This window comes from Pimephales promelas, chromosome 3 (assembly GCF_988280905.1).
Source record: "Pimephales promelas chromosome 3, fPimPro1.hap1.1, whole genome shotgun sequence".
In the NCBI taxonomy this organism is placed as follows: domain Eukaryota; kingdom Metazoa; phylum Chordata; class Actinopteri; order Cypriniformes; family Leuciscidae; genus Pimephales; species Pimephales promelas.
In genome coordinates this window covers 5,676,478-5,820,656 of record NC_142771.1, presented here as the reverse complement: position 1 = coordinate 5,820,656, position 144,179 = coordinate 5,676,478, and the positions used below count along the sequence as shown (strand labels likewise).

Below are 144,179 nucleotides of genomic sequence, written 5' to 3'. Positions count from 1 at the left end.
AAATGGAGGCTCTAGACCCTTCCAGAGCTGAGATATCGAAACTCAAAATTTCGACCCGAAAAAAAAAAACGACAGTGTTACCCCTTACGTTTTTTTTCGTTTTCGGGCGAAAAATCAAGTTTCTCCAATCTTCTCAAAACTCTGGATTATGATAGAGGGCCGCGAGACTTTGACCTGAGCGCAAAAATGGAGGCTCTAGACCCTTCCAGAGCTGAGATATCGAAACTCAAAATTTCGACCCGAAAAAAAAACGACAGTGTTACCCCTTACGTTTTTTTTCGTTTTCGGGCGAAAAATCAAGTTTCTCCAATCTTCTCAAAACTCTGGATTATGATAGAGGGCCGCGAGACTTTGACCTGAGCGCAAAAATGGAGGCTCTAGACCCTTCCAGAGCTGAGATATCGAAATTCAAAATTTTGACCCGAAAAAAAAAACGACAGTGTTACCCCTTACGTTTTTTTTCGTTTTCGGGCGAAAAATCATGTTTCTCCAATCTTCTCAAAACTCTAGATTATGATAGAGGGCCGCGAGACTTTGACCTGAGCGCAAAAATGAAGGCTCTAGACCCTTCCAGAGCTGAGATATCGAAACTCAAAATTTCGACCCGAAAAAAAAAACGACAGTGTTACCCCTTACGTTTTTTTTTTTCGTTTTCGGGCGAAAAATCATGTTTCTCCAATCTTCTCAAAACTCTGGATTATGATAGAGGGCCGCGAGACTTTGACCTGAGCGCAAAAATGGAGGCTCTAGACCCTTCCAGAGCTGAGATATTGAGATCCCATGTAGCATTTATGCCATTATAAATATCTCAATATCTCAGCTCTGGAAGGATCTAGAGACTCCATTTTTGCACTCAGGTCTAAGTCTTTATATTTCCTGCTTTATATTTTGGGGTGAAGTGTGACCAGGATCTGGTTTTGTTGAGATTCACACACTGACTGTGGTGTGTGTGTGTGTGTGTGTGTGTGTGCGTGCACCTGCTGTCTGGTCTAGTACACAGTAGTGCAGTGCCAGATCAATGCTGTGTGTAATAAGCCCAGCAGTGTTTATGTGCATGAGTGCGTGTTGGTGCTGATTCTGTCCTCTTCACATCCGTTCCTCCACTCCTCCAGCACCTGACTGCCAGCACTCACTTCAGTCCCTAATATGAAGACATGTTGTGATGGATCCGTGTCAATATTGGGATTCTGATAACACCTGGTTTGGCCTATACATCCTTTAACATATCTCAGCTCTGGAAGGGTCTAGAGACCCCATTTTTGCACTTGTGTCTAAGTCTCATGGCCCTCTATCAGAATCCAGAGTTTCAAGAAGATCAGAGAAACTCAAAATTTCGACCCGAAAAAAAAACGACAGTGTTACCCCTTACGTTTTTTTCGTTTTCGGGGGAAAAATCAAGTTTCTCCAATCTTCTCAAAACTCTGGATTATGATAGAGGGCCGCGAGACTTTGACCTGAGCGCAAAAATGGAGGCTCTAGACCCTTCCAGAGCTCAGATATCGAAACTCAAAATTTCGACCCGAAAAAAAAACGACAGTGTTACCCCTTACGTTTTTTTTCGTTTTCGGGCGAAAAATCAAGTTTCTCCAATCTTCTCAAAACTCTGGATTATGATAGAGGGCCGCGAGACTTTGACCTGAGCGCAAAAATGGAGGCTCTAGACCCTTCCAGAGCTGAGATATCGAAATTCAAAATTTTGACCCGAAAAAAAAACGACAGTGTTACCCCTTACGTTTTTTTTCGTTTTCGGGCGAAAAATCAAGTTTCTCCAATCTTCTCAAAACTCTGGATTATGATAGAGGGCCATGAGACTTTGACCTGAGCGCAAAAATGGAGGCTCTAGACCCTTCCAGAGCTGAGATATCGAAACTCAAAATTTCGACCCGAAAAAAAAACGACAGTGTTACCCCTTACATTTTTTTTCGTTTTCGGGCGAAAAATCAAGTTTCTCCAATCTTCTCAAAACTCTGGATTATGATAGAGGGCCGCGAGACTTTGACCTGAGCGCAAAAATGGAGGCTCTAGACCCTTCCAGAGCTGAGATATCGAAATTCAAAATTTCGACCCGAAAAAAAAACGACAGTGTTACCCCTTACGTTTTTTTTCGTTTTCGGGCGAAAAATCAAGTTTCTCCAATATTCTCAAAACTCTGGATTATGATAGAGGGCCGCGAGACTTTGACCTGAGCGCAAAAATGGAGGCTCTAGACCCTTCCAGAGCTGAGATATCGAAACTCAAAATTTCGACCCGAAAAAAAAAACGACAGTGTTACCCCTTACGTTTTTTTTCGTTTTCGGGCGAAAAATCATGTTTCTCCAATCTTCTCAAAACTCTGGATTATGATAGAGGGCCGCGAGACTTTGACCTGAGCGCAAAAATGAAGGCTCTAGACCCTTCCAGAGCTGAGATATCGAAACTCAAAATTTCGACCCGAAAAAAAAAACGACAGTGTTACCCCTTACGTTTTTTTTTTCGTTTTCGGGCGAAAAATCATGTTTCTCCAATCTTCTCAAAACTCTGGATTATGATAGAGGGCCGCGAGACTTTGACCTGAGCGCAAAAATGGAGGCTCTAGACCCTTCCAGAGCTGAGATATTGAGATCCCATGTAGCATTTATGCCATTATAAATATCTCAATATCTCAGCTCTGGAAGGATCTAGAGACTCCATTTTTGCACTCAGGTCTAAGTCTTTATATTTCCTGCTTTATATTTTGGGGTGAAGTGTGACCAGGATCTGGTTTTGTTGAGATTCACACACTGACTGTGGTGTGTGTGTGTGTGTGTGTGTGTGTGTGTGTGTGTGTGTGCGTGCACCTGCTGTCTGGTCTAGTACACAGTAGTGCAGTGCCAGATCAATGCTGTGTGTAATAAGCCCAGCAGTGTTTATGTGCATGAGTGCGTGTTGGTGCTGATTCTGTCCTCTTCACATCCGTTCCTCCACTCCTCCAGCACCTGACTGCCAGCACTCACTTCAGTCCCTAATATGAAGACATGTTGTGATGGATCCGTGTCAATATTGGGATTCTGATAACACCTGGTTTGGCCTATACATCCTTTAACATATCTCAGCTCTGGAAGGGTCTAGAGACCCCATTTTTGCACTTGTGTCTAAGTCTCATGGCCCTCTATCAGAATCCAGAGTTTCAAGAAGATCAGAGAAACTCAAAATTTCGACCCGAAAAAAAAACGACGGTGTTACCCCTTACGTTTTTTTCATTTCGGGGGAAAAATCAAGTTTCTCCAATCTTCTCAAAACTCTGGATTATGATAGAGGGCCGCGAGACTTTGACCTGAGCGCAAAAATGGAGGCTCTAGACCCTTCCAGAGCTCAGATATCGAAACTCAAAATTTCGACCCGAAAAAAAAACGACAGTGTTACCCCTTACGTTATTTTCGTTTTCGGGCGAAAAATCAAGTTTCTCCAATCTTCTCAAAACTCTGGATTATGATAGAGGGCCGCGAGACTTTGACCTGAGCGCAAAAATGGAGGCTCTAGACCCTTCCAGAGCTGAGATATCGAAACTCAAAATTTCGACCCGAAAAAAAAAACGACAGTGTTACCCCTTACGTTTTTTTTCGTTTTCGGGCGAAAAATCAAGTTTCTCCAATCTTCTCAAAACTCTGGATTATGATAGAGGGCCGCGAGACTTTGACCTGAGCGCAAAAATGGAGGCTCTAGACCCTTCCAGAGCTGAGATATCGAAACTCAAAATTTCGACCCGAAAAAAAAAAACGACAGTGTTACCCCTTACGTTTTTTTTCGTTTTCGGGCGAAAAATCAAGTTTCTCCAATCTTCTCAAAACTCTGGATTATGATAGAGGGCCGCGAGACTTTGACCTGAGCGCAAAAATGGAGGCTCTAGACCCTTCCAGAGCTGAGATATCGAAACTCAAAATTTCGACCCGAAAAAAAAACGACAGTGTTACCCCTTACGTTTTTTTTCGTTTTCGGGCGAAAAATCAAGTTTCTCCAATCTTCTCAAAACTCTGGATTATGATAGAGGGCCGCGAGACTTTGACCTGAGCGCAAAAATGGAGGCTCTAGACCCTTCCAGAGCTGAGATATCGAAATTCAAAATTTTGACCCGAAAAAAAAAACGACAGTGTTACCCCTTACGTTTTTTTTCGTTTTCGGGCGAAAAATCAAGTTTCTCCAATCTTCTCAAAACTCTGGATTATGATAGAGGGCCGCGAGACTTTGACCTGAGCGCAAAAATGGAGGCTCTAGACCCTTCCAGAGCTGAGATATCGAAACTCAAAATTTTGACCCGAAAAAAAAACGACAGTGTTACCCCTTACGTTTTTTTTCGTTTTCGGGCGAAAAATCAAGTTTCTCCAATCTTCTCAAAACTCTGGATTATGATAGAGGGCCGTGAGACTTTGACCTGAGCGCAAAAATGGAGGCTCTAGACCCTTCCAGAGCTGAGATATCGAAATTCAAAATTTTGACCCGAAAAAAAAACGACAGTGTTACCCCTTACGTTTTTTTTCGTTTTCGGGCGAAAAATCAAGTTTCTCCAATCTTCTCAAAACTCTGGATTATGATAGAGGGCCGCGAGACTTTGACCTGAGCGCAAAAATGGAGGCTCTAGACCCTTCCAGAGCTGAGATATCGAAACTAAAAAATTTCGACCCGAAAAAAAAAACGACAGTGTTACCCCTTACGTTTTTTTCGTTTTCGGGCGAAAAATCAAGTTTCTCCAATCTTCTCAAAACTCTGGATTATGATAGAGGGCCGCGAGACTTTGACCTGAGCGCAAAAATTGAGGCTCTAGACCCTTCCAGAGCTGAGATATCGAAACTCAAAATTTCGACCCGAAAAAAAAACGACAGTGTTACCCCTTACGTTTTTTTTTCGTTTTCGGGCGAAAAATCAAGTTTCTCCAATCTTCTCAAAACTCTGGATTATGATAGAGGGCCGCGAGACTTTGACCTGAGCGCAAAAATGGAGGCTCTAGACCCTTCCAGAGCTGAGATATCGAAACTCAAAATTTCGACCCGAAAAAAAAACGACAGTGTTACCCCTTACGTTTTTTTTCGTTTTCGGGCGAAAAATCAAGTTTCTCCAATCTTCTCAAAACTCTGGATTATGATAGAGGGCCGCGAGACTTTGACCTGAGCGCAAAAATGGAGGCTCTAGACCCTTCCAGAGCTGAGATATCGAAATTCAAAATTTCGACCCGAAAAAAAAACGACAGTGTTACCCCTTACGTTTTTTTTCGTTTTCGGGCGAAAAATCAAGTTTCTCCAATCTTCTCAAAACTCTGGATTATGATAGAGGGCCGCGAGACTTTGACCTGAGCGCAAAAATGGAGGCTCTAGACCCTTCCAGAGCTGAGATATCGAAACTCAAAATTTCGACCCGAAAAAAAAAACGACAGTGTTACCCCTTACGTTTTTTTTCGTTTTCGGGCGAAAAATCATGTTTCTCCAATCTTCTCAAAACTCTAGATTATGATAGAGGGCCGCGAGACTTTGACCTGAGCGCAAAAATGAAGGCTCTAGACCCTTCCAGAGCTGAGATATCGAAACTCAAAATTTCGACCCGAAAAAAAAAACGACAGTGTTACCCCTTACGTTTTTTTTTTTCGTTTTCGGGCGAAAAATCATGTTTCTCCAATCTTCTCAAAACTCTGGATTATGATAGAGGGCCGCGAGACTTTGACCTGAGCGCAAAAATGGAGGCTCTAGACCCTTCCAGAGCTGAGATATTGAGATCCCATGTAGCATTTATGCCATTATAAATATCTCAATATCTCAGCTCTGGAAGGATCTAGAGACTCCATTTTTGCACTCAGGTCTAAGTCTTTATATTTCCTGCTTTATATTTTGGGGTGAAGTGTGACCAGGATCTGGTTTTGTTGAGATTCACACACTGACTGTGGTGTGTGTGTGTGTGTGTGTGTGTGTGCGTGCACCTGCTGTCTGGTCTAGTACACAGTAGTGCAGTGCCAGATCAATGCTGTGTGTAATAAGCCCAGCAGTGTTTATGTGCATGAGTGCGTGTTGGTGCTGATTCTGTCCTCTTCACATCCGTTCCTCCACTCCTCCAGCACCTGACTGCCAGCACTCACTTCAGTCCCTAATATGAAGACATGTTGTGATGGATCCGTGTCAATATTGGGATTCTGATAACACCTGGTTTGGCCTATACATCCTTTAACATATCTCAGCTCTGGAAGGGTCTAGAGACCCCATTTTTGCACTTGTGTCTAAGTCTCATGGCCCTCTATCAGAATCCAGAGTTTCAAGAAGATCAGAGAAACTCAAAATTTCGACCCGAAAAAAAAACGACGGTGTTACCCCTTACGTTTTTTTCATTTCGGGGGAAAAATCAAGTTTCTCCAATCTTCTCAAAACTCTGGATTATGATAGAGGGCCGCGAGACTTTGACCTGAGCGCAAAAATGGAGGCTCTAGACCCTTCCAGAGCTCAGATATCGAAACTCAAAATTTCGACCCGAAAAAAAAACGACAGTGTTACCCCTTACGTTATTTTCGTTTTCGGGCGAAAAATCAAGTTTCTCCAATCTTCTCAAAACTCTGGATTATGATAGAGGGCCGCGAGACTTTGACCTGAGCGCAAAAATGGAGGCTCTAGACCCTTCCAGAGCTGAGATATCGAAACTCAAAATTTCGACCCGAAAAAAAAAAAACGACAGTGTTACCCCTTACGTTTTTTTCGTTTTCGGGGGAAAAATCAAGTTTCTCCAATCTTCTCAAAACTCTGGATTATGATAGAGGGCCGCGAGACTTTGACCTGAGCGCAAAAATGGAGGCTCTAGACCCTTCCAGAGCTCAGATATCGAAACTCAAAATTTCGACCCGAAAAAAAAACGACAGTGTTACCCCTTACGTTTTTTTTCGTTTTCGGGCGAAAAATCAAGTTTCTCCAATCTTCTCAAAACTCTGGATTATGATAGAGGGCCGCGAGACTTTGACCTGAGCGCAAAAATGGAGGCTCTAGACCCTTCCAGAGCTGAGATATCGAAATTCAAAATTTTGACCCGAAAAAAAAACGACAGTGTTACCCCTTACGTTTTTTTTCGTTTTCGGGCGAAAAATCAAGTTTCTCCAATCTTCTCAAAACTCTGGATTATGATAGAGGGCCGCGAGACTTTGACCTGAGCGCAAAAATGGAGGCTCTAGACCCTTCCAGAGCTGAGATATCGAAACTCAAAATTTCGACCCGAAAAAAAAACGACAGTGTTACCCCTTACGTTTTTTTTCGTTTTCGGGCGAAAAATCAAGTTTCTCCAATCTTCTCAAAACTCTGGATTATGATAGAGGGCCGCGAGACTTTGACCTGAACGCAAAAATGGAGGCTCTAGACCCTTCCAGAGCTGAGATATCGAAACTCAAAATTTCGACCCGAAAAAAAAACGACAGTGTTACCCCTTACGTTTTTTTTCGTTTTCGGGCGAAAAATCAAGTTTCTCCAATCTTCTCAAAACTCTGGATTATGATAGAGGGCCGCGAGACTTTGACCTGAGCGCAAAAATGGAGGCTCTAGACCCTTCCAGAGCTGAGATATCGAAACTCAAAATTTCGACCCGAAAAAAAAAAAACGACAGTGTTACCCCTTACGTTTTTTTTCGTTTTCGGGCGAAAAATCAACTTTCTCCAATCTTCTCAAAACTCTGGATTATGATAGAGGACCGCGAGACTTTGACCTGAGCGCAAAAATGGAGGCTCTAGACCCTTCCAGAGCTGAGATATCGAAACTCAAAATTTCGACCCGAAAAAAAAACGACAGTGTTACCCCTTACGTTTTTTTTCGTTTTCGGGCGAAAAATCAAGTTTCTCCAATCTTCTCAAAACTCTGGATTATGATAGAGGGCCGCGAGACTTTGACCTGAGCGCAAAAATGGAGGCTCTAGACCCTTCCAGAGCTGAGATATCGAAATTCAAAATTTCGACCCGAAAAAAAACGACAGTGTTACCCCTTACGTTTTTTTTCGTTTTCGGGCGAAAAATCAAGTTTCTCCAATCTTCTCAAAACTCTGGATTATGATAGAGGGCCGCGAGACTTTGACCTGAGCGCAAAAATGGAGGCTCTAGACCCTTCCAGAGCTGAGATATCGAAACTCAAAATTTCGACCCGAAAAAAAAAACGACAGTGTTACCCCTTACGTTTTTTTTCGTTTTCGGGCGAAAAATCATGTTTCTCCAATCTTCTCAAAACTCTGGATTATGATAGAGGGCCGCGAGACTTTGACCTGAGCGCAAAAATGAAGGCTCTAGACCCTTCCAGAGCTGAGATATCGAAACTCAAAATTTCGACCCGAAAAAAAAAACGACAGTGTTACCCCTTACGTTTTTTTTTTCGTTTTCGGGCGAAAAATCATGTTTCTCCAATCTTCTCAAAACTCTGGATTATGATAGAGGGCCGCGAGACTTTGACCTGAGCGCAAAAATGGAGGCTCTAGACCCTTCCAGAGCTGAGATATTGAGATCCCATGTAGCATTTATGCCATTATAAATATCTCAATATCTCAGCTCTGGAAGGATCTAGAGACTCCATTTTTGCACTCAGGTCTAAGTCTTTATATTTCCTGCTTTATATTTTGGGGTGAAGTGTGACCAGGATCTGGTTTTGTTGAGATTCACACACTGACTGTGGTGTGTGTGTGTGTGTGTGTGTGTGTGCGTGCACCTGCTGTCTGGTCTAGTACACAGTAGTGCAGTGCCAGATCAATGCTGTGTGTAATAAGCCCAGCAGTGTTTATGTGCATGAGTGCGTGTTGGTGCTGATTCTGTCCTCTTCACATCCGTTCCTCCACTCCTCCAGCACCTGACTGCCAGCACTCACTTCAGTCCCTAATATGAAGACATGTTGTGATGGATCCGTGTCAATATTGGGATTCTGATAACACCTGGTTTGGCCTATACATCCTTTAACATATCTCAGCTCTGGAAGGGTCTAGAGACCCCATTTTTGCACTTGTGTCTAAGTCTCATGGCCCTCTATCAGAATCCAGAGTTTCAAGAAGATCAGAGAAACTCAAAATTTCGACCCGAAAAAAAAACGACAGTGTTACCCCTTACGTTTTTTTCGTTTTCGGGGGAAAAATCAAGTTTCTCCAATCTTCTCAAAACTCTGGATTATGATAGAGGGCCGCGAGACTTTGACCTGAGCGCAAAAATGGAGGCTCTAGACCCTTCCAGAGCTCAGATATCGAAACTCAAAATTTCGACCCGAAAAAAAAACGACAGTGTTACCCCTTACGTTATTTTCGTTTTCGGGCGAAAAATCAAGTTTCTCCAATCTTCTCAAAACTCTGGATTATGATAGAGGGCCGCGAGACTTTGACCTGAGCGCAAAAATGGAGGCTCTAGACCCTTCCAGAGCTGAGATATCGAAACTCAAAATTTCGACCCGAAAAAAAAAAACGACAGTGTTACCCCTTACGTTTTTTTCGTTTTCGGGGGAAAAATCAAGTTTCTCCAATCTTCTCAAAACTCTGGATTATGATAGAGGGCCGCGAGACTTTGACCTGAGCGCAAAAATGGAGGCTCTAGACCCTTCCAGAGCTGAGATATCGAAACTCAAAATTTCGACCCGAAAAAAAAAACGACAGTGTTACCCCTTACGTTTTTTTTCGTTTTCGGGCGAAAAATCAAGTTTCTCCAATCTTCTCAAAACTCTGGATTATGATAGAGGGCCGCGAGACTTTGACCTGAGCGCAAAAATGGAGGCTCTAGACCCTTCCAGAGCTGAGATATCGAAACTCAAAATTTCGACCCGAAAAAAAAAAACGACAGTGTTACCCCTTACGTTTTTTTTCGTTTTCGGGCGAAAAATCAAGTTTCTCCAATCTTCTCAAAACTCTGGATTATGATAGAGGGCCGCGAGACTTTGACCTGAGCGCAAAAATGGAGGCTCTAGACCCTTCCAGAGCTGAGATATCGAAACTCAAAATTTCGACCCGAAAAAAAAACGACAGTGTTACCCCTTACGTTTTTTTTCGTTTTCGGGCGAAAAATCAAGTTTCTCCAATCTTCTCAAAACTCTGGATTATGATAGAGGGCCGCGAGACTTTGACCTGAGCGCAAAAATGGAGGCTCTAGACCCTTCCAGAGCTGAGATATCGAAATTCAAAATTTTGACCCGAAAAAAAAAACGACAGTGTTACCCCTTACGTTTTTTTTCGTTTTCGGGCGAAAAATCATGTTTCTCCAATCTTCTCAAAACTCTAGATTATGATAGAGGGCCGCGAGACTTTGACCTGAGCGCAAAAATGAAGGCTCTAGACCCTTCCAGAGCTGAGATATCGAAACTCAAAATTTCGACCCGAAAAAAAAAACGACAGTGTTACCCCTTACGTTTTTTTTTTTCGTTTTCGGGCGAAAAATCATGTTTCTCCAATCTTCTCAAAACTCTGGATTATGATAGAGGGCCGCGAGACTTTGACCTGAGCGCAAAAATGGAGGCTCTAGACCCTTCCAGAGCTGAGATATTGAGATCCCATGTAGCATTTATGCCATTATAAATATCTCAATATCTCAGCTCTGGAAGGATCTAGAGACTCCATTTTTGCACTCAGGTCTAAGTCTTTATATTTCCTGCTTTATATTTTGGGGTGAAGTGTGACCAGGATCTGGTTTTGTTGAGATTCACACACTGACTGTGGTGTGTGTGTGTGTGTGTGTGCGTGCACCTGCTGTCTGGTCTAGTACACAGTAGTGCAGTGCCAGATCAATGCTGTGTGTAATAAGCCCAGCAGTGTTTATGTGCATGAGTGCGTGTTGGTGCTGATTCTGTCCTCTTCACATCCGTTCCTCCACTCCTCCAGCACCTGACTGCCAGCACTCACTTCAGTCCCTAATATGAAGACATGTTGTGATGGATCCGTGTCAATATTGGGATTCTGATAACACCTGGTTTGGCCTATACATCCTTTAACATATCTCAGCTCTGGAAGGGTCTAGAGACCCCATTTTTGCACTTGTGTCTAAGTCTCATGGCCCTCTATCAGAATCCAGAGTTTCAAGAAGATCAGAGAAACTCAAAATTTCGACCCGAAAAAAAAAACGACAGTGTTACCCCTTACGTTTTTTTCGTTTTCGGGGGAAAAATCAAGTTTCTCCAATCTTCTCAAAACTCTGGATTATGATAGAGGGCCGCGAGACTTTGACCTGAGCGCAAAAATGGAGGCTCTAGACCCTTCCAGAGCTCAGATATCGAAACTCAAAATTTCGACCCGAAAAAAAAACGACAGTGTTACCCCTTACGTTTTTTTTCGTTTTCGGGCGAAAAATCAAGTTTCTCCAATCTTCTCAAAACTCTGGATTATGATAGAGGGCCGCGAGACTTTGACCTGAGCGCAAAAATGGAGGCTCTAGACCCTTCCAGAGCTGAGATATCGAAATTCAAAATTTTGACCCGAAAAAAAAACGACAGTGTTACCCCTTACGTTTTTTTTCGTTTTCGGGCGAAAAATCAAGTTTCTCCAATCTTCTCAAAACTCTGGATTATGATAGAGGGCCGCGAGACTTTGACCTGAGCGCAAAAATGGAGGCTCTAGACCCTTCCAGAGCTGAGATATCGAAACTCAAAATTTCGACCAGAAAAAAAAACGACAGTGTTACCCCTTACGTTTTTTTTCGTTTTCGGGCGAAAAATCAAGTTTCTCCAATCTTCTCAAAACTCTGGATTATGATAGAGGGCCATGAGACTTTGACCTGAGCGCAAAAATGGAGGCTCTAGACCCTTCCAGAGCTGAGATATCGAAACTCAAAATTTCGACCCGAAAAAAAAACGACAGTGTTACCCCTTACATTTTTTTTCGTTTTCGGGCGAAAAATCAAGTTTCTCCAATCTTCTCAAAACTCTGGATTATGATAGAGGGCCGCGAGACTTTGACCTGAGCGCAAAAATGGAGGCTCTAGACCCTTCCAGAGCTGAGATATCGAAATTCAAAATTTCGACCCGAAAAAAAAACGACAGTGTTACCCCTTACGTTTTTTTTCGTTTTCGGGCGAAAAATCAAGTTTCTCCAATATTCTCAAAACTCTGGATTATGATAGAGGGCCGCGAGACTTTGACCTGAGCGCAAAAATGGAGGCTCTAGACCCTTCCAGAGCTGAGATATCGAAACTCAAAATTTCGACCCGAAAAAAAAAACGACAGTGTTACCCCTTACGTTTTTTTTCGTTTTCGGGCGAAAAATCATGTTTCTCCAATCTTCTCAAAACTCTGGATTATGATAGAGGGCCGCGAGACTTTGACCTGAGCGCAAAAATGAAGGCTCTAGACCCTTCCAGAGCTGAGATATCGAAACTCAAAATTTCGACCCGAAAAAAAAAACGACAGTGTTACCCCTTACGTTTTTTTTTTCGTTTTCGGGCGAAAAATCATGTTTCTCCAATCTTCTCAAAACTCTGGATTATGATAGAGGGCCGCGAGACTTTGACCTGAGCGCAAAAATGGAGGCTCTAGACCCTTCCAGAGCTGAGATATTGAGATCCCATGTAGCATTTATGCCATTATAAATATCTCAATATCTCAGCTCTGGAAGGATCTAGAGACTCCATTTTTGCACTCAGGTCTAAGTCTTTATATTTCCTGCTTTATATTTTGGGGTGAAGTGTGACCAGGATCTGGTTTTGTTGAGATTCACACACTGACTGTGGTGTGTGTGTGTGTGTGTGTGTGTGTGCGTGCACCTGCTGTCTGGTCTAGTACACAGTAGTGCAGTGCCAGATCAATGCTGTGTGTAATAAGCCCAGCAGTGTTTATGTGCATGAGTGCGTGTTGGTGCTGATTCTGTCCTCTTCACATCCGTTCCTCCACTCCTCCAGCACCTGACTGCCAGCACTCACTTCAGTCCCTAATATGAAGACATGTTGTGATGGATCCGTGTCAATATTGGGATTCTGATAACACCTGGTTTGGCCTATACATCCTTTAACATATCTCAGCTCTGGAAGGGTCTAGAGACCCCATTTTTGCACTTGTGTCTAAGTCTCATGGCCCTCTATCAGAATCCAGAGTTTCAAGAAGATCAGAGAAACTCAAAATTTCGACCCGAAAAAAAAACGACAGTGTTACCCCTTACGTTTTTTTCGTTTTCGGGGGAAAAATCAAGTTTCTCCAATCTTCTCAAAACTCTGGATTATGATAGAGGGCCGCGAGACTTTGACCTGAGCGCAAAAATGGAGGCTCTAGACCCTTCCAGAGCTCAGATATCGAAACTCAAAATTTCGACCCGAAAAAAAAACGACAGTGTTACCCCTTACGTTATTTTCGTTTTCGGGCGAAAAATCAAGTTTCTCCAATCTTCTCAAAACTCTGGATTATGATAGAGGGCCGCGAGACTTTGACCTGAGCGCAAAAATGGAGGCTCTAGACCCTTCCAGAGCTGAGATATCGAAACTCAAAATTTCGACCCGAAAAAAAAAAACGACAGTGTTACCCCTTACGTTTTTTTCGTTTTCGGGGGAAAAATCAAGTTTCTCCAATCTTCTCAAAACTCTGGATTATGATAGAGGGCCGCGAGACTTTGACCTGAGCGCAAAAATGGAGGCTCTAGACCCTTCCAGAGCTGAGATATCGAAACTCAAAATTTCGACCCGAAAAAAAAAACGACAGTGTTACCCCTTACGTTTTTTTTCGTTTTCGGGCGAAAAATCAAGTTTCTCCAATCTTCTCAAAACTCTGGATTATGATAGAGGGCCGCGAGACTTTGACCTGAGCGCAAAAATGGAGGCTCTAGACCCTTCCAGAGCTGAGATATCGAAACTCAAAATTTCGACCCGAAAAAAAAAAACGACAGTGTTACCCCTTACGTTTTTTTTCGTTTTCGGGCGAAAAATCAAGTTTCTCCAATCTTCTCAAAACTCTGGATTATGATAGAGGGCCGCGAGACTTTGACCTGAGCGCAAAAATGGAGGCTCTAGACCCTTCCAGAGCTGAGATATCGAAACTCAAAATTTCGACCCGAAAAAAAAACGACAGTGTTACCCCTTACGTTTTTTTTCGTTTTCGGGCGAAAAATCAAGTTTCTCCAATCTTCTCAAAACTCTGGATTATGATAGAGGGCCGCGAGACTTTGACCTGAGCGCAAAAATGGAGGCTCTAGACCCTTCCAGAGCTGAGATATCGAAATTCAAAATTTTGACCCGAAAAAAAAAACGACAGTGTTACCCCTTACGTTTTTTTTCGTTTTCGGGCGAAAAATCATGTTTCTCCAATCTTCTCAAAACTCTAGATTATGATAGAGGGCCGCGAGACTTTGACCTGAGCGCAAAAATGAAGGCTCTAGACCCTTCCAGAGCTGAGATATCGAAACTCAAAATTTCGACCCGAAAAAAAAAACGACAGTGTTACCCCTTACGTTTTTTTTTTTCGTTTTCGGGCGAAAAATCATGTTTCTCCAATCTTCTCAAAACTCTGGATTATGATAGAGGGCCGCGAGACTTTGACCTGAGCGCAAAAATGGAGGCTCTAGACCCTTCCAGAGCTGAGATATTGAGATCCCATGTAGCATTTATGCCATTATAAATATCTCAATATCTCAGCTCTGGAAGGATCTAGAGACTCCATTTTTGCACTCAGGTCTAAGTCTTTATATTTCCTGCTTTATATTTTGGGGTGAAGTGTGACCAGGATCTGGTTTTGTTGAGATTCACACACTGACTGTGGTGTGTGTGTGTGTGTGTGTGTGTGTGCGTGCACCTGCTGTCTGGTCTAGTACACAGTAGTGCAGTGCCAGATCAATGCTGTGTGTAATAAGCCCAGCAGTGTTTATGTGCATGAGTGCGTGTTGGTGCTGATTCTGTCCTCTTCACATCCGTTCCTCCACTCCTCCAGCACCTGACTGCCAGCACTCACTTCAGTCCCTAATATGAAGACATGTTGTGATGGATCCGTGTCAATATTGGGATTCTGATAACACCTGGTTTGGCCTATACATCCTTTAACATATCTCAGCTCTGGAAGGGTCTAGAGACCCCATTTTTGCACTTGTGTCTAAGTCTCATGGCCCTCTATCAGAATCCAGAGTTTCAAGAAGATCAGAGAAACTCAAAATTTCGACCCGAAAAAAAAACGACAGTGTTACCCCTTACGTTTTTTTCGTTTTCGGGGGAAAAATCAAGTTTCTCCAATCTTCTCAAAACTCTGGATTATGATAGAGGGCCGCGAGACTTTGACCTGAGCGCAAAAATGGAGGCTCTAGACCCTTCCAGAGCTCAGATATCGAAACTCAAAATTTCGACCCGAAAAAAAAACGACAGTGTTACCCCTTACGTTTTTTTTCGTTTTCGGGCGAAAAATCAAGTTTCTCCAATCTTCTCAAAACTCTGGATTATGATAGAGGGCCGCGAGACTTTGACCTGAGCGCAAAAATGGAGGCTCTAGACCCTTCCAGAGCTGAGATATCGAAATTCAAAATTTTGACCCGAAAAAAAAACGACAGTGTTACCCCTTACGTTTTTTTTCGTTTTCGGGCGAAAAATCAAGTTTCTCCAATCTTCTCAAAACTCTGGATTATGATAGAGGGCCATGAGACTTTGACCTGAGCGCAAAAATGGAGGCTCTAGACCCTTCCAGAGCTGAGATATCGAAACTCAAAATTTCGACCCGAAAAAAAAACGACAGTGTTACCCCTTACATTTTTTTTCGTTTTCGGGCGAAAAATCAAGTTTCTCCAATCTTCTCAAAACTCTGGATTATGATAGAGGGCCGCGAGACTTTGACCTGAGCGCAAAAATGGAGGCTCTAGACCCTTCCAGAGCTGAGATATCGAAATTCAAAATTTCGACCCGAAAAAAAAACGACAGTGTTACCCCTTACGTTTTTTTTCGTTTTCGGGCGAAAAATCAAGTTTCTCCAATATTCTCAAAACTCTGGATTATGATAGAGGGCCGCGAGACTTTGACCTGAGCGCAAAAATGGAGGCTCTAGACCCTTCCAGAGCTGAGATATCGAAACTCAAAATTTCGACCCGAAAAAAAAAACGACAGTGTTACCCCTTACGTTTTTTTTCGTTTTCGGGCGAAAAATCATGTTTCTCCAATCTTCTCAAAACTCTGGATTATGATAGAGGGCCGCGAGACTTTGACCTGAGCGCAAAAATGAAGGCTCTAGACCCTTCCAGAGCTGAGATATCGAAACTCAAAATTTCGACCCGAAAAAAAAAACGACAGTGTTACCCCTTACGTTTTTTTTTTCGTTTTCGGGCGAAAAATCATGTTTCTCCAATCTTCTCAAAACTCTGGATTATGATAGAGGGCCGCGAGACTTTGACCTGAGCGCAAAAATGGAGGCTCTAGACCCTTCCAGAGCTGAGATATTGAGATCCCATGTAGCATTTATGCCATTATAAATATCTCAATATCTCAGCTCTGGAAGGATCTAGAGACTCCATTTTTGCACTCAGGTCTAAGTCTTTATATTTCCTGCTTTATATTTTGGGGTGAAGTGTGACCAGGATCTGGTTTTGTTGAGATTCACACACTGACTGTGGTGTGTGTGTGTGTGTGTGTGTGTGTGTGTGTGTGTGTGTGCGTGCACCTGCTGTCTGGTCTAGTACACAGTAGTGCAGTGCCAGATCAATGCTGTGTGTAATAAGCCCAGCAGTGTTTATGTGCATGAGTGCGTGTTGGTGCTGATTCTGTCCTCTTCACATCCGTTCCTCCACTCCTCCAGCACCTGACTGCCAGCACTCACTTCAGTCCCTAATATGAAGACATGTTGTGATGGATCCGTGTCAATATTGGGATTCTGATAACACCTGGTTTGGCCTATACATCCTTTAACATATCTCAGCTCTGGAAGGGTCTAGAGACCCCATTTTTGCACTTGTGTCTAAGTCTCATGGCCCTCTATCAGAATCCAGAGTTTCAAGAAGATCAGAGAAACTCAAAATTTCGACCCGAAAAAAAAACGACGGTGTTACCCCTTACGTTTTTTTCATTTCGGGGGAAAAATCAAGTTTCTCCAATCTTCTCAAAACTCTGGATTATGATAGAGGGCCGCGAGACTTTGACCTGAGCGCAAAAATGGAGGCTCTAGACCCTTCCAGAGCTCAGATATCGAAACTCAAAATTTCGACCCGAAAAAAAAACGACAGTGTTACCCCTTACGTTATTTTCGTTTTCGGGCGAAAAATCAAGTTTCTCCAATCTTCTCAAAACTCTGGATTATGATAGAGGGCCGCGAGACTTTGACCTGAGCGCAAAAATGGAGGCTCTAGACCCTTCCAGAGCTGAGATATCGAAACTCAAAATTTCGACCCGAAAAAAAAAACGACAGTGTTACCCCTTACGTTTTTTTTCGTTTTCGGGCGAAAAATCAAGTTTCTCCAATCTTCTCAAAACTCTGGATTATGATAGAGGGCCGCGAGACTTTGACCTGAGCGCAAAAATGGAGGCTCTAGACCCTTCCAGAGCTGAGATATCGAAACTCAAAATTTCGACCCGAAAAAAAAAAACGACAGTGTTACCCCTTACGTTTTTTTTCGTTTTCGGGCGAAAAATCAAGTTTCTCCAATCTTCTCAAAACTCTGGATTATGATAGAGGGCCGCGAGACTTTGACCTGAGCGCAAAAATGGAGGCTCTAGACCCTTCCAGAGCTGAGATATCGAAACTCAAAATTTCGACCCGAAAAAAAAACGACAGTGTTACCCCTTACGTTTTTTTTCGTTTTCGGGCGAAAAATCAAGTTTCTCCAATCTTCTCAAAACTCTGGATTATGATAGAGGGCCGCGAGACTTTGACCTGAGCGCAAAAATGGAGGCTCTAGACCCTTCCAGAGCTGAGATATCGAAATTCAAAATTTTGACCCGAAAAAAAAAACGACAGTGTTACCCCTTACGTTTTTTTTCGTTTTCGGGCGAAAAATCAAGTTTCTCCAATCTTCTCAAAACTCTGGATTATGATAGAGGGCCGCGAGACTTTGACCTGAGCGCAAAAATGGAGGCTCTAGACCCTTCCAGAGCTGAGATATCGAAACTCAAAATTTTGACCCGAAAAAAAAACGACAGTGTTACCCCTTACGTTTTTTTTCGTTTTCGGGCGAAAAATCAAGTTTCTCCAATCTTCTCAAAACTCTGGATTATGATAGAGGGCCGTGAGACTTTGACCTGAGCGCAAAAATGGAGGCTCTAGACCCTTCCAGAGCTGAGATATCGAAATTCAAAATTTTGACCCGAAAAAAAAACGACAGTGTTACCCCTTACGTTTTTTTTCGTTTTCGGGCGAAAAATCAAGTTTCTCCAATCTTCTCAAAACTCTGGATTATGATAGAGGGCCGCGAGACTTTGACCTGAGCGCAAAAATGGAGGCTCTAGACCCTTCCAGAGCTGAGATATCGAAACTAAAAAATTTCGACCCGAAAAAAAAAACGACAGTGTTACCCCTTACGTTTTTTTCGTTTTCGGGCGAAAAATCAAGTTTCTCCAATCTTCTCAAAACTCTGGATTATGATAGAGGGCCGCGAGACTTTGACCTGAGCGCAAAAATTGAGGCTCTAGACCCTTCCAGAGCTGAGATATCGAAACTCAAAATTTCGACCCGAAAAAAAAACGACAGTGTTACCCCTTACGTTTTTTTTTCGTTTTCGGGCGAAAAATCAAGTTTCTCCAATCTTCTCAAAACTCTGGATTATGATAGAGGGCCGCGAGACTTTGACCTGAGCGCAAAAATGGAGGCTCTAGACCCTTCCAGAGCTGAGATATCGAAACTCAAAATTTCGACCCGAAAAAAAAACGACAGTGTTACCCCTTACGTTTTTTTTCGTTTTCGGGCGAAAAATCAAGTTTCTCCAATCTTCTCAAAACTCTGGATTATGATAGAGGGCCGCGAGACTTTGACCTGAGCGCAAAAATGGAGGCTCTAGACCCTTCCAGAGCTGAGATATCGAAATTCAAAATTTCGACCCGAAAAAAAAACGACAGTGTTACCCCTTACGTTTTTTTTCGTTTTCGGGCGAAAAATCAAGTTTCTCCAATCTTCTCAAAACTCTGGATTATGATAGAGGGCCGCGAGACTTTGACCTGAGCGCAAAAATGGAGGCTCTAGACCCTTCCAGAGCTGAGATATCGAAACTCAAAATTTCGACCCGAAAAAAAAAACGACAGTGTTACCCCTTACGTTTTTTTTCGTTTTCGGGCGAAAAATCATGTTTCTCCAATCTTCTCAAAACTCTAGATTATGATAGAGGGCCGCGAGACTTTGACCTGAGCGCAAAAATGAAGGCTCTAGACCCTTCCAGAGCTGAGATATCGAAACTCAAAATTTCGACCCGAAAAAAAAAACGACAGTGTTACCCCTTACGTTTTTTTTTTTCGTTTTCGGGCGAAAAATCATGTTTCTCCAATCTTCTCAAAACTCTGGATTATGATAGAGGGCCGCGAGACTTTGACCTGAGCGCAAAAATGGAGGCTCTAGACCCTTCCAGAGCTGAGATATTGAGATCCCATGTAGCATTTATGCCATTATAAATATCTCAATATCTCAGCTCTGGAAGGATCTAGAGACTCCATTTTTGCACTCAGGTCTAAGTCTTTATATTTCCTGCTTTATATTTTGGGGTGAAGTGTGACCAGGATCTGGTTTTGTTGAGATTCACACACTGACTGTGGTGTGTGTGTGTGTGTGTGTGTGTGTGCGTGCACCTGCTGTCTGGTCTAGTACACAGTAGTGCAGTGCCAGATCAATGCTGTGTGTAATAAGCCCAGCAGTGTTTATGTGCATGAGTGCGTGTTGGTGCTGATTCTGTCCTCTTCACATCCGTTCCTCCACTCCTCCAGCACCTGACTGCCAGCACTCACTTCAGTCCCTAATATGAAGACATGTTGTGATGGATCCGTGTCAATATTGGGATTCTGATAACACCTGGTTTGGCCTATACATCCTTTAACATATCTCAGCTCTGGAAGGGTCTAGAGACCCCATTTTTGCACTTGTGTCTAAGTCTCATGGCCCTCTATCAGAATCCAGAGTTTCAAGAAGATCAGAGAAACTCAAAATTTCGACCCGAAAAAAAAACGACGGTGTTACCCCTTACGTTTTTTTCATTTCGGGGGAAAAATCAAGTTTCTCCAATCTTCTCAAAACTCTGGATTATGATAGAGGGCCGCGAGACTTTGACCTGAGCGCAAAAATGGAGGCTCTAGACCCTTCCAGAGCTCAGATATCGAAACTCAAAATTTCGACCCGAAAAAAAAACGACAGTGTTACCCCTTACGTTATTTTCGTTTTCGGGCGAAAAATCAAGTTTCTCCAATCTTCTCAAAACTCTGGATTATGATAGAGGGCCGCGAGACTTTGACCTGAGCGCAAAAATGGAGGCTCTAGACCCTTCCAGAGCTGAGATATCGAAACTCAAAATTTCGACCCGAAAAAAAAAAAACGACAGTGTTACCCCTTACGTTTTTTTCGTTTTCGGGGGAAAAATCAAGTTTCTCCAATCTTCTCAAAACTCTGGATTATGATAGAGGGCCGCGAGACTTTGACCTGAGCGCAAAAATGGAGGCTCTAGACCCTTCCAGAGCTCAGATATCGAAACTCAAAATTTCGACCCGAAAAAAAAACGACAGTGTTACCCCTTACGTTTTTTTTCGTTTTCGGGCGAAAAATCAAGTTTCTCCAATCTTCTCAAAACTCTGGATTATGATAGAGGGCCGCGAGACTTTGACCTGAGCGCAAAAATGGAGGCTCTAGACCCTTCCAGAGCTGAGATATCGAAATTCAAAATTTTGACCCGAAAAAAAAACGACAGTGTTACCCCTTACGTTTTTTTTCGTTTTCGGGCGAAAAATCAAGTTTCTCCAATCTTCTCAAAACTCTGGATTATGATAGAGGGCCGCGAGACTTTGACCTGAGCGCAAAAATGGAGGCTCTAGACCCTTCCAGAGCTGAGATATCGAAACTCAAAATTTCGACCCGAAAAAAAAACGACAGTGTTACCCCTTACGTTTTTTTTCGTTTTCGGGCGAAAAATCAAGTTTCTCCAATCTTCTCAAAACTCTGGATTATGATAGAGGGCCGCGAGACTTTGACCTGAACGCAAAAATGGAGGCTCTAGACCCTTCCAGAGCTGAGATATCGAAACTCAAAATTTCGACCCGAAAAAAAAACGACAGTGTTACCCCTTACGTTTTTTTTCGTTTTCGGGCGAAAAATCAAGTTTCTCCAATCTTCTCAAAACTCTGGATTATGATAGAGGGCCGCGAGACTTTGACCTGAGCGCAAAAATGGAGGCTCTAGACCCTTCCAGAGCTGAGATATCGAAACTCAAAATTTCGACCCGAAAAAAAAAAAACGACAGTGTTACCCCTTACGTTTTTTTTCGTTTTCGGGCGAAAAATCAACTTTCTCCAATCTTCTCAAAACTCTGGATTATGATAGAGGACCGCGAGACTTTGACCTGAGCGCAAAAATGGAGGCTCTAGACCCTTCCAGAGCTGAGATATCGAAACTCAAAATTTCGACCCGAAAAAAAAACGACAGTGTTACCCCTTACGTTTTTTTTCGTTTTCGGGCGAAAAATCAAGTTTCTCCAATCTTCTCAAAACTCTGGATTATGATAGAGGGCCGCGAGACTTTGACCTGAGCGCAAAAATGGAGGCTCTAGACCCTTCCAGAGCTGAGATATCGAAATTCAAAATTTCGACCCGAAAAAAAACGACAGTGTTACCCCTTACGTTTTTTTTCGTTTTCGGGCGAAAAATCAAGTTTCTCCAATCTTCTCAAAACTCTGGATTATGATAGAGGGCCGCGAGACTTTGACCTGAGCGCAAAAATGGAGGCTCTAGACCCTTCCAGAGCTGAGATATCGAAACTCAAAATTTCGACCCGAAAAAAAAAACGACAGTGTTACCCCTTACGTTTTTTTTCGTTTTCGGGCGAAAAATCATGTTTCTCCAATCTTCTCAAAACTCTGGATTATGATAGAGGGCCGCGAGACTTTGACCTGAGCGCAAAAATGAAGGCTCTAGACCCTTCCAGAGCTGAGATATCGAAACTCAAAATTTCGACCCGAAAAAAAAAACGACAGTGTTACCCCTTACGTTTTTTTTTTCGTTTTCGGGCGAAAAATCATGTTTCTCCAATCTTCTCAAAACTCTGGATTATGATAGAGGGCCGCGAGACTTTGACCTGAGCGCAAAAATGGAGGCTCTAGACCCTTCCAGAGCTGAGATATTGAGATCCCATGTAGCATTTATGCCATTATAAATATCTCAATATCTCAGCTCTGGAAGGATCTAGAGACTCCATTTTTGCACTCAGGTCTAAGTCTTTATATTTCCTGCTTTATATTTTGGGGTGAAGTGTGACCAGGATCTGGTTTTGTTGAGATTCACACACTGACTGTGGTGTGTGTGTGTGTGTGTGTGTGTGTGCGTGCACCTGCTGTCTGGTCTAGTACACAGTAGTGCAGTGCCAGATCAATGCTGTGTGTAATAAGCCCAGCAGTGTTTATGTGCATGAGTGCGTGTTGGTGCTGATTCTGTCCTCTTCACATCCGTTCCTCCACTCCTCCAGCACCTGACTGCCAGCACTCACTTCAGTCCCTAATATGAAGACATGTTGTGATGGATCCGTGTCAATATTGGGATTCTGATAACACCTGGTTTGGCCTATACATCCTTTAACATATCTCAGCTCTGGAAGGGTCTAGAGACCCCATTTTTGCACTTGTGTCTAAGTCTCATGGCCCTCTATCAGAATCCAGAGTTTCAAGAAGATCAGAGAAACTCAAAATTTCGACCCGAAAAAAAAACGACAGTGTTACCCCTTACGTTTTTTTCGTTTTCGGGGGAAAAATCAAGTTTCTCCAATCTTCTCAAAACTCTGGATTATGATAGAGGGCCGCGAGACTTTGACCTGAGCGCAAAAATGGAGGCTCTAGACCCTTCCAGAGCTCAGATATCGAAACTCAAAATTTCGACCCGAAAAAAAAACGACAGTGTTACCCCTTACGTTATTTTCGTTTTCGGGCGAAAAATCAAGTTTCTCCAATCTTCTCAAAACTCTGGATTATGATAGAGGGCCGCGAGACTTTGACCTGAGCGCAAAAATGGAGGCTCTAGACCCTTCCAGAGCTGAGATATCGAAACTCAAAATTTCGACCCGAAAAAAAAAAACGACAGTGTTACCCCTTACGTTTTTTTCGTTTTCGGGGGAAAAATCAAGTTTCTCCAATCTTCTCAAAACTCTGGATTATGATAGAGGGCCGCGAGACTTTGACCTGAGCGCAAAAATGGAGGCTCTAGACCCTTCCAGAGCTGAGATATCGAAACTCAAAATTTCGACCCGAAAAAAAAAACGACAGTGTTACCCCTTACGTTTTTTTTCGTTTTCGGGCGAAAAATCAAGTTTCTCCAATCTTCTCAAAACTCTGGATTATGATAGAGGGCCGCGAGACTTTGACCTGAGCGCAAAAATGGAGGCTCTAGACCCTTCCAGAGCTGAGATATCGAAACTCAAAATTTCGACCCGAAAAAAAAAAACGACAGTGTTACCCCTTACGTTTTTTTTCGTTTTCGGGCGAAAAATCAAGTTTCTCCAATCTTCTCAAAACTCTGGATTATGATAGAGGGCCGCGAGACTTTGACCTGAGCGCAAAAATGGAGGCTCTAGACCCTTCCAGAGCTGAGATATCGAAACTCAAAATTTCGACCCGAAAAAAAAACGACAGTGTTACCCCTTACGTTTTTTTTCGTTTTCGGGCGAAAAATCAAGTTTCTCCAATCTTCTCAAAACTCTGGATTATGATAGAGGGCCGCGAGACTTTGACCTGAGCGCAAAAATGGAGGCTCTAGACCCTTCCAGAGCTGAGATATCGAAATTCAAAATTTTGACCCGAAAAAAAAAACGACAGTGTTACCCCTTACGTTTTTTTTCGTTTTCGGGCGAAAAATCATGTTTCTCCAATCTTCTCAAAACTCTAGATTATGATAGAGGGCCGCGAGACTTTGACCTGAGCGCAAAAATGAAGGCTCTAGACCCTTCCAGAGCTGAGATATCGAAACTCAAAATTTCGACCCGAAAAAAAAAACGACAGTGTTACCCCTTACGTTTTTTTTTTTCGTTTTCGGGCGAAAAATCATGTTTCTCCAATCTTCTCAAAACTCTGGATTATGATAGAGGGCCGCGAGACTTTGACCTGAGCGCAAAAATGGAGGCTCTAGACCCTTCCAGAGCTGAGATATTGAGATCCCATGTAGCATTTATGCCATTATAAATATCTCAATATCTCAGCTCTGGAAGGATCTAGAGACTCCATTTTTGCACTCAGGTCTAAGTCTTTATATTTCCTGCTTTATATTTTGGGGTGAAGTGTGACCAGGATCTGGTTTTGTTGAGATTCACACACTGACTGTGGTGTGTGTGTGTGTGTGTGTGCGTGCACCTGCTGTCTGGTCTAGTACACAGTAGTGCAGTGCCAGATCAATGCTGTGTGTAATAAGCCCAGCAGTGTTTATGTGCATGAGTGCGTGTTGGTGCTGATTCTGTCCTCTTCACATCCGTTCCTCCACTCCTCCAGCACCTGACTGCCAGCACTCACTTCAGTCCCTAATATGAAGACATGTTGTGATGGATCCGTGTCAATATTGGGATTCTGATAACACCTGGTTTGGCCTATACATCCTTTAACATATCTCAGCTCTGGAAGGGTCTAGAGACCCCATTTTTGCACTTGTGTCTAAGTCTCATGGCCCTCTATCAGAATCCAGAGTTTCAAGAAGATCAGAGAAACTCAAAATTTCGACCCGAAAAAAAAAACGACAGTGTTACCCCTTACGTTTTTTTCGTTTTCGGGGGAAAAATCAAGTTTCTCCAATCTTCTCAAAACTCTGGATTATGATAGAGGGCCGCGAGACTTTGACCTGAGCGCAAAAATGGAGGCTCTAGACCCTTCCAGAGCTCAGATATCGAAACTCAAAATTTCGACCCGAAAAAAAAACGACAGTGTTACCCCTTACGTTTTTTTTCGTTTTCGGGCGAAAAATCAAGTTTCTCCAATCTTCTCAAAACTCTGGATTATGATAGAGGGCCGCGAGACTTTGACCTGAGCGCAAAAATGGAGGCTCTAGACCCTTCCAGAGCTGAGATATCGAAATTCAAAATTTTGACCCGAAAAAAAAACGACAGTGTTACCCCTTACGTTTTTTTTCGTTTTCGGGCGAAAAATCAAGTTTCTCCAATCTTCTCAAAACTCTGGATTATGATAGAGGGCCGCGAGACTTTGACCTGAGCGCAAAAATGGAGGCTCTAGACCCTTCCAGAGCTGAGATATCGAAACTCAAAATTTCGACCAGAAAAAAAAACGACAGTGTTACCCCTTACGTTTTTTTTCGTTTTCGGGCGAAAAATCAAGTTTCTCCAATCTTCTCAAAACTCTGGATTATGATAGAGGGCCATGAGACTTTGACCTGAGCGCAAAAATGGAGGCTCTAGACCCTTCCAGAGCTGAGATATCGAAACTCAAAATTTCGACCCGAAAAAAAAACGACAGTGTTACCCCTTACATTTTTTTTCGTTTTCGGGCGAAAAATCAAGTTTCTCCAATCTTCTCAAAACTCTGGATTATGATAGAGGGCCGCGAGACTTTGACCTGAGCGCAAAAATGGAGGCTCTAGACCCTTCCAGAGCTGAGATATCGAAATTCAAAATTTCGACCCGAAAAAAAAACGACAGTGTTACCCCTTACGTTTTTTTTCGTTTTCGGGCGAAAAATCAAGTTTCTCCAATATTCTCAAAACTCTGGATTATGATAGAGGGCCGCGAGACTTTGACCTGAGCGCAAAAATGGAGGCTCTAGACCCTTCCAGAGCTGAGATATCGAAACTCAAAATTTCGACCCGAAAAAAAAAACGACAGTGTTACCCCTTACGTTTTTTTTCGTTTTCGGGCGAAAAATCATGTTTCTCCAATCTTCTCAAAACTCTGGATTATGATAGAGGGCCGCGAGACTTTGACCTGAGCGCAAAAATGAAGGCTCTAGACCCTTCCAGAGCTGAGATATCGAAACTCAAAATTTCGACCCGAAAAAAAAAACGACAGTGTTACCCCTTACGTTTTTTTTTTCGTTTTCGGGCGAAAAATCATGTTTCTCCAATCTTCTCAAAACTCTGGATTATGATAGAGGGCCGCGAGACTTTGACCTGAGCGCAAAAATGGAGGCTCTAGACCCTTCCAGAGCTGAGATATTGAGATCCCATGTAGCATTTATGCCATTATAAATATCTCAATATCTCAGCTCTGGAAGGATCTAGAGACTCCATTTTTGCACTCAGGTCTAAGTCTTTATATTTCCTGCTTTATATTTTGGGGTGAAGTGTGACCAGGATCTGGTTTTGTTGAGATTCACACACTGACTGTGGTGTGTGTGTGTGTGTGTGTGTGTGTGCGTGCACCTGCTGTCTGGTCTAGTACACAGTAGTGCAGTGCCAGATCAATGCTGTGTGTAATAAGCCCAGCAGTGTTTATGTGCATGAGTGCGTGTTGGTGCTGATTCTGTCCTCTTCACATCCGTTCCTCCACTCCTCCAGCACCTGACTGCCAGCACTCACTTCAGTCCCTAATATGAAGACATGTTGTGATGGATCCGTGTCAATATTGGGATTCTGATAACACCTGGTTTGGCCTATACATCCTTTAACATATCTCAGCTCTGGAAGGGTCTAGAGACCCCATTTTTGCACTTGTGTCTAAGTCTCATGGCCCTCTATCAGAATCCAGAGTTTCAAGAAGATCAGAGAAACTCAAAATTTCGACCCGAAAAAAAAACGACAGTGTTACCCCTTACGTTTTTTTCGTTTTCGGGGGAAAAATCAAGTTTCTCCAATCTTCTCAAAACTCTGGATTATGATAGAGGGCCGCGAGACTTTGACCTGAGCGCAAAAATGGAGGCTCTAGACCCTTCCAGAGCTCAGATATCGAAACTCAAAATTTCGACCCGAAAAAAAAACGACAGTGTTACCCCTTACGTTATTTTCGTTTTCGGGCGAAAAATCAAGTTTCTCCAATCTTCTCAAAACTCTGGATTATGATAGAGGGCCGCGAGACTTTGACCTGAGCGCAAAAATGGAGGCTCTAGACCCTTCCAGAGCTGAGATATCGAAACTCAAAATTTCGACCCGAAAAAAAAAAACGACAGTGTTACCCCTTACGTTTTTTTCGTTTTCGGGGGAAAAATCAAGTTTCTCCAATCTTCTCAAAACTCTGGATTATGATAGAGGGCCGCGAGACTTTGACCTGAGCGCAAAAATGGAGGCTCTAGACCCTTCCAGAGCTGAGATATCGAAACTCAAAATTTCGACCCGAAAAAAAAAACGACAGTGTTACCCCTTACGTTTTTTTTCGTTTTCGGGCGAAAAATCAAGTTTCTCCAATCTTCTCAAAACTCTGGATTATGATAGAGGGCCGCGAGACTTTGACCTGAGCGCAAAAATGGAGGCTCTAGACCCTTCCAGAGCTGAGATATCGAAACTCAAAATTTCGACCCGAAAAAAAAAAACGACAGTGTTACCCCTTACGTTTTTTTTCGTTTTCGGGCGAAAAATCAAGTTTCTCCAATCTTCTCAAAACTCTGGATTATGATAGAGGGCCGCGAGACTTTGACCTGAGCGCAAAAATGGAGGCTCTAGACCCTTCCAGAGCTGAGATATCGAAACTCAAAATTTCGACCCGAAAAAAAAACGACAGTGTTACCCCTTACGTTTTTTTTCGTTTTCGGGCGAAAAATCAAGTTTCTCCAATCTTCTCAAAACTCTGGATTATGATAGAGGGCCGCGAGACTTTGACCTGAGCGCAAAAATGGAGGCTCTAGACCCTTCCAGAGCTGAGATATCGAAATTCAAAATTTTGACCCGAAAAAAAAAACGACAGTGTTACCCCTTACGTTTTTTTTCGTTTTCGGGCGAAAAATCATGTTTCTCCAATCTTCTCAAAACTCTAGATTATGATAGAGGGCCGCGAGACTTTGACCTGAGCGCAAAAATGAAGGCTCTAGACCCTTCCAGAGCTGAGATATCGAAACTCAAAATTTCGACCCGAAAAAAAAAACGACAGTGTTACCCCTTACGTTTTTTTTTTTCGTTTTCGGGCGAAAAATCATGTTTCTCCAATCTTCTCAAAACTCTGGATTATGATAGAGGGCCGCGAGACTTTGACCTGAGCGCAAAAATGGAGGCTCTAGACCCTTCCAGAGCTGAGATATTGAGATCCCATGTAGCATTTATGCCATTATAAATATCTCAATATCTCAGCTCTGGAAGGATCTAGAGACTCCATTTTTGCACTCAGGTCTAAGTCTTTATATTTCCTGCTTTATATTTTGGGGTGAAGTGTGACCAGGATCTGGTTTTGTTGAGATTCACACACTGACTGTGGTGTGTGTGTGTGTGTGTGTGTGTGTGCGTGCACCTGCTGTCTGGTCTAGTACACAGTAGTGCAGTGCCAGATCAATGCTGTGTGTAATAAGCCCAGCAGTGTTTATGTGCATGAGTGCGTGTTGGTGCTGATTCTGTCCTCTTCACATCCGTTCCTCCACTCCTCCAGCACCTGACTGCCAGCACTCACTTCAGTCCCTAATATGAAGACATGTTGTGATGGATCCGTGTCAATATTGGGATTCTGATAACACCTGGTTTGGCCTATACATCCTTTAACATATCTCAGCTCTGGAAGGGTCTAGAGACCCCATTTTTGCACTTGTGTCTAAGTCTCATGGCCCTCTATCAGAATCCAGAGTTTCAAGAAGATCAGAGAAACTCAAAATTTCGACCCGAAAAAAAAACGACAGTGTTACCCCTTACGTTTTTTTCGTTTTCGGGGGAAAAATCAAGTTTCTCCAATCTTCTCAAAACTCTGGATTATGATAGAGGGCCGCGAGACTTTGACCTGAGCGCAAAAATGGAGGCTCTAGACCCTTCCAGAGCTCAGATATCGAAACTCAAAATTTCGACCCGAAAAAAAAACGACAGTGTTACCCCTTACGTTTTTTTTCGTTTTCGGGCGAAAAATCAAGTTTCTCCAATCTTCTCAAAACTCTGGATTATGATAGAGGGCCGCGAGACTTTGACCTGAGCGCAAAAATGGAGGCTCTAGACCCTTCCAGAGCTGAGATATCGAAATTCAAAATTTTGACCCGAAAAAAAAACGACAGTGTTACCCCTTACGTTTTTTTTCGTTTTCGGGCGAAAAATCAAGTTTCTCCAATCTTCTCAAAACTCTGGATTATGATAGAGGGCCGCGAGACTTTGACCTGAGCGCAAAAATGGAGGCTCTAGACCCTTCCAGAGCTGAGATATCGAAACTCAAAATTTCGACCAGAAAAAAAAACGACAGTGTTACCCCTTACGTTTTTTTTCGTTTTCGGGCGAAAAATCAAGTTTCTCCAATCTTCTCAAAACTCTGGATTATGATAGAGGGCCATGAGACTTTGACCTGAGCGCAAAAATGGAGGCTCTAGACCCTTCCAGAGCTGAGATATCGAAACTCAAAATTTCGACCCGAAAAAAAAACGACAGTGTTACCCCTTACATTTTTTTTCGTTTTCGGGCGAAAAATCAAGTTTCTCCAATCTTCTCAAAACTCTGGATTATGATAGAGGGCCGCGAGACTTTGACCTGAGCGCAAAAATGGAGGCTCTAGACCCTTCCAGAGCTGAGATATCGAAATTCAAAATTTCGACCCGAAAAAAAAACGACAGTGTTACCCCTTACGTTTTTTTTCGTTTTCGGGCGAAAAATCAAGTTTCTCCAATATTCTCAAAACTCTGGATTATGATAGAGGGCCGCGAGACTTTGACCTGAGCGCAAAAATGGAGGCTCTAGACCCTTCCAGAGCTGAGATATCGAAACTCAAAATTTCGACCCGAAAAAAAAAACGACAGTGTTACCCCTTACGTTTTTTTTCGTTTTCGGGCGAAAAATCATGTTTCTCCAATCTTCTCAAAACTCTGGATTATGATAGAGGGCCGCGAGACTTTGACCTGAGCGCAAAAATGAAGGCTCTAGACCCTTCCAGAGCTGAGATATCGAAACTCAAAATTTCGACCCGAAAAAAAAAACGACAGTGTTACCCCTTACGTTTTTTTTTTCGTTTTCGGGCGAAAAATCATGTTTCTCCAATCTTCTCAAAACTCTGGATTATGATAGAGGGCCGCGAGACTTTGACCTGAGCGCAAAAATGGAGGCTCTAGACCCTTCCAGAGCTGAGATATCGAAATTCAAAATTTTGACCCGAAAAAAAAACGACAGTGTTACCCCTTACGTTTTTTTTCGTTTTCGGGCGAAAAATCAAGTTTCTCCAATCTTCTCAAAACTCTGGATTATGATAGAGGGCCGCGAGACTTTGACCTGAGCGCAAAAATGGAGGCTCTAGACCCTTCCAGAGCTGAGATATCGAAACTCAAAATTTCGACCAGAAAAAAAAACGACAGTGTTACCCCTTACGTTTTTTTTCGTTTTCGGGCGAAAAATCAAGTTTCTCCAATCTTCTCAAAACTCTGGATTATGATAGAGGGCCATGAGACTTTGACCTGAGCGCAAAAATGGAGGCTCTAGACCCTTCCAGAGCTGAGATATCGAAACTCAAAATTTCGACCCGAAAAAAAAACGACAGTGTTACCCCTTACATTTTTTTTCGTTTTCGGGCGAAAAATCAAGTTTCTCCAATCTTCTCAAAACTCTGGATTATGATAGAGGGCCGCGAGACTTTGACCTGAGCGCAAAAATGGAGGCTCTAGACCCTTCCAGAGCTGAGATATCGAAATTCAAAATTTCGACCCGAAAAAAAAACGACAGTGTTACCCCTTACGTTTTTTTTCGTTTTCGGGCGAAAAATCAAGTTTCTCCAATATTCTCAAAACTCTGGATTATGATAGAGGGCCGCGAGACTTTGACCTGAGCGCAAAAATGGAGGCTCTAGACCCTTCCAGAGCTGAGATATCGAAACTCAAAATTTCGACCCGAAAAAAAAAACGACAGTGTTACCCCTTACGTTTTTTTTCGTTTTCGGGCGAAAAATCATGTTTCTCCAATCTTCTCAAAACTCTGGATTATGATAGAGGGCCGCGAGACTTTGACCTGAGCGCAAAAATGAAGGCTCTAGACCCTTCCAGAGCTGAGATATCGAAACTCAAAATTTCGACCCGAAAAAAAAAACGACAGTGTTACCCCTTACGTTTTTTTTTTCGTTTTCGGGCGAAAAATCATGTTTCTCCAATCTTCTCAAAACTCTGGATTATGATAGAGGGCCGCGAGACTTTGACCTGAGCGCAAAAATGGAGGCTCTAGACCCTTCCAGAGCTGAGATATTGAGATCCCATGTAGCATTTATGCCATTATAAATATCTCAATATCTCAGCTCTGGAAGGATCTAGAGACTCCATTTTTGCACTCAGGTCTAAGTCTTTATATTTCCTGCTTTATATTTTGGGGTGAAGTGTGACCAGGATCTGGTTTTGTTGAGATTCACACACTGACTGTGGTGTGTGTGTGTGTGTGTGTGTGTGTGTGTGTGTGCGTGCACCTGCTGTCTGGTCTAGTACACAGTAGTGCAGTGCCAGATCAATGCTGTGTGTAATAAGCCCAGCAGTGTTTATGTGCATGAGTGCGTGTTGGTGCTGATTCTGTCCTCTTCACATCCGTTCCTCCACTCCTCCAGCACCTGACTGCCAGCACTCACTTCAGTCCCTAATATGAAGACATGTTGTGATGGATCCGTGTCAATATTGGGATTCTGATAACACCTGGTTTGGCCTATACATCCTTTAACATATCTCAGCTCTGGAAGGGTCTAGAGACCCCATTTTTGCACTTGTGTCTAAGTCTCATGGCCCTCTATCAGAATCCAGAGTTTCAAGAAGATCAGAGAAACTCAAAATTTCGACCCGAAAAAAAAACGACGGTGTTACCCCTTACGTTTTTTTCATTTCGGGGGAAAAATCAAGTTTCTCCAATCTTCTCAAAACTCTGGATTATGATAGAGGGCCGCGAGACTTTGACCTGAGCGCAAAAATGGAGGCTCTAGACCCTTCCAGAGCTCAGATATCGAAACTCAAAATTTCGACCCGAAAAAAAAACGACAGTGTTACCCCTTACGTTATTTTCGTTTTCGGGCGAAAAATCAAGTTTCTCCAATCTTCTCAAAACTCTGGATTATGATAGAGGGCCGCGAGACTTTGACCTGAGCGCAAAAATGGAGGCTCTAGACCCTTCCAGAGCTGAGATATCGAAACTCAAAATTTCGACCCGAAAAAAAAAACGACAGTGTTACCCCTTACGTTTTTTTTCGTTTTCGGGCGAAAAATCAAGTTTCTCCAATCTTCTCAAAACTCTGGATTATGATAGAGGGCCGCGAGACTTTGACCTGAGCGCAAAAATGGAGGCTCTAGACCCTTCCAGAGCTGAGATATCGAAACTCAAAATTTCGACCCGAAAAAAAAAAACGACAGTGTTACCCCTTACGTTTTTTTTCGTTTTCGGGCGAAAAATCAAGTTTCTCCAATCTTCTCAAAACTCTGGATTATGATAGAGGGCCGCGAGACTTTGACCTGAGCGCAAAAATGGAGGCTCTAGACCCTTCCAGAGCTGAGATATCGAAACTCAAAATTTCGACCCGAAAAAAAAACGACAGTGTTACCCCTTACGTTTTTTTTCGTTTTCGGGCGAAAAATCAAGTTTCTCCAATCTTCTCAAAACTCTGGATTATGATAGAGGGCCGCGAGACTTTGACCTGAGCGCAAAAATGGAGGCTCTAGACCCTTCCAGAGCTGAGATATCGAAATTCAAAATTTTGACCCGAAAAAAAAAACGACAGTGTTACCCCTTACGTTTTTTTTCGTTTTCGGGCGAAAAATCAAGTTTCTCCAATCTTCTCAAAACTCTGGATTATGATAGAGGGCCGCGAGACTTTGACCTGAGCGCAAAAATGGAGGCTCTAGACCCTTCCAGAGCTGAGATATCGAAACTCAAAATTTTGACCCGAAAAAAAAACGACAGTGTTACCCCTTACGTTTTTTTTCGTTTTCGGGCGAAAAATCAAGTTTCTCCAATCTTCTCAAAACTCTGGATTATGATAGAGGGCCGTGAGACTTTGACCTGAGCGCAAAAATGGAGGCTCTAGACCCTTCCAGAGCTGAGATATCGAAATTCAAAATTTTGACCCGAAAAAAAAACGACAGTGTTACCCCTTACGTTTTTTTTCGTTTTCGGGCGAAAAATCAAGTTTCTCCAATCTTCTCAAAACTCTGGATTATGATAGAGGGCCGCGAGACTTTGACCTGAGCGCAAAAATGGAGGCTCTAGACCCTTCCAGAGCTGAGATATCGAAACTAAAAAATTTCGACCCGAAAAAAAAAACGACAGTGTTACCCCTTACGTTTTTTTCGTTTTCGGGCGAAAAATCAAGTTTCTCCAATCTTCTCAAAACTCTGGATTATGATAGAGGGCCGCGAGACTTTGACCTGAGCGCAAAAATTGAGGCTCTAGACCCTTCCAGAGCTGAGATATCGAAACTCAAAATTTCGACCCGAAAAAAAAACGACAGTGTTACCCCTTACGTTTTTTTTTCGTTTTCGGGCGAAAAATCAAGTTTCTCCAATCTTCTCAAAACTCTGGATTATGATAGAGGGCCGCGAGACTTTGACCTGAGCGCAAAAATGGAGGCTCTAGACCCTTCCAGAGCTGAGATATCGAAACTCAAAATTTCGACCCGAAAAAAAAACGACAGTGTTACCCCTTACGTTTTTTTTCGTTTTCGGGCGAAAAATCAAGTTTCTCCAATCTTCTCAAAACTCTGGATTATGATAGAGGGCCGCGAGACTTTGACCTGAGCGCAAAAATGGAGGCTCTAGACCCTTCCAGAGCTGAGATATCGAAATTCAAAATTTCGACCCGAAAAAAAAACGACAGTGTTACCCCTTACGTTTTTTTTCGTTTTCGGGCGAAAAATCAAGTTTCTCCAATCTTCTCAAAACTCTGGATTATGATAGAGGGCCGCGAGACTTTGACCTGAGCGCAAAAATGGAGGCTCTAGACCCTTCCAGAGCTGAGATATCGAAACTCAAAATTTCGACCCGAAAAAAAAAACGACAGTGTTACCCCTTACGTTTTTTTTCGTTTTCGGGCGAAAAATCATGTTTCTCCAATCTTCTCAAAACTCTAGATTATGATAGAGGGCCGCGAGACTTTGACCTGAGCGCAAAAATGAAGGCTCTAGACCCTTCCAGAGCTGAGATATCGAAACTCAAAATTTCGACCCGAAAAAAAAAACGACAGTGTTACCCCTTACGTTTTTTTTTTTCGTTTTCGGGCGAAAAATCATGTTTCTCCAATCTTCTCAAAACTCTGGATTATGATAGAGGGCCGCGAGACTTTGACCTGAGCGCAAAAATGGAGGCTCTAGACCCTTCCAGAGCTGAGATATTGAGATCCCATGTAGCATTTATGCCATTATAAATATCTCAATATCTCAGCTCTGGAAGGATCTAGAGACTCCATTTTTGCACTCAGGTCTAAGTCTTTATATTTCCTGCTTTATATTTTGGGGTGAAGTGTGACCAGGATCTGGTTTTGTTGAGATTCACACACTGACTGTGGTGTGTGTGTGTGTGTGTGTGTGTGTGTGCGTGCACCTGCTGTCTGGTCTAGTACACAGTAGTGCAGTGCCAGATCAATGCTGTGTGTAATAAGCCCAGCAGTGTTTATGTGCATGAGTGCGTGTTGGTGCTGATTCTGTCCTCTTCACATCCGTTCCTCCACTCCTCCAGCACCTGACTGCCAGCACTCACTTCAGTCCCTAATATGAAGACATGTTGTGATGGATCCGTGTCAATATTGGGATTCTGATAACACCTGGTTTGGCCTATACATCCTTTAACATATCTCAGCTCTGGAAGGGTCTAGAGACCCCATTTTTGCACTTGTGTCTAAGTCTCATGGCCCTCTATCAGAATCCAGAGTTTCAAGAAGATCAGAGAAACTCAAAATTTCGACCCGAAAAAAAAACGACAGTGTTACCCCTTACGTTTTTTTCGTTTTCGGGGGAAAAATCAAGTTTCTCCAATCTTCTCAAAACTCTGGATTATGATAGAGGGCCGCGAGACTTTGACCTGAGCGCAAAAATGGAGGCTCTAGACCCTTCCAGAGCTCAGATATCGAAACTCAAAATTTCGACCCGAAAAAAAAACGACAGTGTTACCCCTTACGTTATTTTCGTTTTCGGGCGAAAAATCAAGTTTCTCCAATCTTCTCAAAACTCTGGATTATGATAGAGGGCCGCGAGACTTTGACCTGAGCGCAAAAATGGAGGCTCTAGACCCTTCCAGAGCTGAGATATCGAAACTCAAAATTTCGACCCGAAAAAAAAAAACGACAGTGTTACCCCTTACGTTTTTTTCGTTTTCGGGGGAAAAATCAAGTTTCTCCAATCTTCTCAAAACTCTGGATTATGATAGAGGGCCGCGAGACTTTGACCTGAGCGCAAAAATGGAGGCTCTAGACCCTTCCAGAGCTGAGATATCGAAACTCAAAATTTCGACCCGAAAAAAAAAACGACAGTGTTACCCCTTACGTTTTTTTTCGTTTTCGGGCGAAAAATCAAGTTTCTCCAATCTTCTCAAAACTCTGGATTATGATAGAGGGCCGCGAGACTTTGACCTGAGCGCAAAAATGGAGGCTCTAGACCCTTCCAGAGCTGAGATATCGAAACTCAAAATTTCGACCCGAAAAAAAAACGACAGTGTTACCCCTTACGTTTTTTTCGTTTTCGGGGGAAAAATCAAGTTTCTCCAATCTTCTCAAAACTCTGGATTATGATAGAGGGCCGCGAGACTTTGACCTGAGCGCAAAAATGGAGGCTCTAGACCCTTCCAGAGCTCAGATATCGAAACTCAAAATTTCGACCCGAAAAAAAAACGACAGTGTTACCCCTTACGTTTTTTTTCGTTTTCGGGCGAAAAATCAAGTTTCTCCAATCTTCTCAAAACTCTGGATTATGATAGAGGGCCGCGAGACTTTGACCTGAGCGCAAAAATGGAGGCTCTAGACCCTTCCAGAGCTGAGATATCGAAATTCAAAATTTTGACCCGAAAAAAAAACGACAGTGTTACCCCTTACGTTTTTTTTCGTTTTCGGGCGAAAAATCAAGTTTCTCCAATCTTCTCAAAACTCTGGATTATGATAGAGGGCCGCGAGACTTTGACCTGAGCGCAAAAATGGAGGCTCTAGACCCTTCCAGAGCTGAGATATCGAAACTCAAAATTTCGACCCGAAAAAAAAACGACAGTGTTACCCCTTACGTTTTTTTTCGTTTTCGGGCGAAAAATCAAGTTTCTCCAATCTTCTCAAAACTCTGGATTATGATAGAGGGCCGCGAGACTTTGACCTGAACGCAAAAATGGAGGCTCTAGACCCTTCCAGAGCTGAGATATCGAAACTCAAAATTTCGACCCGAAAAAAAAACGACAGTGTTACCCCTTACGTTTTTTTTCGTTTTCGGGCGAAAAATCAAGTTTCTCCAATCTTCTCAAAACTCTGGATTATGATAGAGGGCCGCGAGACTTTGACCTGAGCGCAAAAATGGAGGCTCTAGACCCTTCCAGAGCTGAGATATCGAAACTCAAAATTTCGACCCGAAAAAAAAAAAACGACAGTGTTACCCCTTACGTTTTTTTTCGTTTTCGGGCGAAAAATCAACTTTCTCCAATCTTCTCAAAACTCTGGATTATGATAGAGGACCGCGAGACTTTGACCTGAGCGCAAAAATGGAGGCTCTAGACCCTTCCAGAGCTGAGATATCGAAACTCAAAATTTCGACCCGAAAAAAAAACGACAGTGTTACCCCTTACGTTTTTTTTCGTTTTCGGGCGAAAAATCAAGTTTCTCCAATCTTCTCAAAACTCTGGATTATGATAGAGGGCCGCGAGACTTTGACCTGAGCGCAAAAATGGAGGCTCTAGACCCTTCCAGAGCTGAGATATCGAAATTCAAAATTTCGACCCGAAAAAAAACGACAGTGTTACCCCTTACGTTTTTTTTCGTTTTCGGGCGAAAAATCAAGTTTCTCCAATCTTCTCAAAACTCTGGATTATGATAGAGGGCCGCGAGACTTTGACCTGAGCGCAAAAATGGAGGCTCTAGACCCTTCCAGAGCTGAGATATCGAAACTCAAAATTTCGACCCGAAAAAAAAAACGACAGTGTTACCCCTTACGTTTTTTTTCGTTTTCGGGCGAAAAATCATGTTTCTCCAATCTTCTCAAAACTCTGGATTATGATAGAGGGCCGCGAGACTTTGACCTGAGCGCAAAAATGAAGGCTCTAGACCCTTCCAGAGCTGAGATATCGAAACTCAAAATTTCGACCCGAAAAAAAAAACGACAGTGTTACCCCTTACGTTTTTTTTTTCGTTTTCGGGCGAAAAATCATGTTTCTCCAATCTTCTCAAAACTCTGGATTATGATAGAGGGCCGCGAGACTTTGACCTGAGCGCAAAAATGGAGGCTCTAGACCCTTCCAGAGCTGAGATATTGAGATCCCATGTAGCATTTATGCCATTATAAATATCTCAATATCTCAGCTCTGGAAGGATCTAGAGACTCCATTTTTGCACTCAGGTCTAAGTCTTTATATTTCCTGCTTTATATTTTGGGGTGAAGTGTGACCAGGATCTGGTTTTGTTGAGATTCACACACTGACTGTGGTGTGTGTGTGTGTGTGTGTGTGTGTGCGTGCACCTGCTGTCTGGTCTAGTACACAGTAGTGCAGTGCCAGATCAATGCTGTGTGTAATAAGCCCAGCAGTGTTTATGTGCATGAGTGCGTGTTGGTGCTGATTCTGTCCTCTTCACATCCGTTCCTCCACTCCTCCAGCACCTGACTGCCAGCACTCACTTCAGTCCCTAATATGAAGACATGTTGTGATGGATCCGTGTCAATATTGGGATTCTGATAACACCTGGTTTGGCCTATACATCCTTTAACATATCTCAGCTCTGGAAGGGTCTAGAGACCCCATTTTTGCACTTGTGTCTAAGTCTCATGGCCCTCTATCAGAATCCAGAGTTTCAAGAAGATCAGAGAAACTCAAAATTTCGACCCGAAAAAAAAACGACAGTGTTACCCCTTACGTTTTTTTCGTTTTCGGGGGAAAAATCAAGTTTCTCCAATCTTCTCAAAACTCTGGATTATGATAGAGGGCCGCGAGACTTTGACCTGAGCGCAAAAATGGAGGCTCTAGACCCTTCCAGAGCTCAGATATCGAAACTCAAAATTTCGACCCGAAAAAAAAACGACAGTGTTACCCCTTACGTTATTTTCGTTTTCGGGCGAAAAATCAAGTTTCTCCAATCTTCTCAAAACTCTGGATTATGATAGAGGGCCGCGAGACTTTGACCTGAGCGCAAAAATGGAGGCTCTAGACCCTTCCAGAGCTGAGATATCGAAACTCAAAATTTCGACCCGAAAAAAAAAAACGACAGTGTTACCCCTTACGTTTTTTTCGTTTTCGGGGGAAAAATCAAGTTTCTCCAATCTTCTCAAAACTCTGGATTATGATAGAGGGCCGCGAGACTTTGACCTGAGCGCAAAAATGGAGGCTCTAGACCCTTCCAGAGCTGAGATATCGAAACTCAAAATTTCGACCCGAAAAAAAAAACGACAGTGTTACCCCTTACGTTTTTTTTCGTTTTCGGGCGAAAAATCAAGTTTCTCCAATCTTCTCAAAACTCTGGATTATGATAGAGGGCCGCGAGACTTTGACCTGAGCGCAAAAATGGAGGCTCTAGACCCTTCCAGAGCTGAGATATCGAAACTCAAAATTTCGACCCGAAAAAAAAAAACGACAGTGTTACCCCTTACGTTTTTTTTCGTTTTCGGGCGAAAAATCAAGTTTCTCCAATCTTCTCAAAACTCTGGATTATGATAGAGGGCCGCGAGACTTTGACCTGAGCGCAAAAATGGAGGCTCTAGACCCTTCCAGAGCTGAGATATCGAAACTCAAAATTTCGACCCGAAAAAAAAACGACAGTGTTACCCCTTACGTTTTTTTTCGTTTTCGGGCGAAAAATCAAGTTTCTCCAATCTTCTCAAAACTCTGGATTATGATAGAGGGCCGCGAGACTTTGACCTGAGCGCAAAAATGGAGGCTCTAGACCCTTCCAGAGCTGAGATATCGAAATTCAAAATTTTGACCCGAAAAAAAAAACGACAGTGTTACCCCTTACGTTTTTTTTCGTTTTCGGGCGAAAAATCATGTTTCTCCAATCTTCTCAAAACTCTAGATTATGATAGAGGGCCGCGAGACTTTGACCTGAGCGCAAAAATGAAGGCTCTAGACCCTTCCAGAGCTGAGATATCGAAACTCAAAATTTCGACCCGAAAAAAAAAACGACAGTGTTACCCCTTACGTTTTTTTTTTTCGTTTTCGGGCGAAAAATCATGTTTCTCCAATCTTCTCAAAACTCTGGATTATGATAGAGGGCCGCGAGACTTTGACCTGAGCGCAAAAATGGAGGCTCTAGACCCTTCCAGAGCTGAGATATTGAGATCCCATGTAGCATTTATGCCATTATAAATATCTCAATATCTCAGCTCTGGAAGGATCTAGAGACTCCATTTTTGCACTCAGGTCTAAGTCTTTATATTTCCTGCTTTATATTTTGGGGTGAAGTGTGACCAGGATCTGGTTTTGTTGAGATTCACACACTGACTGTGGTGTGTGTGTGTGTGTGTGTGCGTGCACCTGCTGTCTGGTCTAGTACACAGTAGTGCAGTGCCAGATCAATGCTGTGTGTAATAAGCCCAGCAGTGTTTATGTGCATGAGTGCGTGTTGGTGCTGATTCTGTCCTCTTCACATCCGTTCCTCCACTCCTCCAGCACCTGACTGCCAGCACTCACTTCAGTCCCTAATATGAAGACATGTTGTGATGGATCCGTGTCAATATTGGGATTCTGATAACACCTGGTTTGGCCTATACATCCTTTAACATATCTCAGCTCTGGAAGGGTCTAGAGACCCCATTTTTGCACTTGTGTCTAAGTCTCATGGCCCTCTATCAGAATCCAGAGTTTCAAGAAGATCAGAGAAACTCAAAATTTCGACCCGAAAAAAAAACGACAGTGTTACCCCTTACGTTTTTTTCGTTTTCGGGGGAAAAATCAAGTTTCTCCAATCTTCTCAAAACTCTGGATTATGATAGAGGGCCGCGAGACTTTGACCTGAGCGCAAAAATGGAGGCTCTAGACCCTTCCAGAGCTCAGATATCGAAACTCAAAATTTCGACCCGAAAAAAAAACGACAGTGTTACCCCTTACGTTTTTTTTCGTTTTCGGGCGAAAAATCAAGTTTCTCCAATCTTCTCAAAACTCTGGATTATGATAGAGGGCCGCGAGACTTTGACCTGAGCGCAAAAATGGAGGCTCTAGACCCTTCCAGAGCTGAGATATCGAAATTCAAAATTTTGACCCGAAAAAAAAACGACAGTGTTACCCCTTACGTTTTTTTTCGTTTTCGGGCGAAAAATCAAGTTTCTCCAATCTTCTCAAAACTCTGGATTATGATAGAGGGCCGCGAGACTTTGACCTGAGCGCAAAAATGGAGGCTCTAGACCCTTCCAGAGCTGAGATATCGAAACTCAAAATTTCGACCAGAAAAAAAAACGACAGTGTTACCCCTTACGTTTTTTTTCGTTTTCGGGCGAAAAATCAAGTTTCTCCAATCTTCTCAAAACTCTGGATTATGATAGAGGGCCATGAGACTTTGACCTGAGCGCAAAAATGGAGGCTCTAGACCCTTCCAGAGCTGAGATATCGAAACTCAAAATTTCGACCCGAAAAAAAAACGACAGTGTTACCCCTTACATTTTTTTTCGTTTTCGGGCGAAAAATCAAGTTTCTCCAATCTTCTCAAAACTCTGGATTATGATAGAGGGCCGCGAGACTTTGACCTGAGCGCAAAAATGGAGGCTCTAGACCCTTCCAGAGCTGAGATATCGAAATTCAAAATTTCGACCCGAAAAAAAAACGACAGTGTTACCCCTTACGTTTTTTTTCGTTTTCGGGCGAAAAATCAAGTTTCTCCAATATTCTCAAAACTCTGGATTATGATAGAGGGCCGCGAGACTTTGACCTGAGCGCAAAAATGGAGGCTCTAGACCCTTCCAGAGCTGAGATATCGAAACTCAAAATTTCGACCCGAAAAAAAAAACGACAGTGTTACCCCTTACGTTTTTTTTCGTTTTCGGGCGAAAAATCATGTTTCTCCAATCTTCTCAAAACTCTGGATTATGATAGAGGGCCGCGAGACTTTGACCTGAGCGCAAAAATGAAGGCTCTAGACCCTTCCAGAGCTGAGATATCGAAACTCAAAATTTCGACCCGAAAAAAAAAATGACAGTGTTACCCCTTACGTTTTTTTTTTCGTTTTCGGGCGAAAAATCATGTTTCTCCAATCTTCTCAAAACTCTGGATTATGATAGAGGGCCGCGAGACTTTGACCTGAGCGCAAAAATGGAGGCTCTAGACCCTTCCAGAGCTGAGATATTGAGATCCCATGTAGCATTTATGCCATTATAAATATCTCAATATCTCAGCTCTGGAAGGATCTAGAGACTCCATTTTTGCACTCAGGTCTAAGTCTTTATATTTCCTGCTTTATATTTTGGGGTGAAGTGTGACCAGGATCTGGTTTTGTTGAGATTCACACACTGACTGTGGTGTGTGTGTGTGTGTGTGTGTGTGTGTGTGTGCGTGCACCTGCTGTCTGGTCTAGTACACAGTAGTGCAGTGCCAGATCAATGCTGTGTGTAATAAGCCCAGCAGTGTTTATGTGCATGAGTGCGTGTTGGTGCTGATTCTGTCCTCTTCACATCCGTTCCTCCACTCCTCCAGCACCTGACTGCCAGCACTCACTTCAGTCCCTAATATGAAGACATGTTGTGATGGATCCGTGTCAATATTGGGATTCTGATAACACCTGGTTTGGCCTATACATCCTTTAACATATCTCAGCTCTGGAAGGGTCTAGAGACCCCATTTTTGCACTTGTGTCTAAGTCTCATGGCCCTCTATCAGAATCCAGAGTTTCAAGAAGATCAGAGAAACTCAAAATTTCGACCCGAAAAAAAAACGACGGTGTTACCCCTTACGTTTTTTTCATTTTCGGGGGAAAAATCAAGTTTCTCCAATCTTCTCAAAACTCTGGATTATGATAGAGGGCCGCGAGACTTTGACCTGAGCGCAAAAATGGAGGCTCTAGACCCTTCCAGAGCTCAGATATCGAAACTCAAAATTTCGACCCGAAAAAAAAACGACAGTGTTACCCCTTACGTTATTTTCGTTTTCGGGCGAAAAATCAAGTTTCTCCAATCTTCTCAAAACTCTGGATTATGATAGAGGGCCGCGAGACTTTGACCTGAGCGCAAAAATGGAGGCTCTAGACCCTTCCAGAGCTGAGATATCGAAACTCAAAATTTCGACCCGAAAAAAAAAACGACAGTGTTACCCCTTACGTTTTTTTTCGTTTTCGGGCGAAAAATCAAGTTTCTCCAATCTTCTCAAAACTCTGGATTATGATAGAGGGCCGCGAGACTTTGACCTGAGCGCAAAAATGGAGGCTCTAGACCCTTCCAGAGCTGAGATATCGAAACTCAAAATTTCGACCCGAAAAAAAAAACGACAGTGTTACCCCTTACGTTTTTTTTCGTTTTCGGGCGAAAAATCAAGTTTCTCCAATCTTCTCAAAACTCTGGATTATGATAGAGGGCCGCGAGACTTTGACCTGAGCGCAAAAATGGAGGCTCTAGACCCTTCCAGAGCTGAGATATCGAAATTCAAAATTTTGACCCGAAAAAAAAAACGACAGTGTTACCCCTTACGTTTTTTTTCGTTTTCGGGCGAAAAATCAAGTTTCTCCAATCTTCTCAAAACTCTGGATTATGATAGAGGGCCGCGAGACTTTGACCTGAGCGCAAAAATGGAGGCTCTAGACCCTTCCAGAGCTGAGATATCGAAACTCAAAATTTTGACCCGAAAAAAAAACGACAGTGTTACCCCTTACGTTTTTTTTCGTTTTCGGGCGAAAAATCAAGTTTCTCCAATCTTCTCAAAACTCTGGATTATGATAGAGGGCCGTGAGACTTTGACCTGAGCGCAAAAATGGAGGCTCTAGACCCTTCCAGAGCTGAGATATCGAAATTCAAAATTTTGACCCGAAAAAAAAACGACAGTGTTACCCCTTACGTTTTTTTTCGTTTTCGGGCGAAAAATCAAGTTTCTCCAATCTTCTCAAAACTCTGGATTATGATAGAGGGCCGCGAGACTTTGACCTGAGCGCAAAAATGGAGGCTCTAGACCCTTCCAGAGCTGAGATATCGAAACTAAAAAATTTCGACCCGAAAAAAAAAACGACAGTGTTACCCCTTACGTTTTTTTCGTTTTCGGGCGAAAAATCAAGTTTCTCCAATCTTCTCAAAACTCTGGATTATGATAGAGGGCCGCGAGACTTTGACCTGAGCGCAAAAATTGAGGCTCTAGACCCTTCCAGAGCTGAGATATCGAAACTCAAAATTTCGACCCGAAAAAAAAACGACAGTGTTACCCCTTACGTTTTTTTTTCGTTTTCGGGCGAAAAATCAAGTTTCTCCAATCTTCTCAAAACTCTGGATTATGATAGAGGGCCGCGAGACTTTGACCTGAGCGCAAAAATGAAGGCTCTAGACCCTTCCAGAGCTGAGATATCGAAACTCAAAATTTCGACCCGAAAAAAAAAACGACAGTGTTACCCCTTACGTTTTTTTTCGTTTTCGGGCGAAAAATCATGTTTCTCCAATCTTCTCAAAACTCTGGATTATGATAGAGGGCCGCGAGACTTTGACCTGAGCGCAAAAATGGAGGCTCTAGACCCTTCCAGAGCTGAGATATTGAGATCCCATGTAGCATTTATGCCATTATAAATATCTCAATATCTCAGCTCTGGAAGGATCTAGAGACTCCATTTTTGCACTCAGGTCTAAGTCTTTATATTTCCTGCTTTATATTTTGGGGTGAAGTGTGACCAGGATCTGGTTTTGTTGAGATTCACACACTGACTGTGGTGTGTGTGTGTGTGCGTGCACCTGCTGTCTGGTCTAGTACACAGTAGTGCAGTGCCAGATCAATGCTGTGTGTAATAAGCCCAGCAGTGTTTATGTGCATGAGTGCGTGTTGGTGCTGATTCTGTCCTCTTCACATCCGTTCCTCCACTCCTCCAGCACCTGACTGCCAGCACTCACTTCAGTCCCTAATATGAAGACATGTTGTGATGGATCCGTGTCAATATTGGGATTCTGATAACACCTGGTTTGGCCTATACATCCTTTAACATATCTCAGCTCTGGAAGGGTCTAGAGACCCCATTTTTGCACTTGTGTCTAAGTCTCATGGCCCTCTATCAGAATCCAGAGTTTCAAGAAGATCAGAGAAACTCAAAATTTCGACCCGAAAAAAAAACGACAGTGTTACCCCTTACGTTTTTTTTCGTTTTCGGGCGAAAAATCAAGTTTCTCCAATCTTCTCAAAACTCTGGATTATGATAGAGGGCCGCGAGACTTTGACCTGAGCGCAAAAATGGAGGCTCTAGACCCTTCCAGAGCTGAGATATCGAAACTCAAAATTTCGACCCGAAAAAAAAAAAACGACAGTGTTACCCCTTACGTTTTTTTTCGTTTTCGGGCGAAAAATCAAGTTTCTCCAATCTTCTCAAAACTCTGGATTATGATAGAGGGCCGCGAGACTTTGACCTGAGCGCAAAAATGGAGGCTCTAGACCCTTCCAGAGCTGAGATATCGAAACTCAAAATTTCGACCCGAAAAAAAAACGACAGTGTTACCCCTTACGTTTTTTTTCGTTTTCGGGCGAAAAATCAAGTTTCTCCAATCTTCTCAAAACTCTGGATTATGATAGAGGGCCGCGAGACTTTGACCTGAGCGCAAAAATGGAGGCTCTAGACCCTTCCAGAGCTGAGATATCGAAACTCAAAATTTCGACCCGAAAAAAAAAACGACAGTGTTACCCCTTACGTTTTTTTTCGTTTTCTGGCGAAAAATCAAGTTTCTCCAATCTTCTCAAAACTCTGGATTATGATAGAGGGCCGCGAGACTTTGACCTGAGCGCAAAAATGGAGGCTCTAGACCCTTCCAGAGCTGAGATATCGAAACTCAAAATTTCGACCCGAAAAAAAAACGACAGTGTTACCCCTTACGTTTTTTTTTCGTTTTCGGGCGAAAAATCAAGTTTCTCCAATCTTCTCAAAACTCTGGATTATGATAGAGGGCCGCGGGACTTTGACCTGAGCACAAAAATGGAGGCTCTAGACACTTCCAGAGCTGAGATATCGAAACTCAAAATTTCGACCCGAAAAAAAAAACGACAGTGTTACCCCTTACGTTTTTTTTCGTTTTCGGGCGAAAAATTAAGTTTCTCCAATCTTCTCAAAACTCTGGATTATGATAGAGGGCCGCGAGACTTTGACCTGAGCGCAAAAATGGAGGCTCTAGACCCTTCCAGAGCTGAGATATCGAAACTCAAAATTTCGACCCGAAATAAAAAACGACAGTGTTACCCCTTACGTTTTTTTTTTCGTTTTCTGGCGAAAAATCAAGTTTCTCCAATCTTCTCAAAACTCTGGATTATGATAGAGGGCCGTGAGACTTTGACCTGAGCGCAAAAATGGAGGCTCTAGACCCTTCCAGAGCTGAGATATCGAAACTCAAAATTTCGACCCGAAAAAAAAACGACAGTGTTACCCCTTACGTTTTTTTTCGTTTTCGGGCGAAAAATCAAGTTTCTCCAATCTTCTCAAAACTCTGGATTATGATAGAGGGCCGCGAGACTTTGACCTGAGCGCAAAAATGGAGGCTCTAGACCCTTCCAGAGCTGAGATATCGAAACTCAAAATTTCGACCCGAAAAAAAAACGACAGTGTTACCCCTTACGTTTTTTTTCGTTTTCGGGCGAAAAATCAAGTTTCTCCAATCTTCTCAAAACTCTGGATTATGATAGAGGGCCGCGAGACTTTGACCTGAGCGCAAAAATGGAGGCTCTAGACCCTTCCAGAGCTGAGATATCGAAACTCAAAATTTCGACCCGAAAAAAAAACCGACAGTGTTACCCCTTACGTTTTTTTTCGTTTTCGGGGGAAAAATCAAGTTTCTCCAATCTTCTCAAAACTCTGGATTATGATAGAGGGCCGCGAGACTTTGACCTGAGCGCAAAAATGGAGGCTCTAGACCCTTCCAGAGCTGAGATATCGAAACTCAAAATTTCGACCCGAAATAAAAAACGACAGTGTTACCCCTTACGTTTTTTTTTCGTTTTCTGGCGAAAAATCAAGTTTCTCCAATCTTCTCAAAACTCTGGATTATGATAGAGGGCCGCGAGACTTTGACCTGAGCGCAAAAATGGAGGCTCTAGACCCTTCCAGAGCTGAGATATCGAAACTCAAAATTTCGACCCGAAAAAAAAACGACAGTGTTACCCCTTACGTTTTTTTTCGTTTTCGGGCGAAAAATCAAGTTTCTCCAATCTTCTCAAAACTCTGGATTATGATAGAGGGCCGCGAGACTTTGACCTTAGCGCAAAAATGGAGGCTCTAGACCCTTCCAGAGCTGAGATATCGAAACTCAAAATTTCGACCCGAAAAAAAACGACAGTGTTACCCCTTACGTTTTTTTTCGTTTTCGGGCGAAAAATCAAGTTTCTCCAATCTTCTCAAAACTCTGGATTATGATAGAGGGCCGCGAGACTTTGACCTGAGCGCAAAAATTGAGGCTCTAGACCCTTCCAGAGCTGAGATATCGAAATTCAAAATTTTGACCTGAAAAAAAAACGACAGTGTTACCCCTTACGTTTTTTTTCGTTTTCGGGCGAAAAATCAAGTTTCTCCAATCTTCTCAAAACTCTGGATTATGATAGAGGGCCGCGAGACTTTGACCTGAGCGCAAAAATGGAGGCTCTAGACCCTTCCAGAGCTGAGATATCGAAACTCAAAATTTCGACCCGAAAAAAAAAACGACAGTGTTACCCCTTACGTTTTTTTTCGTTTTCGGGCGAAAAATCAAGTTTCTCCAATCTTCTCAAAACTCTGGATTATGATAGAGGGCCGCGAGACTTTGACCTGAGCGCAAAAATGGAGGCTCTAGACCCTTCCAGAGCTGAGATATCGAAACTCAAAATTTCGACCCGAAAAAAAAAACGACAGTGTTACCCCTTACGTTTTTTTTCGTTTTCAGGAGAAAAATCAAGTTTCTCCAATCTTCTCAAAACTCTGGATTATGATAGAGGGCCGCGAGACTTTGACCTGAGCGCAAAAATGGATGCTCTAGACCCTTCCAGAGCTGAGATATCGAAACTCAAAATTTCGACCCGAAAAAAAATCGACAGTGTTACCCCTTACGTTTTTTTTCGTTTTCGGGCGAAAAATCAAGTTTCTCCAATCTTCTCAAAACTCTGGATTATGATAGAGGGCCGCGGGACTTTGACCTGAGCGCAAAAATGGAGGCTCTAGACCCTTCCAGAGCTGAGATATCGAAACTCAAAATTTCGACCCGAAAAAAAAAACGACAGTGTTACCCCTTACGTTTTTTTTCGTTTTCGGGCGAAAAATCAAGTTTCTCCAATCTTCTCAAAACTCTGGATTATGATAGAGGGCCGCGAGACTTTGACCTGAGCGCAAAAATGGAGGCTCTAGACCCTTCCAGAGCTGAGATATCGAAACTCAAAATTTCGACCCGAAATAAAAAACGACAGTGTTACCCCTTACGTTTTTTCGTTTTCTGGCGAAAAATCAAGTTTCTCCAATCTTCTCAAAACTCTGGATTATGATAGAGGGCCGCGAGACTTTGACCTGAGCGCAAAAATGGAGGCTCTAGACCCTTCCAGAGCTGAGATATCGAAACTCAAAATTTCGACCCGAAAAAAAAACGACAGTGTTACCCCTTACGTTTTTTTTCGTTTTCGGGCGAAAAATCAAGTTTCTCCAATCTTCTCAAAACTCTGGATTATGATAGAGGGCCGCGAGACTTTGACCTGAGCGCAAAAATGGAGGCTCTAGACCCTTCCAGAGCTGAGATATCGAAACTCAAAATTTCGACCCGAAAAAAAAAAACGACAGTGTTACCCCTTACGTTTTTTTTCGTTTTCGGGCGAAAAATCAAGTTTCTCCAATCTTCTCAAAACTCTGGATTATGATAGAGGGCCGCGAGACTTTGACCTGAGCGCAAAAATGGAGGCTCTAGACCCTTCCAGAGCTGAGATATCGAAACTCAAAATTTCGACCCGAAAAAAAAACCGACAGTGTTACCCCTTACGTTTTTTTTCGTTTTCGGGGGAAAAATCAAGTTTCTCCAATCTTCTCAAAACTCTGGATTATGATAGAGGGCCGCGAGACTTTGACCTGAGCGCAAAAATGGAGGCTCTAGACCCTTCCAGAGCTGAGATATCGAAACTCAAAATTTCGACCCGAAAAAAAAACGACAGTGTTACCCCTTACGTTTTTTTTCGTTTTCGGGCGAAAAATCAAGTTTCTCCAATCTTCTCAAAACTCTGGATTATGATAGAGGGCCGCGAGACTTTGACCTGAGCGCAAAAATGGAGGCTCTAGACCCTTCCAGAGCTGAGATATCGAAACTCAAAATTTCGACCCGAAAAAAAACGACAGTGTTACCCCTTACGTTTTTTTTCGTTTTCGGGCGAAAAATCAAGTTTCTCCAATCTTCTCAAAACTCTGGATTATGATAGAGGGCCGCGAGACTTTGACCTGAGCGCAAAAATGGAGGCTCTAGACCCTTCCAGAGCTGAGATATCGAAATTCAAAATTTTGACCTGAAAAAAAAACGACAGTGTTACCCCTTACGTTTTTTTTCGTTTTCGGGCGAAAAATCAAGTTTCTCCAATCTTCTCAAAACTCTGGATTATGATAGAGGGCCGCGAGACTTTGACCTGAGCGCAAAAATGGAGGCTCTAGACCCTTCCAGAGCTGAGATATCGAAACTCAAAATTTCGACCCGAAAAAAAAAACGACAGTGTTACCCCTTACGTTTTTTTTCGTTTTCGGGCGAAAAATCAAGTTTCTCCAATCTTCTCAAAACTCTGGATTATGATAGAGGGCCGCGAGACTTTGACCTGAGCGCAAAAATGGAGGCTCTAGACCCTTCCAGAGCTGAGATATCGAAACTCAAAATTTCGACCCGAAAAAAAAAACGACAGTGTTACCCCTTACGTTTTTTTTCGTTTTCAGGAGAAAAATCAAGTTTCTCCAATCTTCTCAAAACTCTGGATTATGATAGAGGGCCGCGAGACTTTGACCTGAGCGCAAAAATGGATGCTCTAGACCCTTCCAGAGCTGAGATATCGAAACTCAAAATTTCGACCCGAAAAAAAACGACAGTGTTACCCCTTACGTTTTTTTTCGTTTTCGGGCGAAAAATCAAGTTTCTCCAATCTTCTCAAAACTCTGGATTATGATAGAGGGCCGCGGGACTTTGACCTGAGCGCAAAAATGGAGGCTCTAGACCCTTCCAGAGCTGAGATATCGAAACTCAAAATTTCGACCCGAAAAAAAAAACGACAGTGTTACCCCTTACGTTTTTTTTCGTTTTCGGGCGAAAAATCAAGTTTCTCCAATCTTCTCAAAACTCTGGATTATGATAGAGGGCCGCGAGACTTTGACCTGAGCGCAAAAATGGAGGCTCTAGACCCTTCCAGAGCTGAGATATCGAAACTCAAAATTTCGACCCGAAATAAAAAACGACAGTGTTACCCCTTACGTTTTTTTTTCGTTTTCTGGCGAAAAATCAAGTTTCTCCAATCTTCTCAAAACTCTGGATTATGATAGAGGGCCGCGAGACTTTGACCTGAGCGCAAAAATGGAGGCTCTAGACCCTTCCAGAGCTGAGATATCGAAACTCAAAATTTCGACCCGAAAAAAAAACGACAGTGTTACCCCTTACGTTTTTTTTCGTTTTCGGGCGAAAAATCAAGTTTCTCCAATCTTCTCAAAACTCTGGATTATGATAGAGGGCCGCGAGACTTTGACCTGAGCGCAAAAATGGAGGCTCTAGACCCTTCCAGAGCTGAGATATCGAAACTCAAAATTTCGACCCGAAAAAAAAAAACGACAGTGTTACCCCTTACGTTTTTTTTCGTTTTCGGGCGAAAAATCAAGTTTCTCCAATCTTCTCAAAACTCTGGATTATGATAGAGGGCCGCGAGACTTTGACCTGAGCGCAAAAATGGAGGCTCTAGACCCTTCCAGAGCTGAGATATCGAAACTCAAAATTTCGACCCGAAAAAAAAACGACAGTGTTACCCCTTACGTTTTTTTTCGTTTTCGGGCGAAAAATCAAGTTTCTCCAATCTTCTCAAAACTCTGGATTATGATAGAGGGCCGCGAGACTTTGACCTGAGCGCAAAAATGGAGGCTCTAGACCCTTCCAGAGCTGAGATATCGAAACTCAAAATTTCGACCCGAAAAAAAAAACGACAGTGTTACCCCTTACGTTTTTTTTTCGTTTTCTGGCGAAAAATCAAGTTTCTCCAATCTTCTCAAAACTCTGGATTATGATAGAGGGCCGCGAGACTTTGACCTGAGCGCAAAAATGGAGGCTCTAGACCCTTCCAGAGCTGAGATATCGAAACTCAAAATTTCGACCCGAAAAAAAAACGACAGTGTTACCCCTTACGTTTTTTTTCGTTTTCGGGCGAAAAATCAAGTTTCTCCAATCTTCTCAAAACTCTGGATTATGATAGAGGGCCGCGAGACTTTGACCTGAGCGCAAAAATGGAGGCTCTAGACCCTTCCAGAGCTGAGATATCGAAACTCAAAATTTCGACCCGAAAAAAAAAACGACAGTGTTACCCCTTACGTTTTTTTTCGTTTTCGGGCGAAAAATCAAGTTTCTCCAATCTTCTCAAAACTCTGGATTATGATAGAGGGCTGCGAGACTTTGACCTGAGCGCAAAAATGGAGGCTCTAGACCCTTCCAGAGCTGAGATATCGAAACTCAAAATTTCGACCCGAAAAAAAAAACGACAGTGTTACCCCTTACGTTTTTTTTCGTTTTCAGGAGAAAAATCAAGTTTCTCCAATCTTCTCAAAACTCTGGATTATGATAGAGGGCCGCGAGACTTTGACCTGAGCGCAAAAATGGATGCTCTAGACCCTTCCAGAGCTGAGTTATCGAAACTCAAAATTTCGACCCGAAAAAAAAACGACAGTGTTACCCCTTACGTTTTTTTTCGTTTTCGGGCGAAAAATCAAGTTTCTCCAATCTTCTGAAAACTCTGGATTATGATAGAGGGCCGCGGGACTTTGACCTGAGCGCAAAAATGGAGGCTCTAGACCCTTCCAGAGCTGAGATATTGAGATCCCATGTAGCATTTATGCCATTATAAATATCTCAATATCTCAGCTCTGGAAGGATCTAGAGACTCCATTTTTGCACTCAGGTCTAAGTCTTTATATTTCCTGCTTTATATTTTGGGGTGAAGTGTGACCAGGATCTGGTTTTGTTGAGATTCACACACTGACTGTGGTGTGTGTGTGTGTGTGTGTGTGTGTGTGTGTGTGTGCGTGCACCTGCTGTCTGGTCTAGTACAGTAGTGCAGTGCCAGATCAATGCTGTGTGTAATAAGCCCAGCAGTGTTTATGTGCATGAGTGCGTGTTGGTGCTGATTCTGTCCTCTTCACATCCGTTCCTCCACTCCTCCAGCACCTGACTGCCAGCACTCACTTCAGTCCCTAATATGAAGACATGTTGTGATGGATCCGTGTCAATATTGGCATTCTGATAACACCTGGTTTGGCCTATACATCCTTTAACATATCTCAGCTCTGGAAGGGTCTAGAGACCCCATTTTTGCACTTGTGTCTAAGTCTCATGGCCCTCTATCAGAATCCAGAGTTTCAAGAAGATCAGAGAAACTCAAAATTTCGACCCGAAAAAAAACCGACAGTGTTACCCCTTACGTTTTTTTTCGTTTTCGGGCGAAAAATCAAGTTTCTCCAATCTTCTCAAAACTCTGGATTATGATAGAGGGCCGCGAGACTTTGACCTGAGCGCAAAAATGGAGGCTCTAGACCCTTCCAGAGCTGAGATATCGAAACTCAAAATTTCGACCCGAAAAAAAAAAACGACAGTGTTACCCCTTACGTTTTTTTTTCGTTTTCGGGCGAAAAATCAAGTTTCTCCAATCTTCTCAAAACTCTGGATTATGATAGAGGGCCGCGAGACTTTGACCTGAGCGCAAAAATGGAGGCTCTAGACCCTTCCAGAGCTGAGATATCGAAACTCAAAATTTCGACCCGAAAAAAAAAACGACAGTGTTACCCCTTACGTTTTTTTTCGTTTTCGGGCGAAAAATCAAGTTTCTCCAATCTTCTCAAAACTCTGGATTATGATAGAGGGCCGCGAGACTTTGACCTGAGCGCAAAAATGGAGGCTCTAGACCCTTCCAGAGCTGAGATATCGAAACTCAAAATTTCGACCCGAAAAAAAAAACGACAGTGTTACCCCTTACGTTTTTTTTCGTTTTCAGGAGAAAAATCAAGTTTCTCCAATCTTCTCAAAACTCTGGATTATGATAGAGGGCCGCGAGACTTTGACCTGAGCGCAAAAATGGATGCTCTAGACCCTTCCAGAGCTGAGATATCGAAACTCAAAATTTCGACCCGAAAAAAAACGACAGTGTTACCCCTTACGTTTTTTTTCGTTTTCGGGCGAAAAATCAAGTTTCTCCAATCTTCTCAAAACTCTGGATTATGATAGAGGGCCGCGGGACTTTGACCTGAGCGCAAAAATGGAGGCTCTAGACCCTTCCAGAGCTGAGATATTGAGATCCCATGTAGCATTTATGCCATTATAAATATCTCAATATCTCAGCTCTGGAAGGATCTAGAGACTCAATTTTTGCACTCAGGTCTAAGTCTTTATATTTCCTGCTTTATATTTTGGGGTGAAGTGTGACCAGGATCTGGTTTTGTTGAGATTCACACACTGACTGTGGTGTGTGTGTGTGTGTGTGTGTGTGTGTGTGTGTGTGTGTGTGTGTGTGCGTGCACCTGCTGTCTGGTCTAGTACACAGTAGTGCAGTGCCAGATCAATGCTGTGTGTAATAAGCCCAGCAGTGTTTATGTGCATGAGTGCGTGTTGGTGCTGATTCTGTCCTCTTCACATCCGTTCCTCCACTCCTCCAGCACCTGACTGCCAGCACTCACTTCAGTCCCTAATATGAAGACATGTTGTGATGGATCCGTGTCAATATTGGCATTCTGATAACACCTGGTTTGGCCTATACATCCTTTAACATATCTCAGCTCTGGAAGGGTCTAGAGACCCCATTTTTGCACTTGTGTCTAAGTCTCATGGCCCTCTATCAGAATCCAGAGTTTCAAGAAAATCAGAGAAACTCAAAATTTCGACCCGAAAAAAAAACGACAGTGTTACCCCTTACGTTTTTTTTCGTTTTCGGGCGAAAAATCAAGTTTCTCCAATCTTCTCAAAACTCTGGATTATGATAGAGGGCCGCGAGACTTTGACCTGAGCGCAAAAATGGAGGCTCTAGACCCTTCCAGAGCTGAGATATCGAAACTCAAAATTTCGACCCGAAAAAAAAAACGACAGTGTTACCCCTTACGTTTTTTTTCGTTTTCGGGCGAAAAATCAAGTTTCTCCAATCTTCTCAAAACTCTGGATTATGATAGAGGGCCGCGAGACTTTGACCTGAGCGCAAAAATGGAGGCTCTAGACCCTTCCAGAGCTGAGATATCGAAACTCAAAATTTCGACCCGAAAAAAAAACGACAGTGTTACCCCTTACGTTTTTTTTCGTTTTCGGGCGAAAAATCAAGTTTCTCCAATCTTCTCAAAACTCTGGATTATGATAGAGGGCCGCGAGACTTTGACCTGAGCGCAAAAATGGAGGCTCTAGACCCTTCCAGAGCTGAGATATCGAAACTCAAAATTTCGACCCGAAAAAAAAAACGACAGTGTTACCCCTTACGTTTTTTTTCGTTTTCTGGCGAAAAATCAAGTTTCTCCAATCTTCTCAAAACTCTGGATTATGATAGAGGGCCGCGAGACTTTGACCTGAGCGCAAAAATGGAGGCTCTAGACCCTTCCAGAGCTGAGATATCGAAACTCAAAATTTCGACCCGAAAAAAAAACGACAGTGTTACCCCTTACGTTTTTTTTTCGTTTTCGGGCGAAAAATCAAGTTTCTCCAATCTTCTCAAAACTCTGGATTATGATAGAGGGCCGCGGGACTTTGACCTGAGCACAAAAATGGAGGCTCTAGACACTTCCAGAGCTGAGATATCGAAACTCAAAATTTCGACCCGAAAAAAAAACGACAGTGTTACCCCTTACGTTTTTTTTCGTTTTCGGGCGAAAAATCAAGTTTCTCCAATCTTCTCAAAACTCTGGATTATGATAGAGGGCCGCGAGACTTTGACCTGAGCGCAAAAATGGAGGCTCTAGACCCTTCCAGAGCTGAGATATCGAAACTCAAACTTTCGACCCGAAAAAAAAAACGACAGTGTTACCCCTTACGTTTTTTTTCGTTTTCGGGCGAAAAATCAAGTTTCTCCAATCTTCTCAAAACTCTGGATTATGATAGAGGGCCGCGAGACTTTGACCTGAGCGCAAAAATGGAGGCTCTAGACCCTTCCAGAGCTGAGATATCGAAACTCAAAATTTCGACCCGAAAAAAAAACGACAGTGTTACCCCTTACGTTTTTTTTTCGTTTTCGGGCGAAAAATCAAGTTTCTCCAATCTTCTCAAAACTCTGGATTATGATAGAGGGCCGCGAGACTTTGACCTGAGCGCAAAAATGGAGGCTCTAGACCCTTCCAGAGCTGAGATATTTGAAATTCAAAATTTTGACCTGAAAAAAAAACGACAGTGTTACCCCTTACGTTTTTTTTCGTTTTCGGGCGAAAAATCAAGTTTCTCCAATCTTCTCAAAACTCTGGATTATGATAGAGGGCCGCGAGACTTTGACCTGAGCGCAAAAATGGATGCTCTAGACCCTTCCAGAGCTGACATATCGAAACTCAAAATTTCGACCCGAAAAAAAAACGACAGTGTTACCCCTTACGTTTTTTTTCATTTTGGGGCGAAAAATCAAGTTTCTCCAATCTTCTCAAAACTCTGGATTATGATAGAGGGCCGCGGGACTTTGACCTGAGCGCAAAAATGGAGGCTCTAGACCCTTCCAGAGCTGAGATATCGAAACTCAAAATTTCGACCCGAAAAAAAAACGACAGTGTTACCCCTTACGTTTTTTTCGTTTTCGGGCGAAAAATCAAGTTTCTCCAATCTTCTCAAAACTCTGGATTATGATAGAGGGCCGCGAGACTTTGACCTGAGCGCAAAAATTGAGGCTCTAGACCCTTCCAGAGCTGAGATATCGAAACTCAAAATTTCGACCCGAAAAAAAAACGACAGTGTTACCCCTTACGTTTTTTTTCGTTTTCGGGCGAAAAATCAAGTTTCTCCAATCTTCTCAAAACTCTGGATTATGATAGAGGGCCGCGAGACTTTGACCTGAGCGCAAAAATGGAGGCTCTAGACCCTTCCAGAGCTGAGATATCGAAACTCAAAATTTCGACCCGAAAAAAAAACGACAGTGTTACCCCTTACGTTTTTTTTCGTTTTCGGGCGAAAAATCAAGTTTCTCCAATCTTCTCAAAACTCTGGATTATGATAGAGGGCCGCGAGACTTTGACCTGAGCGCAAAAATGGAGGCTCTAGACCCTTCCAGAGCTGAGATATCGAAACTCAAAATTTCGACCGAAAAAAAAACGACAGTGTTACCCCTTACGTTATTTTCGTTTTCGGGCGAAAAATCAAGTTTCTCCAATTTTCTCAAAACTCTGGATTATGATAGAGGGCCGCGAGACTTTGACCTGAGCGCAAAAATGGATGCTCTAGACCCTTCCAGAGCTGAGATATCGAAACTCAAAATTTCGACCCGAAAAAAAAAACGACAGTGTTACCCCTTACGTTTTTTTTCGTTTTCGGGCGAAAAATCAAGTTTCTCCAATCTTCTCAAAACTCTGGATTATGATAGAGGGCCGCGAGACTTTGACCTGAGCGCAAAAATGGAGGCTCTAGACCCTTCCAGAGCTGAGATATCGAAACTCAAAATTTCGACCCGAAAAAAAAAACGACAGTGTTACCCCTTACGTTTTTTTTCGTTTTCGGGCGAAAAATCAAGTTTCTCCAATCTTCTCAAAACTCTGGATTATGATAGAGGGCCGCGAGACTTTGACCTGAGCGCCAAAAAATGGAGGCTCTAGACCCATCCAGAGCTGAGATATCAAAACTGAAATATTCGGCCCGAAAAAAAAACCACAGTGGTACCCCTTACGTTTTTTTTTTTTCGGGCGAAAAATTAAGTTTCTCCAATCTTCCCAAAACTCTGGATTCTGATAGAGGGCCATGAGACTTAGACTTGAGTGCAAAAATGGAGGCTCTAGCCCCTTCCAGAGCTGAGATATTGAGATCCCATGTAGCATTTATGCCATTATAAATATCTCAATATCTCAGCTCTGGAAGGATCTAGAGACTCCATTTTTGCACTCAGGTCTAAGTCTTTATATTTCCTGCTTTATATTTTGGGGTGAAGTGTGACCAGGATCTGGTTTTGTTGAGATTCACACACTGACTGCGGTGTGTGTGTGTGTGTGTGTGTGTGTGTGTGTGTGTGTGTGTGTGTGCACCTGCTGTCTGGTCTAGTACACAGTAGTGCAGTGCCAGATCAATGCTGTGTGTAATAAGCCCAGCAGTGTTTATGTGCATGAGTGCGTGTTGGTGCTGATTCTGTCCTCTTCACATCCGTTCCTCCACTCCTCCAGCACCTGACTGCCAGCACTCACTTCAGTCCCTAATATGAAGACATGTTGTGATGGATCCGTGTCAATATTGGGATTCTGATAACACCTGGTTTGGCCTATACATCCTTTAACATATCTCAGCTCTGGAAGGGTCTAGAGACCCCATTTTTGCACTTGTGTCTAAGTCTCATGGCCCTCTATCAGAATCCAGAGTTTCAAGAAGATCAGAGAAACTCAAAATTTCGACAAAAAAAAAAAAAACGACAGTGGTACCCCTTTCGTTTTTTTGGGGGGGGGGGGGGGGGGTGAAAAATTAAGTTCCTCCAATCTTCTCAAAACTCTGGATTCTGGTAGAGGGCCATGAGATTTAGACCTGAGTGCAAAAATGGAGGCTCTAGCCCCTTCCAGAGCTGAGATATGGAAACTCAAAAATTCGGCCCGAAAAAAAAAAACGACAGTGTTACCCCTTTCGTTTTTTTTTTTCATTTTTGGGCGAAAAATTAAGTTTCTCCAATCTTCTCAAAACTCTGGATTATGATAGAGGGCTGTGAGACTTTGACCTGAGTGCAAAAATGGAGGCTCTAGACCCTTCCAGAGCTGAGATATCGAAACTCAAAAATTCGGCCCGAAAAAAAAAACGACAGTGGTACCCCTTACGTTTTTTTTTTTTCGGGTGAAAAATTAAGTTTCTCCAATCTTCCCAAAACTCTGGATTCTGATAGAGGGCCATGAGACTTAGACCTGAGTGCAAAAATGGAGGCTCTAGCCCCTTCCAGAGCTGAGATATCGAAACTCAAAAATTCGGCCCGAAAAAAAAAAACGACAGTGGTACCCCTTACGTTTTTTTTTTTTCGGGTGAAAAATTAAGTTTCTCCAATCTTCCCAAAACTCTGGATTCTGATAGAGGGCCATGAGACTTAGACCTGAGTGCAAAAATGGAGGCTCTAGACCCTTCCAGAGCTGAGATATCGAAATTCAAAATTCTGACCCGAAAAAAAAAACGACAGTGTTACCCCTTTCGTTTTTTTTTTTCATTTTTGGGCGAAAAATTAAGTTTCTCCAATCTTCTCAAAACTCTGGATTATGATAGAGGGCCACAAGACTTTGACCTGAGTGCAAAAATGGAGGCTCTAGACCCTTCCAGAGCTGAGATATCAAAATTCAAAATTTTGACCCGAAAAAAAAAACGACAGTGTTACCCCTTTCGTTTTTTTTTTTTTCATTTTTGGGCGAAAAATTAAGTTTCTCCAATCTTCTCAAAACTCTGGATTATGATAGAGGGCTGTGAGACTTTGACCTGAGTGCAAAAATGGAGGCTCTAGACCCTTCCAGAGCTGAGATATCGAAATTCAAAATTTCGGCCCGAAAAAAAAAAACGACAGTGGTACCCCTTACGTTTTTTTTTTTTCGGGCGAAAAATTAAGTTTCTCCAATCTTCTCAAAACTCTGGATTATGATAGAGGGCCACAAGACTTTGACCTGAGTGCAAAAATGGAGGCTCTAGACCCTTCCAGAGCTGAGATATGGAAACTCAAAAATTCGGTCCGAAAAAAAAAACGACAGTGGTACCCCTTACGTTTTTTTTTTTCGGGCGAAAAATTAAGTTTCTTCAATCTTCCCAAAACTCTGGATTCTGATAGAGGGCCATGAGACTTAGACCTGAGTGCAAAAATGGAGGCTCTAGCCCCTTCCAGAGCTGAGATATCGGAACTCAAAAATTCGGCCCGAAAAAAAAAACGACAGTAGTACCCCTTAGGTTTTTTTTTTTCGGGCGAAAAATTAAGTTTCTCCAATCTTCCCAAAACTCTGGATTCTGATAGAGGGCCGCGAGACTTTGACCTGAGTGCAAAAATGGAGGCTCTAGCCCCTTCCAGAGCTGAGATATCGAAACTCAAAAATTCGGCCCGAAAAAAAAACGACAGTGGTACCCCTTACATTTTTTTTTTTCGGGCGAAAAATTAAGTTTCTCCAATCTTCCCAAAACTCTGGATTCTGATAGAGGGCCATGAGACTTAGACCTGAGTGCAAAAATGGAGGCTCTAGCCCCTTCCAGAGCTGAGATATCGAAACTCAAAAATTCGGCCCGAAAAAAAAACGACAGTGGTACCCCTTACGTTTTTTTTTTTTCGGGCGAAAAATTAAGTTTCTCCAATCTTCCCAAAACTCTGGATTCTGATAGAGGGCCATGAGACTTAGACCTGAGTGCAAAAATGGAGGCTCTAGCCCCTTCCAGAGCTGAGATATGGAAACTCAAAAATTCGGCCCGAAAAAAAAACGACAGTGGTACCCCTTACGTTTTGTTTTCGGGCGAAAAATTAAGTTTCTCCAATCTTCCCAAAACTCTGGATTCTGATAGAGGGCCATGAGACTTAGACCTGAGTGCAAAAATGGAGGCTCTAGCCCCTTCCAGAGCTGAGATATGGAAACTCAAAAATTCGGCCCGAAAAAAAAAACGACAGTGGTACCCCTTACGTTTTTTTTTTCGGGCGAAAAATTAAGTTTCTCCAATCTTCCCAAAACTCTGGATTCTGATAGTTGGCCATGAGACTTGGACCTGAGTGCAAAAATGGAGGCTCTAGCCCCTTCCAGAGCTGAGATATGGAAACTCAAAAATTCGGCCCGAAAAAAAAAACGACAGTGGTACCCCTTACGTTTTTTTTTTTTTTTTCGGGCGAAAAATTAAGTTTCTACAATCTTCCCAAAACTCTGGATTCTGATAGAGGGCCATGAGACTTAGACCTGAGTGCAAAAATGGAGGCTCTAGACCCTTCCAGGGCTGAGATATGGACATCCCATGTAGCATTTATGCCATTATAAAAATAGTGGGTTTGTGGACGGTGGAATTATGGGATGGCGCTTGGTACCACAGACTCAGGGGGCCCCCCTGAGTGCAGTAAAATAGTTTTTATCATGACAGGAACTTTAATTAAAATGTCTATCAAAAACACTACCCGATTCCCCATTCAATAGATTGCCGATGGGACCGCGTCCAATTGCAGCATATTGAATGAACTGCGGAAAAACTTTAAAAAATATAGTGGGTTATTGGACAAATAGTGGGCTTGTGGGACGGGGGCGTAGCCCAGTAGTGGTCCCGGGACATTTGGTAAATATAGTGGGTTATTGGACAAATAGTGGGTTCGTGGGACGGGATTATATATATATTTTTTTCATTTGTTTTAATTTATAGAAAGCTCATGAGCTGGTAAAATGTACTTTTCTATTTTTCAGAAACTTGAAACATAATTCAGGTCTGAGGGGGTTAAGTAGCCTTTAAAAATGTGCCTTAGAAAAACTGAAAGACTTAGACAATGACATATTTTAAGTCATGTTGCTTTCAGTTAAAACAGCTCAAACATGCATTTCAGTCTGCAAGCCTTTTCTATGAAACCGGGAGTAGGTATAACTGGATCATTGCTGTGATTATATTTCTAGCATGTTGATTGATCTTCTAACACTAACTTATGGAGCGTGTAGCTTTTCATTTATTAAACATTTATGTAGAAAAACACATCATGGCCATATTCCTGAATGACAATCTCAAGATTCATCAGGCTCAAAGTGTGAAATAATGGTTGTGAAGAGCATGAAGAATCATTTTCACACATGAATCCAGTCCTTACATCCATTGCTAGTCTTTGGGATGAGCTGGAGACTTTATGTAGTGCTGGACTCTTGCATTGATGGAAATAATTGTGATGTTATAGTTTTGTTTGTTTGTTTTTTGGTTAAGATGGTGCAACTGTCTTGTTGAATTAACTTTAATTACGTAAAGTGATGGTGTCTCTGCAACATATGGTCTGAAATGTTACTTTAGCACTCGTTCTATTTTGAACCAAATGTTGCATAACCACTATGGAAACGTTTGGATTCATGCCGAATGACAGAGAGGTCGACAATGAGCCCATAAAGTAGAGTTAAGCCATATTTCGTCTTCCTATAATTTTTTTGTGATTTTCCACAAATTTAACAATAGCCTACTGTTCTGATCCTTCTTTGACTCAAAACCGTCTTGGATTGCTTTATCTTGGATTTAGTATCTTTGTGGTGAAATAATTGAACTTGGCTTACGTCCAAAAGTTCATTGCAATTTCTATTTCTTTCCATTTTCAAGGTCTTTGCAGCCTATTGTTTAAATTTGTCAAAATTGTCATAATTTCTACATGTATTCTGCATAACCTGCAAACGTTTTTTGGTCTGATCTGATGTTGTATGACAGTTTGTCTAAAATGTGCGTGTTTAACATTTAGAGAACCGCAAATTAGTCATCGATTTCGGCACGCCAGCTTTTATCAGTTTAAGAGTTGTGTAGATCTGCACTGTTGACTCGAGAACTGATTGAATTAGTTATGTTTTTAGTTTTTCATTCAGGCAATTATTTTGGTAGAAAAGTATGGCTTAGTTATTTCAAATACAAAACAGCAGCAAATTAAGGATTTACATTTATTTATTTACATTTTTTTACAATATGTTGGATTTTACATTTTGGGACAAAGAGTTTTTGTACATTAATGTCACCATTACAATAAATTATTGTAGATTACCTGCCTGATTACATTACTGTAAACACAGGAAAATAATAATCAGCATGTGAAGACGTAATATACTTTAAAACTTTGTCAGATTTTCCAACAACTTGTTCCAACAACAACCAGTTTCACCAGAGAGTGCCGAAGTGATGTTGGTCCATTAAGTGTTTTTCATTGAGGCTCATATAAGATTGACTGAGGTTAATAAATCTGCATCGTATATTATTGAACTATTGAAGAAAGACTTCAATAGACAGCATTCTCTCAACATTTATTTTTATCTGACTGCACTCCCACACATATAAAAATTCAGACACTTACAAATGGATTTGTGAGTTTTTACAAACTGGTTTGTAACTAGTAGTAAACATAAGAAATATATTTTCATAGATTTACGTTTGGCACAGCCAACTCAGTGTATGGCTACTGTACATACAGTACCCTGAGACATTTTCAAAATAAAAAGACAAACATAAGCAGATTGATTTTCAGTTAAAAACAGTTTCAGTCTCTTAGTCATCAAAAGTAAAAAGTAACGGCCTGTCCATGAAACATGAATCCTGATCACTGATGCAACAACCACATAAACATTTACAAAGCATGTTTCAACTCACATATTTAACTAATACATACTCAGATGAATGAATTCACATTTTTTCGAACACGCCACAAGAGCTGTACCGAAATGTCGCGGTTTATGAAACAAACACACAAAAGAATGATTTACCTTTGAAATGATCCGACAACCAATATAAAACGATCCAAGCAATTTGCAACAGAATGCAACACATTTGGAAGTCTTCAGTCTGATTGAGTTGGGTATTATTCAGGAGAAATCACTGTGTGTGTGAAAGAGCAGAAATACGTGTGGACAGATTCTCCATTTCATGAGTCTCTGCTGAGATCTGTGTTTAAAACAAGATATTGTTATTTGGCAACTACACATCTGAACTCTGAGAAGATGTCAAACCTTGCAGATCAGTTAATTATATCACACATAATTATTGCATTACCCTGAGCTCACGGCTGTGTCTTTGATGTCTGTTCCTTTGATTGTGTGTAAATCTGTATTAGAAAACACAATTACAGATTTAACATTGATATATGCAGTTGAAAGTACTGTATACACACACAGGCCTACATGAGAGCTGTATTGAATACAAATCTGAACTTACTTAGTTGTAAAAACCTTCCCTGTGTGACAGGAGACATTAGAGAGAGAGAGAGAGAGAGAGAGAGAGAGAGAGTTGTTTAAAATGTTAATAATTAATGGAAAATCAGAATCACAGTGTAAATCAGTCTTTGTAAGGAGTATGTGAATGTTAGTTATAACTAGATACTACAAATTATAGACACTGGCAAATAAACCAGTGACCCATCAGACCCACTCCTGTTCACTGTCATATTAGGCTTGAGTCAAATATATAATACACTTGATTCTGTGACGAATGAATAATTTGGGGTTATGAGCCATTACGTAGGCTACTTTTGATGACTGTAGCGCCACCATCAGGCCGATCGGAGCGAGTCTTGGTGACGCTGACGCTGTGAGAACCGCCATCCCTCAAAGTATCAAAGTTTCTGCCTGATCACTTTAGGAGAGAATGCTGATCATGGGAAATTTAGGCACTTGAATCCCTAATAACAATAATAAAATAAATTAAAAAGATACTTACAGTAAGCATGCATTAGTAAAATCAGCCAATACAAGGCAAAGACACATTCGGAAGGGAAGACGATGACTCTCAGATCCTTCAAGACGCGCTCACCGTTACCTTTAAAATGATAGAATAACATTAGTGAAAGGAAGATGAACTGGACATCTGAAAGCAATTAGATAAAACTGTGTAATGTTAAAAGATTTGTATAATGTAATATAATATTTTAGATATGTACTTACGTGCTTTGAGGATCAGTTCTGCTGTCAGTGTAACAGAGTTCAACAACACAAGACCAACTGCTCCAAACATGTACATGATGAAATTACAGAGATCCACTACACACACACACACACACACACACACACACACACACACACACACAATCAAATAGTTGCATTAATTAAACTGATCTCCGTCTATATATAAAATGGATTGCATTTATGTTAATTAGGATTATTTAATTTTAATTAGGATTCATTAAGATTCATCAGTGTATAATTACATGTATTTGATCGTTGTTGGTTTGTCTCAGTCTGTTGTTGTCTCTGGTTTCCTGAATGTTCTGCCTCTGTGTTAAAACAAAACTGAAAACTGATTCAAAGCCAAAAGGATGAGAAGAGATCAATCAATCAATCAATCAATCAATCAAAATCAATCAATCAATCAATCAATCAAAATCAATCAATCAATCAATCAATCAAAATCAATCAATCAATCAAATCAAAGGTCTAGTAAAGGGAAAGATTTTTGTACCCAGTGTTGGGCAGGTATTGATTATTCAGAATGAATATGTTTTCATTTAAAAATCAAGCACTTATTACTCATAATCAGAATACACAATGGCAGTCAATTATTCATTGGGAGATTCTCCCAAATCATTCTTTTTTTTCTCTGTAGTTTTTCTAAAATAGTCTGTTGCTTATAGTATATGTTCCAGAAATACACAGAACATGGAGATTTGCAGCCTTATATACTAAATTGTTTTACATTGATTCACATTACATTTATCTACATTCCAGACCCCATAATGACTCGTAACTACTTTGCAAATCTGTTAAAAAGAGCCCAAAACTGACCCGTCACATTGACATTGGTTTGCACACATGGATTTCTGCAAAGCTTTTCATTAGTAAATCTTGTTTCTCAGTCCAAGAGTTCTTTGGGTACAAAAGAACAAATTTACAAATTTCAAGCAGGCTTTCATGTGTTATTCACTTCTGATACAGCCACTTTTGCCATTAAGCTCAGATCAATGAACGTCTTCCTCTGGCATTACAAATAAATGAACACTAGTGGAGAAAATTCTCTCCCTTCTTTCCCACGCTCTCCGTTTAGTCTGAAAGTAAAACTTCAGCAACAAATATAACTGTCCATAACTATCAGACTAACCCTGTCCACACCTTTTCAGTGCTGTTTCACTGCGTGTCTTCAGTAAATCCTGACAGCTGCTCTTTAATGCCAAAAGAGGGTTTCCCCCCGTGTGTCAATGTGATATTTCAGTATTTCTTCTTCAAAATTCAATCACAAATACGGTTCTTGCTTTTTTATTATATTTGGAGTGTTGATTGTGGGACAAATTAAAGTGATTTAGCATAAGGCTGCAACAACAAAAAATTATAATAAATGAAAATAAACGAAGGAATCTGATTACTTTCAGAAACACAGTTCAGTCTCGTTACAAAAGCACCAACTGTGGCCAATGAAGTGATAATTGAGAAATTAAAACAATGTGCAGTTTATCAGCTTTATACAAGTTATTAATTTACTGTATAATAATATAAATATGTATACATTTTACATACAAACAGCCTGAAAGAGTTTAATGCTTTAATTTGCATATGTAAAACATAAACATCACAGTAATGTCATTTCTACTTCTTAGCAGCATATTTTTCTGCTCTTTTATAAATAAAGTGTGTGGTAATAAAGGACACTATATTGTAAGTCAGTGATGGATAATACCTGTCACACAGTATTCAAAGATCACCATCATCTTCAGGACTTCTATAAATAAAATGACGCAGATCCATCCCAAGTAATCTGATGATTAAACAAAAAGCATTTCTGATCAGCACATCTCTTACAAAACGCTGTTTAGTCAATTATAAATGTAAACCTTTATTTGTCCTTGCATAAAATATTTGTCTTTGCATAAAAGCAAGTCTTTGTGATTTCCCATAACAAGTCTACTAACAAAACGACTTTAAGAAAGTGTATTTTTTTTCTGGATGAACTAATAAAATGACTATAAAATAAAGGTAACACTTTTCAATAAGGTTCATTAAACATTAGCTAATATATTTACTGACGTAAACTAACATTGAGCAATACATTTGTTACAGAATTTATTCATCATTGTTAATTGTAGTTAATATACCGTTCATTGCTATAGAACATGTCAGTTCACAGTGAATAATGTTACAGCCTTTGATTTTAATAAAGTATTAGTAGATGTTAAAATTCATATGAACTCAAATGAATAAATGCTGAAGAAGTATTTATTGTTCCTAGTTCATGTTAACTAATGAACCTTATTGTAAAGTGTTAATAAAATAGAGTAATTTGACCCACCTTTCTCCCTTTCCAATATGGCTAGAAGAAAATAAATCACAAGGATGATATCCAGGAGTGGTATTGTTATCATCCACAATGATGTTATCCATCCTTTCTGGAGAACTGTGAATGAAAACATCACCTTCTGAATTCATAAACTTTCACAAGATCTGATCTCAGATCTGACAAGGATCAATTGAGAAGAGTGACATGAAATAAAAATTGACACATTTATGTTCTTCATTAATGTTATTGAATGGTGGACAATTCATCTGTGTGTTTTTGTGTTTTTGTTTTTAACATTGGAATCTTAAGGAAAAATGTCATAACTTCATCTTCTCATGAGAGGATTCACTTTAAGACACTCACTATCAGATATGCCTCAATTCAGTTACACACACCGCTCACTCACAATATCAACAAACAAGTGGATCAAATCAAGTCCCAGATTTTTATTTTTTTCATTTTAATTTTTTTTTTATTTAATTTTTATTTTTATTTTTTATTTCAATAAAAAATATGTCACAATCCAGTCAATGGCAACTCCTGTTCATGCTGACTTTAAATCATGGTTTAGCAAATATTATGAATTAAGCGTATATTTTTATATAAGCAATGTATTATCATATAGTATTCAAAATTAAATTCATGCATATTATTCTGAGTTTTACTCTTTTCACATCTATACAAATACAATAATGTTTTTCAGCTTGTACTTACATTTGAATTTTGCTTGTAGACGAGGTAAAAGTGGTATACAGAGAAGGAGCAGTGCTGCAACCAATGGCACAGCAAGAAATGCTAAAATAAGAGAAAAAGACTGTTATTTTCCCATTGAAAAAACAAGATAAAACTATGTAATAAAGATACATGTGATTGTTTATAATATCTGAAACATTTAATCAACTGTATTTTTACACAAAAAGCAATGTAAACAGGTAGAATTTAAAACTACATGTTGTAAATGAATGTAATTATATATGAATGAATCAGTATTCAGGCTTTACCTGGAGAGGGAAGTACAAATGAGGAAAACAACTGGAACAATTGAGACACAGACAAGAGAAAAATCCCGCACCAAAAACCTAAAAAAAAAAAGAGCAAAGCATGAATGGAAGAATGCACTACAGGATCACCTGAACTACAGGAACAACCACATTTATGTTAATAATTTGTAACTGTGCTCATTGATGTTATTAGTTTGAGTAGAGCACACTGTTAGACCTTACCAGGGTTTTTTACAGTAAAATGCTAGCAACACTGTTGCCAGTTATTTACTGTAGAAATGCACTAAAACTTGAGTTAACTAAAAAATACAACTTATTAGTTTTAGTGCATTTTTATAGTAAATAACTGGCAACAGTGTTGAATAAAGCAACACATAGCGTATCATCAATGTTTACAGATCTTCTCCTGGACTGAAGCACAGGCTCTACTCTTCAGCACAACGGTGACCCAAAAAAACACGATTTTACAGTAAACTACTGGCAACCAAAGCAGCACTACAGTGTTGTTGAAACACCAAGATATCAAAATTTAGCACATTAATCTCAATGATGGTGGCAGTGTATTTTTTTTATTCATGCAGCAGTGCATGATGGGAGTTTTATACTATCCTGTAACCCAACATGCACTGCTGCATGAAACTTTTGAATGTTACCGTTGTTGAGATGAATATTATAATTGTTGATATCTGTGTGTGTCTGACTCAAGCAGGATATTATTTTAATGTTTTATATGATTTCATGTCGTAGATTCAGAGATGTATTTTATAATCTTAACTTAATGTAAGTTTCATATTAAATACCCATATATTCACAGAGTATAAACAGAAAAGATCTGAAAATCAGACGTATCCAGAATGATTATGATATTATAGCAAAAGCCAATAACACCGGATCAACTTCCTCTTGACTTTTTCTAGCTACAACAAATGTGTTTTAAAACTCACTGTTACAGCAGTCAGAGAAAGATGAATGAAACAAGTCCAGGGATAAGAGACCTACTAAAGCAAATACTGATCTCCATTATGGTGACAACAAAATTTATTATTAATCAAATTCTCAACAAGAACTTTTGTACATGTATGAAATAAATAATGTTAAACTGGTTTGTAAACTGTTTTCACACTCTGTGTGTCTGGAAGTCAGTTGTAGATCTTGTGTTTCTCTTTTTCTGATCTTGTTTCTCTGTCCTTCAGTGATTCTGCTTATCAGGTGTTCATCAGTGTCTCAATTCACTCACTTCTTTTCATTCAAGTGGGCTATATTAGTGAACTAATGTAGGGAATAGTGAATGAGGGTATAGGGTGTGATTATGAACACAGTCTCTGAGTGTCGACTTTGAGAGCTGTTAATTCACAGTATATTCCTGTAGGGTAGTTTTGTATTCTACGGTATATAACTGTTTTAATGGAAAATGGTATGATAGTGTCAGAATTTGGCCTGTTGCCAGTATTTTACTGTAAAAAAAAACCTGGTAAGGTCTAACAGTGCATCAATAATCATACAGATTTTACATTTTGGATTATTATTTTCTTCCTTTATATTTTCGCTCTTTATCAACACTCAGTAACACACAGTGTATATTAAACTATATTTATGATTATGTAAAATGCTGCATTGAGAGCATTTGATCAGCAAAGTTTTTTTGTGCTAATAGTATTCTGCAACTCTAATAACTCATATTGGGGTAAATCAATAAGAATGTGCTCACATTGAGTTCGTATGAATGAGGAAACCCGTCTTGGCCGCTCCTGACTGCAAGTCAGCCTTATGAGGTCCACTAAAACACAAACATTGACACACAGTTAGGTCTACAAGACAAGTTGAACACTTGCCACTTATGTATTTGATTTTCATTTTTGGTAATTGTAGAATAAATAAATATGAAAAAACCATTGGTAATGAATTCATTAACCTAATAAATCAGTGCTTATACTTAGCCTGCCGTTTTAAAGTAAGGAATCAAATCATACAGAAACTCTTACTTCCACTCAGGATGAGACACGACAGCAGAACTCCTGCAAAGTCTAGTCCAGAACTTCTACGACGATTACCCTCTGTATCATGTGCACTCTTTCTCCAGACATCTGTAAAAATAACTAGAGGAATAGATACAAATGAAAATGACACACAAGATAAATGATGTCCTGAGCAAGAACAGAACATATCTAAACATATGTGGAGAACAAACACACTTAAATGAGGCCATAACATCACATGATCATGAAGGCAACAGCACATGCAGTGAATTATTACCTATAAAAAGCTGTAATTGTATTATTTTGTAATGAATATTTTAAACACGAGACGTTTCTGTTGTACTAAAGCAGCATATGCAGGACATGTTAATACTCGACAGATATCACTGAAATAGATGTTCTGAGAACTCAAAAAAGAAAGTAATCCTGGGATAGTAGACACTATCTGTATTTTAATCATTTTGAGGATTCAGGGTTGGACGATGGGATTTTAGAAGAAGAGAGGGTGGAGTGAGATTTAATGGCTGAATTCTGGCCAAGTCTACTGAAGTTATCAAAACAGGTCATATTTCATAAAGCTTTATTAATGTCAGAATAATGAGCATGATGTGAAACATTAGGATTTACTCACCTGAATTAACAACGACTGTGAAAACAGTCAATTCACTGGTTATTCTGAAAAACCTGATCCATGTTTTAATGTCGTCTGTAGACAGAAAGGATTGAACAAATCAAATCAGGTCATTATAGAATATTATTACACATCCGTTTCATTGCTCGTACTTTACATTTAAGCAGTTTTATAGGACAACTTGTTTTTTTCACCAAACACTACAAATTTCTTTACACAATCAATCAATACATGCCAAGAATACAGTTTTATTAATTTGACAATTTAATGTATTTAACTGGAGATGTAGATTTATAATGCCCCGAACAAAAACTAAACAACATATTACATCATTTGTGCCGAGGAGCATTCAATGACTAAATGGATCATCTATGGGCACATAGATTTATTTTTAATGTGCATTATTGAATATATCTATTTATTTATTTTAAAGGCATATTATTGAATATATATTTATCTATTGATTGCTTAAGTTGTCGAATTGATAATCGATGTCAATTTTCGCTCTTTTATTCTGTTTATTCTATGTTTATTGTGGTTCCCATGAGTGTAAAACAAATTCCCCCTTGGGGAAATAAAGGTTTCTTTCTTTCTTTCTTTCTTTCTTTCTTTCTTTCTTTCTTTCTTTCTTTCTTTCTTTCTTTCTTTCTTTCTTTCTTTCTTTCTTTCTTTCTTTCTTTCTTTTTCTTTCTTTCTTTCATGTTGCCATCAATTTGCATTTACTGATCCCCTTAACAATAATAATAATAATAATAACAACAACATCTTGAAATCCTAACATACCTTTGAGATAGTTTAAATAAGACAAAGCCCAAATCAACATGACAGGCCTCAGAATAAACAGAGCGCAGCAAGTGACGGTCTCATGGAGAAATCCTGGAACACAATATATTGACGAGTGTTAAACAATATCAATCAAATAAAACATTTTAAGTTTCATCACAACAAAATTACAATACAATCTGCCACATGCTCAACTCACCTTCAATGAGACCCCAGAGGATGAAGGCGAAAAACATGCAGACATTTGGACAAAAGACCAGAGAAAGATGAAGATTCCAGATTGTTCTGCTGTTTTCTGGAGAGAAGATGAAGAATAATCACAGTTAAACGAGTGAAACACTTACAGTCACACAATCACAAGAAATAAAAGATTTTCCTTCCAATCACACCTCTGTTTTTAACTCTGCAGTAGATCAGACAACAGAGCAGAAGCACAGCTCCAAATCCAGCAACGAGACAGAAAAACAACACAGTTATGTGCCGAGAAGAGAAACCTGTGAAACACAGACATCCGCCATTATGTATAACAGCACTGAATCAATTATAATTTATATAATTATGAAGAATTTGCAATTCAAGTTTAAGGAAATCCCTTTTACGAGCACTTATTAACATAAAGGGCTAAAATTAACCCTCTTTTTGTGTTAAAAACTATAGAAATAAATGGACATTTTTTATAAAATAGGCTGAAAATGAGTTTCCCCCCTTTGAAAGACCAGCAGCCGCCACTGGTCAGGATTTACTAGACATGCAGTAAACATTTGTGGAGATTACCTCCTGGAAAACATGTTGATTTCCCTGATATGTGCATTAAGAAGTTTGAAGGCCAAAAAACTGGTTACCAAAATAGGTTAAAAGCTGCAATTAATGATCAACACTACGAAGAGGCTAGTTTATGTTTATTGTTATTGATATTTGTAAAATATCACATTCTGGGAACATCTCCCTTTCAAACAGATTTGTGTTCAATGGGCCTGATGTTTAAACGGTGCGTAGGGCACAAAGTGACCACTGAAATTATGTGTACACTGTAGAACATTGTCCCGCAAATTAATGGAAAAATACTGGCAATACTGTTGCGGGTAATTTACTGTTAATTGTAAATTATTGTAATTTACTGTTAATTGTAAATTACTGTAATTAATTAAAATTACTGTAATTAACACTAAATTTAAACTCAAGTTAACTCATTTCATTTACAGAAATCGACTGCCTTAAAGGGATTCTCCACTTTTTTTGAAAATAGGCTAATTTTACAACTTCCCCAGAGTTAAACAGTTGGGTTTTACTGTTTTCGAATCCATTCAGCCGATTTTATGATATTTAGAAGAATATCGGCAACCAGGCCGTTTCTGGTCTCATTGACTTCCATAGTAGGAAAAAAATATATACTATGGGAGTCAATGAGACCAGAAACTGTCTGGTTACTTATATTATTCTAAATATAAAAATCAGCTGAATGGATTCGAAAACGGTAAAACTCAACTGTTTAACTCTGGGGGAGTTGTAAAATGAGCCTATTTCCAAAAAAAAAGTGGAGAATCCCTTTAAACGTGACAGATTAGGACAGTTAATGTTGTGTTTTATGGTTATGTGGCATTGTAATCGTTTCTGTATATCATTAAGTTCCAAAATCAACCCTTCTCTTACTTTTTAAAATCACTTTCTTGTTTGGATTTTGTCTAATGATTAAATTATCCCCTATGTCGTCCTCTTTACTGTTACTGATTTTTGCGCTCTTTAGCTAAGGTAGATAACCATTTACATTCGGGCTGTCGTTGCCGTTCTATCAGCAGCTGTTGCTTAAAGTCCCTAGTAGTGTTGCAGACTGGACGGGGCGGAGTTACGTGACTACACACACGGTAATTATGTTTTAAGGGGAAAGTACATTAACACACAGTGGGCGGAAATATTAATAGGATTCATAAACCGAAATAACCTACATGGAAAAATTACGTCGGTTATAGGCTCTGAATTTCGGTTTTCGATTATTTTTCGATTAATCATCCAGCCCTAGCTGGAAGTCAGTTGTAGTTCTTGTGTTTCTCTTTTTTCTGTACGTGTCCTTCAGTGATTCTGCTTGTTAACAGCAGGTGTTCATCAGTGTCTTAATTCACTCACTTCTTTTCATTCACTCTAAGTGGACCATATTGTGAACTAATGTAGTGACTGAGGGTATAGGGTGTGATTTGGAACACAGCCTCTGAGAGTCGACTTTGAGCGCTGTTGATTCACAGTATATTCATGGCTTAGTTGAAAACAAAATTACCCAGAATGCTTTGTTTTCTAAGGTATATTACAGTTTTAGGTATATTTTATATAGGTATAAGTATATTTACTGTCAGAATTTGGCCGTTCTGTTACAGCAAGTTTTAATACTGTTGTTACTACAATGATTGTGTAAATGTTGATCAGCATCCAAATATTGATAATGTAGACACTTTCGCGTAGACATTTGACGGCGTGTACAGACACGCAGAATGACGCGGACAACGTTAATGGCGTAGACATACACACGGATAGCTCAAAATGCGTCGAGGTAACGCGCCACTTGACTCGAAATTGCCGTATATGTTTACGCAAAAGTCATGATGTCATGTTGATGTGGAAGTTACAGTAATTTGTCTTGGTGTGACTTCTCACTTTTTGCAGACAATATAAAGGCAGAGTACAGTAACTTCAAAATAGTCTTCAAATGTCAAGATTTTTTTATATTTAGATAATTTTATAAAAAAAAAAAATTAGAAAGATTTCCAGTGTCCTACTTAACTTATAATTTATTAAGCAGCCATTTAGTTTTGTTTAAAACAATAAAAGAAACATTTGGCAGAAATGAATGAAAACATTTTCACTCTTCTCAGAAAATAATGTTATAGATGAAAAGTTTTCCAATTTGTAAAAGCGTATGTATGACATGACCAGCTCAAAATCCCCTTTAGAAATCCTAATCAGTGGGAAATTCTGTGTGCATCTCCACCTCGTCTCCGCCCCAAAATAACCAAAATATGGAGTTTGCCATGCATGCCTAGTTTTACTATGAATGCCACAGAAATTTACACACAAATTGACAGTTTTATGGCATTGCTAATGCTATCTCACACTAATTTACCCTGTTAAAATTAAATCTGGCCCCAAATGTGTAAAAAGGTAGATACTTTTCATGTAAATAGCTGAAGTACCATCTTGTTTACACAATAGCCTTTGAGGAAGGTTGGCTAGTGTTAACAGACTGTATTATATATTTGACCATGTTTTGTCGACTCACCCAGTTGCTCCAGTACCACAGTTGTATTGGCTGAAAGTACTCCAGCAAACACTTGACAGATGTAAACTCCTTTGTCTTCAGTTCTGACACTCTTCAGTCTTAGAGAGAAGTTTCCTTTGGGGATTTCATCAGTGAAGAACTCAACTCTGTCTCTGAATTGCGCATCTGATGAACCTGGAAAAGTCACATTTTTCTGGTAAAGCAGAACCAGAATATCTTCATCTTCATCTGTTTTACTCCATGAAACCTCTTCAATGTGTTCAGGTTTGATGTGAGAGTCGATAGAGCAGTTCAGAGTGACGTCATCACCCACATATGCAGACATGGAGCGACTCGATCCTGATACCAGCAGACGCTCTGAAAGAATAATGGTTTAACAAACACATAAAATACCACAAAGAAAAAAGGCATTTGATTGAACTTTTCAACAGAATTCAAGTGGCTTTCACTCACCAACATCTTTTATTTGAACCTCAGTCTCTCCTGAATCCTGCTGACTGTAAACTTTACATGTGTAATTTCCCTCATCTTCAGCTGTCAGATTGTCCAGACGGAGGGAGAAGTTTCCATGTTGAATCTGATCAGTAAAGAAATGAGCTCTGTCCTGATAATCCTGCTGTTGGACCTCTGGTCGACTCTCACCTTCAAGAAACAAATGAACCAGAGTCTCTGAGTCTGTTCTTCTCCACTCCACCTCCAGACCCTTCACTGGTAAAGGTTTATCAGTATAACAGGGCAAAACCACTGAAGATCCCAGAGGAGCAACCAGAGGAGCAGATGGACCTCGCAAAGTGAAGCCTATAGAAAAATAACAGAGAAACTGATCGCTTTAATAAATGAGAAAGAAAAACTCGAAGGCTATTTCCGCGTTTCAACGTAAAGTGAAAATACGTACCGTCAGCGACCACCAGGAGTATTGCTACAACAATAAACTTAGTGTACATGGTTTACACAAAAAAGGAGCTATAATAAAATCATAATTATCATGAACAAGAGTTTTTGCCTGCAGTCTTTCACACAATACCTCGTCTTAACTTTCGCTTTCGCGTTTACTTTCGCTTTCTTAAATTATGCGCGTGACGCATTATTAAATTAATACGTTGCGTCACTTCTGTTGGCTCTTTAGCGGTTACAGATATACTTGAACAATAACAACTAGCTTCCTACATCACACACACACACACACACACACACACACACACACACACACACTAAATGGTAGGCTGCGTGATTAAAAGACAGCGAAGTCTTGTTGTTTCTGAATGATCAGCTTTCAAAGACGTCGATATTTTATATACAAACAGGTAGGGCTGAGCGATATATATATATATATATATATATATACTGTATATAGGCCTATATACAAATCAATAACAGCAGATAAACTAAATTTAAAGTGAAAGTAAAAGGGTCAAGATCCCAACTAAAGCAAACATTGATCGCCATAATTTGTGATTTTTTTGTCCTTCAGTGATTCTGCTTGTTAACATCAGGTGTCTTCAATAATGCTCAATCATCACTAAATTAATCACATCTCTTCTTCTTCTATGGATTTATTGGCGGGTTGCATACCAACTTTATGGTGCATACCGCCACCACTTGTGCTGGAGTGTGAAGTGATTTCAGTCTAGAAGTTAAAAGATGACTATATTCTAGTCCTAAGACCACTATTCTTTATGCATTTTAAAACTGACCTTACAATTTCCCTGGATCCTTGTTTTGTGTTCAATATGTTATTGATTGTAAATTCTTTGCATCCCATTTCCGTTAGTTCACTTATTAAATCCTTTCTTTCCTGTTCATACCTGGAACAAAATAACAACACATGTTCAACTGTCTCCTTTACTTGGCATATTTCGCATAAACCAGTACCATGTTTCCCTATAATATGAAGTGTTGAATTAAGTTTTGTATGTCCCATCCTTAATCTTGTTAAAATAACCTGACCTTCATCACTTTATCTCATTAACTTTAACACTCTTGAGTGTTAATTTAACACTCATATCTGCATCATATCTTCCATCTGAAAGCAGGTGAAGGTGATTTGCTACTAATCAAGGAACCGGTTTTACTGACGATATGCACATAACATTTGATTTATTTTTGTTAAGGAAAATACAATTTACATGTATTTGAAATACGTATTTAATTACTTTTCAGCATTTTGTAATTTAAATACTGCCCATCTCTGAAAGCAGAAACAGGTACAACTTTTACACAGTGGAAAACCAAAGAAAGGCGAGCCGAGCAGAGTCAAGTCGAGCTGGGGAAAAGCACCAATAGATTAAGGCAGGATTAGGCCTAAATTTAATTAGGACATTTAAGTAGCTTTTATAAATGTGCCTTAGAAAAACACACACGCTACTGGTGTGCATCTTGAGACCGAACAATGGCACTGACATATTTTAAGTATGTCAGTGCAAGTTGCTGTCAGTTAAAACAGCTCAAACATGCATTTTAGTGCGAGACTGTCTTAAGAGTAGTCTGTGAACCCCGGGGGTATAACTGGATCGATTATTATCTTTCTATCATGTTACATGTTTGGCAACAGGTCTTCTAACCCTAATTGCCATGTATTAGACATCATCATATTCCAGAAGAACAATATCAAGATTCATCAGGCTCAGACTGTGAAAGAAGGTTGTGAGGAGCATGAAGAATTATTTTCACACTAAATCGGCTCCTCATGAGTCCTGATCTTAAACTCATTGAAAGTCATTGAGAGTGCTGGACTCTTGCATCGTCAATACAAGATCTTTACCAAAAATGCACATCTTGATGGAAATAAAAAAATGTATTTCCTTTCCTTATTTCGCAGAGAGATTTTTTTTGTTGTTAAGATGTGTTGACAATGCAACTATCTTGTCTTATGAATATTACGTAAAGTGATGATGTCTGTGTGCTGACCAATCATATGGTTTGAAATGTTACTTAAATTATAGATTTACCTACCCAATTACATTGCTATTGTAAATTTAGGAAAATACTTTTCAGCATGTGAAGAACTTACCAACACTTGTCCAAGAACTTACCAACAACTTTTAAATGAACCAGATTCACCAAAGAGAGCAGAGGTGATGTAGGTTTATTCATATTTTTCCACTAGGGCTCATATTATTGATTGAGGTTAATTAATCTTCATTGTATATCATTGTTAGATGACAACAGATCAATTAGATAAAACTAAATGACAATCTTCTAGATGAGCATGGGACGACTGAACACTTTAAGCAGATTTTTTTTTTTTCATAAATGATGAGCTTGAAGACTTCAATAGAAAGCATTCTATGAGCATTTATTATGGTATGACACACACACACACACACACACACACACACATACACACACACACATAGACTAAATTCAGACACTTTACAAAAGGATTTGTAATACATAAATATATTTGGCAAATCCAATTCATCAACTTCAGTGTATTGCTGAATACAGTACCCTGAGACAATATCAAAATAAAAAGACAAACACAAGCAGATCCATTTTGATTTGAAAGTAAAAACAGCCTGTCCATAAAAGCCGATGCCTAATACTGGTGCAATAACCACATAAACATTTACAAAACATGTGAAACTCCGTTAAGGAAAAATTCAGCAGTTTCTGCAAACACAGAAAGCGAAATGTCTCAGGACAGCAGCATGTGTCCAAATTTTAATCTTAGCCGCTCTATTTCATCAGAAACGATCTTGAAACAGGGCTTTAAGTGTAAAATAGCGAACTTGTCTTTTAACTAAATAGTCAAAGATAAATACTCACATTATTTAGAACAAAATACATTCAGAAAATCGCTGTACCGAAATCTAAAAAAAACAAACAAAAACATTTTGTTTATAAGAAGCATAATTTTTAATACTGCCATGGTTTACTGTTGAAATGATTCAACAACCAGTATAAAACTGTCCTACAGTGCAACAGAAAACAACACATTTCAAAGTCTTCAGTCAAACTGAGTTGGTTTTTACCCCAGACGAACTTCTCTTTTACAGACGAAGAGGGAAGTCAGTCGCAGGAGAAATGTGGAAGAGTCCGATTCTCAATCACTGTGTCTGTGAAACAACAGCAGAATCAGGTGTGGACAGATTCTCCATTTCATGAGTCTCTGCTGAGATCTGTGTTTAAAACAAGATATTGTTATTCAGCAACTACACATCTGAACTCTGAGAAGATGTCAAACCTTGCAGATTTCACACATAATTATTGCATTACCCTGAGCTGACGGCTGTGTCTTTGATGTGTGTTCCTTTGATTGTGTGTAAATCTGTGTTAGAAAACACAATTACAGATTTGACATTGATATATGAAGAGTTCAGATGCAAAAGCCTCTAAATGCCATTTGAAATTTTCTTCTTGAATGATGATTTTTATCAAACTTGTATATTTAAGTTCAGTAATTTCACTTAAATAACTATTAATAGGTAATTATCATTGCCATTTAAGTGAAATCACTGAACTTAAATATACAAGCTTGATAAAAATGATCATTCTAAAAGAAAATTTCAAATGTCACTTAGAGGCTTTTGCATCTGAACTCTTCATATGCAGTTGAATGCACATACATGGCCTCTGTTGTGATTCCAAAGAATCACCAAAAATAAGGAGAGAACGAATACATTTACATTGATGCAAATGGCACTTTATAACACATTATTCTTTGAATTAAGCCGAAGTTCGGCCATTCGCAGCTATCCGTATCGACGCGACACCTCCGGAACCGCCATGTTGAATCAGAGCAGAAGCCAACCCACCAACAAAAACCCAGACAGCTTTTGTAGAGCATGAAGAACCTGCGCACCGGTGCTCCCAATCACACCACAACCTGCAGACAATACAGACGCAACACACACACACAAGGAAGGACTGACAGGGACATCACACCTTCCCCCATAAAAAAACCCCTCTGTAATTACAGGGTAAACCCCACAGGAAGCTCCATGTATCCAAGCATATCGAGGTCACTCTGACCCTGTATCAGAGCACATGTCCTTCGCTACCATACACTCACTATTTCTCGACCTGGAACCTAGAAAAGAACACAATAGACCCCTTTTGCGCCGACGTCACAGTTACGTCACGGCGCTAGCTGGAGGCAAAACAAAGTGAAAACTGGAGGCGGCCAATGCAAAACAGCACCGATTCAGCTATAATAAGGAGCTTAAATAATTGTTACTATTATTAAATGTCATCTTGTTGTGTTGTTTGGTGCAAGAATTGATGAAAAATGAATATGCTGTATCTGGAACTTTTATTTCTAGAAAATATTCACATCATTAAAATCGCACTGTAATGTCACTCTTTACATTGTCGTGGTCTCGGCGCTGGCTCGGCAGAACTGCGGATCGTACACAAGTCTTGTACAGGACCATATAGGCATCTAAAGATTTATATGCCCTCAGTTTCTCTTTACGATCGGTTTCTCTGTAAGGTAGGTGTAGAAGTCAGGCCACTCAACCGAGGTAACGTAACGTAACGTTAATCCTGTCAGATCATCCATGCATTGAGTGAGCGTGTAGGCGGCTACGGGTCGGCCAATCTGGTTCCGTCCGTTAAAAATAACTTTTGGAAATAACAATCGCGGTCCTGGACACTGAGTGACCTTACACATTAAGATAATATCGGATTTTCTCCAGTCATTGTTAAAAAAAACAAGCTAACAATCCTTGCTAACTAGCGTTAGTGAAGCGGCCAGATGGATCTTTCTGCCTCCACCTAAGCTCCGCCCACAAAAAAACGTCACCATGTTTACCAACTGTAAAAGGGTCTATAAAGACAATACATTAACTCTCAAGACACAGGTCCCCGGGACAATGCGTCCGCCAAAACATTTTCAGTTCCCTTTATATGGCGAATCTCCAAGTTATAAGGTTGTAGGAATAATGACCAGCGCATCAATCTCTGATTAGGATCTTGAAGGGTCGTCAAAAACGTAAGGGGATTATGATCACAATAAATCACGACTGACGTAATTTCTGCAAAAATTTCGATAGTACCCCACCATCCCTAAGAAACACATCAACTCACGCTTCGTACAGGGTGGAGGATACTTACTGATGGCCTCAATTGTTGCATCTACTAGTCCATAGATATGTATATAAAGGCTAGATATCTCGTCCACGCTGCTGGCCAATGGAGATCGACGTCTGCACCTGGCGGCCATCTTGTCACAGGCAGCTCGCTCACTCGTAACATTGTGTTAATGGTACATGTACTATTTAAATGACCATAACTTCTACCGATTTTCAAATGGTTTGTTGTAAACGTCAGAGACGTAGTTATGACACTGCATACTTATGAATAATAAGTGTATAAATAAAAAATCATCCAGATAATTATAGCCACGTTAATAAAGTTTGTAAGAAATCAAACCGTTTGTAAATCCGTCAAGATTTCAACGAGATAAGTGTATTTGAGTATTTTCTCTTACATCAGCTTGCCTGTGACAAGATGGCCGCCGGTGATGACGATAGAAACTCCGCCTTAAGACATCTAGCCTTTATATAGATATCTATGAACTGGTCGAACAATGCCATGCCCAACGACCTTGCCTAGATACGTCACCGTGGGCTGAGCGAACTCACACTTCGCTGGGTTTACAGTGAGCCGAGCCTCTTTCAACCGATCGCACAAAGCCTGAATTCGGAATAAATGTTCCTCCCATAAATCACTATACACGACTAAATCGTCCAAGTAAACTGCGCACCCCTCAAGCCCAGCTACCACCTGATTCATTAACCGTTGAAATGTGGCCGGAGCATTTCGCAGTCTGAAACTCATCACATTATAGGAATATGCCCCATCTGGGGTAATAAAAGAGGCGATTTCACGATCACGTTCGCTCAACGGGACCAGCCAATATCCTTTTAACAAGTCAAACTTGCTAATATATTTCGCTGTACCCACCCAATTCACGCAATCTTCCATACGTGGTAGCGGAAACGAATCTGGCTTCGTAATTGCATTTAATTTTTAATAATCTGTACAGAATCTAGATGTCCCATCCTTTTTCTTTACTAACAAACAAGGAGATGACCAACTTGAGAGTGATGGAACGGCTAGATTATTAACAATCAAATACTCAACCTCCGACTCCAGTTGTTTCCTTTTCTCCCACGGTACGCTATAGAGAGCCTAAGTCCCGCCCCTCCGCTTCCGGCTCATGGGACCTTATTTCGGAAAAAAATATGAATGGTAGTCAATGGCGAGAGAACTTATCTTTTTATTCCGTCTGAACTGTGCCCTCAATTACACATATGATGTTTGTCAATTTAAAGGAGAACTCCGGCGAACAATGAACCTTTGGTCTAATAAAACATCGGTACCTAGTCAATCGTTCTCTGAGTTTTGTTTTCATGATAATCGAATGTAAAGAGTTTTATCTCTAAAAACTGTTTAGCGTATAATGCTAGTAATGGGGGCATTGACTAAGTAAAAAGAAATCGCTAGTTTATACCACTAACAAGGCTCAAAATAGCCCCACACTCACACAGTAACATAATGAGGCTCCATACATGCAAAACGAAGCATTGAGAACTTTGTAAGTGTACAGACCGTTTAATAAGAAGATACTTTATGAAGACAGTTCACTTCGCGTATACAGACAGCAGCCATCTTAAAAAATAGTCTCGATAAGTCGATCCCCGAACGCCGTTCATACAGTTCAGAAGTTCGTTGAACTTCATAGAGTTCAGATCACTCAGCACGACGTTCGTGGTTTGACTTATCGAGACTATTTTTTAAGATGGCTCCTGTCTGTATACGCGAAGTGAACTGTCTTTAAAAAGTATCTTCTTATTAAACGGTCTGTACACTTACAAAGTTCTCAATGCTTCGTTTTGCATGTATGGAGCCTCATTATGTTACTGTGTGAGTGTGGGGCTATTTTGAGCCTTGTTAGTGGTATAAACTTGCGATTTCTTTTTACTTAGTCAATGCCCCCATTACTAGCATTATACGCTAAACAGTTTTTAGAGATAAAACTCTTTACATTCGATTATCATGAAAACAAATCTCAGAGAACGATTGACTATGTACCGATGTTTTATTAGACCAAAGGTTCATTGTTCGCCGGAGTTCTCCTTTAAAAGATAATTCTGAAAGTCAAAAACGTCACAGTTTGTCATACAACAGAAGAGCAACATTTAGTTTTATGTGAAAATCGATCTGTGAACTACATCTCCCAGAAGCGAAACAACGAGCGAGATCCGCTGCTCGTGTGTGTGCGGTCTGGCACAAAACACTCAGGCATGATGGCGTAACGTTACGATTATAACGTAAGACTATAGAAACAATGACAGACATTAGACTCAGTAAAGTTAGCTTCATTCATTGAGAGAAAATGTGCGCCTTTGGGGTTTGTAGCTAGTCTTTGTAATTACATATTTTCACAGTCTTATACCTCAACGGTTTTACATCAAACTGCGACTTTCTTTACTTTAAAATGTATCTTTTAAATTGTCAAACATCATATGTGTAATTCAGGGCACAATTCAAACGAGATCAAAATATTTGTTGTCTCTCGCCATTGACTACCATTCAATATTTTTCCGAAATAAGGTCCCATGGTGGTCGACCGGAAGGGGAGGGACTTAGGCTCTCTATAAAAGCGCTGACGTATCAGAGGGGAATCACCTATGTCAATATCATGCTGTACTACATGCGTCTGTGAAGGGACATCAGAAAACATGGACGAATGTTCCTGAATTAACTTAGCCAACACAAAACGCCTTTCAGTAGGAAGATGTTCCAGAAATGCTGACAAATCTCTCAAAGTTTCCGAATTACTTAACCGAGGACACAGAACACAGTCTTCAGGTTCAACGGCCTCCTCATAATCGATCGACGGCAACCCATCCATTGATGAGCTCTGATCTGGACAAAGCAACGGACTCGGTTTCGTGAAATGTCCGTCCTTCCCGTACATAATAAGACTTTAGCAAATTCACGTGACATACCAGAGTTTTAGTTCTTCTCTCTGGAGTACTGATGACATCATTTTCATCAGATTCTCGTCGTAAAATAACGTAAGGACCGGCACACCTAGCTTTAAACGGAGATGAAACCATAGGCAACAAGGCCAATACGATCATACAAACGTTTCAGGTTCCAGGATCACCATTTCACCGCTTCAAAAAGTCGTCTTTTAAAACCATCCACATATTCTGTCCACTTTTTCGCTGGTTCAGTAGGCAACCATCCATCTCGCACAACCGCTAACGGCCCACGAACGATATGCCCAAAAACGAGTTCATTAGGGCTAAACCCAGTGCTCTCCTGAGTCACTTCTCTTGCCGCTAACATAAGCCACAGCTTATTCACAGCTATCCGTATCGACGCGACACCTCCAGAACCGCCATGCCGAATCAGAGCAGAAGCCAACCCACCAACAAAAACCCAGACAGCTTTTGTAGAGCACGAAGAACCTGCGCACCGGTGCTCCCAATCACACCACAACCTGCAGACAATACAGACGCAACACACACACACAAGGAAGGACTGACAGGGACATCACACCTATATAAGAGCTTTATTGAATAAAAATATGAACTTACTTAGTTGTAACATCCTTCCCTGTGTGACAGGAGACATTAGAGAGAGAGAGAGAGAGAGAGAGAGAGAGAGAGTTGTTTAAAATGTTAATAATTAAGGGAAACGCAGAATCACAGTGTAAATCAGTCTCTGTAAGGAGTATGTGAATGTTAGTCTCATTTTACCAGCACTGAACCTCCTTCATTTCAATAACCGTTTGAATCTGTTACAAATCAGCATTATAGAGACTGGCAAATAAACCAGTGACCCATCAGACCCACTCCTGTTCACTGTCATATTAGGCTTGGGTCAAATATAATACACTTGATGCTGTGACGACCGGCCATTACGTAGGCTACTTTTGATCAGTGTAGCGCCACCATCAGGCTGATCGGAGCGAGTCTTGGTGACGCTGACGCTGTGAGAACCGCCATCCCTCAAAGTATCAAAGTTTCTGCCTGATCACTTTAGGAGAGAATGCTGATCATGGGAAATTTAGGCACTTGAACCCCTAATAACAATAATAAAATTAAATAAAAAGATACTTACAGTAAGCATGCATTACTAAAATCAGCCAATACAAGGCAAAGACACATTCGGAAGGGAAGACGATGAGTCTCAGATCCTTCAAGACGCGCTCACCGTTACCTTTAAAATGATAGAATAACATTAGTGAAAGGAAGATGAACTGGACATCTGAAAGCAACAAGTAAAGCAGATTTTAGTAGTTGTGTAATATAACCCTGTTGTGTTTGTTTAATGATTTTTTGTGTAATTAGATAAAACTGTGTAATGTTAAAAGATTTGTATAATGTAATCTAATATTTTAGATATGTACTTACGTGCTTTGAGGATCAGTTCTGCTGTCAGTGTAACAGAGTTCAACAACACAAGACCAACTGCTCCAAACACGTACATGATGAAATTACAGAGATCCACTACACACACACACACAATCAATTAGTTGCATTAATTAAACTGAGCTCTTCTCAATGCAATATTAAAGAGCATAAATAAAATACAGTTTATTGTATTTATGCTAATTAGGATGATTTAATTTTAATTAGGATTCATTAAGATTCATCAGTGAGTAATTACATGTATTTGATCGTTGTTGGTTTGTCTCAGTCTGTTGTCGTCTCTGGTTTCCTGAACGTTCTGCCCGTGTCAAAACACAACTGAAAACTGATTCAACGCCAAAAGGATGAGAAGAAAATCAATCAATCAATCAAATCAATCAATCAATCAATCAGTCAATGTAACTTTTTCAGTGCTAATGTTTCACCGCGTGTCTTCAGTAAATCCTGACAGCTGCTCTTTAATGCCCGTGTGTCAATGTGATATATCAGTTTTTTCTTCTTAATAATTTTTCAAAATTCAATCACAAATACGGTTCTTGCTTTTCCATTATATTTGGAATGTTGATTGTGGGACAAATTAAAGTGATTTAGCATAAGGCTGCAACAACAACAAATAAATAAATAAATACATAAATGAAGGAATCTGATTACTTTCAGAAACACAGTTCAGTCTCGTTACAAAAGCACCAGTTGTGACCAATGAAGTGATCATTGAGAAATTTAAACAATGTGCAGTTTAGTAAGCACAAAGTCTAAACGATTTATCGGCTTTATATAAGTTTAATTTATTAATTAATTTACTGTATAATAATGTCAATAATTATTTATACATTTTACATTCAAACAGCCTAAAACATTTTAATGCTTTAATTTGCTAATTTGCTTATATACAACATAAACACCACAGTACTGTCATTTCCACTTCTTAGCAGCATATTTTTCTGCTCTTTTATAAATAAAGTGTGGGGTAATAAAGGACCCTTAGTATTGTAAGTCAGTGATGGATAATACCTGTCATACAGTATTCAAAGATCACCATCATCTTCAGGACTTCTATAAATAAAATGACGCAGATCCATCCCAAGTAATCTGATGATTAAACAAAACATTTCTGATCAGCACATCTCTTACAAAACGCTGTTTAAATGTAAACCTTTATTTGTCCTTGCATTAAATATTTGTCTTTACATAAAAGCAAGTCTTTGTGATTTCCCATAACAAGTCTACTAACAAAACGACTTTAAGAAAGTGTATTTTTTTCTGGATGAACTAATAAAATGACAATAAAATAAAGGTAACACTTTTCAATGAGGTTCATTAAACATTAGCTAATATATTTACTGACGTAAACTAACATTGAGCAATACATTTGTTACAGAATTTATTCATCATTGTTAATTTTAGTTCATTTGTTCATTGCTATAGTTCATAGTGCATTAACTAATGTTACAACCTTTGATTTTAATAATGTATTAGTAGATGTTAAAATTCATATGAACTCAAATGAATAAATGCTGAAGAAGAATTGTTCCTAGTTCATGTTAACTAATGAACCTTATTGTAAAGAGTTAATAAAATAGAGTAATTTGACCCACCTTTCTCCCTTTCCAATACGGTTAGAAGAAAATAAATCACAATGATGATATCCAGGAGTGGTATTGTTATCATCCACAATGATGTTATCCATCCTCTCTGGAGAACTGTGAATGAAAACATCACCTTCTGAATTCATAAACTTTCACAAGATCTGAACTCAAATCTGACGAGGATCAATTGAGAAGAGTGACATGAAATCAAAATTTATGACACTATATTTATGTTCTTTATTAATGTTATTGAATGATGGACAATTCATCTGTGTGTTTCTTTGTTTTTTTGTTTTTAACATTGGAATCTTAAGGAAAAATGCCATAACTTCATCTTCTCATGAGAGGATTCACTTTAAGACACTCACTATCAGATATGCCTCAATTCAGTTACACACACCGCTCACTCACAATATCAACAAACCAGTGGATGAAATCAAGTCCCAGATTTTTGTTGTTGTTTATTTTAGACAGCCGTTTCATAAAAAAAGGAAAAAAAGAAAAAAATAGGGTTAGTATAATTAGTTCATGCTGACTTAAAATCATGTTGTTGTTTTTTGCAAATATTATGAATTAAGCGTATATTTTTATATAAGAAATGTATTATCATTTAGTATCCAAAATCAAATTCATGCATATTATTCTGAGTTTTACTCTTTTCACATCTATACAAATACAATAATGTTTTTCAGCATGTACTTACATTTTAATTTTGCTTGTAGACGAGATAAAAGTGGTATACAGAGAAGCAGCACTGCTGCAACCCATGGTACAACAAAAAGTGCTAAAATAAGAGAAAAAGTCTATTATTTTCCCATTGAAAAAAAAAACAAAAAAAAAAACAATGCAACAAAGATAGAAGATCTGAAACATAAATGTTAAAATCACTGAAATAAGAGTCTAGTGTTTTTGGGGAGCTCTTCATTAACTTCATTCAGCATTTACTTTCACACACAGTTCTATGAGCTGAAATTGGCTGAATTATAATCAACTGGATTTTTACACACACAGACAAACAAAACAATGTAAACAGGAGGAATTTAAAACTACATGTTGCAAATAAATGTAATTATATATGAATATATGAATCAGTATTCAGGCATTACCTGGAGAGGGAGATGCAAATGAGGAGAACAACTGGAACAATTGAAAAAAAGACAAGAAAAAAATCTCCAACCAAAGAGCTAAAAAAAAGAGAGCAAAGCACACTCTAAAAAAATGCTGTGTTGGCTTTAGTTAACTTTTTCATGTCAACAGGTCCCATTTTTTCAATTAATCCAATTCTGTTTAGTTAATAAGGTTAAAAGTCTTAATTTTGCCCAAAACAATTAAGTTAATTAAGTTCAATTATCCTAAAAGGAATTTAAAGCAGCACTATGCAGTTTTTTTTTTACCTTAACTGAATAGCTTCGGAGTTATTGCAATGGTTATATGACTATTTTCGGGTTGAGCGTGAGCGATGTTGGGCGTCTCTCCCCCAGAAACATCTCTGCATAAGTGCTATTTACAACAGTACAAGTACTCCACAGCGACTCTAGGGTTCACAGTTTGACAAAAACTGAAATCATGCATAGTGTGGCTTTAAGTCACCATTATGGAGATCAGTGTTTGCATTAGTTGGGCTCTTGACCCCTTGAATCATTCATGCATGGATCCCATCATGCATTGTGCAATGAATAAATTATGATCAGAATTGTCTTAGTAATTTCCTTTCCCTAATTGAATATTTTGTTTGTCACCATTGTTGAGATTCGTACACTGATTCTTGATGTCTGTGTGTGCCCAAAAGAAACATTTTGTTTTATCAGAACAACTTTTTAGAAATCCTCTAGATTATTTAGACTATTCTGGATCATATGCTGTAAAATAACAGTGATGCTGGAATCAACAAAATACATTAAAGTCAGAGATTACACTCTAAATGAGTTCAGTGATTCAGGTTGAATTATGATTGTCAAAAAATAACCAACACCACCTGATCAACTTTTCTCTTTGTTCGTTCGAGTGTTATAACTCAGATACAGCAGCCAAACTAAATCTAAAGTTAATAACTTAAGGGTCAAGAGCCCAACTAAAGCAAACACTGATCGCCATAACGGTGACTTAAAAAAAAGAGATTTTCTCCATCAGTGATTCTGCTTGTTAACATCAGGTGTCTTCAATAATGACCAATCAACACTGACAAAGAAAATCTCATTGAACTTAATTAACTTAATTGTTTAGGACAAAATTAAGACCTTAAGACCTTATTCAACTAAACAGCATTGGATGAATCTTATGTAATTAACTTAAGTTAATCCATGACATAAATAATAAATTACATAAATCCAACGTAACCTAGTAACATGGGACCTGTTGACATAAAAGAGTTAATTAAAGCCAAATGTTAACATAAAAAAGGTAATTAAAGCCAACATAGCATTTTTTAGAGTGCATGAATGAAAGAATGCATTACTGAACTACAGGAACACTACATGAACTCTTTTTTTACTCTCACTCTCTCTTTCCCAACCACAGAGTGAGCACTGACTGTCTCAATTGTACAGATGTGAGGAAAACCGCTGACTGACTGGCTAAAAGTCTATAAAGGTTCATTTTTGTCTCAGTCACATTTCTATTCTCATGACACTTGAAATTCTTACAGTAGACACATAACACGTCCAATCATTAAGTAAATTTAATTTTACTTAGTTAAATGTAACTTATTGCTTGGAAATGATCACAATAGCAGTGCTCGAGCACATTTACAGTATGTTGTTCGTTTGAGTAGTAGAGCACCAATAATCGTACAGATTTTAAATTTTGGATTATTCTTTTCTACCTTTACATTTTTGTTCTTCATCAACACTCATATGTAAAATTCTGGGTAACACTTTAGAATACTGTATCTTACTTACTGCATAACTAATAAGGAATTAATGAAGAACTAATAGGTAATTCTTTATTAACACTTAAGTCACTACTGTTAACTACTAAGGAAGATGTGTTAACTAATCAGTATGTAATATAATTTTATGATTGTGTTAAGTATCAGTTAGTTAATCAATAGCTAATGAATTCTGTCATACCTCCCGAAGAACTACTACTAATTATCTATTAATTAAGGTTCAAGAAAAATAACTATGAAGTAACTACTAATTAACAGTCATACACAGTATTCAGTTTGTCATTCTTCAGCACTAATAAGAAAAATAAGTGCAGACATTTACCTTAGGCTATGATTTGCAAATAAGCAAAAACATCTCATGTATATAACACCTTATTATTATACTTAGTTCTTATACATTTTAAACTTCTTTTGCACCATTCAAGTTCCGGCAATATGGCGGTAGCCACATACACTGAGCCTGGGTTCTCCCAAGGTTTTTTTCTCCATTCTGTCACCTGATGGAGTTTTGGTTCCTTGCCACTGTTGCCTTTTTCACTCGTGTCGTGTATTTTACAAATATTTAGATGATTACGTTAATATATATATGCTAATATTTTTTTTATTTACAGTAAGTTTGATTTGAGTCAGAAGTATGTGTTAATTCTTTATTAATTACTAATGGGTTCCCTATATTGTCACTTTAGAATACTGTTTCAGGTTCTAAGTAATTCCTGAAGGACTATCTAATAATTATTTATTAATTACTAATAAGTTCCTTATATTTTTACTTTAGAAGACTGTTTCAGGTTATAAGTAGCCTAATTCCTAGATAATTAATTTGATAATTATTTATTAATTACTAATGGGTTCCCTGTATTGTCACTTTAGAATACTGTTCCAGGTTTTAAGTAATTCCTGAAGAACTATTTAAAAGTTATTTATTAATTACTAATAAGTTCCTTATATTTTCACTTTAGAAGACTGTTTCAGATTATGAGTAGCCTAATTCCTAGATAATTATTTGATAATTCTTTATTAATTACTAATGGGTTCCCTATATTTTCACTTTAGAATACTGTTCCAGCTTCTAAGTAATTCCTGCAGAATTATTTGATACTTATTTATTAATTACTAATAAGTTCTCTATATTTTCAGTTTCCCTCAGTCGTTGCCTCAAATACATGAATTTACTCAGTGGCATTCTATGCTGAGGAAAACAGACACACACAGTACTGTATATAAAATATACAAATAATCTGAGGTTAGTTTTGTATGACTGTTCAGTAGTTACTTCTTAGTTATTTTTCTTGAACCTTAATTAGTAGATAATTAGTAGTAGTTCTTCAGGAGGTATGACAGAATTCATTAGTTATTGATTAACTAACTGATACTTAACACAATCATAAAATTATATTACATACTGATTAGTTAACACATCTTCCTTAGTAGTTAACAGTAGTGAAGAAGTAGTTAATGAAGAATTACCTATTAGTTCGTCAATAATTCCTTATTAATTCTGCAGTAAGTAAGATACAGTATTCTAAAGTGTTACCAAATTCTGCATTGAGAGCACATGATCAGCATTTTTTTTTTTTTTTTTTTTGTGCTAATAGTATTTAGCAACTCTAATAACTCATATTGGGGTAAATCAATAAGAATGTGCTCACATAGAGTTCGTATGATTGAGGAAACCCGTCTTGGCCGCTCCTGACTGCATAGCCTTCTGAGGTCCACTAAAACACAAACATTGACACACAGTTAGGTCTACAAGTTGAAAACTTACCACTTATGTATTTGATTTTCATTATTGACAATTATAGAATAAACGTAAAATAAATGTATATGAACAAAACCATTGGTAATCTAATTATTAGCCTAATAAATCAGTGCTTATACTTAGCCTGCCGCTTTAAAGTAAGGAATCAAATCAAACAGGAGCTCTTACTTCCACTCAGGGTGAGAGAAGACAGCAGAACTCCTCCAAAGCATAATCCAGAAACTCCACGACGTGCCCAGTCTGTATCATGTGCACTCTTTCTCCAGCCATATGCAAAAAGAACTAGAGGAATAGATACAAATGAAAAGGACACACAAGATAAATGATGTCCTGAGCAAGAACAGAAGATATCTAAAGATGTGGAGAACTGGCCAGTGTTTGTCAAACAAACACACTTAAATGAGGTCATAACATCACATGATCATGAAGGCAACAACAGAACATGCAGTGAATTATAAAAAGCTGTAATTGTATTATTATGAACAATCTTTCAAACACTCCACATTTTAAACCCGAGACGTTTCTGTTGTCCTAAAGCAGCATATGCAGGACATGTTTCTACTCGACAGATATCACTGAAATAGATGTTCTGAGAACTCAAAAAAGGAAGTAATCCTGGGATAGTAGACACTATCTGTACTTTAATCATTTTGAGGATTCAGGGTTGGACGATGGGATTTTAGAAGAAGAGAGGGTGGAGTGAGATTTAATGGCTGAATTCTGACCAAGTCTACTGAAGTTATCAAAACAGGTCATATTTCATAAAGCTTTATTAATGTCAGAATAATGAGCATGATGTGAAACATTATAATTTACTCACCTGAATAGACAACGACTGTGAAAACAGTAAATTCACTGGTTATTCTGAAAAACCTGATCCATGTTTTAATGTTGTCTGTAGACAGAAAGAGTTGAACAAATCAGATCAGGTCATTATAGAATATTATTACACATCCGTTTCATTGCTTGTACTCAGAGGTGGACAGTAACGAAGTACATTTACTTGAGTACTGTACTTAAGTACACTTTTTGAGTATCTGTACTTGGGTATTATTTTTTCTGGAAACTTGCAGAGATGTATAGTAACGAAGTAGAACTACTTCACTACTGTACTTAAGTACTAAAATGCTGTATCTGTACTCTACTAGAGTATTGTTTTTTTTTTTCTCATACTTTTACTTTTACTTCGATAATTTTTTTATGTTCTGCTAGTTACTCGTTACAATTATAAACATATTACGAATCATTCCAAACCTGCATTATCGTTGCCAGAGCGGTAGATGGCTCTGTTATCAGGTTTGATGAAGTTTGCCTTCATGCTGCTTAAATCACATGCCCATTTTATAGGGTAATGGTATTGATTGACACACACATTGTCAACTAATGCAGGGGTCGTCCTGCAATGACATTTTTTGGCGGCCGCCAAAGTAAATTTTTATCCCGCCAAACAAAGCGCCTTATTTGATTGCTAGTTCAAACTTTTGACTGCTTTCTTTAATAATTACATGACACAATACTTGTACCTTTACTTTTAGTATTTAAGTAGTGAATTTTAAAATAAACTACTTGCAATACTTAAGTAAAAAACTGTTGAATACTTTAGTACTTCTACTTAAGTGTGGTGCTTAAAGAGCACTTCAACTTCTACTCAAGTCACTTTTTTGATAGAGCACTTGTACTTTTACTCAAGTCCGGGTTTCTAGTACTTTATACATCTCTGGAAACTTGTTACTTTAACTTTTACGTGATTGTTTTTTTTTTTTTTGCATCTGACAGCCAATCAGTGATCACTCATGTAGGGTCACGTGTTGGGAAGTTTGACGATTTAGTACGATTTCTCTTTACTAGTGATCTGTGAGAGACTGTATCGTTGTCACAAGTTGTTTTGAAAGTTTTGTTTTCATGGCCAAGAAGTATTTATGTTTGTTACTGTTGGGTTCAGTTAAACCGTTATGGTTGTATAGCTATTTTTTTTTTTTAACAATAAGAATAATAAAACTTCCTAACATACCTTGGAGATACTTTAAATAAGACAAAGCCCAAATCAACATGACAGGCCTCAGAATAAACAGAGCGCAGCAAGTGACGGTCTCATGGAGAAATCCTGGAACAGAATCAAATAAAAAAAGGTCCATTCACAACAAAATTTGGACTAATAAAACAAGAGTACTAAAATCTGCCACATTCTTTCTAGTGCTATATCTAAACTACTAAACTCACCTTCAGTGAGAGCCCAGAGGATGAAGGCGGAGAACATACAGACATTTGGACAAAAGACCAGAGAAAGATGAAGATTCCAGATTGTTCTGCTGTTTTCTGGAGAGAAGATGAAGAATAAACACAGTTAAACGAGTGAAACACTTACAGTCACACAATCACAAGAAATAAAAGGATTTTCCCTCCAAATCACACCTGTGTTTTTAACTCTGCAGTAGATCAGACAACAGAGCAGAAGCACAGCTCCAAATCCAGCAACGAAACAGAAAAACAACACAGTTATGTGCCGAGAAGAGAAACCTGTGAAACACAGACATCCGTCATTATGTATAACCGCACTGAATCAATTTAATTTATATAATTATGAATGGAATCAAAAAGGAAAATATAGTTAAGTGCAAAATGTGCTGTCATATCGGCTACATGAAATTATAATGAGAACATTACAATTGTGTTAGGGGATGGATTTTAATTGTGAGACTTTTGTTTTTGCAATCAGGCTTTCAAAAATTATATAAAATTGGATTTAGATTTATCGGCCAATATATCGGTTATCGGCTTTCAAATATAAAGAATTATCGGTTATCGGTATCGGCCAAAATGTTCACATCGGTGCATCCCTACTAGTTTATCTTGTCCTTTAAATACATATTATTGTATATTATCAATGTAAGTTATCTTTACAATATAAATAAATGAATTTGTATAATTTAGGCTGAAAATGAGCTTCCCCTCCTTGAAAGACCAGCAGCCGCCACTGGTCAGGATTTACTAGACATGCAGTAAACATTTGTGGGGATTACCTCCAGGAAAACATGTTGATTTCCCTGAAATGTGCATTTTAATAAGTTTGAAGGCCAAAAAACTGGTTACCAATAGATGTAAAAGCATGTCAGTGGGCAGTAGCATAAATCAAGCAGATTACAGATTCTTAAACATGAGAATAAGGTTAAATGCTGCAATGAATGATCAACACTACCAACTGGAAGAGGCTAGATTATGTTTACTGTTATTGATACTTGTAAAACATCACATTCTGGGGACATCTCTCTTTCAAACAGATTTGTGTTCGATGGGCCTGATGTTTAAACGGTGCGTAGGCACAAAGTGACCACTGAAATTATGTGTACACTGTAGAACATTGTCCCGCAAATGGAAAAATACTGGCAATGCTGTTGCCGGTAATTTACTGTTAATTGTACAGTTCCTTACTGTAATTAACACTAAATTCAAACTCAAGTTAACTTTGCCTCAAATTGACCAACTGGTGTTTAAATCTATTAACTAAAATGGACACAGACACATACTCAAAAATTAGCATATGAACCTCAACAATGGTGACAATAAAAAAAAACATTCAGTTGCTTAATATATTAAGGCTGAGGTGCATGCTGTGGTTTTGTATTATGCTGGTGTGACAGGGTTAGAAAAATGCTACTGTATATGGAATGCCAAAGCTGACTTAATTAAAAATAAATATATACATAAATAAATATACGAAGAAATGTAAAAAAGCAAAAATACAAAAATAAATACATAAATAAATATACGAAGAAATGTAAAAAAGTACAAATAAATGAGTATTTATACTTTTATTTCCATATTTATGTATAATTGTTTTTTTTCACACATTTATTTATTTATTTATTTCTACATTTATTCATTTATTTATTTCCACTTTTATTTATTTCCACATTCATTTATGTATTTATGTTTTTATGTCTACATTTATTTATTTTCACATTTATTTATTTCTACATTTATTTATTTTCACATTTAATTATTTCCACATTTATTTATTCCAACATTTCTTTCTCCGTATGTTAATGAGGGGGGCGTGTTTTAACTCAGACATAAGCAATCGAGCTCAGAGCGGCAGTGCTGAAGCTTTGAGGCCACAGTGACACCTTGTGGTGTTTGACCAAACGAAACGCAAGAGCTGTGCAGGCAATATCACATTTAAGTCATTTGTATCACCCTAAAGGTAGCATTTAACCCTTAAAGACCTATACGGCCGCCGGCGGCTAAAAATAGCCTTTAACTGTAGCCTATGTAGGGTAGGCTATAGCCTAAACTAACATAACGCACATGAACAGAAACTGTCTTCAACGGGTCTGATAGCAGATACTTGGACAATGGACATGAAAGTGCGTGAAAGTATACTATGAATAACATGCGGTGAATAGCTGATAGCTTGCGTTTGGCTTGGGTTTATTGTCGATAAGACTTGCACACCAGCGCAGAACGCGGAGAGAAACCAGCGCACATTTCACTGACTCCTACGCAAGCATACTGATCAGTTTGAAACGCGACTCAGTGGTTTACAGTCGCGTTTCCTCATTTTGTATGCATAACAGGTGACAATTCAAATGTTTAAAACGCAACCAACATGGATGCTGCTCTTAGATAGCTACTGATCTGCTGATAAAGTCATCAATTTTGAATTATTCTTAAAATCAAACAAAAGGGGCTCATGTAAACGCAGTGAGCTACATCTCACGCCATGGAGCACAGAAGAATAATGCCCATTCAAACAGCACCGGTCGTGCCCATGGTCCTGGTGATATTTCCCCCTATAATTGATTTTATATCTCCCCAAACCTTATTAAATAGGTAGGCTTAGCTACATCATCATATATGTCAAGTTCTTAATATCAATCGATAAACTACTCAGTTATTATAATAATAAGGCACTATGGCTGTTATCAGTAAAATAAAATGAACAAAAGTCAATAAGTCATTAAAAGTCAAAATATTAATACAGATTGCATGGCGTGAGATGCGAGGCTCACTAGATTACATGCCCCATGATTGTTTAATTTAAGAATAATTCAAAATTGGTGCCTTGTGATTAATCAGTGTCTAGCAGCATCTCGCACACAAAACGTGACTCAATGCGCGGTTTACATTCGCGTTTCCTTACGCAGTTATGCATACAAAATGAGGAAACGAATGTAAACTGTGTTTTGAGTCGCGTTTTGTGCGCGAGTCTCATCGACAATAAACGCAAGCCAAACGCAAGCTATCAGCCCTATCCACCGCATTTACATTGTTATAGTGAATACTTTCACGCGCTTTCATGTCCAAGTATCTGCTATCAGACCCGTTGAAGTGCAGTTTCTGTTCATGTGTGCTATCTGCTATGTGTGTTAATATAGCCTACCCTACATAGGCTTAGGTTAGGGTGATAAACATGACTTAAAATGTGATATTGCCTGCACAGCTCTTGCGTTTCGTTTGGTCAAACACCACAAGGTGTCACTGTGGCCTCAAAGGTTCAGCACTGCCATTCTGAGGTCGATTGCTGATGTCTGTGTTAAAACACGCCCCCCTCATTAGAATACGGAGGAAGAAATGTTGGAATAAATAAATGTGGAAATAATTAAATGTGGAAATAAATAAATGTAGAAAAAAATAAATGTGAAAATAAATAAATGTAGACATAAAAACATAAATACATAAATGAATGTGGAAATAAATAAAAGTGGAAATAAATAAATGAATAAATGTAGAAATAAATAAATAAATATGTGAAAAAATACAATTATACATAAATATGGAAATAAAAGTATAAATACTCATTTATTTGTACTTTTTTACATTTCTTCGTATATTTATTTATGTATTTATTTTTGTATTTTTGCTTTTTTACATTTCTTCATATATTTATTTATGTATATATTTATTTTTAATTAAGTCAGCTTTGGCATTCCATAACTGTAGGCCTAAATGTTACTGTAAAAAATTACTTCTGGGAAACATGTATAATAATATATCAGTGAATCAGAAGTCCAAGACGGTTATGACATCATCACAACAGCCAAAAACACCAGGGGCCTATATATATATGGCACCCGTGTGTTTGGCATGCCGTATGAATGTTCTCATGTTTGCTTGTCAGGTTGTTTGCTGTGTCTGTAAACAGATGCCTAGTTTTACTGTGAATGCCATAAAACTTTACACTCCTATTGACGCTATTGATGGCATTGCTAATGCTATCTCACACTAATTTATCCTTTTAAATTAAATCTGGCCCCAAATGTATAAAAGATAGATACTTTTCACACCAAGTGTGAAGCTAAAGTACAATCTTGTTTACACAATAGCCTCTGAGGAAGGTTGGCTAGTGTTAACAGACTGCATTATTTATTTTGCCATGTTTTGTCGACTCACCCAGTCTCTCCAGTACTACAGTTGTATTGGCTGAAAGTCCTCCAGCAAACACATGACACATGTAAACTCCTTTGTCCTCAGTTCTGACACTCTTCAGTCGGAGAGAGAAGTTTCCTTTGGGGATTTCATCAGTGAAGAACTCAACTCTGTCTCTGTATTGCAAATCTGATGAACCTGGAAAAGCCTCATTGTTCTGGAAGAGCAGAACCGGAATATCATCATCTTCATCTGTTTTCCTCCATGAAACCTCTTCAATGTGTTCAGGTTTGATGTGAGAGTCGATAGAGCAGTTCAGAGTGACGTCATCACCCACATATGCAGACATGGAGCGACTCGATCCTGATACCAGCAGACGCTCTGAAAGAATAATGGTTTAACAAACACATAAAACACCACAAAAATAGCCATTTGATTGTAATTTTCAACAGAATTGAAGTAGCTTTCACTCACCAACATCTTTTATTTGAACCTCAGTCTCTCCTGAATCCCGTTGACTGTAAACTTTACATGTGTAATTTCCCTCATCTTCAGCTGTCAGATTGTCCAGACGGAGGGAGAAGTTTCCATGTTGAATCTGATCAGTAAAGAAATGAGCTCTGTCCTGATAATCCTGCTGTTGGACCTCTGGTCGACTCTCACCTTCAAGAAACAAATGAACCAGAGTCTCTTCAGAGTCTGTTCTTCTCCACTCCACCTCCAGACCCTTCACTGGTAAAGGTTCAGTATAACAGGGCAAAACCAGTGAAGATCCTAGAAGAGCAACCAGAGGAGCTGATGGACCTCGCAAAGTGAAGCCTATAGAGAAATAAAAGAGTAACTGATCTCTTTAATAAATGAGAAAGAAAAACTCGAAGGCTATTTTCGCGTTTCAACGTAAAGTGAAAATACGTACCATCAGCGACTACCAGGAGTATTGCTACAACAATAAACTTAATGTACATGATTTACACACACAAAAGAGCAATAATAAAATCATAATTGTATCATGAACATGAGTTTTTGTCCGCAGTCTTTCACACGAGGCCTCGTCTTAAATTTGGCTTGGAGTTTACTTTCGCTTTCTTAAATTAGCGACGCGTCAGACCTGCTCTAATCCAAAAAACAAACGTCACTTCTGTTGGCTCTTATCTATTACCAAACTAATCTACATTTAACGAGGAGTGTTTAATTTTTACAATGCACACTTGCAAAAACAAACAATTTCTAACCTAAAAATAACTTCCCAGATTTCAGCACAAGCTGTCCCACATTAGAAATCCATAATTATTAACTGCTTAGAGCTGCATTTATTTGCATTTTATGAATACCGGATTTTAATAAAAAATAAAAATAAAATCTCTATATTAATAGTTTCGTATTTATTTTGCTAAAATAGCAGCAGACTTTTCTTCAAAGTGACTTTAAGCAATCTCTTTCTCAAAACTCATTAATGATTTTTTTTTAATACTGGACGTAATTAAACAACGTTATTATGAGATTGTTTGAACCTTGTGTAGAGTTTTATTATTATATTATTAAATAAATCTGAAACGCTGGGGGGCAGCAGAAACCGATTTACTCTTCAGCCTCTTTAGTGTGAATAGCTATTTACACACGAGTATGTAGTCCCAGACTAAAATCCTTTATTGAGCTGTTTTAGCTCAAATATACTTGCACTGGCGCATGTTTTGTCTTTCTTACTTATGGTAATTTTTCATCTCTGTTTTTTTTTAATTAGACAAATCTGTTATTATTTCAATCTGAAGTAACAGTTACTTAATGTTATTTAACAGTTGATATTGTTCTTTGCTTCATTAACTAGCAGACGATAGACAGCCAGGTTTAAATCCCAGTTGCACTGTACACTGAGTCACAATATGCCCATACTAAAACTATTCAATTATGAATTCTATTGAGAAAACACAAGAAAAAGGTGAAGACTGAGAGTCAGAAATTATTAAGATGTTAAGAAATGTTCAGAAACAATGAATTATTATTATGTTTTGAACTGTATAGCGGTGTTTTGCTCTGTTTGTTGTCAATAAATAAATAAATAAATAAAGGCCTATTTTAAATTATTAAAAACATATATTTAATAAAACAAAATATTTTAGTTTGTCTTATATGTTAGGCTATATGGACACAATTGTATAGCATGCTGTAAAAATAAGGGGAAAAAAGCATACACTGAAAGAAACAAAAACACATATAGCCTAGACGTATGAAATGAATGTGGGGAAAAATAAACTCACTGAACCCCAAGTGGATTTACATAAACTGAGAAAATCAAAGTGTAGGTTGTGCCCCGCTCTCCCACATCCCGTTAAATCCTGCAGGTACAGTAGCCGGGACAAAAATAAAGGTTAAAGATCGTTGGTCTGAGCCCTGCCACAGCACCACAAACAAACAATCTATCTAAAATAAATAAATAAATAAACATTATTACAAGGAAGTAATGCTTCAGGAAGAGGAAATGCCAAAATAAACAAAAAGCAAAGCACCTGGGGGAATAAAACTCAACGAATTCAATGTCTGGACGCCAATTCATGTGTGAAAATTATTCTTCATTCTTCTCCCAAAACACTCGTTTACAATTTGAGCCTGATGAATATTGACATTGTCCTTCATATGGCCATGAAATGAAAAGCTACACACTGGATCGGATTACAAGACCTGATATAACGCTGAAAACAACAACAACAACAACAACAACAACAAAAAAACAGTAGCCTAATAATGATAGTCATTAAGCATTTGCCTAAATCCAAACAGCAACTTTTCTTATTTTTCCAGTGTAACTCAGAAGGTCCCCTTATCAGGATAATGTATTCTTATTTTGTAAAATCCAAATAAGATTTACAGATTTTTATTAGGAAGCATTTAAACAATGTTAGTATGAAGGAAATGTATGTACATTTTTAAAATAATTTCTACATTAAACACAATACGGCACGCCATCGCATTCGCGACTCTGATTAAAGGCGACGTATAGCCTACTTCCGGTTTTCTTCCCACCGGAGCCATTTCAAAATGACGGCTGCGTGAAATCAGCGTATTGACCTGCTTTAGGAGGCTTGAGGACTGCAGATGTGAACAGAGAATAAACTGCAATGCCTGTAATGTAAAAGGCCTATGACAACGGACAGCAGATCGTTCTTGATATGCCAAACCACATGTGTTCAAGAACTTGCAAGTGGTGGAAAGGTGGAGTAATCAAACTTAATATTATACACTTAAAGGAGAACTCCGGCGCAAAATGAAGCTTTGGTCTAATAAAACTTTGGTACCTAGCTAACCGTTCTCTGAGATTTGTTTTCATGATAATCGAATGTAAAGAGTTTTATCTCTAAAACTGTTTAGCGTATAACACTAGTAAATGGGGGCATATAATAAGTAAAAAGAAGTCGCTAGTTAATACCTAGCCTGGGAAAACCCAGACAACTTCCAGCAAATTTAGATTTGCTCTGAAAGTTAGTCTGGCAAATAGCTCATTCAAGCCCATTTCCAATCCATCGAAATCGCGGCACCAATCAGAAACGTTGGGGCGGGCTTTGTCGACAGCACTGGGACTTTGAAGCAGATTTTGTAGCCTACATTACAAAGATGGACGCCGCCGTCGAACATCACTCGTTCGAATCAGCTATCGCGTCTGTTTTAAGCGATTTGAACATTTCCTTTTTGATAAAAACCGAGCAACACTCTCATCTCATCATATCTCCATCGCTCTGGGGTGCGTTTCCCGTACAATGACATAGTTCACTGTTTCACTACCACAGTACGATGCATCGTTGGAAAAATCAACTAGCTAGTCACGACTGTTTAGCGAAACCCACTGTCGCAAAGTATCGTTCAACCACGTTGGTTTCGCACGTGGTGGAGTAATAACTGCTTTTAATGAAACTCTTTGAGATCCAATTAACGCTAGATTTGTTTTATATAAATTACAGACATGTCATCTGAGGACTATTTCTAATTGTTCTCAGTTATTTTGCTTTATTACCAGACTCAATATTTGGCTCGTTCTTACATAGTAGAGCACGTTCGCACATGCGCACTCTACAAACACGTTACTTCAAATCTTTTGAAAAACTAAGACGTAAATTACATTTGTATGTATTATAAATAAAAGGCATCGGTTGTACTGAAGGTCAGCTTGCTTTTTTTGCTCAAGATAAGGATTTATTACCTCCAAATGTCATGCAATATAGAAACGATGCCTCTAACCACAGGTCGAGAGCTGTCGTTCAAACCACACAACTTTGCGATGCTGTTTGCGAATGTTCGTTGGAACGATGGTTTTGGGAAACACCGACTCGTTAAACTATGCAGATAACGACGGAACTTGCGACCATAGTAGGCTAACGATGCTTTCGGGAAACGCACCCCAGATTGTTTTTAGGTCTACCCGCGACGTCCGTTGGTGACGCCCCTCTGGAAATGATTTGTCTATGACGCTTTACCAGACCATAACTCTGTTACAACTGAGAATGGTCTAGTTTTAACCAGGCTAAGTTTATACCACTAATAAGGCTCAAAACAGCCCCACACTAACACAGTAACATAATGAGGGTCCCTACATGCAAAACGAAGCATTGAGAACTTTTGTAAGTGTACAGACCGTTTAATAAGAAGATACTTTATAAAGACAGTTCACTTCGTGTATACAGGCAGGAGAAAACTCGACAAGTGGAACCACGAACGCTGTTCATTCAGTTCAGAAGTTCGCCAAACTTCATACAGTTCAGATCACTCAGCACGACGTTCGTAGTTTGACTTATCGAGACTGTTTTCCAAGATGGCTCCTGTCTGTATACCCGAAGTGGACTGTCTTTATAAAGTATCTTCTTATCAAACGGTCTGTACACTTACAAAGTTCTCAATGCTTCATTTTGCATGTATGGACCCTCATTATGTTACTGTGTTAGTGTGGAGCTATTTTGAGCCTTGTTAGTGGTATAAACTAGCGATTTCTTTTTACTTATTATATGCCCCCATATGATAGCTTTATACGCTTAACAGTTTTTAGAAATTAAACTCTTTACCAGTATTGTGCACTCGAGACTCGGTCTCGAGACCATATTTTAATGGACTCGGTCTTGTCATGGACTCGTGTGCAATTTGACTCGGAATTGACTCGTACTCGAACATATCGGGAGCCGGGACTCGGACTTATTCCCGAGTCCACTTGAGTACCAAAAAATGCCATGATTATTACTGTTGTGAATGTTAATATTTCTTTGAATTGTTGTTTGATTGAAACGTCCAATGATTGCGGACTTTCTTGTGCGCAACTGCACATGACTTGAGACTATAATGTTCACGGCATGCAAATGCAGCAGGACCCAGGTCAGATGTGATGTGGAGCCTCTAGCTCAACTATGTATTGAAAATGTCTGTCTTATCATCCTTAACTCAGTTTGCATATTAGAGCCACACAGAATTCGTGTGCAGTAATGTTCTGTGAAAGAGCACTTACTGATTGTAACAATTGTAAGTAATAATTATAATTAAATTACCTTGACACCACTATGTGACCTTTTTACCATTACAGTGCACATGATTCCATGGTATATTTGGTTTACTGTTTGAGTATGGTGCCAATTTTATTGTTACCACCAAATATTTTACACATTCTTGAAGATATCTTTAAGTCTGGTTTGAGACCCAACCTTAGGTTATCCAACCTCTCTGGTCTCGGTCTCGACTCGGACTCGACTCTCTTTGGTCACGGTCTCGACTCGGACTCGACTCTCTTTGGTCACGGTCTCGACTCGGACTCGACTCTCTTTGGTCACGGTCTCGACTCGGACTCGACTCTCTTTGGTCACGGTCTCGACTCGGACTCGAGTGTGCTAGTCTCGACTACAACACTGCTCTTTACATTCGATTATCATGAAAACAAATCTCAGAGAACGGTTAACTAGGTACCAAAGTTTTATTACACCAAAGGTTCATTTTGCGCCGGAGTTCTCCTTTAATAGAGCGACTTCGACAATTTCATAAGGTTTTGCTCTTCTAAGTTGAAGAAGCTTGTAGAGAAAGAAGTGATTGAGCAGGACCTAAAAACTCTAAGTTATGACAGTCATGCGAATCATCAAATTTTGTGCATGCATGTGGTTTCTACTTTCATTCCTCGAGTGTCTTATAAGGAGGGAATGTTTGACAGCTGTGCCTCACTTTACAAGCCTCTCCTCGTTTTACTTCTCTCCAGGTAAGCTTCTTAGAAAGTCTTGTAACTTTTTTTTCCAAAGTGGCAGTAATATAATAACTGGAAGAACTGACATATGCTAAATAAATAAATCAATAATGGTCTCCGTCAATCAATGTCATACCTGCGTAGCATGTTTTCCTCATGTTAAAGAGGCTTTCTGTAAAAAGTGTCACGATAGCATTTGCTTGAGAACTTTTAACAGCAGGTACGTTAATGTTAAAGCGGTCATATGATGTTGATTTGAAAGTGTTTACAATTTATGGTTGCAAACTAAGACAAACAGTATTTTTTCAACATTAGTGGAACATTTTCAGTTAATGGGGAGGAAAAAAAAAATATCGGTTTGATATTTTCTTACCTAATTGGAATTGCAATGAAAATGATGCAATTTTTAGATGTCAGTCAAGTGTCCAAATCCTTTTTTGGGGGGGTTCACTGTACATATTACATCTCAGCTTTCTATTTTTTAGCTAGAACACCCTCAGGATGGGTGAGTGGGGTACATTGGTAAAACTTCTTGAGAAGGTGCAAGTCCACTCCACAGCGGTAGGGAAGGCCTGGCTCTCTGTGCTCTTCATCTTCCGGATCGTACTTCTGGGATCCGCAGTTGAGTCTGCTTGGAATGATGAGCAGACGGCTTTTAAGTGCAATACCCAGCAGCCTGGTTGTGAAAATGTCTGCTATGACAAATCCTTCCCCATCTCACATGTGCGATTATGGGTGGTTCAGATTATCTTTGTGTCCACTCCTACGCTTCTGTACCTGGCGCATGTGATCTACACGATCCATCAGGAGGAAAAAAAGGAGAGAAAAAAAACAGAGGCTGATGGTGGCAACACAAATCAAGGCTCAGAGACAAAAAACAATGCTCCCAAGAAGATGAAGATGAAGAAGAAGAAGGGTGCCATCCTGTACACCTACATCTTTAGTATATTGAGCAAGTCTATCTTTGAGGTGGTCTTCCTGGTCATCCAGTGGTACATTTATGGCTTCAGTCTGTCTGAGGTGTACACCTGCGAGCGTTGGCCTTGCCCCCATCGGGTGGACTGTTTCCTCTCTCGACCCACGGAGAAGACTGTCTTTATTATCATCATGCTGGTGGTTTCTCTGGTCTCACTTGCGCTTAACGTCACAGAGCTCTTCTGTGAACTATACAAACAGAAGTTCCAGCCTGAAGAACACCAGGACGATGATGAGCAGTTGAGGCACATGAGCAATCCACAGTGTTCCAAAAAAGTTTACGTGTAACTACAATTATAAATTTAAAGTACAAAATATAGGTAATTGTATTGAAACTGTATTAAAATCGTTTGTAATCAGATTACAGTTACATTTTAAAAAGTATTTTTAGAATCGAACGTTAATCCGGATACATTTGGAAACGCTCTCGGTCCACACTCATCTTTTCAAGCGTTTTCCAAAAAGTCTCTTATTCACACTGAAACGTCACAAAACGCTAAATTCACCTTACTGCGAATGCGTAAATCCTCATTAAAGCTCACTGACATGATGCAGACGGAACAAGACCTTAGGAAAATATCACACAAATCTTACACTCTTAGGCCGTGTGTCCACCAAAGCGTTTTTCCACGCGCCTGGCGTATGTTTTCAATTGTTTTGAATGGGAGCGCCACGTTTTTTAAACGCCATGAGCGTAACGAGGCGCTGAGCGTTTTTTTTTTCACGCTGAAGCGCCCAGCGTTTTTACTGGTCGCTGGGAGTTGAAAAATGTTCAACTTTGGATAAAACGCAGCGCTCATCACTGTCACTTTTTACCCAGCCGTCCAATCACAGTGGAGGAGGGGCGGGACTAATACCACACCGACCAACTGTCACAACATTCAAACTGCTGCGGATATTCTGTATCATAGCAACGAAACGTCTCAACGGAAAAAACGCTACACTGCCAAAACGCTCTAAAGCACCCAAAGCACGGCGTCTTCAGCAGAGCGTCTAGCGTTTTCAGCTGTCCTTTGGTGGACACACGGCCATAGAAGAAAAGGTTCTATATAGAACCTTAAAAGGTTCTATTAGCACTATGTATTTGGAACCCCTAAAAGGTTCTATACACTCTTAAAAAAAGGGTTCTATATAGAACTCTGGGGTTGCATTCTTGGCCAATAGAACCTTTTACCAAAAAAATGGATCTATATAGAACCATTTTGGAGTTCCATATATGAAGCGGGGGATGAAACCATTTCTGGTTCTAAATAGAACCATTTCTTCTAAGAGTGTATGACAGGATCTAGCCTGGTTAAAAACAGACCATTCTCAGTTATAACAGAGTTATGGTTTGGCAAAGCATCATAGACAAAGCGTCACCAACGGACGTCGCGGATAGACCTGAAACCAATCAGAGCGATGAAGGAGATGACGTATGCAGAGCGGCGGCCGGTGGAGAAACATCTCCGAGTGTTGTTCTTTGCTCAGTTTTTTACAAAAAAGGAAACGTTCAAATCGCTTAAAACAGACGTGATAGCTGATTCGAACGAGTGATGTTCAACGGCGGCCGGCGTCCATCTTTGTAATGTAAGCTTCAAAATCCCAGTGCTGTCGTCATCGTGTAAGGCCCGCCCCAACATTTCTGATTGGTGCTTCGATTTCGATCAGAGCAAATCTAAATTTGACGCTGACGTAATGTTGAAGTTACTGCCTCGAAAGGGAACATCTCCACTTATTATCGTATCCTCGGTTCCCTGGGTGGCGTGAACGAAACATTACGTTAGTTAGCTACCGGGCTCGCTATTTTGTCAGCTGTACTAGTTCAGACTCGTGATTCTGACGTAATTGTCGCGCCCATGCATTTTATACTGCCCACGAACCTGTCAGTATTTGCATACTTCGCGACAATAGAGTGTCGAACTTATGACGTCACTTTGTAGGACAATTTGGAAGTTAGCGGCGCATGGGTTCCCTCGATCGAAAAGCTACGCATTTTCCCCAAAGACTTTTGGAAAAATTGCAAAAAATGAGATCTAGGTTCCACAAAGAGTTGTGAACCTCACATTTTGTCTATCAAGATAATCTTTACAAGTTAATCCAAAATTTATACATTTTGAAGCCTATATAAAGTTTAAAAAACACAAGCAGACACAGACCTTATTTCAGGCGATTCAGCAAAAACCCATTAAAAAACCCATAGACTTTAGGGCGAGGGAACCGGAAGTGCTAAAATGCTAACTCACTTCCGCGTTTTAGCCTACAAAGTGACTTCATGACTTCAGCACTCTATTGGCCAGCTGTCCCCACCTGGCGTTAGCCAATAAGATTTCAGCGAAAGTGGAGAAGGCAGGAGTTCCCATATACTTCACACTTTGGATTGTGCCTTTAAGCAAAGGAGATAAGATTTTTTTTTATTCCATAATAATAAAGTTTAAAAGACAGTTTTCCATACAAAGTTTTTGTCTTTTATGTTTTTTTACCTTGTTTTCTAAATAAGTCTAAACTCTTTGGCTTTGAAGACTGTTATTTTTCAGCACTGTTCATTTCTTAATCTTGCCAAAGGAATAAATACATGAAACAAGGAAATTTAAAGTGAAAGCTCAGAAAAAGCCAAAGGCATCAGCCTCCCCTTAGGCCAAATGGAAAGGATCCAAATTTACTTTCAAGGAATTTTCTTCATTGGTATTGAGGTGAAGAATCGTTCAAAAACATTTCTGAAGTAACTGGGAATGTATTGAATGTGAAGAATACGACAAAAGAAGTTCCTCTGTTTTTTTGGGGTTTTTTTGTGAGTATACAAATGTTGGAAGCAGGAAACTCAAGAGAGTGATTTGCATAATTGCACCCTTCATTTTAGAGCCTAAATGAAGAATCATGTCATACTGTATCTCTGTTTCAAACCATTAAAAAACAGTCAGTTACGACCTTTAATTCAAGATAAATATTACAATTTGATTACAAAAGATGCGTCTACGCTTTGAAGTTTTTAAATCTGAGTTACCACGGGATTTAGAAATGTTCATCATTGTGTGACTTCTCAATATTACAGGGATTAATTAAAATATTCTGGCAGTGGACAGACTGAAGGACTCAACATGTATATTTTTCCAATCATTGGACACTTGTTTACACCTGATATTAATATCTATGTTAGGTGATCCGATCACAAGAAGTCTGAGACATTGTTCAAACCTCTGTATGAATTTATCTCATCACTTGTGATTGGATTTTATTGAGGGTTTATGATGGTGTGATTGTGTAAATATATTAATAAAAATGCAAATACGCTTACAGAAATATACATTTTACAGACATTATTAAAAGGCATCTGATATCGCATATACTTGAACAAAGCCAAAATATTCATCAATTTAAAGTACATTATAAACAGAAGGTCTTATCGCAATACATGTCGGAAATGGTTTAATTTTGTGAGTTGTATTCATGTATTTTTGTTAATATTACCCTGTAGGTATTCTGATTACCATTGTTGGTATTTTCATAGATGTATCCATGTGTTTATAATTTGTTTTATTTTACCTTGTAGGTATTTAGGATATGTTTTGTTTTGTTTTGGTATTGTTTTGCCTTTGATGAGGGAGAAAGGGTTCCCCTTCTTTCCTTTCTCATGTTTTCATATATGTACTTATATTCAAAATTGTTATTGGGTGTTATGATAATGTGTAAGGAAGCAACTAATATTGTTTTGTTTTTCCTGTTATTGGTAACCGGGGTGGGTGCAAATAAGTTTGACTTCTATCCACTCCGTTTCGAGCAATAGATTTAGGTTTTGTTAAAGTTGATGTAAATATGATGAATTTAAAGGCTTGTACAGACTAACCAAAATGTATTGCCTTGTCATGTGTAACTACATATTGCTCGAAATAAACAAATAAATAAATAAAAAAATACTTCCCTATATTGTAGGCAAAAAACGGTATGTGACAAAATAACAATGTGAAAAAAAGAACAAAAAATATTGCAACTGTGCAAATTTATAAAAACTTACTGCAACACTTTATTCATTCATTCAGCATCTGTTTAAGTTTTGTCAGATATACATCCATTCTTCTTTTCATACTATAAAAATATTAAACCCCTTAAAGGAAACATTGTATTTAAATGTTTGACTGTTTTTGGTGTATTATAAATGTTATTTCACTAAATTAAATTAAGATCTATTACAGAGCATAAATATAAGTAATAATGGACTATACAATAAAAATAGCTTTTCCTTCTAAGGTGAATATTATTTAGTAATAATTAGTTAGAAAATCAAACAACTACAATTAAATATATTTATGTTAAAACCATCTAAAATGAATTGTCACCTCTATGTTTTGATTATAGCCCTTTGTGTTTAACTTTGACACACAAAATAACTAAATTAATAAATCGTGTCTGTAATTATAATTCTTTAATAGATCGAATGGAGATTGTTTGAACTCCATTCACTATCAAACTCATTTAACAAACAAATGTTTAAAGATCTGTGACTGAAGATCACTAAAGGTATCATATTTGTAAAAAAAAAGAAAAGAAAAGAAACTAGATTTGGAGGAATGTTGCTTAACCATGAACAAACTGCATTACTGCACATGGTAATAGTTTGCCCAAGGGAATTCTGGGACATTAACATATGTCTGTAACATTAACACATGAACTACATTTTGCAGTAGTATCCTTCATATAATGATTTAAAGTCAACATGAAACAAATCAAATCTGATTTCAGTCATTTGACATTTACAAAAAAAGCAGGATATTCAACTATAAAAACATTTTGGAAAGGGGCATTTAATAATGTGGAAAACTAACACAAGGACTAGAAGGAAAGTGTATTAAAAAAAGTAAATAAGATCAATTTTGAATTCATGTTGACTTTAAAAACGAACTTTCACTCCTCAGACGTACTGAGTCACCCAGCCCTCATTATGAAAATAAAACCTCCACTCCTGGGTCCTTGCGAATGCTATTTCTTCTTGCGTTTCTGGAGGCGTCAGTCCGTGACTTCGCTGTAGTAGTATTTCTGCGCCGTGTCGCTGAGAGTCCAGCCTCCCGCGCGAAACTCCAGGATCTCCAGCAGAAGGAGACGACCCATGGAGCTCAGGTCCTCCTGCAGGAGAAAGCCGTCCCTCAGCAGATTGAACAACTCGTCCATCAGCGGCGCGTTCATCTTCTCCAGCTGATCTCCCACACGGTGCAGCTGCAACACCAGACAGTCCAGCTGAGAGAGAGATGGATAAATAATTGTACAAATTTTCAAATAATAATTATTTTGATTGTTTGCTTTTTTATTATTATTATTATTACTGTTCACTTGTATTTATCTATATGTTTGTATGCGTCTATTGCTTTGGCAATATTGTGCTATTTTACACATTCATGCCAATAAAGCTAATTTGTGTTCTTGAAAAAAACATTGACACGGTCAAAGCGTGTCACCGGAGAAGACCTAATTGAGCGTCACTCTCTTGATGATTATGACTCTAAAAAACTATTTTTAAAAATGTTTGGGGCAATTTTTATTCGAATATCTTGGGTTGCCGAAAGTCAGTGCCTCACTATTCACTTATGGGTGATTCTTTAACTATGGTACTTTTCTTGTCCCTGGATGAAATAATAAAATCTAAAAAAATTTCTTCTTTTTTGTTTTTCGTCAGACTTACTTCACCCTAAGGGGAACTTATAAAAAAATTATCATGGTTCAATCATTCTTTTTATTATATAATATGAGGCCTTTTATGCATGATTTTTACAGTTTTCCCCCTGTCCCTAAGCTGATTCGAACGAGTGATGTTCAACGGCGGCCGGCGTCCATCTTTGTAATGTAAGCTACAAAATCCCAGTGCTGTCGTCATCGTGTAAAGCCCGCCCCAACATTTCTGATTGGTGCTTCGATTTCGATCAGAGCAAATCTAAATTTGACGCTGACGTAATGTTGAAGTTACCGCCTCGAAAGGGAACATCTCCACTTATTATCGTATCTTCGGTTCCCTGGGTGGCGTGAACGAAACATTACGTTAGTTAGCTACCGGGCTCGCTATTTTGTCAGCTGTACTAGTTCAGACTCGTGATTCTGACGTAATTGTCGCGCCCATGCATTTTATACTGCCCACGAACCTGTCAGTATTTGCATACTTCGCGACAATAGAGTGTCGAACTTATGACGTCACTTTGTAGGACAATTTGGAAGTTAGCGGCGCATGGGTTCCCTCGATCGAAAAGCTACGCATTTTCCCCAAAGACTTTTGGAAAAATTGCAAAAAATGAGATCTAGGTTCCACAAAGAGTTGTGAACCTCACATTTTGTCTATCAAGATAATCTTTACAAGTTAATCCAAAATTTATACATTTTGAAGCCAATATAAAGTTTAAAAAACACAAGCAGACACAAACTTTATTTCAGGCGACTCAGCAAAAACCCATTAAAAAACCCATAGACTTTAGGGCGAGGGAACCGGAAGTGCTAAAATGCTAACTCACTTCCGCGTTTTAGCCTACAAAGTGACTTCATGACTTCAGCACTCTATTGGCCAGCTGTCCCCACCTGGCGTTAGCCAATAAGATTTCAGCGAAAGTGGAGAAGGGAGGAGTTCCCATATACTTCACACTGACGTAAAGTCTCGTTCCTGCCTCTCAGGGAAACACGGTTAAGATAGTAACCGGAGACATTTTGGATTGTGCCTTTAAGCAAAGGAGATGGGATTTTTTTTTATTCCATAATAATAAAGTTTAAAAGACAGTTTTCCAGACAAAGTTTTTGTCTTTTATGTTTTCTTACCTTGTTTTCTAAATAAGTCTAAACTCTTTGGCTTTGAGGACTGTTATTTTTCAGCACTGTTCATTTCTTAATCTTGCCAAAGGAATAAATACATGAAACAAGGAAATTTAAAGTGAAAGCTCAGAAAAAGCCAAAGGCATTAGCCTCCCCTTAGGCCAAATGGAAAGGATCCAAACTTACTTTCAAGGAAGTTTTCTTCATTGGTATTGAGGTGAAGAATCGTTCAAAAACATTTCTGAAGTAACTGGGAACAGTGCCTCACTATTCACTTATGGGTGATTCTTTAACTATGGTACTTTTCTTGTCCCTGGATGAAATAATAAAATCTAAAAAAATTTCTTCTTTTTTGTTTTTCGTCAGACTTACTTCACCCTAAGGGGAACTTATAAAAAAATTATCATGGTTCAATCATTCTTTTTATTATATAATATGAGGCCTTTTATGCATGATTTTTACAGTTTTCCCCCTGTCCCTAAGCCAGACTTTGTACCTTCATCCTCGCTTAATTCTAAATTAAATATTTAAATAATGTAGATTTTAAGTACAAATTATAAAATAATCTCTATTTCAATAATACATATTGCAATATTTATTCACATTTTCTTATATTTTTCATAATTAGAACCCTTGTCCCTTGGGTTCACTGTCATTTCCGCCACACTGTACAAAATAGAATCCTGAGATCATTGTTTTAGGTTTGAATACTTAGTAACCATAGCAACAGAAACTCCACAGTGAACACATGGCTGGGTGAAAGGGTGACCTCTTCAGGGGGTAATGAAAAGAAGAAAAATCAAGGTAAATATGACTAAAACTGAGAACATGTTTATTGGCCGTCATTTCCAAACGGCTCATATTTCACATGGACGTAAAAATAACTGGATAAAATTAATTTAATAATGTGTAATTTGTGTATATTAAATGCTAAGTGTAAAACTAATATTAACAGGCTAACATAGCATGATATTTTAAAGGAAAAGGGGGGAAATATAATTTCCGCCACAGTCATTTCAACCACGGTGTTCATTGTGGCGGTAAAGACAGGTTGTGGTGGAAATGACATTGTTCGTGCTAAACAGCAAATTATTCTGGGCTATAATACTAAAACGTTAATGTAAAAACAAAACAAAAAACATATAATTAATTAAGGTAGTAAGAAATATTTTATTATTTATTATTGCTACAATATTGTTGGTAAATAAAATAACTTGGGCGTTTTCTTGGGCTGTCAGATAAAAACGCCAAAATATATATTATTCAATACAAATCATCACACCCAACTAAGGGAAGGTTTCTAGACAGATTGAGAAACCAACTGATACTAAAAAAAACAGTTTGTAGAAATGTTTTTATTTTCTGAAACTGTCTAGCTCAAAGAGTACCATAGTTGAAGAATCACCCTTATATACAGTAGTTGATCTATTTCCATGTAATAATGTTCAAGATTCACCTCCTCCTCGTTCTTCAGGGCGTCAGACTGGGCCAGTCTGAACAAACAGTCATAGACGGGCGGCACCAGCGCCATCATGTGCATGTTGTTCACCTGCTCTCGGCAGAATAAAGGAAAAACATATCAAGCACTTCATTTCAACTAGCATGCATTTCTGTAAATAACAGTTACCTTCCTAATCCTTACTCTGTGAATTTCAGCATTAAAACGGAAGTACGGTTCACCTTGAGGTAGTCGAAGATGTTGCAGATGAAGGACACGAGGCAAACCCACTCCTGAGTGGATCTCGTCCGCGTTTCTTCCCTGGCTTTAAACTCCTGCTGCAATCGGGTCAGAAGGCTACGCCGAAACACGCTCCCGTTGCTCTGCTTGGCCTCGGCCTGAATCCAGCGAGGAAACTGATTACAAGTCAATCCTAACAAACTACAAGCTAAAGGTTTACTTTTACATAGCATTCGTTTACCTGCACAATAGTGTAACAGATGCGTCCCGCCTCCCTGCTGAAGATCTGGTCCTTCAGAGACTGATCCACTATTACACTGGACACTTTCTCCAGGTCAACTGAACCTGGGTCTGACAAGTACAAAAAAAAGGCCTTTGATTTAACAACATTTGAGCAGGTCATGCAAACCCACTGCATATCAAACATATGGACCTTTCAAAGCCGTTTTGAGGAGTTTCTGAGTCTCCAAATCAAACGACTGGATCTTGTAATCTTCTTTAGAGGAGTTCTCCATTCTGAAAGGATGGAAAGAGAGTCAATCAATCGATAACTGACCTTCACTACCAAAGCAAATCTCTGAAGCAATGCACATTTAGTCTGAAACCACAATGAGGGAGAACAAATGAAGTTGAGCTACAATAAAAAACAAGACACCTTTTATAGAAAACTACCGGCAATACTTATAATCAACCTCTCCTGCCTGCAACATCTCATAAAAGCTGACTAAAATCATGACCATGGTGTAAAAATTAGGCTCAGAATTTTAATATAAAGACCTCAGATCACATTTTTTAAAGCCACAGTGAACAATATACACGTTCTGCTAAATGTATATCAAATTGTATTTACACGACAATAAGCAATACGGCTGGGATCAAGGTAACATGTCACAGAAAGTGAGAAAGATGTGGGGGCGAAATGTCTAATTATGGGTTTATAGTGGTGTAGTTGGCAGATACATGTAGTTGATGGCTTAGAAGTAAGTTTTGTTAAATGTGAAACTAATATGAAGTGATATTATGAGAAATGTGGCATATAGCACATTACTACCATGTTGTCATTGTGCTGAGGTGAAACAGATCATGTGTGAAATATGTGGCGTCATCAGTCTGACTTTGAAAAGGGAATCGGGCAGCTTGTGTGATAATGGGATAAAGGGATTAACTTAGGACAACCGGGCAAACACCATCGGCTTCACACTTTCAACACGCACACGACAACATCGCGATAAACTGCTGATTAAATAACCAGGTTAAAGTCTATTGCGATCAAAATCTTTAGTGAAGGAGGATTAGTTTAGAAGTACGTTACGGTGTTTGTTTAGTTACCCAGAATACGACCACATGTAGCCTACGTCTAAACAACTCAAAAGTAATAAAAACCGCTCAATAAGACAGAAAAACACAGTCTCTTAAAAACAAAACAATAACAGACCGTCGCGAGCATTCATTCAACACCGTTCAAACCAGCGTGACAAGCGGATATCAAATTGTAAACAACACTAGTAATAGTAATACACATTTCCATACTAACAATGTGGTTTTGGGGAGCGGTATTGCATGTTCATACGCACACAAAAACACTTACTTTAAAAAACCCTGAGAAGCAAACAGGTAAATGTTACATAGCTCAGTCCTCGGTTGTTCTCCTGCGGTCAGTCTTAGTCCCGTACACGAATCTACCAACCAGCTCTGTTTACTTATGAATATTAATTACGTATCGTGACGTTGATTCGGTTGACCAAACTGATTGGCTGAAATGGGTCATTAATATTTATTACGAGCTCTGCCTCTTTTGGAAGGCGTTTGTGCAGCCATAATTCACATTATACTCATATTTAGTAAACCAAAAATGTATAATGAAGCATATACAAAGAAACCAAAAATATGGCACAGTTTATTGAAGTTTATTGAAAGGATTTCTGGTACAGTATTACACAATCCTCTATTCCAGACTCTAAAAGATACAAACTATATATATATATATATATATATATATATATATATATATATATATATATATATATATATATATATATACATACAAATTCACATTTAGATTTTTTTTATTTTTAAAAACACATTAATTTCATAAATTTAGGTTTCCTAACATCCTAAATAACAGCAGTAACAGTTTTAACAGCATTACTTCTACAGCTGGAAAACAAAAGTCTTCATATATAAATTATTCTCTAGTCTACAGTATGAGACTTACAGTAGCATCCACAAAGATCACATCTCACACAACAATGAAAATGTAGAACATGTTTTATGGTAAAAATATCAATGAACATATGGATCCACTTTTCAGCTTAATAGCCAACAACCTTTGACAGATAGTAAAGATCGTCTGTAGAAAGTGTTCCAACAATAAAATAAAAATAGAAATCATTGTTAGATAAAGCAAAACAATGAATTCTTAAAATAATACTTAATGATAATAAAATATAACAGGTAGGAGGAATTTATACAAGTTGATTACATGCTACTCCTATTTCCACCTTAGTGATGACTGACATTTTTTATTGTTCAGTTATCACATTTTAAACCGTGTGCACAAAACATATTTTGTGTTCATATTTTGTAGACATAGTCATCATGATAAAGTTAGTTTTTCCATAAAAATGTATTATTTCATAAAGTCACATCTTTGCATTGGCCTTTTTTTTCCAAGACTCGACTTTGCATGGAGATGTTACAGGTACCGTCTGGCACCACCTAAACAGCTTATGTGCTTTTTCCCTGCAGGGGAAATAAGTGAGCCAGGGAAAATGTATTTATTAAACATCAACAATTTAAATCCTTCTCCATTACAAATATTCAATGTCCTCTATGAAATAAACACATCTTCAAAATAAAATACAATAAAATGTCTTTTTTTGTCTTTCAGCAAATATTGAGTTATACGTTTTGTGTGATTGAATGTGACCCTGCAAGTTGTGTCTTTTCAACTTAAAATAGCTTATGTTAACACTTGCATATAAAACTTCGCTCTCTCTCAAAACGAACGAATCTTTTCCTGAGTCAACTTGTTCATTTCGTTCATTGAATGAACCATTTTTTTAGATGAGCGATCGTTTCGCTTGATAAGTCCCGTATTCATCGTCTGGAATCGTTTAAAGCCCTTTGAACAGTTTGTACTGAAACTGTCTTTTGGACCTTGAACCGTTTGGTTCCCATTGAAGTCCATTATATGGAGAAAATCCTGGAATGTTTTCATCAAAAACCTTAATTTCTTTTCGACTGAGGAAAGAAAGACGTGGATATCTTGGATGACATGGGGGTGAGTAAATCATCAGCAAAAGGTTTTTTAAAAGTGAACTACTCCTTTAATAACGAGGTAAGCGATTATGATTGGCTAAGGCCATGTTTCAGCCATTCTCATCCTTTTGTTCTTTAAGGTTCCCAGCTACGTCTCCCAGAGTTTCCATTTCATGGGATTCTTCTTTCTTCTCGTCCACTGTTATACTGATGTACTCTAGAGCAGGAGTCCCTTTAGAATCTGGTGACTTAAGATTTTGAATAAAACATATTTCAAACAGTATCTACATAACCGATTTTGAATAATACATCTGATTTTTAGTTTGTTCACTTTCAATCTCTGTGTATTTAAAAACATTGTTTTAATGTAACTTAATTCTTACAAAAACATAAATACTCACCTGAAAATCTTCCTTAGACTGTGTGCTGTCAGGTTTGCCTGAGATGTGGGAGAGGAATAGAGTTTCGAATTAGTTACAACGGATCAGTCTCAGATAAAGCACAGAGGCAACACATGCAAGAGTCAGAATGATGGAGGATTTATATTTTTGCAGACTCTACTTTCTTAGAGAACGCAAGTGTACAGTACAAGATGTGTTGATCTCAATGTTAGGCATGTAACACAGAAGAGATGCCCGTCACATTTCAGACTTTGACACAACTACCTTAGTGAAAGCTACCTGTATATAGAGGAGGGTCAGACATGTGTCCAAATTCATTCTCAGCCATTATGAACAATAACTTATCCTAGGTGGCTTACAAATCAGGAAATAAGGAGCAAGAATACCAATTTTCAATTAGCCAAACAAAATATTAGACATAGAAGAGAAATGAAATTGTAGGTGAAAAAAGAAAGAAAATCATTTATTTTTAAAGAAATACCTCGATTTATGTGTAGCCTACACATTAGATAATGTCATACACTAACAGCATGATAGTACAGAATGCTAAAGTCACTTCCAGGTCATACTCACATTGTCCATAGATGGATAAACTCAGCAGTGGTAATGTGGTGAACAGCCACTCAGATGGAACGACAACAACTCTTAAATCTCCAATCAGACGTTCACCTTTAACTGTGGATGGAGATTCATTTTTAACAAACATGTTTTGATAATGAAATGATGGTCCACTCACAGCCAGTGGGCTCCTGCATGACCTTATGAATATCAAAAGTTTTATAATATTAAAAGTTTGTCAACTCACCGCCATTTATTATCACTTCTGTCATCAGTACAACAGAGTTCGATAAAACAAGACCAGCTGATCCGAAGAGGAAAAACTTTTTTCTTTTGAGAAGATCTGCAGAGCAAAGTAGAAGAAAAAAAAAATCTTAAAAAAAAGTGTTGTAGCGATTATTAGGAACACCTGTTCAATTTCCCATAACTGCAATTATCTAATCAACCAATCACATGGCAGTTGCTTCAATGCATTTAGGGGTGTGGTCCTGGTCAAGACAATCTCCTGAACTCCAAACTGAATGTCAGAATGGGAAAGAAAGGAGATTTAAGCAATTTTGAGCGTGGCATGGTTGTTGGTGTCTGAGTATTTCACAATCTGCTCAGTTACTGGGATTTTCACACACAACCATTTCTAGGGTTTACAAAGAATGCTGTGAAAAGGGAAAAACATCCAGTATGCGGCAGTCCTGTGGGCGAAAATGCCTTGTTGATGCTAGAGGTCAGAGGAGAATGGGCCGACTGATTCAAGCTGATAGAAGAGCAACTTTGACTGAAATAACCACTCGTTACAACCGAGGTATTCAGCAAAGTCACAACAAACACGACCTTGAGGCGGATGGGCTACAACAGCAGAAGACCCCACCGGGTACCACTCATCTCCACTACAAATAGGATAAAGAGGCGACAATTTGCAAGAGCTCACCAAAATTGGACAGTTGAAGACTGGAAAAATGTTGCCTGGTCTGATGAGTCTCGATTTCTATTGAGATATTCAGAATTTGGCGTAAACAGAATGAGAACATGGATCCATCATGCCTTGTTCCCACTGTGCAGGCTGGTGGTGGTGGTGTAATGGTGTGGGGGATGTTTTCTTGGCACACTTTAGGCCCCTTAGTGCCAATTGGGCATCGTTTAAATGCCACGGCCTACCTGAGCATTGTTTCTGAGCATGTCCATCCCTTTATGGCCACCATGTCACCATCTTCTGATGGCTACTTCCAGCAGGATAATGCACCATGTCACAAAGCTCGAATCATTTCAAATTGGTTTCTTGAACATGTCAATGAGTTGACTGTACTAAAATGGCCTCCACAGTCACCAGATCTCAACCCAATAGATCATCTTTGGGATGTGGTGGAACGGGAGCTTCGTGCCCTGGATGTGCATCTCACAAATCTATATTGATAATTTGTTGGTATATGGCACGTTCATTTTGAAGGAAAAACAACACATGAAAAAGAAAGAAGATGGTTGATACTTTACTCGGATAATGGACAGGGTCTTCTGAAAATGCGATCATCCACAATGCTTGAAGAATTCCTGCTGCACAAACCAGTCCCGCACCCTCTGTCAATTAAAGATCAAGTCTTTGTTAAAGAGCTGCTTTAATCTTATTATATTATAAAGCCAAATGTTAAAAATTGTTAGAAATATATTCATACCTTTTTCAATTCTCAAGATTCTCGTGTAAAAATACACCATTGCTCCACTCATCACAATCATCATAAACCATATCAGTTTATATAGACAAAGACCTAAAAGATGAAATAAATAGTAAAATAAAAAATAAAAAATGACACAACTTTTATTAGAACCACAAAATGTCCTTTTAAAACAGAAATATATTCTGGAGACACTGATTTACTAATTTAAGTAGCCTGCAGAGAGACAGAACCAGGTCTAACACATTTATGTGTATATTTAACTGTACAAATAAATAAATAAATACCCATGACATGCATTTATCTAATCCTTTTCCTACAGCATATATGAATTATTTCTGCAGTCATAACGGAGCTGTCTCACACTTACAGCATCGGTTTATCCAACTTATTCTGCCAAAACAGTGATGAATCCCAGGAACTACTGTCAGAACTGTAATGATAAACACTAAAAAAGAAAGAGTTAGTTAGAGAAAAGTTAACAATTTACAATTAGGTTTATTAGTTAATGTATTAACTAACATGACCTAACAATGAGCAATACAGTTGTTATAGTATTTATAAATATTTATAAACAATTTTAATGAATTTCTCTCACACCATAAAAGGTGTGTGTCACAGTTTTATGTAAAGAGCACACTCAGGGCTTTTTAGAGCTACCAAATGTTTTTTTTCAGGTCTTTAAAAATGACTGACATTCATTTTGAGATCAAATTTACCACTCATTATGAAACTATTTTGTCATTATCATTTAAATTGGATTCATTTTTCAAATTCAAGTTTTGTTCTAAATTAACATCTCAGGAAAATCATGGGGTTTCTAAACAAAATATAACTTTCATATTACAGGATAGGGCATTGAATTCAAAGTGAACTACTCCTTTAAAGAGTAACTAAACACTAAACCAACTTTTTTTAGTTAATGATCTGTAAGAATGGATCTTTATTAATACCAGTCATTGATTCGAGTAACTTTTTTGACATTTGTTTATAAAATGTTCTATTTCTACAATATATGGTGTAAAAACGTCTTAGTGCTGCCCTCTTCAGGTTGAACGGAGGCTACTGCAGTTGAATTTTCCTATTGGATGTTCCGCACTTCGTGACGTACGCAGGTTTCAGCTCACCACGCGAGCTACGCCCTTGGCAGTATAAAAACTATCTTGTGTCGTCAAAACCACTGTAGCGAGTCAGGAATTGGAATTGTGAGTATTGAAAACGATCAGGATAGAGTGTTTTAGCATCTATTTCGTCCCCTCTATCTCCGCTGGGGTCTGCCCACTTTTTCAGCATTTTCAAATATTACCAGTCGGTGGAGTCAGTCTCTGACCAGGGGTTTAGTTAAAGAGAGTTTTACCATTTAATTGAGCTGTGCATGCATTTTAGACACTTAAGTTACATTGTTCTTGCTCCGTCAGTGCAATAACTGCGTCCATGTTATGAGCCGAGTTTTTTATTTACTTTAACTGCTCAGTGCTCTGATAATCATGTAATTCTCAATCAGTCTCTACTCAAAAGTTCTTGCTTACCAGCACCGAAGTCAAAGCAAGTGTAGAGCAGAAGGGCGAGCTGCAATGCAGGCAGCAATGAAAAGCTACAAGTGGCTACAAGCGGCTGAACTTTACTGTACACCTTTCTGCATAACTCTCCAGAGCATGACAGCATCTTCTCTTTAGTCAATTCTGTACAAAAATAAATAAATAAAACCAATTGTGAATTCAATTCAATATGTAGCAATACATCTTTGCACTAATGTTAAATAATGTTCTATGGACTTTAAAGGGGTGATGAACTGAGAAATCAAATTTTCCTTGAGCTTTTGACATCTAAGAGGTCATCATATTATAGGAATATCCTGTAAGTTTCAGTACTGGAAACGTCCTTGTTAGTCCAATAAAAGCTTTTATTGACACGAGGCTCAGCAAATGACTCGTTTTGGATCTATATTGGATCTGACAGGAATTGTGCAACACACAGACTCTGGGATCGAACATGTATGGGCGAATCTGGTTGCCATTTTAGACGTTTTCCCCCTTGTGCACCGATGGGTGAGTTAAACTCATTATAATATGCAAAACTGTTATCCACTCACAGCAGTGGGCGTTTACTTCCAAGTCTTCAATGCGACACGCCCATAAAAATGACTGTTTTTCAGGTAGGCTCACAACTTGGGTACAAAATAACCTATTACTTATTCATTTTGATGTTTTTTGAATGCAAAAACCAAGCGAACGTCATAAGTTGACCTCAGATAACAATTTAATACAATTTAAAAAGCCAGTTCATGATCCCTTTAAGCATTGTGGTTATGCAAATGATGGATAAATAAATTTTAAGAGCTGAAATATGCAAATTGTACAAGATTGTACATTTCCTGTTCAAGTTTTCTATGTAACTAAAAAAGTGAATGTTGTTTTCAACTGTGCATTTAAAGCAAGCTGAGGATGTTGGATAACCACTCACGTGTGATGAAGAGGAGACACACCAGGACAAGTGTACAAAAGAAGACAGTTCTGGTGACTGTGTCGATGTCTTCGAAATGTTCTGCTAAAAGGACTGACACAGACATATATTATTCATTTAAACACTGGAGAAAGAGCTTGGCGGAAAATAAAAACAAATACACTACTTCTGCTTTACAACAGACAAAAACTAAATTCTCGTCAGAAAATTTGGTGCAATTTCAAATCCAAAACAGCGACAAATAAAGGGGTAATTTAATGTTACAATGTTGTAAGATTATTAGAATATTACTATGATACATTACATTTGGAGACCAACACTTTTTACTGTTTACTGTAATTTTACCATTACACTAATCATTGTGGGTTTACCTGAATAGATTACTGCCATCAATACTGCATGACCAGAATGTGGAGTCATAATATACTTCAGAATTGTTTCTGCAAAAAAAATAATAATTCAAAGTAAAATAAAAAGTAATTTTTGATTAATCCCTTTCAGTTAGAAAAATGTAAATAAATCTTAGTAGACACAAATATCATGCAAGTGTTGTGTAGTATTTGATTTTAAAAAACCAACCTGGAACATCTCTGACTAATGGTGTAACCCCAAATGACCTCAGGGGGTTGAGAATATAGAGCACACAGCAACAGACGGTCTCAGACAAAGAACCTGAAACACATTATTTCTGTGATGAAATACCGTATAACTCAGAAATATTATGAAGACAATGAAGTCCGTCTGACTGACCATTTGTACAGTCCCTCTAAAACAAATAATTACACTGTACCTTAACAGAACTGAAATTGTAAGATCTATGTTGTGATGTGAAAGTAATAGATCTTAGATAAAACAGTTGATGAAATACCTTCATTAACACACCAGGTGATAGAAGCCAACACCATAGTAATATTCGGGCAAAGCAAAAGAGAAACTTGAAGATACCACCTTGGGACTAAAATGGAGAGTTGCAAACAAATTCCAGTCAGAAATTATAATTAATTATAAAAAAAAAAATCAAATAAATCTGAATACATTTTCTGAAGCATAACATACATACCTCTATTTTCTGTTTTGAAGCAAATGAACAATGCAGATCCAGATGCAATACAGAAAATCAACACCACTATATGTGAAACAGAGAAACCTGTGAAACACAGACATCAGTTACACAACAGCATTATGTGACACTGTATGCAACTAAACAGATAAATAGAATTTTAGAAGCAAGCTTATTTGGAATTTTTTGATGCTGTATCACTCGAAAAGTTTGATTTGGGTTCTATTTAGAATGTTTGTAATATAAGTCACTGTTTTTCAAACTGTATTAAAGGGATAGTTCACTTTGAAATTAGTTTTTGGTATGTTTTATCTTACCTCAAGGCCATCCAAGATGTAGGTTTCTTTGTTTCCACAGTATTTTCAATTTTGATATTTTTGGGTCAAACCGTTCTTGTCTGTCAGTCATATAATGGAGGTCTATGGTCACCACCTCAAAGAGCATGCACAGAGAAGTCCAAATTAAACATGATTTAATGACTCATAAATGTAAGTACACATTGATGGCCTAAGACACGAAACGAGCGGTTTGTGTGAGAAAACCAACAGTATTTATATCGTTTTTACCTCTTGTAAACACAGCCACGTCCAAGTGATCTGAGGGCGCTTCGGTCTGCACAAGCTCTGGAAGTGATCTCTCGCGCAGTTGCAAAAAAACTTTCTCACACAAACTGCTCGTTTCTTGTCTTAGGCCATCAATGTGTACTTACATTTACGAGTCATTAAATCATGTTTAATCTGGACTTCTCTGTGCATGCTCTTTGAGGTGGTGACCATACACCTCCATTATATGACTGACAGACAAGAACGGTTTAACCTAAAAATATCAAAATTGAAAATACTGCGGAAACAAAGACACCTACATCTTGAATGCCCTTGAGGTAAGATAAAACATACCAAACATTTATTTCTAAGTGAACTATCCCTTTATTATTACCACAAAATGCAAAGGCCCATTCATTTAACAAATACATATTATTATCATGTTTGGCGCCAAGAAAGATTCTATACACATTACACAGATAAACCTGTAGCCTGATCTTTGTAGCCTGTTTCACCTTTCTAAACTATTGTTTATGGGTTCCTGTAACATGAGGTGTGTGTGATCAGTCCTTTTAGTTCAATGTATAACATTTTCTTCAAAGAGAATACAATCATTATTAACACAAGTTGTCAGGTTTACATTGTTTTCGACTCACCCAGTCTCACCAGTACCACAGTTGTATTGGCTGAAAGTCCTCCAGCAAACACATGACAGATGTAAACTCCTTTGTCCTCAGTTCTGACACTCTTCAGTCTGAGAGAGAAGTTTCCTTTGGGGATTTCATCAGGGAAGAACTCAACTCTGTCTCTGTATTGCTCAACTGATAAATCTGGAAAAGCCTCATTGTTCTGGTAAAGCAGAACCAGAATATCTTCATCTTCATCTGTTTTACTCCATGAAACCTCTTTAATGTGTTCAGGTTTGATGTGAGAGTCGACAGAGCAGTTCAGAGTGACGTCATCACCCACATATGCCGATGTGGAGCGCCTCGATCCTGATAGCAGGAAGTACTCTAAAAGAAAGAGTTGTTACAGAATAAAATATTACATGCAGCCTTGTTTTTGTTTTAAATAAATTTAAACTAGGGTGGAAATGATTCACTCACCAACGTCTTCTAATTCAACTAAGGTTTTGTCAGAATCCCGTTGACTGTAAACTTTACATCTGTAAATGCCTTTGTCTTCTGTTCTCAGATTGTCCAGACGGAGGGAGAAGTTTCCATGTTGAATCTGATCAGTAAAGAAATGAGCTCTGTCCTGATAATCCTGCTGCTGGGCCTCTGGTCGACTCTCCCCTTCTAGAAACAGATGAACCAGAGTCTCTGAGTCTGTTCTTCTCCACTCCACCCCCAGACCCTTCACTGGTAAAGGTTTATCAGTATAACAGGGCAAAACCAGTGAAGATCCCAGAGGAGCAACCAGAGGAGCAGATGGACCTCGAATAATAAACTCCAGGGTACCTGTATTTTTAGAGACATAAATAGTTATTATTTGAGATATAATATTATGTCAGAGCTTTGAAACAAATAATTTAAAAACAATGTATAAAAAATATATTCAGGCTGTAAATTACTCGGGGGAGGGGGTTAAATGGTCTTTTTATTTGAACAAAACCCACAAATTAACAAGACATAGGCTGTCAGCTTATAAAGTAAGAGACCAATGACACAAACATATACAGTACAAACACACACACACACGCATGAAAACCTCCCCACAATCAAACAGCTATGGAGTGCTGAAGTGATGACGTCACTTTGGACATCTCGGAAGCTAGCGGCGCATGGGTTCCCTCGATCGAAAAGCTATGCATTTTCCCCATAGACTTGTGGAAAATAGCCAAAAAATAAGATCTGTGTTCAACAAAGGGTTGTGACCCTTACACGTTTTGTGTATTAAGATAATCTTTACAAGTTAATCCAAAATTTATACATAATAAAGCCTGTTTAAAGTAAAAAAACACAAGCAGACCAAATAAAGTAAAAAAAAACACACAAGCAGGTTACAAGTGTGTGTTCTATGTCATAGATCAAAACGTGAAAAGATTTAGAGGCTTTGTTAACTTTGAGGCTTACTTCAGGCGATTTAGCAAAAACCCATTCAAAAAACCCATAGGCTTTAGAGCGGGGGAACCGGACGTGCTAAAATGCTAAATCACACCCCTCTCTATATAGATTTATAGATAGTGTACATGTACAGTAATTATATTATTTAGTTTCATATAATAGAAATCATTATTTCTAACTAAATTTTTTGGGTGATGTCTTGAAGAGATAAAAAATTATATACGATTTAAACTCACTGAGGGATAGATGTAATGACAATTTGAAACAATCAAGTATATAATATTAACCAATATGATATTAATCAAGTATTATAATATAATATTATAATAAGAATGAAAGTGTCATCCTAAAAATACATCCACATTTTGTATGGCAAGATGCCTAAATATGTATTTCTATTTCTAATGTTTCAACTAGGATTACATTATTATTACCCTTTGACTATATAAATACACATAGATGCAATTTTTGTGCATTTATTTTAATACCAAATGTACAATTTTTTTTTCACTGTAGTTACCTTAATTCTTTGGCAATATTAAAAAAAAAACAAATTTTTTTCAGCAGATGAAGTCAGAGTTATTAATTTTAATTCGCTTTTTTAAAGGTGTGATTGAATCATTTTACATAATTTGTGCAATAATGTATTTGCTATACACATGATAATATTTGAAAAACAGCTATTTATTGTCACCATTGTTGTGATTCATGTCCCAAATTTTTATGTCTTTGTGTGACTACATGATGCATTTGCTCAAATCAAACAAGATTTTTTTTTATTCTATTGGCACCAATATTGCAGTTCCATAAGGTTGGTGAACGCCAAATAAAAACAATTTCAAACTCAACATTTGATACTTGTTTTGTGATTATTATGTCATTATCAACATTGAGTTGATAACACCTGTTGTTACTTTTTCTTGGCTTTTTCTGTCACAAGAATTATGTTAAATAAACACACAGTTGCAGCAGCCAAAGAAAAGCTAAAGTAAAAATAAAGGGGACAAGAGCCCAACTAAAGCAAATACTGATCACCACAATGGTGGCACTTCAAATTAAACAAATATCAACATCTAAAGCTCTGTTAATTCTCACTAAGATCATCAGACAGCAATAGTCAAAGTAATTATGTTTAAATGAGACCATAAATGATGAAAACAATGTCCTCAATGACCACATTTGAACTAATTTTTAACCTTGTACGAATGAACGTCTATATCGAACGTGCAGAACACGTCAAAAAAGACGTCATAAAAACTTAAATTTTTTAAATCTAGTAATTTCTGCAAACTCAAGTAACTTGGCAATATAGCGGCAATGGCTCAGTGGTTCATGTAGTTTGTCTACAACCCGAAAGGTTGGTGGTTTCAATCCCTGGTTCCACCTGACCAAGTGTTGAGGTGTCCATGAGCAAGACACCTAACCCCAGCTGCTCCCGACGAGCTGGCTGGCCCCTTGCATCGCTGACACTGCCGTCTGTGTATGAATGGGTGAATGCGAGGCAATGTGTAAAGTGCATGCAAAATGGCCATGGGTCTGTTTAAAGCACAATATAAATGCAGTCTGTTTACCAAAATAAGTTCCAACCAACATTTTTTTTAGTTCTCTTGTAATGTTTTCCAGTCCACATTACTTTATACAGGAAGCTGAGTCAACAGACTGCATGTTGCATCAATTCACGTTTTAAAGTGTAATAAACTTGACACTATAAGTTGACTCAATTTAACTCAAAGCAACAAGATGATTTGACTTAGTTAAGTTGAGTCAACTAATCTTTTTTTTACAGTGTGAAAGTAAAATATAATAAAGATCATGTTTTCAGTATAAGAATAAATAAAATTTTTGTAAAAGTCACAGCTTTTCAGCTGCACTCAATTTAGCAATAGCTGACAAAAGAGGATTAATGATGATAAAAGTTAAAATGACAAAATATTAGTGTTACTTCATGCAAAACAACTAAGTAATAGCTTTGAATAAATTTAATCTATACATTTGAGTCACTGATTAATTTCACAAGGCTACTGCAAGCTTTCAAAACACATGTTGTCAATAATGGTATACTCGCTAATTAAGTAGTTTACTACATTTTTTTACAATTCCCTAAAAAATAAAGTAAGTCATGGGCCTATAGTGTTTAATTTTGAAATACAAAGAAATTGTAACCCTAGTGTTTTTCAAGTGTAGTTAATATTTCTGTAAGGGCGAGGGACAGACAAATAGACATTTCCATAGAATGACCCAACAATAGAAGTAGCAAGTCAAGTCAGTCAAGTCATCTTCATTTATATAGCTTTTTTAGTAATGTAGATTGTTTCCCAGATAGCACTTCAGTCTTGCCAACGTTGGCAATTGGAGGGCACCAGGCAAAGTATCTGGAGGGTTTTTTCCCCTACACACCAAAAAAACTTAGGTGCACTGTTAGACCTTACCAGGTTTTTTACAGTAAAATACTGGCAACAGGCCAAATTCTGACACTATCATACCATTTTCCATTAAAACAGTAATATACCGTAGAAAACAAAACTAGCCTACAGGAATATACTGTGAATTAACAGCTCTCAAAGTCGACACTCAGAGACTGTGTTCATAATCACACCCTATACCCTCATTCACTATTCCCTACATTAGTTCACTAATATAGTCCACTTGAATGAAAAGAAGTGAGTGAATTGAGACACTGATGAACACCTGATAAGCAGAATCACTGAAGGACAGAGAAACAAGATCAGAAAAAGAGAAACACAAGATCTACAACTGACTTCCAGCAACACTGAGTGTGAAAACAGTTTACAAACCAGTTTAACATTATTTGTTTCATACATGTACAAAAGTTCTTGTCGAGAATTTAATTAATAATAAAGTTTTTTTTGTCACCATAATGGAGATCAGTATTTGCTTGAGTAGGTCTCTTGTCCCTGGACTTGTTTCATTCATCTCTTTCTGACTGCTGTAACAGTAAGTTTTAAAACACATTTGTTAAGAGGAAGTTGATGTAGTGTTATTTTAACAGTAATAAACTGTAAGTTATAAAACAGGTTTATACTGGCAACACTGTTGCCAGTAGTTTACTGTAAAATCTTGTTTTTTTGGGTCACCGCTGTGCTGAAGAGTAGAGCCTGTGCTTCAGTCCAGGAGAAGATCTACAAACATTGATGATACGCTGTGTGTTGCTTTATTTAAAAGGCACTGATGGTGTAGTTGCTGATCCGGTGGAAATCTCGTTATTTACAAAAGTTATATTTTGTGGTTTCTAATTAAATAAGTTCACAATAATACTTTGCTCACATTATCAATGCATTATAAATATAGTTGATTTTTTAAGTTGGTTTCTGCAAGTGAAGTTAGTTAACCTGAGTTTTAGTCCATTTTTAGAGTAAATAACTGACAGTAAATTAGTTTTAGTGCATTTCTACAGTAAATAACTGGCAACACTGTTGTGATGAAATATGAAAATCATCATACTGTCTGTTCATTTACTAAATAATTCATTCTCACTCACTCAGAGTTCAATCCTCAGCCAAAAGTGTTACATTACCACCACCGTGAAACCACAGCAATAAATTATGACTCATTTTTTAACACATCATACATAAACAAAAAAAAAGAGCTACACAGTCTTGAAAAACCACAAAGATATCAAAATTTAGCACAGTTAATCTGCACACAATGGTGGCAATAATTTTTTTATTCATGCAGCAGTGCATGCTGGGAGTTTTACACTATCCTTTAACCCAGCATGCACTGCTGCATGAAACTTTTGAATGTTACCATTGTTGAGATGAATATTATAATTGTTGATGTCTGTGTGTGTCTGACTCAAGCAGGATATTATTTTAATGTTTTATATGATTAGAATATTATTCAGAAGACATTTTTAACCAACATATTGATTTCATGTCGTATATTCACAGATTTATTTTACACTCATAACTTAATGTAAGTTTCATATTATATGTCCATATATTTCAAGAGTATATACAGGAAAGATCTGTAAATCAGACGTATCCAGGAAGATAGTGACATCATCACTAAAGCCAATAACACCACAACAACTTCCTCTTGTCTTCCTCTTACCAAATGTGTTTTAAAACTCACTGTCACAGCAGTCAGAAAGAGATGAATGAAACAAGTCCAGGGACAAGAGACCTACTAAAGCAAATACTGATCTCCATTATGGTGACAATAAACTTTAATATTAATTACATTCTCGACAAGAACTTTTGTACATGTATGAAATAAATAATATTAAACTAGTTTGTAAACTGTTTTCACACTCAGTGTTTCTGGAAGTCAGTTGTAGATCTTGTGTTTCTCTTTTTCAGTTCTCTGTCCTTCAGTGATTCTGCTTATCAGGTGTTCATCAGTGTCTCAATTCACTCACTTCTTTTCATTCAAGTGGGCTATATTAGTGAACTAATGTAGGGAATAGTGAATGAGGGTATAGGGTGTGAACATGAACACAGTCTCTGAGTGTCGACTTTGAGAGCTGTTAATTCACAGTATATTCCTGTAGGCTAGTTTTGTTTTCTACGGTATATTACTGTTTTAATGGAAAATGGTATGATAGTGTCAGAATTTGGCCTGTTGCCAGTATTTTACTGTAAAAAACCTGGTAAGGTCTAACCAGAGAGTTGAAGCTCAACATGGGCACTCACTTCCTGATAGCCAAGCGTTCTGCACAGGCTCAAACTGAGCTTGACGACGTAGATGTCACGTGAGCAAACTGACTGACAGTTGTAAATCTTTTAGTAGCTGTTCCAAGACAAATTTTAATCATGCACAGAGACGGCGAAGCGCGACCTGGAGCAACTTGGTAAGTATTCTGATGAATTATTTTGTCATTTTGCTTCTATTTATGCCATGGGCTGACTTTAGACAGTAAAAGATTGCCTGTGAGGCTGTGCGAGCTTCTCCTCCGGTCTATACGGTAATTCTCTACTGTGCGACGGACAGTCGAGTGGTTATGACACAATTTTTAGCCTATTTTTACAAGAATGGCTTCTACGGGCCCATAACGTAACATACAAAGTAATGAAGCCTTTCATACATTGTCGTGTTTCTTTAGAAATAAATATTGGCAGCCGGTGCCGGTGCCAATTTTTGTCATCCGTTATCGAAAACACTTCTCAGAAAACTTGACGTTTTCTAACGTAAAAAGTAAGATCGGCCCAGATAGCAACTGACTCCGGAACGGATCTGCCGCGGAGGTAAGAACAAGGTCCGGAACGGAGTCCACTTGCACAGCGCAACGGATCCGGAACAGATAAGGATTGCGGATCCAGACTAGATCCGCAGCAGACCCTATCCGGATCCGATCTGGACCCGTTCATTTCGGTCTGAAAACCTTTCAGATCACTCATTCAAAACTAGTAATCTGGCCAAAACTACAAAAATATTTCAAATCTATTGGTGGACCAACATTAGATAGACTGCCCACCAAACAACATGATGTCCAAAAGATGTCTTTTCAACGTCTTTGTCACAAAAGTTGGATGTTGAAAAGACGTCCACTGAGGAGCCAGAATTAAAGTTTTTATGACGTGTTTTTTTGTCGTGTTCTGCACGTCTGATATAGACTTTCATCGAACATTTGTACAAGGTTAAAAACTAGTTCAAATGTATCAGCATTCAATTAAAACTCATGTTTATATCAATGTAATTTCCTTACATTGTTTAGATGAGGTTTAGATGTTGATATGTTTCATTTTAAGTCACCATTGTGGTGATCAGTGTTTGCTTTAGTTGGGCTCTTGGTCCCAATTCTTCTTACTTTAACTTTTCTTTGGCTGTTGTGACTGTGTGTTTGTATAACACTATTATTGTTGCAGAGAAAGCCAAGAAAACGTAAGATCGGCTGTCATCAGCTTCTTGTTGATGATGACAAAAACAGGAAGTTAATGGTTTAGACTTTGTGGTTTAGACTTTTGCCTTCATATCTGCTGTTCATAACCACCTATCTTGTGCAACTGTGTTATTTGGACCAGTACCATTAAAATGATCACTTATTTGAAGGTGAACAAAAAAAACATGTTTAAGCAATGTTATTAGAAAATGTACCATGTAGTCACACACAGACATCAAGATTTTCTGTGTATTACAAGACAATAAAAATTCTTCATGCTGCAATGCATGATGGGTAGCTTTCAAAGTACAAAACATCCTTGATTCCCAGACTTTTTTGTTTTGGTTGTCACCATTGTTGAGAGGCATATGCAAAATCTTGATGTCTGTGTGTGAGTATGTGATATATTTGCTCAAAACTTTGTGTACACATGCTTTTTATCCACCTTCAAATAAGTGATCATTTTAACGGTACTGGTCCAAATAACACAGTTACACAAGATAGGTGATTATAAACGGCAGATATAAAGGCAAAAGTTTAATCATTAAATCATTAAGTTTAACAACATTAAATGCTCACTTTGTGACTTTGTCATCATCAACAAGGAGCTGATAACAGTCAATCTTACTTTTTCTTGGCTTTCTCTGCAACAACAATGGTGTTATACGAACACACAGTCACAACAGCCAAAGAAAATGTAAAGTAAGAAGAATTGGGACCAAGAGCCCAACTAAAGCAAACCAGACTGATCTCATGAAGTAGCGTGTGTATGACGCGCCAATTCGTATTTTCAGCGTGTTTATGAACGCCGTTGACTTAACGTTATTACTGTATATATAAATATATAACTTACCTCAACCCCATCCCTAAACCTAACCGTCACTGGGGTTAATTGCATTTATGAGTTCCCATACTATCCTAGGAAAAAAAAATAGATCGCTCCCCAGATGTAGATCTATATTTTGCTTCATTTCGAGCGGACATTTGACGGCTTGTACAGACACGTGGAATCACTGGGACGTTAATGGCGTAGACATGTACGCATACACGCGGATACACGCAGATAGCTCAAAATTCGTAGAGATAACACGCCACTCGACTCGAAAGTGGCGTGTATGTTTACGCAAAAGTCATGATGTCATGTTGAGCAAACACTGATCACCACAATGGTGACTTAAAATGAAACATATCAACATCTAAACCTCATCTAAAGAATGTAAGGAAATTACATTGACATAAACATGAGTTGTAATTGAATGCTGATACATTTGAACTAGTTTTTAAACTTGTACGAAGGTTCGATGAATGTCTATATCAGACGTCCAGAACACGTCAAAAAAAGACGTCATAAAAACTTTAATTCTGGCTCCTCAGTGGACGTCTTTTCAACGTCCGACTTTTTTGACAAAGACGTTGAAAAGACATCTTTTGGACATCATTGTTTAGTGGGAAGTCTATCTAATGTTGATCCACCAATAGATTTGAAATATTTTTGTAGTTTTGGCCAGATTACTAGTTTTGAATGAGTGATCTGAAAGGTTTTCAGACCGAAATGAACGGGTCCAGATCGGATCCGGATAGGGTCTGCCGCGGATCTAGTCTGGATCCGCAATCCTTATCTGTTCCGGATCCGTTGCGCTGTGCAAGTGGACTCCGTTCCGGACCTTGTTCATACCTCCGCGGCAGATCCGTTCCGGAGTCAGTTGCTATGTGGGTTATTAACTTTAACTTGCATGTTTCTGGACTTGGTTAGTTATTAACTAACTGTTGACTTTAGTTATTATTAACTGACTGTTATATGTTCTTGTATTAAATATTTTCAATTTTTTTAACATTAAGGTAGCTTAACGTTAACTTAAAACAACCAGGCTAAACTAATAAACGGTCATAAAATTAATGGACGGACTTCTTTCCGAACCAAAAATGACATCTGTACAGCGTATATACCACAGCACATACCATAGTTTGATGTTCCAGATATGATTTTTGAGTTTATATTGGTAGTGTGATCAGTAAGCCAAGGTTTTCTGTCTTTTCAAGAGGCCGCAGTTAATATTCAAGAAGGAGCTGTGAGAAACTGGCTGCGGCTGAGGAGGGACAGGAAGCAAGGGGGGCGAGCAAGCATCTTGAAAGTGAAATAATTGATTGGATTCATTTTTCCTGTTTACCTTTTTTGAAGGGAATTTCTTTTTGTTGTTGTTATACTTTTCTATGTGTGATTTGATGAGTGTCAAAAAAAAGATACTGCTTTTGCAAAAACAAAAGTAAAAAATAAATGTGCAAGGTCATCTTGTGCTCTCCTTTTTATTATTTCTCCTGGAAAACTCCTGTAGCTTAATTTGCATGACCATTAAACCATCCATTCATTTTTTATGTTAGACTGACATTCCCCAGGTAGTCAGCTGCGTATGAAATAGGCTACATTCTACACAAACAATCAATAACTTTCAATTTCACGTTCACAATTTCATTTCAATTTACTTGCAATTGTCAAAATTGTTAGGGAAGAAATGTTACGATTAACAAATCATATATGCTGATTGATTGTTGATAGACAATAGGAAATTTGTTTCCTTGAAACATGACAGCAGTTAGCCTAAACAAATCAATAAGACATACTGTAGCGGTGGGATCTAGAGCGGCGAAAAACATTCAGACGCCTCGTTCCCTTTGACTTAACACCGGAACAGCTGCTTTTCAAGTATGCTGTGGCCTTGCCAGCGATGCAGCCGAAAATCAGCTGTTCCGTTAAAAAAAAAAAAAAAAAAAAAAAAAATCAGCTGTTCCGGTGTTAAGTCAAAGGGAGCGAGGCAGGCGTCTGAATGTTTTCCTTGCTCTAGTGGGATCGCGCCGAATAGGTCATAATAATTATTAAAGGTTTAATGCCACCGTCTTCCCAATGTCTTGCCGATTAGATACCGAACTCCATAAGACATCTCACCGAGACGCGCCCCAGGCGTCGACACGATCTAATTTGTTGTCAGGGTTCAAAGTAGGCTAGCTTTACAGAGATAAACATGTAATTTAAGCGGTGAAAGAGATTGGTTTGGTTTTATAGCGGTTCTAATATTATTTTCCAACTATAAAGTTAGTTTTAGAATATGTGCGCAAAAGTTAGAATACACCTGCGCACATCATGATGCGCATGTGAACGCCATCACTGTTTATCATAGGTCTGTTCATAGCGAACGTGTCGTAGTTATCGGCCCCTAATTTGAAAACAAATGATCATTTCGACGAAAGTGAATCAATCTAAACTACAAGTGAAAAAAAAAATCATGTTACTAACAGCAGGCTAGTTTAATGGTCTCAAAAAGTTTGCAACAGTTCAAAAGACAAAAACATGGATGTCTACATTTCGGATATTTCCTGAAATATCAACAAAAGACATTTTAAAGGCTAACTGTTGTGGTCTTATGTTGAAAAGTCAAGTGAAGAGACGCGGTCACTGGGAGGGGGATACATATGTTGTTTTTAAATACCAAATAATGGTAAAAGTTAAAACGAAAGTGGGTGATTTTTATGTGTTCCTGTTGCGTTAAACATAAACATAGAGACTATACATACCGTATATTTCGAAGCTTATCACCAAAATACAGAGCAGGATGTGCATCTTCATGTTTTCATAACGAAAAAAAACTTTTGTTCAAAAAGGTTAAACAAAAAGACTGCGGATGGATCTCAGTGCGTCGTGAAGACTTTTTACCTTCGTTGTCTCTGTTATTGTTCAAGCTTCACGTGATTTAAAGTGCCTCCTGCGGAAGAGGTAAAAAAAAAAATAACGGAAATTACATAAGAGAAAACGCTTTAAAAGAGAAATGTAGGATATTAGGAAGATTTAAAATAGTTAAAACAATTTAAAACTATGTTAAGTGTTTCAAATTAAGTGACTTAAAAGAACAATAAAATATTAGTACAAAAGAAAATTGCTAGGCCTATTGTTCTTGATATGGCAATCTGTGATACACTAAGACTTACAAAACGGTACATTTTATTAATAAGGATGAACTCTTGATTGATTTAACCCTAAAACAGGCAACATGTCTCACGAGATAGGCTACATCGTTTTTATTGTCTTTTTTGGGGCATAAGAACGATTGAGTGGGGTTTAATCTTCAGCTGGTTGGCAGGAGCCGCCACTGGCGTGTCATGTGACCTGTCAGTGGCTGGCTAGATGTCTGGCAGTCTGCTTTTGCCAAGTTTAAGAAAGTTTTGCCAGTTTTTGTTTCTCCCTTTCTAACTCATTGAATATGCAACTGTTTATATGATTATGTTATTTAGTATTATTGATGTTTTGGGGAATGTTATCCCAATTAAACCAGTCTGTGAGCTGATCTGCGCTGCACGTAAATAAATTGTTTTCTCAATAAATTACTATAAAATCAAACCCATATATCTAACCAAGTTGTGTTTCAAATTTAAAGTTGATATCACAAAATTTTGTTTTTGTGATATTTTTCAGAGATTTTGTTTAGGTGTAATACTAAAAATAGCCACCTGGTGACTTACATTCCATTGAATTTACTTGTGTGCATTTTGCCATAACAAATTTTGAAAAAACTTGTGTCCAAATATCACTTCTGTCACAAAATATGGAACCTTGAGACTCAGACCTTTCTGACAATATGTGTTTTGTCAAGATTAGAAAAGGTTTTGATCATAAATTATGAAACATGAGATGCCCACAAGGAGAGGAGCCCAAAAGAATTTAGAGTGCCGTTTCTATGGTAACACTACGTCCAATTTCAAAATCGGTTTCACAGGCTGAATCGCGTTCGTAATCTTTCGAATGATATATAATTTGTCAACATTAGATCAGGTGAAGAATGGGATGTAATGGTTTTAAATATACTGTGGCAGTAACAGTTAAGGCACAATATGCAAGATCTGTAACTTAATATAACAGCTTCAGAGTCATTGGAAAACAAAGTCATACTAAGTAGGGCGAATCATCCTGGTTGTGATATCTCGAGGTTCGAATGAGGCACTGGAAACGGTGGTTGCAATAACTCAATAAGCTTTACTGAACACTTCCAAAGAACAGCGACAATCCTCACACATCCACAGCTCCGTCGCACATTGCTGAGCTTCCTGAATACACTGAGTCATGTGACTATGAACCAATCACCTTACTGCCTTCGCCCCATGAGAACCCCCAAACAGTATAAAACCAGTTTATTACACTGGTAGTAAAGCTTGGGGGGACGCCGCCGGAAAAACCAAGGGGGTAATCCATCGACCGGAAGTTGAAGCCTCGCGGGCGCTAACATCTTGTAGCAGAACTTCACTTGCGTTAGCATTCCCATTGACTCCCATTCATTTTGCCGTCACTTTGACAGCGAATAACTTTAAATCTGAGGCGTTTGAAGACACCATTTGTCCATTATTTATTTCTAAAGAAACACGACAATGTATAAAATGCTCCATTACCTTGTAGCTTATGTTATGGCCCCGTAGAAGCAGTTTTTTTTTTGTAAAATTAGGCTAACGATTCCTTCATACCCACGCGACTCTCTGTCGCATACAAAAATGAATGCTAGCAGATAGTAAAGATCGTCTGTAGTCTTCCAACTTAAAAAAAAAAAACATTATATTAGATAAAGCAAAACAACAATGAATTATTAAATTTACTTAATGATAATGAAATATAACACCAGGAGGAATTTAAACAACAAGTTGATTATACATGCTAACTCACGGGAATTCCTACGAATTTTACGAGGTGGCTATAATTCGTAACAATTCATACGACCTCACTCGAATGAATTAGTACGATTTTGCTAAATCGTACATATTTTACAAATTGGCCAATTCGTATGAATTCGTACGAATGACCTAGCAGGCTACCCCTTAAAACCTAACCATTACGTGGGTTTAGACAAATCGTACGAATTAGCCACTTTTTAATCACTCCACCTTCAGCGATGACTGCCATTTTTTAGTGGTTATCAAATTTTAAACCGTGTGCACAAAACAGTGTGCATATGTAGCCATAGTCATCATGATAAAGTTAGTTTTTCCATAAAAGTGTATTATTTCGTGTATTATTAAGTCACATCTTTGCATCGGCATCTTTTTAAGACTCGACTTTGCATGGAGATGTTACAGGTACCGGCTGGCACCACCTAAACAGCTTATGCGGTTTTTCCCCTGGAAACAGGAGAAATAAGTGAGTCAGGGAAAACTCTGCGTCTGTTTTTCATCTCGCTCAGTAGAAAGAGGGAGAGAGGATTTATTAGAAAAACATATATTTATTATAGCTATTTAATTATATATATTTTTTTCATACCCTAAAAGGCAACGCATCTCAGCCAGAGACACAACTCATAAAATCCAAATATCATATTTAAAAAAAAAATATTTTCGATACGTTTTATTTAAGTCCAGATGATATTAAAAAAAAATGACATGACATTATTTTTTTGCTTAGCATTCTCCACTCTTGTCTGTTTAAGGTTTAAACAAAATGAACTGAAAAAAGTCTTACAGTGCCATCTAGTGGTTAACAGAGGAATTCATAATGGAACATCAAACAGAGATTTAGATAATATAGGAAGTTTCATGAAAAAACTGCATCAGACTCTTATTAGCACTGCTTCATGCTGTCATCATCTCATACCTTACAATAGGCTATCCTCTTGGTTTCCTGAGGCGGGACTGAACTCATTTTAAAGCAACATTAGCCGCAGTGAGAGTCCAGAGTTTGGGATGATGCAGGACAAAAGCAGCACAGCATCCAATGACAATTTGAATATGCCATAAAAACAAACTGATAAGCTCAGAATGGCTCTAACGATGTTTTTATGCTTGTGTCAACATGGTCAAAACTGTCACACCTGAGCGGAGGAGAGAGCTAGACAAAAACACAAAAATAGATATTGAAAAGAAGTGAATTTCCACATGACATTTCATTAGCTTGTAGACTATGATACTATCAAACAATAATACCCATAACTTGTTTATATTTCCCACAATTAGCTTTTAGACAGTACCATGGTACAGTTGAGACACCTTTACATCATTAAAAATGGGTAACTAATCGTTCATTGAAAATATAACAAATAAAGACAAATAAATAAAATAACAATTGGCCAACATGTTTGTGTATTCATCCATTTAAATTAATTAATTTGGTTAAAATTTGTAAAACAGAAACAATATATATTATTTATTCATTAATAATACACAGTTTAATTATCACAAATGTCAAATTTTAATTTCATTTGCGGCTTATGCTGGCTAATTACGACGTTATCATAACACTGAACACCTAAACAGTGTGTTTCCTATACAGCTGGCCACCTCTCACATTTCTTCCTTGCATAACACAATCTCATGAAACACTCTCAGGAAAAAAAGGTACAAAAGCTGTCACTGGGGCTGTACTTTTTCAAAAGGTACACTTTTGTACCTTAAGGGTGCATATTGGTACCTTAATGGTACATATTAGCACCTAAAATGAACATATCAACACTTAAAATGTACATATTAATACCTGAAATGTACATATTAGCACATAAAATGTACATATTAGCACTTAAAATGTACATATTAGCACCTAAAATGTACATATCAACACTTAAAATGTACATATTAGTACCTGAAATGTGCATATTAGCACCTAAAATGTACATATCAACACTTAAAATGTACATATTAGTACCTGAAATGTGCATATTAGCACCTAAAATGTACATATCAACACTTAAAATGTACATATTAATACCTGAAATGTGCATATTAGCACATAAAATGTATATATTAGCACATAAAATGTACATATTAGCACCTAAAATGTACATATTAACACTTAAAATGTACATATTAGTACCTGAAATGTGCATATTAGCACCTGAAATGTACATATTAGCACATAAAATGTATATATTAGCACATAAAACGAACAACTTAGTACCTAAAATGGACAAAAGTGTACCTTTTGAAAAGGTACAGCCCCAGTGACAGCTTTCGTACCTTTTTTCTGAGAGTGAATATGCCAGTTTTTAGGGCACACAGAATAACGTTTGTGATGATAACACTCACATTAGGATAATAAACTTTTCATTGTGGAGTGTGCATGGTGAAGTGAAAGACTTATCTTAGAAAAAAAAAAACGTACTAAAAAAAACTTAAACTTAAAAAAACATATATTCGAATCAGAGAAGTGTCCATTGTTCAATCTTTTCCAATCCTTGATTCTGATTGAAACTAGTAATGGATGATATGACTAATTCCTCATAATAATAATAATAATAATAATAATATATATATATATATATATATATATATATATATATATATGAATGATAAAAAAAGTCCAAATTTTGGCTATTTTATTACTTATGTTATTTCCTCTTTTTATCTCATAATTTTTATATTTAATCATAATTTTGACTTATAATGGACAAAATATTGACTTCCATTTCACAATTTAGATTTATAAAGCATGCTTTTGGTATGCATAGTATAGAAAAAATCATAAATTATGAGATAAAATATCAAAATATAGATAAAAAGTGGAGATTGTGACATGTCATAAAATACAGTAAAAATTTTGACAAAAAATATTTATTCAGTTATGACTTTTTAATACGTTTAACTTTGTATGTCCTAATGATCAACGCATTCTTATCCCAAGGCATCATATAGTGACGCTTTTGTCTAAATCCAACGCACATGGCACCCTTTAGCGTCAATAACGCTTCGGTTATGGTAGGTTTAGGTCTGGGGTAGTGTTAGGGTTAGACCACTAGGAGGCGCCAATATATAGGCTATCTGCGTCTCATATCGACGCTATGGGGTGGCATGTGCGTTGGATGCAAACGAAATGTAAAAAGCGTCACTATATGACGCCTTGGGATGAGAACGGGCATATGTCATAAATGAAAACAAATCTTAAAACTGACTTAATATGTATTAGTACAATGATTTTTTTTCACATAATGACTGGCATAATTTGACTGTTTTTCTCATAATTTCGACAATTTCACAACTGACGTTATAATTTTGACTTTTTATCTAATATTCTAATGAGTTAGTATGAAGTTGTCCATGTGTGTTATACACTATCATTAATTTTTAGTAATTTTCCTTAATAGTTTTTCAGTTTTTGTGATTGTTGCACCTGCAGATTTAGACATGGATTTAGACTAATGCGCGGGGTGTGTGATCGGCAGGCTTTAAGAGCATGTTCCTCGTGATTTAAACCCCATGATGTCTTTGCATCTGTGGAAGTGAGACTCTGAAAGCACAGTTACATCAGTGGACCGGTCAGACTCTTATCAAAGTGACTTACGTCAAAGTGCACAAATTACACATAAGTGGCAGTAACTGCCGGTAGCCTCACGCTGAGCTCAAATCCCACATGGCAAGATAAACCTCAGAACATTTTACAGCTCTATGATGATAGTGTGTCGATTAGAGGCGCTTTTTCATCAAACTGGACATGTTGGAGGAGGATTTTGGCATTTAGCGGTTGTCCATGTGCTGATTTGTCTAGAAATCACTTACAATACAATGCCCTCCATTTTTTTAAATGCTCCATTTAAGCATTAAAATCCATCATTTTTTAATGCTTTGGTAAATCATAAATATGCTTTTAAAAAGTCATAGTTAGAGAAATTGTGAGATTAAAAGCCAAAAAGTAACTTGAGTTAAGTAATCAGATTACTTTTTCAGGTAACTAGTAAAGTAACGCATTACTCTTTCAATTTACAACAAAATATCTAAACATGATGCTTTAGTTCTAGACTAAATGTGAACATGCATTTACTCATCTCACTTGCACAAAAACATTCAGTATTCCTCAAAACTAATAAAAATGCAATCTCAGAATTTTTACGCAAAACTTGTATAATTAACTAACACGAATATACTTTATGTATTTAATCTTACTTTATTATCAGTGTCTTTGCTGCTGTTCTTCAATGATCCAATTCAACCAGACTAATAAGCAACAATTAGGCCCTACTTTAGATTAGATTTAGAAATAAGAGTGTTGACCTTCCTTCTCCTGTGTCCACAGCTGACAGGATTGTTTAAGCGGCGCCCTCTACTGTACAGGCGTGAATGTGCATTTCCTTCAGCTCGAGGATTAATCATTTCACTTTTGAAAATAGCAAGCCCAGCCCAGGTGAGAAAAATAAACGCAAAAGTAATGAAACATTACTTTTCATAAAAAATAACACAATTAGTAAGATTTGAATGCAGTTGCATGGTTGAAACGGGTTTAATCCAGCTACAACGCAGCCGCCATTTTGAAATGGTTCCGGTGGGAAGAAAACAGTGTCGCCTTAATCGCGGAGAGTCGCGAATGCGATGGCATAAAAATGTACATTTCTTTCATATTTTATACTTTATACAGTGAAATTAATTTATAAGTGAAATATTTGTTTATATATTAAAATTCAGTACGTAAAAAAGAATCAGGAACGAACTATATACATATCCTATTTTGTATATTAGCATCCAATCGTGTAAATCACGGAAGCAGCTTCAGGTAGTCCAAGACATTGTTGTCTATCTGTTCTTCCGGGATTCTTCCCACCGGAGCCTCGTTTTCCAATTCAAAATGGCAACTGCGTGAAATCAGCGTATTAATAGAGATGCAGGTTACTGAAAATACTGAAAACCATATAGAAAATAAAGAAATACCATTCCATTACAAGTTATTAATATGTTAAAGGCACACTATGCAGCTCTGATGTTTCTGTGAAATAGTGACCTCTAGAGCCGCTGTGGTGTACTTGCACTGTTGTAAATAACCATAACTCCCCTGTTACTGCAGTCTACTGAACTACTAATGATGGTAATATATATATATATATTAGGGCTGTCAGTTAAACGTGTTATTAACGGCGTTTACGCAAACCCATTTTAACGGTGTCAATTTTTTTATTGCGTGATTTTTTGGCCTAGCAAACTTTGTAGTGTTTTTTCATATGCTTTTGCAACAGGATGCGCTGCGCTCTGAAACCCATTCATTTCAATGGCTTGTGCCGCATGAGGACGTTTTGTTGCTTCGTCGACCAAAGCGCAAGCGGATCTTGCTAGATCGGAAACAAAACAACAGGCACGCCACACACACTTGTTTGGGCTTGCGAGCCGGCCAAATAGTTGATTAACGTAGCGTTTTGAGTGGATGACGAGCGCAAGACGGCGAAATAGATGCCAATAAGATTCTGAATGGAAAGTTTACTTTATTAAGAAGTTGCCAAATGGTTCAATTGTCAAGACCAAAGTGATCTGTGTGTTTTGTCGTTGTGAACTGAGCTATCATCATCACAGCACGTCCAGTCTGAAATCCCACTTGATTGCACACACACACACACACACACACAGATGATGCGAATTTTCCGCCCCCTCGTCAATATCAGGACCTCATCAGTATTTCTTTCACCCTTTTATTGATGGAGAGTTTTACATTGAGAGATTATTTGCTCCAAGTGAGAATGTTAATGTGAATTTGAACACAATATATGACAATGTTGTTTTCAATAAAAAACATTTGCACAAAGCAAGCTGATCCACTTTTTCATGTTGATAAGAGCATTAAAATGAGAAAAAAATCATGTGAAAAAAAGAAATCAAGAGACATTTAGAATAGATAAAAATGTGCGATTAATTGCAAGTTAACAATTAAATATTTTAATCGTTTGACACCATTAATATATATATATATATATATATATATATATATATATATATATATATATATATATATATATACTGCATATATTAAACTTCAAATTTGCTATTAGAACTGTATTGTGAACATGGAATGCAGACACACACCCTTGTCATTTCATTACACCAGTAAAATATGCCCTTAAAGTTCTCAGACAATAGAGTTTTTCACTGGTTTTGCGCACCGGGGCCGTTCACCCTGCCAGTAAAGATTTACTGAGGCATTCACCCTTTCAGAAACCACAAATCACTGAAGAACCTACAAAACTGAATCCTGCAAGAACTCTAAAGACCCCATCACAATGTCACAAGTATAATAACTCTGAGGAACTTCATAAATAAACACTGAAGTCACTTTATTGCCCAATTTGATATTTGAAGCATGCACCAAAAAAGGGTGTTTTTATTCTTAGTGCATCCAGAATAACACATCTGGTGTAATTCAAGAGAACACATTTTTTATGCACATGACACTGGTGTGCATAGTGTTTTCAAAACGACATAGGGATCATAAAAAGGCAATAAAACTTAACACTGCTACCTTTTCGTGCAAGACAGTTTTATGAGCGGTCACAGCTGTGAGTGATCCTGACGCATTAATATACTGCAATCTAATCAATAAATCCAGCATTAGGACCTCGTATAGCGGGCAGATCCATGCACGTCTAGAAGGATATATTGTAGGTCAAAAAACAGAAAGCATGTGTCTGTGACGTGCGAAGTCCTCTGCTCGGGTCCTGTAGCGCGCGCGGATGACCAGCCAAACCCATACAGCGCGCGCGCATGGAGAGAGCAGCACCTCTCCACCTGAACAACTTGACCTTCCCACGGAGGACAACACGACACGCACAGTTGTACATTCATTAGGTACTTGGGAACCGATAGCTGCGTATGGTTTGCTGTATGTCAATGATTTAGCCGTACAAAAGTTCCGAAAAAACAAAAACAATGCGGATTATGTGTGTGCTGTCCTTATAGTGCGCTCTTTTAAACTGAAATCGGGGATGAAGGTGATGTGCTGGCTCTTGATGTTGGATCTTACACGAAGAGACATTCAGTCATCAAATATTTATTGATCACTAAAACTGGGAAGAGTGGAAAATAGTGGAAGAGCGCCTGAAGCCCAGAGGACGATGGTTTGCGTTTGAGGTAAGGTTAACAGTGAACACATTTTACCTGTTGCTTATTAATATTTAACAAGACTATTTCCATCAAATACCATCGATTTAAACTGCAACTCAAATGGTCTTTTTTCCCCCCTGAAAACTTTTACAACAAAAACACGTAGCCGGTTATGATTGATATGAAAATCGTAGCCTATTACAAAGAATCTGCATTTTGATATACTTTAGTATGATCATTCCGTTAGTTTGCCAATGAATACTGTCATTTGTAGGCTACTTAGTTGGATTACCACATAAATATATTATTTTACAATTAACTTGTATTAGATAATATTTATGCTATCTTTACGGAGTTTTTGTGGGATACGCTAAGAGTTAAAAAAAAAAACATAGCCGTTATCTAAAACCAAATTACTAGCCTATAGGACATTTTTAAAACATATTTTGTAATAAAAAATATATTTAGATGATTTAAAACTATAACAAATTAGCATACTTGACATGTTTTTTGTCGACGTGCCGTTGCACTGTTGCTATGGTTACTCCCTCAGCGAACGCGATTCACTGGCTAATTAAAATCCGCTCCAGGTAGCCTATAACTTTTGTTGCTAACGAAATCTTATCAAATAATTAGACATTTTAACAATGCGAAATTCTGAACAAAAGAGCACAATGACTTAATAAACAGTCTGTACACGCACGGTTGCAACACTTTTTGCAATTTCTTCGAGTTTCTCAGAAACTGTTTGTATTGTGTAACATTCATTAAAACTTCATTCTTTAACATATAAGAGTAAGACAACACTGATCAAAATGACATGATTTTACAAAAAGACAGTTCAGCCAGTATTAAAAAAAGACATGATTTTTTGCAAAAGGATTGTTCACATGTGGCTGCTTTCTTCCAGGAAGGGGGTCTAACTGAGCTACTGTGTGTAATATGAGTATCATCTCTCTAACCCTTTCCTGATTGGAGAAATAAACCATGTTGCAACCGTTCCTACTCTCCCCTATATTACAGCTGTCATTTAAGGAATGGAGATAGAAGATGGACAATAAGTAGATGTGTCTGTCTGCACATCAACATGGTCATTTGTCACTAGCTGATAATGAGAGTGTGTGGCATAAAAGGCCGGTTAAATATTCACCGGTGCGGTGGAAAGTCAGACAGCTCGTATGAATAGTCTCTGCTGGACTGTTTGTACTCATAACAGTGACATCGTTGCCCTTTGTTTTCGATTTATGGTTCAGTGCATTTCTGAGGCAGTGCTTTATTTGTGCAACACAACGTGTCGCTGCTCACTTTGCACGGCTCATATCCAGCGCGAGTGCCACTTAAAGTCAAGGTCATGCAGTATACACATGGGGCACTTTCCCAGACAAGATTAGATTTAAAATGGCCAGATTAACAAAAATCTGCTTTCTCTGTCATATAAATAGTCCTGGACTTTAATACGCTAGTCTAGAGTTTAATGTGCTGAAGACTCAAGCTACTCCAGGACTAAATTGAGGCTTAAAATAAACTTCAGCGTAGCTCTCAAACCGTATTCACTCTTATGTAATTGTGGACAAATGTGGGCACGGAGGACTCAGGTGTGATCCTAATTTTTATTTATTATAAATGTTATATCACTGTCTTCTATAAAGTTTTGTCTATCCATTTATG

The 144,179-nt window shown here is 38.7% G+C and overlaps 5 protein-coding genes across 6 annotated transcripts; 1 reads left to right on the top strand and 4 right to left on the bottom strand.

The window, feature by feature from the left end:
• Positions 1-61,268: 61,268 nt before the first annotated feature.
• LOC120479472 (uncharacterized) lies at positions 61,269-74,314 on the bottom strand. 2 transcript variants are annotated; one of them, XM_089129048.1, is made up of 19 exons: positions 74,140-74,312; positions 73,698-74,042; positions 73,245-73,601; positions 70,369-70,473; positions 70,179-70,274; positions 69,980-70,072; positions 69,197-69,271; positions 68,572-68,685; positions 68,298-68,366; positions 66,590-66,667; positions 66,303-66,383; positions 65,601-65,705; positions 64,992-65,069; positions 63,532-63,597; positions 63,269-63,364; positions 63,045-63,143; positions 62,544-62,562; positions 62,382-62,433; positions 61,269-62,273 (listed from the first exon to the last, which is right to left on the bottom strand). In XM_089129048.1, exons 1-19 carry the CDS (start codon positions 74,186-74,188, stop codon positions 62,205-62,207), a joined length of 2,046 nt encoding a protein of 681 aa, XP_088985174.1. In that variant the 5' UTR covers positions 74,189-74,312; the 3' UTR covers positions 61,269-62,204. The 2 variants fall into 2 exon arrangements, with proteins under 2 accessions (XP_088985174.1, XP_088985175.1); XM_089129049.1 differs by lacking the exon at positions 63,532-63,597 and having other exon boundaries at positions 74,140-74,314.
• Positions 74,315-77,253: 2,939 nt separating this feature from the next.
• Positions 77,254-97,424, bottom strand: LOC120490925 (uncharacterized). The gene is made up of 19 exons (XM_089129045.1): positions 97,153-97,424; positions 96,711-97,055; positions 96,261-96,617; positions 92,283-92,387; positions 92,091-92,186; positions 91,882-91,974; positions 90,691-90,765; positions 90,039-90,152; positions 89,761-89,826; positions 86,331-86,408; positions 85,928-86,008; positions 85,234-85,338; positions 84,650-84,727; positions 83,877-83,963; positions 83,621-83,716; positions 83,328-83,426; positions 82,802-82,820; positions 77,463-77,514; positions 77,254-77,365 (listed from the first exon to the last, which is right to left on the bottom strand). Exons 1-19 carry the CDS (start codon positions 97,199-97,201, stop codon positions 77,294-77,296), a joined length of 2,067 nt encoding a protein of 688 aa, XP_088985171.1. The 5' UTR covers positions 97,202-97,424; the 3' UTR covers positions 77,254-77,293.
• Positions 97,425-102,780: 5,356 nt separating this feature from the next.
• On the top strand, positions 102,781-103,739 carry LOC120490928 (gap junction alpha-1 protein-like). The gene has a single exon (XM_039688452.2). The coding sequence runs from the start codon at positions 102,937-102,939 to the stop codon at positions 103,696-103,698; it is 762 nt and encodes a 253-aa protein (XP_039544386.2). The 5' UTR covers positions 102,781-102,936; the 3' UTR covers positions 103,699-103,739.
• A 3,643-nt stretch (positions 103,740-107,382) lies between these two features.
• On the bottom strand, positions 107,383-113,528 carry mif4gdb (MIF4G domain containing b). The gene is made up of 6 exons (XM_089129240.1): positions 113,436-113,528; positions 112,281-112,363; positions 112,089-112,198; positions 111,850-112,005; positions 111,626-111,718; positions 107,383-108,618 (listed from the first exon to the last, which is right to left on the bottom strand). Exons 2-6 carry the CDS (start codon positions 112,360-112,362, stop codon positions 108,391-108,393), a joined length of 669 nt encoding a protein of 222 aa, XP_088985366.1. The 5' UTR covers position 112,363; positions 113,436-113,528; the 3' UTR covers positions 107,383-108,390.
• A 1,237-nt stretch (positions 113,529-114,765) lies between these two features.
• LOC120485481 (uncharacterized) lies at positions 114,766-133,458 on the bottom strand. The gene is made up of 16 exons (XM_089129054.1): positions 133,272-133,458; positions 122,903-123,256; positions 122,453-122,809; positions 121,255-121,341; positions 121,063-121,149; positions 120,774-120,866; positions 120,566-120,634; positions 120,195-120,287; positions 119,261-119,413; positions 118,102-118,179; positions 117,732-117,824; positions 117,553-117,636; positions 116,315-116,410; positions 116,083-116,184; positions 115,510-115,547; positions 114,766-115,356 (listed from the first exon to the last, which is right to left on the bottom strand). Exons 1-16 carry the CDS (start codon positions 133,321-133,323, stop codon positions 115,219-115,221), a joined length of 1,974 nt encoding a protein of 657 aa, XP_088985180.1. The 5' UTR covers positions 133,324-133,458; the 3' UTR covers positions 114,766-115,218.
• Positions 133,459-144,179: the final 10,721 nt, after the last annotated feature.

Excerpts from the sequence above, each read along its gene's own strand:
- LOC120479472 (XM_089129048.1), bottom strand. The coding sequence starts at position 74,188 with ATGTACACTAAGTTTATTGTTGTAGCAATACTCCTGGTGGTCGCTGAC. Across the intron at positions 70,073-70,178 it reads CCTCTGGGGTCTCATTGAAG|GATTTCTCCATGAGACCGTC; the intron begins GTGAGTTGAGCA and ends ATTGTGTTCCAG. Across the intron at positions 66,668-68,297 it reads CTCATTCATACGAACTCAAT|GTTTTTGGTGCGGGATTTTT; the intron begins GTGAGCACATTC and ends TTTTTTTTTTAG.
- LOC120490925 (XM_089129045.1), bottom strand. The coding sequence starts at position 97,201 with ATGTACATTAAGTTTATTGTTGTAGCAATACTCCTGGTAGTCGCTGAT. Across the intron at positions 90,766-91,881 it reads TTATTTAAAGTATCTCCAAG|ACAACATTAAAACATGGATC; the intron begins GTATGTTAGGAA and ends TTCTGTCTACAG. Across the intron at positions 83,427-83,620 it reads AGAACTGATCCTCAAAGCAC|GTAACGGTGAGCGCGTCTTG; the intron begins GTAAGTACATAT and ends ATCATTTTAAAG.
- LOC120490928 (XM_039688452.2), top strand. The coding sequence starts at position 102,937 with ATGGGTGAGTGGGGTACATTGGTAAAACTTCTTGAGAAGGTGCAAGTC.
- mif4gdb (XM_089129240.1), bottom strand. The coding sequence starts at position 112,362 with ATGGAGAACTCCTCTAAAGAAGATTACAAGATCCAGTCGTTTGATTTG. Across the intron at positions 112,006-112,088 it reads TCTGTTACACTATTGTGCAG|GCCGAGGCCAAGCAGAGCAA; the intron begins GTAAACGAATGC and ends CGCTGGATTCAG. Across the intron at positions 108,619-111,625 it reads CCCTGAAGAACGAGGAGGAG|CTGGACTGTCTGGTGTTGCA; the intron begins GTGAATCTTGAA and ends TCTCTCTCTCAG.
- LOC120485481 (XM_089129054.1), bottom strand. The coding sequence starts at position 133,323 with ATGAAGATGCACATCCTGCTCTGTATTTTGGTGATAAGCTTCGAAATA. Across the intron at positions 120,867-121,062 it reads CACCTGGTGTGTTAATGAAG|GTTCTTTGTCTGAGACCGTC; the intron begins GTATTTCATCAA and ends AATGTGTTTCAG. Across the intron at positions 120,635-120,773 it reads ATTAGTCAGAGATGTTCCAG|AAACAATTCTGAAGTATATT; the intron begins GTTGGTTTTTTA and ends TTTTTTTTGCAG.